At 42.2% G+C, this 144,179-nt stretch overlaps 5 protein-coding genes across 7 annotated transcripts in view; 3 read left to right on the top strand and 2 right to left on the bottom strand.

Annotated features, from left to right (window-relative positions):
• Positions 1-11,757: 11,757 nt before the first annotated feature.
• Positions 11,758-78,305, bottom strand: pax7a (paired box 7a). 3 transcript variants are annotated; one of them, XM_066670076.1, is made up of 9 exons: positions 78,169-78,305; positions 74,010-74,245; positions 73,627-73,756; positions 72,506-72,634; positions 49,604-49,803; positions 39,123-39,288; positions 38,825-39,021; positions 16,743-16,992; positions 11,758-14,480 (listed from the first exon to the last, which is right to left on the bottom strand). In XM_066670076.1, the coding sequence occupies exons 1-9, from the start codon at positions 78,251-78,253 to the stop codon at positions 14,365-14,367; spliced, it is 1,509 nt and encodes a 502-aa protein (XP_066526173.1). In that variant the 5' UTR covers positions 78,254-78,305; the 3' UTR covers positions 11,758-14,364. The 3 variants fall into 3 exon arrangements, with proteins under 3 accessions (XP_066526173.1, XP_066526172.1, XP_066526174.1); XM_066670075.1 differs by having other exon boundaries at positions 73,612-73,756; XM_066670077.1 differs by lacking the exon at positions 11,758-14,480 and having other exon boundaries at positions 16,735-16,992; positions 73,612-73,756.
• Positions 78,306-90,870: 12,565 nt separating this feature from the next.
• mrps16 (mitochondrial ribosomal protein S16) lies at positions 90,871-93,785 on the top strand. Its single transcript, XM_066672189.1, has 4 exons — positions 90,871-91,023; positions 91,666-91,691; positions 91,905-92,165; positions 92,275-93,785. The coding sequence occupies exons 2-4, from the start codon at positions 91,679-91,681 to the stop codon at positions 92,400-92,402; spliced, it is 402 nt and encodes a 133-aa protein (XP_066528286.1). The 5' UTR covers positions 90,871-91,023; positions 91,666-91,678; the 3' UTR covers positions 92,403-93,785.
• A 10,805-nt stretch (positions 93,786-104,590) lies between these two features.
• Positions 104,591-132,549, top strand: LOC136697285 (uncharacterized). Its single transcript, XM_066672320.1, has 6 exons — positions 104,591-104,959; positions 110,627-111,093; positions 112,123-112,349; positions 123,681-123,810; positions 129,991-130,232; positions 132,443-132,549. The coding sequence occupies exons 1-6, from the start codon at positions 104,591-104,593 to the stop codon at positions 132,547-132,549; spliced, it is 1,542 nt and encodes a 513-aa protein (XP_066528417.1).
• A 34-nt stretch (positions 132,550-132,583) lies between these two features.
• Positions 132,584-137,258, top strand: LOC136697857 (mucin-3A). Its single transcript, XM_066673152.1, has 9 exons — positions 132,584-132,695; positions 133,192-133,313; positions 133,413-133,477; positions 133,570-133,769; positions 133,857-134,022; positions 135,550-135,717; positions 135,809-135,882; positions 136,009-136,112; positions 136,223-137,258. Exons 2-8 carry the CDS (start codon positions 133,236-133,238, stop codon positions 136,059-136,061), a joined length of 804 nt encoding a protein of 267 aa, XP_066529249.1. The 5' UTR covers positions 132,584-132,695; positions 133,192-133,235; the 3' UTR covers positions 136,062-136,112; positions 136,223-137,258.
• A 5,145-nt stretch (positions 137,259-142,403) lies between these two features.
• errfi1a (ERBB receptor feedback inhibitor 1a) overlaps positions 142,404-144,179 on the bottom strand; it is a 6,734-nt gene continuing 4,958 nt past the window's right edge. Inside the window, exon 4 of the mRNA XM_066673257.1 lies at positions 142,404-144,179. This exon is cut by the window's right edge and continues 301 nt beyond it. Within this exon, the coding sequence (XP_066529354.1) occupies positions 143,363-144,179 (817 nt within the window). The 3' untranslated portion in view covers positions 142,404-143,362.

Consider the following 144,179-nt stretch of genomic DNA (forward strand, 5'->3'; position numbering starts at 1 on the left):
GCGCTGGAGTCGGTTTTGAAGGCCTTGATGGGGGCCAGTGATTAAATTATGGAGCTTTAAAGACTACACTATCATGTCAGACTTAGGGGTGAGGTGGTGTGGGGGAAGGAGGGTGGAAAGGCCTACATTGGCAGCTAGGTGTTTAAAAAGACCCCAACACGCACTGACAGGCTCTTAGCATGATGCTAATTGCTTTATTAATGACTGACAGAGCAAACGCTTCTAGTTGATTTTAACCATGAGGTGAATCAGACAGGAGCTTTGGGTTTGTTATTGTTACTGGTAGCAAACCTGAGATAGCAACACTGTACAGATCATGTTCCTAGTGAACAAGGGCAGTGACACTTTATGTTGTAAAGCTAGGTGTTAGGCTACATTTATATACATCCATGACAAAGCCTTTTCATTTTCTCCATTTGTTATTGGTTACAAACACTCACAAACTGATCTGATTACCTGGGGCCTATAGGTAAACACACATTAGCAACACTGTAGCCATCCAGAGTCTAATAGTTGCTTGAGAGATTAATACGTTTTCTAATTTATAACATGGCCTCATGACCAGGCTGCTGTAAAGTCAAACAGACGAGTGGAAAAGATGCATATCACTGAAATATTAGGTCTCATCCCTCTATGGCAGAAATTCATCACCTGGCTCAATTACATTAATTAATTACGCTCGTCTCACTCACGTCTGGTTTCCATTACAATTCCAAAACGTTCCCATTCGGAGTTGTTTAGAGATCTCACTGGACCATGGTCAATCTCTTAACACTGAGAGTAAATATACGGTGTACACAGCAGGCTCATATGCACTTAATGGCTCTTAAGAGCTTCAGATTAAAGCTTCTATTTTTATGGTGTGTACAACATAACATTAACATAGGATCGTAAGAATCCCATTCTTGTCCCCAACAATGGAGCAGTTGTATAGGATTAAACTGTACATCCTGGCAAAGCATGTGGACACACTTGTGTACGCAATGCCATTTTAAGACTCTCCTGCAAATCCTCATCTTATTATGAGCAAACACACATTTGCCATTCCTAATTGAACTCTGCTGAATCTAAATATTGAATAATGTAATATTTTCCCGGTCGAGGGCAGCATATTTCTTACCCTGTGGGCACAATTCTGTGGGTACATAGAGCCCAAAACACACATACGCTCTGCATAGGCGCTGTTTTCACCTTTGCGTGATGCTCCCAGCTCTCTTGAGCACTCAGTAAGCCACTTAAGCTCCGTTTCCATGGCAGCCTCACACAGGCTTTTTAGCAGCCCACAGAGGTGTTCGTTTTTTTTTTTTTGTGCGGCCGAAATCTTAGCACGCACCTCCAATATTAATGAGCTAATTACATGAGCATACATCCTGACTGCTGTTTAGAAACACAGGGTAATGATGCCTATTTACATAAGTTAATTACAAGAAGTTAATGCGGCACTTTATTTATGCATTTCTCCACTGTGCAGACACGTGGAAAAATATTCGCTGAACATTCTGAATAGCAAATGTGAGCATTTTGCACGAAGACACAGCTCATATAAATTGTGACTAAATGGGTATTTGGCTCTTTTACTTTGAGACCTTGTTCAACTTTTTAGCCTCTTCGACTAATGCTTAATCTTTCTTTGCAGTAAAGTAGGTGTATTAGGGGCTGGTTTAAGTATCCACCCAGAAATGAAGCTGCAGAAACTATATATCGTCTGAAGAATGCATCTTCAACTTTAGAAGAGAACTTTCAACGGAAGTCAACCAAAAATCCACAAAATTCAGATACGCTCAAAGATAAGCACAACACACTGCTTAGTGTGTGATGAATGAATTATCAGTATCACCCATGAAAGTCTATGCATTCCACCATTAGCCTCTGCTAACTAGCACAACTAACAAAAATACAAGCAATATTTAGCATTAGCCTACTTTCCTAAATAGTTATGTGACTTTCAAAGTTCCAAGAACTCATTTAGGAAGTTAACTAAATTAAAGTATCTATAAATTTAGAAAAACAAGCATCCAGTAAATTCTGTCATCCTCCTCCGCCATCTAGCATAACTAGCATAACGCAATAAATAAACCAGCATCAGCCAAGTGACACCACAATAAAGTGAAATTCACATTTAGGTTTGATCCACCTGAGTGTTTAGTGGGTGAAATACAATATCTGTACTTCTAGAGAAAAAAAACCCTCACACACAAGCACGCAGTTCAGTTATTGGGAAAAGGCAGGGGCCCTCCCACGGCCCTCATGCTGCGCACCCTGGCGCCGCATCACAAGGAGCCTGAGACAATTCCCTCTCACCCCCGCTAAGCTCGCAAAAGTCCAATTTCAGTCTAATGTGGAGGTCGCGGCAGCGGGCGGAGGGCCTGGTAGGACATAATGGCTGCGGAATTGTAAATATTGGTTGGAGAACGGACCCAAATGGGGGGGCAGACGTGGAGAAATTTCCATCGAGCGAGTGCGCACCAGAGGCCCCAGCGCGCCCAAATAGATTTTCCATTCTACATTAGATTTTCGGAGGTGCTGGGTGGCAGGTACATGTCATTAGTAACACTTTAGCGCCGTAATGAAGCTTTTTATTTATCCACGCGCTCCTCTCATGAATGCATAAGGAGGCTCTCAGCTGAGCCCCTGGAGAGTAAGGCAGAGTGTGGGAGAAAGGCCTTTCCACTGTCTAATGCTATGCAGAGGATAGGGACCAGGAGATGCTAATGACTATAGGCAAGGCTGTGGAGACGTGGCTATGGCACTTGTTTTCATGACTTAACAGGACATATGTTCATAAATATAGTCTAATGTGGTGCTTGGCTTTAGTTGGGACCTAATTTAAAACACTGTATCTTCAAAAAATCTAATGCTATTCAAAAATGTAATTTAAATTAAGTAAAATAAACAAAATGTACAGAAATAATATTACACTTCAGAATTGATAAGTACCTGAATAAAGGGTTTAAAAGCATGTGGGCTATAAATATGTTTATATTTGTGAAAACACTAGAATAAATGTACAAAAGTAAAGGACAATATGTTGTTACAAAAGAAGGAGAAAATTGCCCCAAAAATATACAAAAACCAACACAAGCCTCAATTCACCTCAATGCCCAGAGGTGCTGATTCGTCAGTGTATTTACACACTCACTTTCACTGCTCTCCTCCATTGGAGAACCTGACAGCCACTTAAGGAACACATCACTCAGATGAGCTACAGCCCCCAGGGCAAAGACAGAGAAGGGGGGGGGTGTTTGGGAAGAAAATGGCAGTCCAGTCAGGTTTGTGTCTTGCGCCAAAATACAACGCAGGGCCAAGCAAAGCAAATGCTTATTTAATGGAAATTCCTGTGTGTAGCTGGATGTGGATTTTATTTGTTCATGTATTTCCACATTGCTATTGCGAATTTCCACAGGCCTCTGGCTTATACTAGAAGCACTGGTCAGTTTTAATACAAACACACACACACACACACACACTGAATATTTCCTGACCATCAAGTGTGAACAATGCCTGTACCAGCCCAGATGCAAGGGGGAGCTGTGACATTGACTCTCTACAGTGTCCTGCTCCATGTCATTTTCTCGGATTCGCTGGATTCTCTAGAGATGTTGAGCTCCTGAATCCATTCAGACCTTTAAACAGACATGGTAGGGGGTCATCAGGGCCATAGTGGACAGATCTTTGGCTTTGGTGATACGTTACTTGAAAAGTGGGGCTCACTGATGCTTGTTTTGTAGTTCCTGAACATTTTTGATTATAAACTTTAAAATCACAAACTGATGGAACCTGACATTTGTTTCATGTGTGTATCATGAATTAATTGGTCATTTATCCTCCTGAGATGGACAGAGAGTTGTTAATCTGCCACAGGATCTAAAATTAAAATAAGAATATGGCTATAGCATTGAAAGAAAGTATCAAAAGTAAAGCAGATCAGCTAATTTTGAAGAAATTGTGTGCTGTGGAGTATTTGTGATATTATATATGGTTGTGAAATTGGTTAAACTCAGACGTAATCATTGGTTTGTCCTGTGAGTTTCATTCAACTGAAATCCATCAGAGCATTTGCTTAAAATGAAAAAGCTAATGTTGCTAACAGTTGAGGGGAAATACAGTGTGTCAAGGAATGCCTCAGTTAGCATATCAGTGTTCGTTCTCAGTGCTTTTGAGGTAAAATCCATCAAATACAAACTGTTTTGAGTGAGTTTGTCACTTCGTGGCACAATGAAAGGGGCACAGTGTTGAAAAAGCACAGCATTTAATTGAAAAAAAAAGGGCTAATGATGAATGAGTGAACACAGAATGAGAACTAGCAGGTCAAAGGCTACGGTTAGCAGGAGCTCATTTGCATGATGCTAACTGCCCTCGGTAGCTTTCATGCATTGTTAGTTGAGGTGTAGACCATGACCCGAAAATGATCAGATTCAATATTGTCTTTGGGAGGGGATTCTATATAAAAAATGAAATTACAAGTTACAGCAGAGTTGATTTAGAGTTACATTCCTTGACTTTATTTTTGTTTACTTCATTTACTGGTGGATTTATAAATATTTAACCAAAACTTATTTTTAAGGAGCTGTTTTCTACAGAAATAGAATATTTTTAATTGCAGATTGGGTTATTTCCATCGATACGTATGAGCTTTTTTGCAGAGTGCCAACTGGTTCCTCATAGAATACATGAATTTTTAGCATGTTATCATTTTTGGTCAAAATATTTGTTTAACTGTTACATGTTAGAGACCAGCTCAGTGTTGTTTTTGTTTTTGAAGGTAATCACACACACACACACACACACACTACTCATCGTTCCTTCCCAGAGAGCACTGAAGCAGGTCAGTGGGCCTGGCAAGGGCCCCGTGGTCACTCCAGCGTCCTGCCTGTTCATTTCCCTTTCATCTTTAGTGTGAAATTGTTGCCGGTGTGCGGCTGACCCGCAGCATTAAGAGGTCGGCTATTGAAATCTGATGTGTGCCTCTTGGTTGACAGGATCCCACAGATTGAGGTGGGAGAGGAGAGATGGGGAGAGATGGGGGGAGATGGGACTTTAATAGCCTCTCTTTAGGCTCTGTAGTGCCAGTGCTATGGCACATATTGTCCAGTTACAACGTCCAGTTACAGTTACAGTAGCAGAGAAATGGGAGTGGGGGGTGGTGGTGGGTGAGGGGCGAGGGGGGGGGTGTGCTGTTTCAGCCTTTAGGGGCCCATTTCAACACCACAGATCCTTAATTTCAGTTTGAAGCACCATCAGTGTGCTCTCTCTCTCTCTCTCTCTCTCTCTCTCTCTCTCTCTCTCTCTCTCTCTCTCTCTCTCTCTCTCTCTTTCTCTGTGTGTGTGTGTGTGTGTGTGTTGTTCTTTTATATTTTGGGGCAGAGGAAAATGCTCCACATTAATTTACACTAAAATCTCATCACGACACACAAAAGTCAAGCACATACACAATTTCTTGTCCATAGGTTTTCCTTGTAACAATGACATTACACAATAACCAAGCACCAAGCTTTATTTCAGTTTGGGAAACTCACATTTTGTCTTATACTAAGTGCCTTGAGCTTTAAAATGAACTTAAACCAAACAGAGAAGGGTCTCCACAGTCTCCTGAAAAACTCTGAAAGTTCTGCACCCAAACCGTACAGAACTTTTGCCTCTAGAAGCCTCACGTTTTATTCAAAGGAGTCAGTAATCACAAATAGAGAGAGAGAGAGAGAGAGAGGGAGGGAGGTAGAGAGGGAGGTAGAGAGGGGGGAGTCTATCTATCATAGAAGCAGATAACTGCTAGATATGATTCTCTTGATAAGGGCCCATAATTTGGCTTTTAGAGATAGCTGCAGGGGTTACTGAGCCGAACGACGCTGATTTACGGTGTGTGTGTGTGTGTGTCTGTCTGTGTGTTTTCCTCTTCTCCTTCACATTTTTTATCTCATCCATTGAAGGGCTTTTCATCTCTGATGATTTTCTCTCCTTTTTATGTGATTTTTTTTATTCCCCCAGAAGGTGAGATCACATACTCACAGAAGCCAAGAGTGGCATGTTTTAAAGTGATGGACAAAAATACAAATATTTGAAACTGTATTTCATGGCAATTATGTCAAGTTTCATGGCCCCGGCACAGTACTGAGGCACAGCCTGGATGCCTTAATTTGTATAGAAATTGTAATCATTTGTTCATTTCAAGGTGAAAATTGCATTTTTTAATTTAAATTGTATCCTGCATGATAGGCTATTATCTAGAAAAATTGTCTGTGTGTATGGCGCTCTATGCCCAGGCGTCATGGCTGTTAAGCGCTCCCTTCTATTCAGAAGGGGGCTTATGTACATCCCCCGAACAAAACCGAGCGGTTTGTTCTTCACTTAGGGCCTCCTCTGTCTGCGGCTCATTTCCATTTAAGTTATTAATATTAATTAGTCTGCGCGCTGAGCCCAGATTTTATATGTAAATCAAGACCAGGGCTTCACAGTGATTCTTATCTCAGCCTCGCATCTCTCAGATTCACAACTTCACTTGTTTTTTTTTTTTAACTGCTCTCTTATCTACTGAGGAGGAGAGATAGGTGCAAGTTTAAAGAGGATCCACAAGAATTGCAAAGCCTTGAATAATTTGTATTGGAAACTTCCTGCTTCCCAAAGTTAACAGAGCTGGGCCTTGCCCTTCCAAACAAAGCCACTCTCCTGCGCGCCTGGCATATAAAGGTATTCCTCAAGGTCAAAGTTAATTTAGGTGTGTTACAAATATTGTGTTAGAACAGAACAGAATACCAGTGGTCACATTGTGATATGTACTACCAGCTACTCCAGTTGTCCCTAAACTTTTTCTGCAGTGCCCTCTTTTGCGGATGAGAATGCTTTGTGTGGTGACTTCCATTCAAAGGAAAGGATGTTACCATTCTGGAGATACAAGGTTAGTGTCTTTGCATCTCCAGCAGCAAAGAAAAAAAAATGTAAGTTTGATCACTAGAAGGGCGGCACGGTGGTGCAGCAGGTAGTGTCGCTGTCACACAGCTCCAGGGACCTGGAGGTTGTGGGTTCGAGCGTTACTCCGGGTGACTGTCTGTGAGGAGTGTGGTGTGTTCTCCCTGTGTCTGCGTGGGTTTCCTCCGGGTGACTGTCTGTGAGGAGTGTGGTGTGTTCTCCCTGTGTCTGCGTGTGTTTCCTCCGGGTGACTGTCTGTGAGGAGTGTGGTGTGTTCTCCCTGTGTCAGCGTGGGTTTCCTCCGGGTGACTGTCTGTGAGGAGTGTGGTGTGTTCTCCCTGTGTTTGTGTGGGTTTCCTCCGGGTGACTGTCTGTGAGGAGTGTGGTGTGTTCTCCCTGTGTCCGTGTGGGTTTCCTCCGGGTGCTCGGGTTTCCTCCTAAAGTCCAAAAACACTTGTTGGTAGGTGGATTGGCGACTCAAAAGTGTCCTTAGGTGTGAGTGTGTGAGTGAATGTGTGAGTGTGTGTGTGTGTGTGTCGCCCTGTGAAGGACTGGCGCCCCCTCCAGGGTGTATTCATATGCATTCATATAAAAATCATATCTTGTGTTTTGCCCACTGGTAAACGGGAACCAGCATCAGTGGGTGATTATTAGTAAACTAGCTCTTGATTTGCAAATATTAATGAAAATATTTTGCTTGGTTTCTACATCTGTAATAGTACCACATATGTACACTATACAGTGATTCACAAGATTTAAAATTCAATGTTCCTTTTAAGCCCAGGAACAGAAATTTTCCTTCACAGAACTATTCAACAACAACCACATGAATCCAAATGAATCAACTTTAAAGATCTTAATTCACTCCTCTTCCCAGAATTCCTTTAGCATATGATTAGCTTTTTTTTTCTCTCTTTTAGAAAAATCCATATTAAGTAGCAAAAATGGAATATGTGGCTTTCAGATGAAAAATCTCCCGCTGCCAGACGCAGGAGTGAAATCCCTGCTTACAGAAGCATCCGTCTGCGCAAAGCCGGAGTCGGAGTGGGAAGTCAGACAGGCCGCCGCGCAGGTACATTATGAATCCTGGAATAATTATGGGATTTAGGGAATTACAGGCTGCCGTAAGTGCTTTCACCGTGACAGGCGTGAGAGACGAATACGGCGACACTCTTAAGGCTCATAAGCCTTGGAGAAGAAGGCCTGAAGTGTAATGGGTCTGGATCATTTGCTTTAGCACTGAGATACAGGCCATCTTTGTCTTGTAGCCCTTGTTTTTCATACTCTTTTAATAAAATAAAACACATGGACTCTTCAGCTTCATTCTCAAAGGGCTGCTCAAAAATGCTAATGTTTCTAATGGGGTTGTGTAAAGGAGAAACATGCTAACGGTTAGCCACTGACTGAAACATAAATACTGAGGAAATAATTCTGGGTAGGCTCCAGAACCACTGCAACCCTGAACTGGATAAGTGCTTACAGATAATAAATAAATGAATAAAAGAAAGGACTAGCTGCCACTGGACAGTTAGCGATTAATGTTTACTGCTAGCCATGTTAGCATTTCTAATTAAATTAAAGCACTGTTCTGGGGTTAATTGTTTTTTTTTTTTTTTATAAAAATTAGTGAAGCACAATCTTCTAAAGTTTTATATGTTTGTGTCAAAGTTTGAAATCAGGAGATCAGAAAGTGAGTGCAAACGGCTTCATTAAATTGCCTCCATCACGCATCCACTCTTTCAGGCCCAGGCCAACTCTGGCATTTCATTTTCCATGCCTGTCCAGCCCCAGCGTTTTAGAGACCCCCCGATCTTCTCAATTAGATCCAAATCGAGGTCCATCTCTCTCTCTCTCTCTCTCTCTCTCTCTCTCTCTCTCTCTCTCTCTCTCTCTCTCTCTCTCTCTCTTTCTCTGTGCCCAGCCTCAGCCTTGTGCAGACACTCCTCTGGCTCCTGGGAGATAGTGGCCCACCAGCATCCCTCTCTGCTCCTGGAGCTCAGGAGTTTCATTTCCATCCCTCTGATCTAAACAAGCCCATTACCGGCAGGACACAAGCCCCGGCCCCTGGAGAAAGTGGTGAAGTTAAGCTACCATGGCTCCGAGCCACCTTCTCCGACGGCCCTATGTCTAAGTGCAGACGGCCGGATGTGGAGCAGGACATTTTTTTTTTTTTTTTATCAGAACCATTGCAGAAGAGGCGAGCGGAATTGGCTCTTGTGGGTTCTGTTTATCCCTCCTCCTGTAGTCAATCAATTACAGCATCAAAGGAGGAGAGAGGAGGGAGGCACAAAGCGAAGGACTGAGGAAAGGAGGGAGCGAAAGACGAGGGACAGAGGTGCAGGTCTGGGGACGCATGTCAGAGCAGAAGGGACAACCATAACACACGCTCAGGTCTAATCCTGGACACGCCAGGGAAGGGGACGGCTGGAGGTGCCCACCCACAAACACACACATACACACAAATGTAGACTTGAGTGACCACAGTAGGAATAGTGTAGGGCTAAGGAACAACAAACATCTCACTGACTAACGTTATGCATCAGTAGTGACCCTTTCTCCCACTTCTCACACCTCCTCTCTGTTGTCATTCAGGGTTCAGCTGCTGATTGGTGAGATGGTATGGTCAAGTCAGTCAGTGATTAACACTGGAAGATAAGACTTACATTAACTAGGCTAGCAGCTGCGGATTAGCATCTGGTGCAGTGGCTAAAATTAATAACAATTCTAACGAAATTTAAAAAATCCCAAATAAAAATTAAATATTATATACATAGGAGTTGTTGTGTAAAAAAAAAACTCTACATGAGTGCCCCCTGGTGGATAGTCTTCATCCTGCTAAACATGATTCAGGAGACAACACATATAGTAGTTTACCCAAAGACAAACATTTATTTTTGTATTTATTTTGCAAATAAACTCTTTAGTGTATACTGTAAATCTACTGCTAGATGTTTCTGAAACCTCATAATCAATGGTTATAACATTCAAATATGTAAAAATAACGAACCCTTCTATGTTTAGTGGCTTTTTAAAATGGGGAAATGCTAAAAATGCAAATTTCGCCTCTAAAGTTTGTTCTGTGGACATAAGCAGTGTTAAGCGACTTGAAACTGGATTCTTTAAAGGCATAGTAAGGGTTTAGTAAAGGCAATGGTCATAACTGGTTAAATGTGACCTGTCGTATTTATGTCATCTTATATTTATTTTAAATATTATTTTTAGCTATTGACATGTCTCCATAGAGATGTCTCAGAGATGATACACACTCATGTGTATGAGATCAGGATACATGAGTGATTAACACATTATTAACACCCTACTGTCCATCATGATCTGATACTGTGAATATACAGCATTCCTTTTGTGGCGTTCCAGAGGAATGTGTCCACTGTTGGTGGTATCAGTGTTATATATGGAGCAGCTGAAGCTGGGGGAATGGGATATTCCTCTGTGTGTGTGTGTGTGTGTGTGTGTTCTGCATATCTCTGTGATCAGGGGAGACCGGAGCAGTCTGAGACATCAGACCCCAGCCCATGGACCCAAGCCAAGACGGTCAGACGCATTTCAGCACTGAACACTGGAGGAATGAATGGCTTCCTACAGCTGTGCACAACAGTCTAGAGTCCATTTACACACTAAGCCCCGGGAGGTCCTCCAGTCCAAAGCATGGAGATAACCATTTTCGGATATGATTACTATGATTTAAACTCATCATCACGAGGCTCTGGACATTGTGGGTTTGCTGAGCGGAATGTTGTGTTAATATGAAATGACCACAGCCGTTATTATTGCTTCACTTCTGCAGGCAGCTTGTTTTGGTTGCAGCTCAGTTCTGCTTTTCCAAAGGATAGTGAAGTACATATTCCCAGTATCTCACCTAAAGTTGGCATTGAGCATTGAGGTGAGGGTTGGTTTTAGTGTTAGAGAGACGCTGAGTGTGGAGTTTAGGGCTGTGGTTAGTGTTCGAGTGCTGCCTAGTGACATTGATGCCTAGTGTTTGTGCTAGGGTTCGACTGATGTTTTATCACCAGTGTGTTTCTTTGTTGCATTGCAATATTGTAACCCATTGGAGACCCAGGTTTATTTGGAGAAAAACACTATCACGTTGATGTTCTACACCTGAACATAAGTATGGGCCATTTACCAGTAAGTGTTTTAGTGCTTCTTTGAGTTGTCAGTATTAAATATGAACTCCAAGAAGTGTTAGAATAGATGCTTTTCACCTGATGAAGTGGTCTTTGACTATGATGGGGAATCTGTTGTTTATGGATTGTAACAAAACCATTGCTGTTCACTATACAGTGCACTATTGTGGGGTTCCGCCATTTTGTAGTAGTGCTTGAAAACATAGTGCACTCAAACAATCCCACAATGCACTGCAAAGGGTAGTGTACAACCCATGATCACTAACAGATACCAGATTACCCATAATCCACTGCGTAGTTTGGTAAAAGCCCACACGAGCTAGTGTCTGAAATCATTCACTACTGTCCTGAATTCAGTTCCCTATAATAGTGAACTATACAGTGAATAATATAGGGAATAGTGAATAGGGAGCCATTTCGGACACGGTATGACAAATGTGACCATGTCCTGTCACTTTCTACAACTCATAACATGATTCTTTTTATCTGAATATAATTTGGAAAAGGAATAAGCTATAAACTGATATGCAGTGTTTATAATCACTTTTATAACATTGTAATAATTCAAAGTGAACTGGTTATCTGAATGAATAAAAACCTGAATGTCATATTAAGTGTTAATTATATCTGAAAACGTGCATAAATTCTAAACCTAATTGTTTATACTCGCTCCAAAAGGAAATGATAACACGCAGTGTCTGTTTTAGAGCTTTAATTGGTAACATTTACGCCAGTGTTACAGGAAAGACACCAACAGGCTGAAGGAAATTACCAAATACAAGTTTCCCACTACTCTACTACGTCATACAGCAGAATAAATTATACCATGAGAACGTACACACACACATGCTGAACCCAAATGGAAGAAAGCAGAAACACAAATCCTAACCCAAATGTGTAAGGACCTGGGGTAGGGGTGTGGGGGAGGTGAAGGGGAATGGGGTCCAGGGTGAAACACCTTTTAATATCCAAATGTTGATTAACACAAGAGTTAGCCACTTTAGTCTGGTTTCTCTGACGCTTCTTGGTAAATGTACACGATCAGGGGCCAGACGTGTCCTCCTCCGGTCAGCGCGGTCATTAGTGTTTAGAAAGGGCGGGGATACGTTGAGGCCTTGTGAGGAAATCTTTGAGAAATTAGTTGGCGACCCCAGTAGCACCGAGCATGGCTGCGTTCCCCACAGTCTCAATGGTCCAAAAGAAGACTCAGACTTATCAGTCATTTCTCATCAAGAGTCTCAGTCTGATCCGAGTTAAGAGCGATTCACATCTTCATTCATTCATGAGTGTCTTTCATTATGTGTCCACACACTCCATCTGTCCGTTCAGTGGTGGTCAAGAAGTGTCAAAACAAAGCAACAAAAAAGACAGTTCACCTTTTTTTTTTTTTTTTTTTTTTAAAGATTTGGGGAATGGGATGGTATTTCATCAAGATCTTACCACAGTAACCGAAGATTATACACTTTGTCTTTCTATTTTTGTAAATGATACATATCAATCAAAAAAAGCAAAAGTATAAGAAACACAAACCAATCCCAGAAACAAAAACAAAAATAGCACGGTATAAGACTCACGCAGATCCCTTATTTCATCTACCACTGAACATTGTATTTTCTTCTGTTTTAGTATAAAACATACTCTTTATAAACAAACAATAAACAATCTGCTTGGTCTACTGTACAATTCCATTGATAAGCAACTAAAGAGACTGTGCTGAGGTGTGGACTAACAGGGTTACACAGGGGTCAAAGAGTTCACTAGTTCATTTAGAAAAAAAAACAGTTTATTCATTTATTTATTTTGTACAAATCTGAATATGTGAGGTTTTAAAATCAAAGGGGCGACTCCAGAAGCCCTGGCGGTTGTGACTTGATGGCAAGGGGAAAGAGAGAGAGAGAGAGAGAGAGAGAGAGAGAGACGATGGCACCACAGGAAATGAAAGGAAGGAGAGAGAAATGGAAATGCAAGGGAGAATTTGATGTGCCGCTACCTGTGCCCTTTAGCTGTTTGAGAGGATTATTTGATTTGCCAAAGTGCACGTGAATGCCACGGCCTGTGGGCCTCGTACGCTTCCCAGGAGCGCCTTGGGGGGAAGGGGGAGGGCTCCTGCTTTCGTGAAAAAAAGAAAAAAAAATAGTGGAATGCTCCAGAAATTCATACTTGGTCACAACTCCACATGTGCAAAGGTGTCCTTTCATCTCCGAGCTGGAATTTTTTGTACATTTTTTATAACATTTCTTATATATAGATAACAGCATAGCACACAGTGTCAGAAACCACATACACGAGTCTTATTTCAGATGACTTAACACCTCGACACGCTTCCAGGGAAGTGTGTGATGGTTTAGGCATGCGGTTTGCACCAAGCTAATTGCTTGTTATGCAAATTACATTACGTTAGCTACATTAGCCTCATACCTCCCAACTACGGACACCAAACGGCTCTGGCGACAGGCGACATTTGAAGTGTGTTTAAGTTAGATTTTTTGCCTGTTATCCCTTTAAGCTGAGGTTTACAGCATACGAAGTTTGAGGCAAGGCCTAGTTTGGCGATAGTGATTTGGTCCTTAACGAAAAAGGTAAAAATGCACATCTCCTCTCTCCTAAGACAATGCCCTTCCCCACAGGACAGCTGAGGACAGGAAGGGCAGCGGGAGATGTAGGAGGGGTTGTGGGGAAAAAAAAGAGAGGGGGTTAAGAGAACATTTGTCTAGCGAAAGATGACGCTAATTCCCAGCAGAACACACTTAGCCAGACTTCCCACAGAGTGGCCAAGTTCGTGTGGAATGTCAAGTGAAATATGAAAGTGAGGGTCAAATCACTCAGGAGCACTGGGGCCCAGGGACATGGGGAAGTGGAAAACCAGCGGCCACACGCTAGCATGCTAGCGCAGTAAACCACTAGCGTTTCACATGTGGAGTTTCGCTTCAGAAAGCGGGAGAAACAGACGCGTTAAAAAAGCAAATATCATCAGAATTACAACAACTATGAGGAGGATATTCATCAGAACAATATCAATAGCAAAAAAAAAAAAAAAACAAGATTATCAATTTGACATTGGAATTCATAGACAACTATTTACAGCATGGAAATACAGACAGAAATGCTAATCGTTGCAGTCATTAATGTGGCTATGCTCATTCGCCTTGAGGCTGGCCAGGGGAATCGGAATGGGTCAAAGCTAGAATGTACCAGTTTTTTGTTGAAAAGCAAGAAAAAAGACAGTGAATTAGCCTCCTGCCCACACATACAGCGAACAACAGCCATCGCCAGACATTGGTGAATATGGGTGTGTTGGAAGCTGTAGTTCCGGCGGTGATCAGTAGGCCTGTCCGGTCTCCACCTGCAGCAGTCCCAGCACTGCGGAGTGGTCACCCAGCTTCATCCTCCGCTGAGTGGACAAACTCACGTTCTTAGCCAGGTAATCCACTGCACCTAGAAACACACAGCTTGATGAGTACAGAGCTATATCATGTGCTATTTGGAGTCTCCAATATGCTGACTTCACAGGAAAAGGCAAAACACTTTTTGCTTTCAGGGCAAGTCCAGATGAGGCTTTTACTGGACGTCATGCACCAATGATCATACATTTCTGCACATATTGATCAACTATTGTTTTTATTTTTCAGTTTTACCACACCTCGGGTGTTAGCCTTGTAGCTCCAGTGCAAAACTAAAGAAGCAAGAGACACCAAATATATCTTGGCTAATTAGTTGTGTCTGTTAGCATGTGCGCTAAAGGCAAAACTGTGTACATATGTGTCATGGATATAAAAATAAATAAATAATATTAAAAAATAATAAAGAATGTACACAATGCTGTGTTTTTGTAACGTTCGGGGCCCAGCAGGAAAGCATGGCGTAACTCAGCAGTGCTAAAGTGTGTGTGTTTGTGTGTGTGTGAGAGAGAGAGAGAGAGAGAGAGAGAGAGAGAGAGAGCGTGCCACTCTTTATTACTCTTGGCATCTCAGATTTCATGCCTCACACACTGCTCATCCCCCCTTCATTTTCCTCATCAAGCCCCCTTTCATTCATCCTGCAGTCATTAAGGGCCCACGTCGCTCAATCTCACCCATAATTAACCAGACACTCGCTCATCAGCCAGTCTCCATCACATTGATCCAATGTTGCTCCTACACACACACACACACACACACATATACACACCTCACCTGCCCCAGTCTAGTCTGCCCTGGTGACAACATCAGCCACTGATTATGCTAATTCAATCAATCAGTCCTTTCCTGCCCCTCAGCCAGTATTTGAGTGTGAGTGTGTGAGAGCTTGTGGTTGTGTGTGTGTGTGTGTGTGAGGGAGAAAGTGAGAGAGGTGGCTAAGAGGACAGTGGCACCCTGGGGGTGTGGGGGGCTCACTTTGAAGTGGCCCCCGTGCCCGTTTTCCCAGCGGAGCACAAACGAGTGTGACTAACCCCGCCGCCTCGGGGCAGTGGAGCAGTGCTTTATCAGGAGCATGTGTCTGCTGCACTGGCCACAGGGTCACGGCACCAGATTCGGACACAGATCGCCCACACTCAGCACCCTGACCAGCCCTAAAGGAAGCAATTAGGATCACTGCAGCTCGATAAGGGAAGCCGGAGCCACTGGGCCAACACAGTGATGGGCTTCTTCAGGTGTAAGGACAAGCAATGAATGAATAAACATTTGCTGAGTTACTACATTAGAAGAGCTGAGTAACTGAATTATAGCCTCTTTAACACACCTCACTAGCGCTGAAGTGGGTCGTTTTTTTTTGGTGGTGTGTGGATACGGGGTGATAAACAATTCGATTCAGATTCTTCAGGAAATGATGAGCACAATTAGATTTAATTCAGAAATACTAACACACAGATATAACTGGGCAAATGTAATTATGTATAAAAAGCACATTGTCAGTGTGTGTGTGTACAGTAATTAAGGGACCAGGAGCCCACACACTGAAACAAGACCAACCAGTCAGTTTTTAGTGGGCTACCTAAGTCCAAAACACGGGGGGGAAAAGGCCATTCTAATTTTCCGGTGCCTCTGATGGCAAATGCAGAAATTGAAGAAATGTCCTGCCTCCTAGTCCGAGTCTCTCCAATCACAGTGCTGGACCCGTGTTTATGTGGGGGGGGTTCGCTGCCGCTGTATAATTAGCTGAACCTATGTGTGCTTTTTAGGTCCTTTACACCTTTATTTACTACACAAAACATGGGAATTTCTTTTTTAATTCATCAGAGAACTTACATTTACGTTTCGGCATAGCTGCTCGAGATGAGGGTGGATACATGAGCTTTGCCTGACGTAAACAAGGACTACTGACGTGCAGACTGACCAATTAAATGTTTACAGAGAAGGTTATCAACCAATAACGGTAGCTCTACAGTCAGACCGTCCAATCAGAAGATTTTAGGCTACTTCACCACGCCCCCTTCTCACTCAAGCGAACCAATCGGAGTAGGGGAGGGCGGGACTAGTTTGTGAACGAAACTTCTCGAAGTTCTATGTAAGCTCTAGAAAAACAAAATCCCGGACGTTTGTGAAATTCCGCCCGGACATTTTTTTATATCTAAAACAGAGGACATGTCCGGGTAAAAGAGGACATCTGGTCACCGTAATTTCTAACAAATACTAGGGGCGAGTGTGAAACTGTATAGTGCACTATTTTGGTGTGCTGCCATTTTGTAGTAGTGTCCAAAAACATAGTGTGGTCACTCACTCTGGCCATACTGGCTGTACTGGTAGCCAGCGGTGACAGGGTCCACGCTGTAGCTGGTGGCACTGTAGGTCGGAGGGCAGTAGGACTGTGAGGAGGCCAGGCTGTCCACACTCTTGATGGGGTCAGAGCGCTGGCTGCAGCTGGCCGAGATGGGGTTGGATGCCTCCAGGCTGCCGTGGAGGGGGGAGATGGAGAAGTCGTGCTGGGGCTGAGAGGGCACAGCACTGGGGTTACTCAAGATACTCATCACCTGGAGAGAGAGAGAGAGAGAGAGAGAGAGAGAGAGAGAGAGAGAGAGTTATGCCATTCAATGTTACATGTGACTTCTGCACAAGGAGCATTTTTTGTTAAACCTGAGCGAGTGCGTGAATGAGTTGCAACCCACTTCCATTAGAGAGAGTGAGAGAGTTCCACTGAGCAAGAATTCCCAGGAGGACCAGAGAGAGAGAGAGAGACAGAGAGAGAGAACAGGCCCATCGTACTCCATCAGCAGTGTCAGCCAGCCCCTGTCCTGAGGCCTCCGGCACAACAAGCGCCGAGGGAGTGCTTAATCCCACCCTCCGGGCGTCCCACAAGCCTCTCGCTCATGAATAATAATGAGAAGAGAGCACAGAGGCCCAAAGTCTGCCAAGAACGTGTCATTCCATCTCCAGTAAACGGCCAAAACACTCCATCACAGGTCCAGACCGTCCTCCATTGCCAGGTGTCGTGTTTAGTTAGTGGCCAGATCATTCAAATATGAAGTAGCAGTGCCACTCATTTGCTGAACAACGATGCAATGATACATTCTCTCTCTTACAGCCTGGAGCAGCACAACGTTTATTCATTTTCTCTGAATCATTAACTTACTGTGTCTAACTAGGTGTAGGATGACCACACATGTGCATGATGGTTGCAATGATGTGTTTATAATGGTCTGTTTTGAGGCTGCACAGGTAGTGTCGCTGTCACACAGTTCCAGGGACCTGGAGGTTGTGGGTTCGAGTCCTGCTCTGGGTGACTGTCTGTGAGGAGTGTGGTGTGTTCTCTCTGTGTCTGCGTGGGTTTCCTCCGGGTGACTGTCTGTGAGGAGTGTGGTGTGTTCTCTCTGTGTCTGCGTGGGTTTCCTCCGGGTGATTCTCTGTGAGGAGTGTGGTGTGTTCTCTCTGTGTCTGTGTGGGTTTCCTCCGGGTGACTGTCTGTGAGGAGTGTGGTGTGTTCTCTCTGTGTCTGTGTGGGTTTCCTCCGGGTGACTCTCTGTGAGGAGTGTGGTGTGTTCTCTCTGTGTCTGTGTGGGTTTCCTCCGGGTGACTCTCTGTGAGGAGTGTGGTGTGTTCTCTCTGTGTCTGTGTGGGTTTCCTCCGGGTGCTCCGGTTTCCTCCCACGATCCACAAACACACGTTGGTAGGTGGATTGGCGACTCAAAAGTGTCCATAGGTGTGAGTGTGTGAGTGAATATATGTATGTGTGTGTACCACCCTGTGAAGCACAGGCACCCCCTCCAGGGTGTGTTCCTGCGCCCAATGATACCCGATAGGCTCCAGACTCACCGCGACCCTGAACTGGATAAGTGCTAATGGACAATGAATGAATGAATGAATGTTTATACGTAGAGCATGAATGACACTGACTGGTAATAAGCGATGTGTTTAATCCACTTTTTGATGTTTGGAGAATATAGTTTCCCAGCTTCAGGGGTGTGTACTAAGCTCTGTGTCTTTTGTTTCTTGAAAAAAAGAAACTTCACGAAAGATTCACTGAAGAAAAACTAGGCAAGGGTTTTTTTGCCCTCAGGGCTCCCCCTAGTGTGATTCAATTTTACAGCACTGTACTGAAATCAATAAGGAGTAGAGTGGGTGTTTTCCTACGCTACTTCACAAGTGCTGAGCCCAGGGTAGCAGTGTAGGCTCTATTCTCCCTCTTACAGTTTAGTGAAGCATCACAGTGATTTTGAAGCTGTAAATGTAAGGTAAAAATGTTGCGGAAAATAATATAAATAAAAGAAGCCCAGGTCTGTTAGGGTTTGTTTGGAGATTGAGATCCTATGTAGGCAACGGTACATAAGCAAACGGAGAATGGATTGATAAAACCATACGGTTGCCAGCGAGCACTGTGTTATTGATGTAGAGTAATGCCAGATGTGAGACAGGCAGAGGATTGAAGCGGAGAGGAAAGTGTTTAGCAAGGCCCAAAACACTCTGGACGTGTCCCACAAACAAGATCGTAAATCTCCAACCTGCAGTACACATCACAGCACATTCTGAGGGGTTTATGGGCGTTTGGCTCTTTCAACGTCCTGGGAGATGAGGTCTGAGAACGAAAGGCAGTGGGATAGATCATGGAGGAAGTGCTATGGAGAGATGCCTCACACATGATCTCTCTCTCTCTCTCCCTCACTTTCTGTCTCTCCGTCGGTGTCTCTCGCCCCCACATCAGGTTCACATTGTCCCTCGCTACGCTGTGCTGGCCTTTGGCCTCCCTGGCTGCTAAACCAATTAGTCCATCATGGAGCTGCTTAAGCACACACACACACACACACACTCTCCTCTTCCGTCGGCTCCTCTCCGAGCGAGTTTTAAACGCAGTTTAAACTCTACAGCCTGAGGCCCTGGGACTCGCCATTCAAGCTGCCTTTGTGGAAGCAGCACACGAGCCACAGAGCGGCGGAATTAATCATATTATGATTAATATTCCACAAAACGCTTCTCCCAGGAAATATGAAGCACTTGAGGCACATCAGAGCCTTAAAGCTGGTTAGCCATTTCCTCATGTTAATTCTATCAGTATGGGCCCTCCCCCCAGTCCTTACACATATTCACACACACACACACACACACACACACACACATATCTGCACTCACACAGCACACGTGATATAGGTCCACATAAGCTGGAACTACATATACACACACACGCACACACACTCCACACACTCCAGTCTGGACACATGTGACGCATCCATCTGAACACGAGATTGGTCTGTTTCCTGATTAAAATGGATTAAGGACCCAAAAAGCACAAGTAGCCCTTGTCAGGACGTGAGGGAAGATGTGTGTGTGTGTCTGTTGGGGTGGGGTGCGGGTGTCGAGCGGGTGTCGGTGGGGATGTGGGACTGGCTGGCTCATCGGGGGTCCGGGAAAGCAGCTGGAGGGGTGGGACAGATTTAGTCATCAGTTAATTGAAGCTTGATTACACCGCTTCCTTTTTTCTATGCACATTAAATTAAAAAGCGCCAGACAATCGAGGCCCATTCCTCTATCAGTGTTTCTAATTATAAGGCGGCGACTTCACGAGGAGTTCCTCAACAGGAGAGGAGGGGAAAGAAATGACCTCTTTTGGAGAGTGACTGCCGAGCAACTTTAGCACTTTCAGCACACACTCGGCTGTGGTTCACAGTGGAAAGGCTGTTTATTCCGGATCATGTTACACGATGTTTACATTTACTGTCTAATTTATTACAGCAACCCGGTGCTTTTGGCCACATTAAGTTAATTAATATCTGCTTCTGTAAAGTCATTCAGAAAAGTCTGATCTTGAAGTCTGAAAAAAATATTTTCAAGGAATATTTAAAGTAATTCAGTTGCGTAAAGAATGTAAACACGCATGGAGTTAAAAAAATGGAACCCTTAACAACCATGCAAGAGCTGTTCTTACACGTGGCTTGTTTGTCAAGCTGAAAGATGGAATTATTTGGATTTTTGAGAACCAATATAACTTCCAGGTGGTTGCTATGGTATTAAGCAGTTTTTTTTTAGAGATTTCACAGATGAACTCGGGGAAAATGTCTGGAGATTTTTGTCTGCAAATTTAAAGAGTTATATTTTCACACATGTAGAATACAGCCGGACATTTTCCGTGTCGAAAATGTTGCCAGAGCTGTTATAGCACATTTTAGGCATGGAATGGAGCCTGTGCAGCATAGGAAGGAAGCAGGGCATAAATTCACAGTGATATTCTGGAACATTACAGGCTCTATTCTCACATGGACTCAAACAGACATTAGACAGACTTTGTACTAGGGGTCTCGCCGGATAACGTCCAGTTATCACACATACAGCTCCCCTAAATGAAGTCCAGAAAACTGTCCCTGATCAGGATGAAACAGATACAGAAGGTGAATGAATGAAAAAAAAAATACTTGTAAAAACTGAAAGCAAGTCTGTTTTCATTGCTACAATTAATAAATGTACACCAGCAAGGCAATGCTGTATGGGGTTTCTAATAAAGTGACCAGTGAGTGTAAATTACATGACACAACATGATCTGTAATTCTACATAACTTCTGTCTACTCTGTGCTATCAGTGATGGACAGTAAGGCTTCAGGGTAATACGTCTCAAGTATCACAGCAACTGTCAACTATTCTTGCACTTGATTTTTTATTTCCTTCTGCTGTGAAGTTGTTAAAGATCCTTCAAGTTCAGGTGTGTGTCGGTTTGACCTTGACACACTTCGTCCAGACGCGTAAGAGCTCAACTCTCGCTGCAGGCGGGAGATTAGACCCTTCAGCTGAGCCGAGATATCGTTACATATCTGCTCACCCTGGGACGCTAATGTAGCTAAATAAACAAAAATCAATAGCATTCCCACTCTTCATCTGATATGAGAGCTGAACCTAATCTGAAATATCTCCAGTTGGAGGAGGAAAAACAAGCACCTCAGGCCAATGGCTATCCCTGCTCTCACACCGATATAAGCTCAAGGGGAAGCAGAGTGAGATGGGCCACACTCAGGTGGCTAGAAACCGCTTCTGTTGACACATTTTAATACACTGATATTCAATCTTATTTCTGTAATTCACAGAGTTAATAATAATCTCTTCAAGTTTAACTTTAAATAGCTTTACCATTTTGTATTAGATCCCAGATGATCAGACACAGGCGACAGATCTACAAAGAAGATCTATAACCATTTTTGCAGAGCTGTTTGACCCCAAACTTTTGTACTCAAGCTGTTTTCTTCCTTGGTTAGATTTACAACACATTTAACTGAATTAACAATGCTCTAAAACCCATATCAGGTGGCATGGCGGGGCTACAGTTGGTGTCACTACCACGCGGCTCCAAGGGCTCGGACTTCATCCATATCTCAGGGGACTGTCTGTGAGGAGTTCCGTGATGTGTTATCCCAGTGTCTGCGTGCGTTTCCTCCACAAGCTCCATGCTCTTGTTGTGGAATTAAATCAGACTCATTAGTAGTATTTTCTAATCACAACACAGTCCAAGACTATCTGTGACAGTACTTTCCCAAATGGTCTGTAATTCTCTCTCTCCTTCACTCTTCAGTCTTCCCACTCTCTCTTCTCTCTCTCTCTCTCTCTCTCTCTCTCTCTCTCTCTCTCTCTCTCTCTCTATCCAGCTCTATCTTTTGTGGCTCTTTTTCTCATTTGTGGGCTGACTTTGTGTTGAGCTGTGTGCAGCACAGATAACCAGTGCAGGACTCCAGTGTTTAAAGGACAGCGCCTCGGGGCGTCCCGGCTTCTCACCCTTCACTGTCTCCTTCTCTCTCTCCCAATAGATTACTCAATAAATAATAACACTTAAAAAATGTAATTAATTCTCCCAACTTCTGAGAGCCTCCAGGCCGCAGGCGTCTGGAGCAAAGGCGCAAAATTGATCCAATGTGCATCCTTTCAGATAAACAAACAGTCCATTCGCACCACACAGAAAAGGATTCTTTCAGAGCCGCCTAATTTCCCCAACAGTCAAATTATGCTGGGTGTTTTTTTTTTTGTGTGCTTCAATGTTTGACGAGTCTTTCTCATGTGCGGTTCAGCTCCAGAAAAATAGCTCGACAACTGACAGGCTGGAATCTGTAGGCCACAGATGAGGATGCTTTCAAGAGGCAATTTGAGCAAAAGGAGGACGTTAAGCTTTTGTCAGAAGCTTAAGGGGCGACTAGATTACATTCTTCTCAGAGAAAGTGCAGGAGCATTGTAGGGTTTGGAGAATTGTAAGAAGGATTCTGGGTTAGCCGTTAACTATGAAAACTTGGCCTGGACAAGAAATATTCTGTATGGCATCAGGGTCTTTTTCCCCATTTTTTGCAGTTGTGGTCAACCAAGGTATTATCTTCCATAGTACACTATTTAAAGACTGTTTTTCCAAGGGTTTATTAATAAAGGCAGTGATTCAATTAGGTGTGTAAAACTATTTAAACGCTTTTTGTACTTTTACTGTGATTCCAATCTCAAACATCCTCCCACTCTTTTGTTATTTGAAGGAAACTATTTTGTTAAAAATGACCAAAAACCCTTGAAAAATTGAAGTAATAATACGCCACGTTCACAATCTCTGACATCGAATCCACCATCTTTAAATCATCTAAACCAAACCAAACACATACTTTTGAAACCAATATTATCCTCAAGAACAGAACCAGCTTTTGCAGCACTTTTTCCTTGAGAATGATCATTTATTAATAACTCACCGTAATGTGATAAAGAGCGGGACAATGTTAGAATTCTGAATTACGACTCTACGTTACACACAGCATCTAAAGTCCATATACAACACATTCTCAACCGATCTGAAGAAACATTTCCACATGCAATGAACCATGAGAAAAACATATGGCTCTGAACAGAACAGTCATTAATGAAGAACCCTTGGAAACCCCTCTTTTTTAAGGTGTGTATGTGATTCCTGTTGTGCAGCTGCTCCAGAGCATCCCATTGAATTTCATGCTTTTCTATGGAGATTATGCAGTACAAGCTGTGTCCACAGTCAGTCCACCAACTCACTTTTGGATAGTAGTAGAAGCTCGTGCCCTGCTCAGCAGCATTGTGCAAACAATAAAAATGTCCCCTGAACGGTGCTACAAGGCCCTAAAGGTCTAAGTGTGCACTTTAAATACATTCCATTTGCATTTTAAAGCTGCTTCTTTGGATCTTCTGGGTTAACATTTTAAAACAGAACAAAAGCCTGGAGTCGAAACAAAATGTAAACAAAACAAACAGTAAGTAAATTATTTAGCAAGCTAAAGAAACTGGAGGCATGTGTGTATGTGTGTGTACCGTTGGCAGGGTTTGCACAAAAAGAAGTACAGTTTAGGACCCTTTTTGTGAGGAGTGTATTCAAGGCTACATGAGGAAGCACCTTCACAACAAATAAACAAGAAATAAACAGTGTGTAAACAACATATAAACAACAGAAGTCTGGGTGAAAGAAGGAGGGAGGCCACAGAATGAGACGAGGAAGCGATAGCACACAGTGGATCAGCGGCTAGCGGTGTGGGGGGGGTTAAGTACAAAGGGTTCAGTGGGACTCTGTTAGCCTGGGGACTAGCCTGGCTGCAGAGAAGATAGCAAAGGCCTCAGCTCCCAATACCAGCCTGGGTGCCAAAACGTACACACACACACACACACACTCCTAATCTGGCCCGCAGTGGATTATGAAGCCCTTGTCGCCGCTATCTCCCCCTCTCCCAGTCCCCACTGCCCTCCGGTGGTACCTTCAAGTTTAGCGGAGGTCAGGGGGGCAAAGCGCGGAGAATGCGCCCTCCGAGAGCATGTGTGCCTGTGTGTGTGAGTTATCGGAGACGAGCAGAATAACATCTCGCACCTTCACTGATCTGCCGGCCTGATACCCTCCTCAGCTGGAAATTGCGAAAGATTCCCCCTCCTCCCTCCTTCGGAGTTGCTATCGCATGTGGGTTGATGTTATAAAAGAGAGACCCGAGGGGGTGATTAGAGTCGGGGCGGGTGGGGAGTAGAGGCGAGCTGGGGTATTTTAAATAAGTAAGTTCCTTTAATTCACCCATTTCAGCAGCCTCATGGATAAAAGTATACTTTAAGGATAATGTCACAGAATTGTCCAAATTTTAGCATGTTTCAACCAATAAGATGTGGACTAAGTCACTCAGAGTGATACGACACGACATTCTCAGAGACATTTTTCTATAGTGACAAACGTTTTTTTTTTAAATATTGGTGGATTTCTACTTTAATGTTAAACGGTTGTGGGTTCGATTCCCGCTCCGGGTGACTGTCTGTGAGGACTTGGTGTGTTCTCCCTGTGTCCGCGTGGGTTTCCTCCGGGTGACTGTCTGTGAGGAGTTGGTGTGTCCTCCCTGTGTCTGCGTGGGTTTCCTCCGGGTGACTGTCTGTGAGGAGTTGGTGTGTTCTCCCTGTGTCCGCGTGGGTTTCCTCCGGGTGACTGTCTGTGAGGAGTTGGTGTGTTCTCCCTGTGTCTGCGTGGGTTTCCTCCGGGTGACTGTCTGTGAGGAGTTGGTGTGTTCTCCCTGTGTCCGCGTGGGTTTCCTCCGGGTGACTGTCTGTGAGGAGTTGGTGTGTTCTCCCTGTGTCCGCGTGGGTTTCCTCCGGGTGACTGTCTGTGAGGAGTTGGTGTGTTCTCCTTGTGTCTGCGTGGGTTTCCTCCGGGTGACTGTCTGTGAGGAGTTGGTGTGTTCTCCCTGTGCTCGCGTGGGTTTCCTCCAGGTGACTGTCTGTGAGGAGTTGGTGTGTTCTCCCTGTGTCCGCGTGGGTTTCCTCCAGGTGACTGTCTGTGAGGAGTTGGTGTGTTCTCCCTGTGTCTGCGTGGGTTTCCTCCAGGTGCTCCGGTTTCCTCCCACAGTCCAAAAACACACGTTCGTAGGTGGATTGGCGACTCAAAAAAAAGTGTCCGTAGGTGTGAGTGTGTGAGTGAATGTGCGTGTGTGTGTGTTGCCCTGTGAAGGACTGGCGCCCCCTCCAGGGTGTGTTCCCGCCTTGCGCCCAATGAGTCCAGGTAGGCTGTGGACCTACCGCGACCCTGAACTGGATAAGTGCTTACAGATAATGAATGAATGAATGAATGGATTTCCACTTTAAAAAATGTTATTACAGAGTTATTTTCCAGTTAAAGCATCTTGTCTGGTCCTGGCCATTTAAGGTGTTGACCACCATCTAGGTCGCCTTCTCACAGCTAATAACGTTACACACGTGTGTCCCAATGAGCTGCATCACAAAGAGATATAACACTAAGCTCCTAATAATCAGAGAAGTGGGCTAAGGCCTCAAGTCCCACAGTCGGCAGGAAAACTGGGGGCAGAGCACTGTCCTTCTCCCTCAGATGTGGAAAACACAATTTGTTGTACATTTATATTTACGTTCAAGTGACATAATGATACGAGAATTGAAAGGGTAGCCCCCCGCAGTTACTCCCTTCCCCTCACTCATCATGACAGTACAGATTTTACAGCTGTTACTCAATAGTCTACAGTCCTCACTGAAAGACACGTCTTAACATCTCAGTAATGGCTTTGTTTAAAAAGGTTAAGTGGCTAATTTTACTTGATTATGTAACACCAGAGAGTTGCTGTTTTTAATCAAATGTAGGCCTATACCTCTCTCACACACACATAAACACACACACACCAGTCAGATCCCAGTAGCTTTGACCTGCCCTCACACATTTATCAACCACTGATCAGGCATTTTTGTAAGAAATCTGCCATCTACCACCCCCACCCCCCCACCCCCTCAACGCTGCCTGGCTGTCCTAGCACAGCCCCCATCTGAGGAGACAAAATGACTATTTAAAAATAACAGTGGTTGCATAAATTCAATTAGGGGGCTGTTGGTCACGGTGGAAAGGGAGCGGGGGGCAATTAACGGGCCTCAGAGCAGCCCGCCGAAGCGACTGGTGGCAGGGAGCAGATGACGGGGGCCGAGCCGGGTGTCACTGCCTTAATTGGCCGCAGCACATTAATCAAAAGTGAAAAGAAGCTTCCGTCTAGGAGAGAAGGGCGAGAGAGGGAAGTGGGGGTGTGAGGGAGTGAAAGAGTGGGAGAGGGAGCAAGAGAGAGAGAGAGAGAGAGAGGCGGGGGGTAAAATAGGGACTGACCTGTGAGGCGCTTTAAGGGATGAAGTGAAGGTGTGATAATTGTGTACAATTAGGACTCTGATTGGCACTGACAGAATCTGGGCACTGACAAGGCCAGGCACAGATGAGAGCCATTAGCGGCCATTGGAACAAGCTGTCACTCCTCACAGCTGCTTAACTGCATCAAACAGGCCACATATGGCTTCCCCTTATTCTCTCTCTCTCTCTCTCTCTCTCTCTCTCTCTCTCACACACACACACTCTCTCTCTCTCTCTATCTCTCTCTCTCTCCTGTCTTCTACACTAATGAAAGCTGTAAAGACAGGTAACTCAACACTCACCACACTCTTTCCTATCTTTAACACAAACAAAACCTGACCTTGGAAAAAGCTGATGATCAGTGGAAGTAGCTCTTGTGACCCCCTTGTGGCCATTCCACTGACAGTATATTAATCTGATTTATTTTTTAAATGAATAATTACGATTTATATGATCTTATTGTTTTTACTTTTCTGTATTAATCTCATATCAGAATCACTGTGCCACTGTTATCTCTCCATGTGTCTGTGTTGAGCTGCTAGGGAGCAATGAGGCTGAAATTCCTACTACTGAAGACAATTCCCAATGCTGTCCACAGGTTTCCTTGTCTCTCATAGGTCGGAAACTTGGGGTACACACCCCACAGGTGGCTTAAACCTTCCTAACTCTGGGACAGCGTGCTGCTGAGGAGCCTATTATAACTATTATGAAACTAATGACTAAATTTGTAGAGACCCCTGCAGTCTAAGGGGTTAATAGACATTCTGTTGGCGTTCAGTGGCGGGGGGCATTGGGCACGATCCTCTCTTCTGTGCTAGTGATATGCTTGACTGACTGAGGGATGGATTCAGCCAATAGGAACAAGAGAAGCCCCCCTTACCTCTAAGAAATACACACACACACACACACACACAAGGCTCCCACTTCATGGTGGCAAGAAGCAAGAATCAAGCATCCTGTTTTATGATTCTAAGAGAGTGCTGAGAGTAAGTGAGAGAGAGAGAGAGAGAGAGAGAGAGAGAGAGAGAGAGTTGGGGGGGGGGTGTTGTTTGCTGAAAACAGCAGGGGAGCGTCCCAGTGAAAAATGTCAGGTCAAATTGTTCTTGACAGTGTTAATATCTGCACCTCATAGCGATAATTACATGTAAATAAATAGTGAAATAGCTCTCAGCTGGAGGCAGGGAGCGGAGGGCTGCCTCTATGAGCCAGCCAGCTGGGGACCCCAGCTCTCTCTCTCAAACACACACACACACACACACACACACACACACACACATTTACACACCAGAGAGAGATACAGAGAGGGAGGTGTGTGTTGTGGAACATATGGAAAATGATTGAGATTAAATGGCCCAAGCTGTATAAAAATATCATAAGTCACTTTGACATTACTAAACTATTATGACCATATTGACTACTTACCTCTTACCCCTGCTCCTGTAATGTACTGACTGAGCCTACCACTCTACAGTCATGCCTGCCTCTTATGGTCGTTCCTTAAATCAGTGGTATAATAATGAAAGGACCAATAGAAATGCTCCAAAATGATCTGGAATAAAATCTTTTTATATTCACTTCCACTGAAAACTAAGAAGAATATTTTCTTCTCCCAAAAAGTTACTATTTTGTGAGATACGTGTTTTTAATTGGACAGTGACAATATACTCGAATATATAAGAACCCCCCCCCACCCCCCCCCGCCCCCACTCAGACACACAGTGCTAGCAGTGCTCAAACATGCCTATTTATTTGCCTTGCTGTATATAGCTCCATGTCCATTACACATGAATTAACGGTGCCACTGAGGCCAGATTTAGTCACTAGGGAGGTCAATGTGGGTTTACATTTATGAGGTCACTTAATGCTTCACCCCAGTGAGAAATTGTGCTGTTTATAGTCAGTGATCTGTATAATTTCATCAGTTCTTTGTTGTTTTGCTCTAACGCTAACTAGAATAGGATGGGTCCCTCTTTTGAGACCTGGCTCCTGCCAAATTTTGTTTCTCGTGTTCTGAGGGAGTTTTCATCAGCGACACTCACTTGGGGCTAGGATCTGGAATTCTGTAAAGTTGCTTTGTTACAGCTGTAGTTTTCTAAAGTGCTTCAAAAATAAAGGATAGGACTGAATTGAATCGCCACCCTGCAACACCCTGCAAAATGCAACGCTAACTCTTTTTTCTAGATCTGCCACAAAGTGATGGGCTCATAATACACTCTGTTGTATGCTTCATATTGATACATATTTGTACTAAGTTATATGTTAATTAGCAGCATATGCCTATGTGATCATTTGTGAAGTATATTCAATTTGTCCTTATTTTCATTTTAACTGTAGATCATTTTAACTCAGACTATGACAATGGGTCTGGATTTAACCTTAAATCATTGACAACAATTGACAATTTCATTCATTCATTCATTCATTAACTGTAAGCGCTTATCCAATTCAGGGTCACGGTGGGTCCAGAGCCTACCTGGAATCATTGGGCGCAAGGCAGGAATACACCCTGGAGGGGGCACCAGTCCTTCACAGGGCAACACACACACACACACATTCACTCACACATTCACTCACACACTCACACCTACGGACACTTTTGAGTCAACAATCCACCTACCAACGTGTGTTTTTGGACTGTGGGAGGAAACTGGAGCACCCAGAGGAAACCCACGCGGACACAGGGAGAACACACCAACTCCTCACAGACAGTCACCCGGAGCGGGAAACGAACTCACAACCTCCAGGTCCTTGGAGCTGTGTGACTGCGACACTACCCTGCTGCACCACCGTGCCGCCTGTGTCAATTTCAACTATGCTATATATTTATTTACATTACGTAGCTTTGTTCATTCTGCTCTATGTTGTATATACTTTACAATGTATTGTTAATTGTAACTTTAAATGCACATTAACGTTATATATTTGTTATGTTTGATGGCTTTATATTGTAGGTTCTTTTCCATTATGTTGTGCATTTATTTGCTTTATGCAGTATATTCACTTGAATTATGTTATATTCATTCCCAGTATATAAACATTGCATGGGCTTTTGCATCATTAAGAACTTTAATTTAGGACAAATTAAAACCAGTAGTTCACTGCAGAGAGAAACACGTTTCTGTACAGTGAAACTCACTCTATAACAACAAAGACCTTGAACTTGAACTACAGTCATATACCAGTGTCTTTAAGAAGAAACGCTGGGTGATATTAAGTATCACAGAAAGCTAGAGTTCAGTCAGTGGCTTTGCTGCTGCAGTCGTTCCACAGCGACAGAGCAGTGTCAAAGAGGAAAGTGGAGGCCTGGGGGCTCTTAACAGCAGGGTGCCCAGTGTTTATGTGTGTGTTACTGTGAGAGAGGGGAAAAAGGGAATGTGTGTGTATGTGTGTGTGTGTGTGTGTGTGTATGTGAGAGAGAGAGAGAGAGAGAGAGAGAGAGAGAGAGAGAGAGAGAGAGCAGTATTAATCACATCCATGCACCTGTCAGAGTGGCATGTGGAACTAACAGAAAGCACATTGGAGAGGGACGCCGGCCAAAAGGGCCCCGGCTACCGGGGCAGGTTCACCAGTTTCTGCCCCAGACCACACTGACCCCACGACCTCATGACCATCTGACCTGCTGCACTCAGGGCACGGCAAGGGCTGGAACAACCTGTGTCCAGAACATCAGCAAACTACACACAACTATAAAAGTCTGACAGAATATCCTCAAAGTTCAGTCGGCCAAGACATGTTTCACTTTGCTTCTTCGGTTTTGTGCTGAAGCCATGTGGCTAATGTGGCTAATAGAAACTATTCAAATGATTAGCACTGTGAAAAATCAGTGTTTCAAGTTGTTAAGGTGCTCAAATCAAAAATTAACAAAAATAAAATAAATCAAATAAAACTAGTAATAAAATAAATGAGTAACTAATGCAAATATTGCTAACATTTGAAAATACAGTTCATTACTCACTACAGGAAGTGTGTAAACCGGCTTTGTGATCTCACAACAACTTATTTACATGCATCCACTTATTCAACCTACATTGCAGCCAGTAAGGGTCTCGCTGATATATGCCAGGCTTAAATGTACAGTGCCAAACCCTGTTTCATTCTAAGGGATAAAAGGAGAGGCTGGATAATGGTTCTGTAAAAATTAATCAAGACTCTATTTTGACAATAAAACCTCGACAAAAACGTACAAAGAAAAATTTTGAATGTGGGTCCTATCTCATATAGACTTGATTGTGTTTCTTCTGGCATGTTCTCAAAAAATAATAGCTACATACACACACAGATTAAGGCACAAAATGGCTGCTACTACTGCTACGTATTATCATTCATGGTTTATAAATAATACTTAGTCCGAAAGTTTCAGAAAGTGAAAAGTAAGAAAGTCCCTGGGGATTTCTTAAGGTTTCAACACAGTTTAAAGCCAGTGAGGGTTTTAAATGATGCAGCTTGTACACTGCTAATTACTGTGCTCTAAAAGTCTTAGCATTAGCCTTGTAGCTCCAGTGCAAAGCTAAAGAAACCAACTACAGAACCCGAAACCAGTCTTGATTAGGATTAAAGTGGCAAAGTTGTAAATTAGATTTGTAACAATCAAACAACTCAATGCTTTAGCGATGTCACTAACTGATAAAAAAGGCCGGGTCTAAGTGCCATTCAGCTACAGCTGAGAGCGACAGTACAGCAGTGAATGAATTGGCCTTTAGGGAAAGGAATCGATGCTGGGATCTCTGGCCAAATGGAGATTGAGACAAGTTCCCTGGCGTGGCACAGTGACTGTGTCTCATAATAATTGGCGTTCAAGATACCATCGGTTTGTGTGCACCACACTCCCCCCCAATCCTCCATATTTTTGTAGGCTCTTCCACTTGCGTGGGACACACAGCAGCATGCGCATCGCTCTCAATCGTTCCCCTCCTTTAAATCCTCCGTCTTCTAGGATTTGCTGAAATTTATATTGGCTGCCTCTGCAAGATAAATGTAAATCGCATTCCCTTATATTTGCTATTTATCGTGGATGCGGCGGCTCACTTTCGGCGAGGGGAAAATATCTCTCACCCGCATACAAACAGCCTTGCATTTAAATAGCATTTTTATTGTCCGCCGTAGCCTTTCATCCGAGCGGCAGGGAAAAAAGGCGCTTCCTCCTCTCCAGGGGAGCAAGAGAGAGAGAGAGAGAGAGAGAGAGAGAGAGAGAGAGAGAGAGAGAGAGAGAGAGAGAGAGAGAGGGAGAGAGAGGAAAGCATGTTGGTGATGGTTTAATAAAAATTGGAATGGGAATGTGGGTAAAAACAAATAAATAAATAAAATGGCATGCCAAACTTGACGGCTAAAACCTAACTGGTCCACTGGCCCTCACTGGCAAACAGACAGGCCATTTAGGCAGGCCCCTGAAAAATAGACCATGTGATGCTTAACTACTGCTGTTTTAAATAGAACTACCCACCTCTTCATTAATAACAGGCTACTTATTCACATATAGACTACACTTGCTGCTGGCTCCAACTCTGAACATATGCACTCTGATGAATAATGATAAAAGAGGAGGTGCAAACTCAAAGAACTAAATCCCTAATGGCACCCTACTCCCTACATAGTGCACAACATAAGATGTGAATTACTGGCTTCTGAACCTGAGCAGTCAGTGCATTCAATATTAAAGCCTCAGTTATTTGTGGGATTTAGCCACCTGCTAATGATTAGTGCTCCATTTGGGTGCAGAACTCAGAATATCCCAATCTACCTAGTGCCCTATATTTGCAGCTGGGAACCATTTGAGATTCAGCCACAGGGAAAAAAAACTAAAAATAGCAATTGTAGCAAAAAACTAGCAAGTTAGCTATTTCAGTTAAGAGAAGAGTTAATAGCTTAAACCTACAATTGAATTCAACCAAGTTTTGGGCACTTTAGCATTGTTCACTCTGCTTTCTGAAAGGCTTGTGCTGTCTTTGTTTTCAGACCCCCCTCTAAAAGGCGGTGGGATCATACAGTAGCATCCCAACACCCCCCAAATTACAGAAACCACGGATGTCGAAAGTACAGTAACATTTTTAGCTCCTGGCTATGACTGTAGCCTAACCTAACCACATTTCTTGGCAGCTGTGGAAACTAACCTCACTCCCTTCTCCCCCTCCTCCCACCCCCACCCCAAAGCCTCTTATGTGTGCCTTTTTCTATTACAGCCAAATATAAACTGTTACTATGTTAATATGGCTTCTAATTATTAAGTATCTACCCAAAACCCACCCCCCACCCCCGTCTCCTCGCTTTGAGAATGTACAGGGGTATACAGATATGTGTACACCCCTCGTACGCGCTCATCCGCTTTGATTTTCGTCGTGGAGGGAGAGAGCGTGCCAGCTGACACTGTGCCCGGTCTGCAGCTTAATGCGTTATTTATTTATTTATTTATTTAAAAATCATAATGCTGGCAAATATGTGGCGATGATCGCAAGAGGGGTAGTGGGGATCTTAGGGGAGTCCTGGGGTGGGGGTTGGCATTAAGGTGGTATGCTGATTGATATTCAGAAGAAGAATATCTGGCTTTAAAAAAAAAATAATAATAAATAAATAAATAATCAAGCAAATAAAGTTGTCGAGGGAGAGGTTGGGTTTTTATTTCTTGTTATTTTTGGCAAACGCCGGCGCGCGCTTCTTAGACGTAATTCATCCCATTTTTTTTTCTTAAAGAAGAGGCTAATGGGAGAGAGGAGGGGATGGTGGCTGCAGCGTTTGAGTCTCTCGAGCCTTATCTCTTTCAGACAGTGGGTGAGGAGATGGCTGGCGTGAGTGTGCGCAGGCAGCAGTGCGCAGGCCCGGCGGACACGGATCAAAGGGAAGAAGCATGCTCGCTGCGGCTCCTTCACATCCCCAGCATGTGCCCACAACCACCCAACCAAGCAACCACCTAGCAGCCCCTTTACCCAGCATCCACATCCCTTCACTGCCTTCATTCTGCAGCACGCAAGCTAAGGCTAGTCATTCTATGTACATTCAAATACAGACTAAACTCCACTGCACCACACGTCCAAACCAAGCGTGTATGGTGTGGTATTAGCTCCAGACAGAGGGAAGCATGACAAGAAATGTGATGCTCTGAGTAGTCTTTAACTCTTCTAGTTCCTAATGATCACAGCTGTTTATAACTTGACCAAGTTGCTATCGGACAAATCAACTCACACCACAAAGGTAAATACACCCCAGATACACACAGTTACACACACTATTTGCCCATTTGCAGTGCCTCTGTGCTGCTTGCCTCCCTCTCTCCCAGCAGGTGTCCCTGTCATCCAGAGCAGAGGAATTGTTTCCGACACATTTGCCAAGGAACACAGCTCCCGAGTGCCGCGTTTTAAAAACCTATTTACCTGCTCCATCCACAGCTTTGTGGCAGAATGGATCTCTCTCTCTCTCTCTCTCTCTTCCCCTGAGGCTCGGGTTCCCTCCCCCCAGCCCCTCATCCCAGCTGCAGAAAGGCAGTAAACTTGTGCATATCTTTCTGAGATAACATCAAACACTGATTTTCTGCTTAGTTACACCGGCCCACGGAACTGTACTAGCTCCATCAGGACGGAGATCTGACGGAGCGACGCTTGACTTTGGGAAACAAACACAGGCTGGAGATCTTGCTGATGAAAAACTTACTTCGGTCTTTCCTTGGAACCCTCCACCGAACCCCACAACCCACCCCTGTACACTGGAAAATGGTACGTGCTTAAATATGCTTCTATAGATCCGATGAATATGTCCAAAGACTGGTGGGTTCCCCTTATAATTAGTGACTCTTGCTTCTTTAAGGAGGACACAGACATTCGGTTGTGTTGTTAAAATACTCCACATGAGGCACAAGAGCCTCAGGTGTCCACCCCTAATGCCAAGTGTGGGCTAGATGGGTATAAACCCCTCCAGGACCAAGCTGTGGAGCAGTGGAACTGTCTTCTCTGGAGTGATGGAGCTCCATCCAGTACCTCTGAGTGACAGCTGAGTACCTGTTTTTTCAACAGTGTCATCTGCTGAAAAGGAAAGAATATTTCCCTCATCTTTTTCAAACCCATGCTTTCACCAGCTTCCCACTCTGCCCCCATCTCACACCTCCCCATCCAGCACCTGCTGTGCTGCAAAATGAAAAGGGGCCAGGAGAAAGAAAAAAAGGGCAGAAAGAAAGAAATGGGTCCATACCTCTGGCCCAGCCAAGCACAGCTTTAATGGATCTCATTCTGACACAGTCCACCGCCAAACTTTCTAACAGGCGGGCGACAACAACAAGCGCTAGCTTCTCTGGACGCTGGATGGCTTTTTCTCCAGGTCTGTAATGAGAAAATGTGTGGCGTTGTCGGGATGGGTTACGGGATTGGAAGGTGGAAGGCTGTCCCAGGATCAGCGGGGATCCATTACCACCGGCCACTGGGCCACCGCAACCTATTTGCCCCGGGAATCAGTAAATTTTGGTCAATCTTTCCCAGCCACCGCCAGCCCATCAGCAGCAGAAATGGTGCGCGGAGGCCTATCTCCACCGAACAGATGTTGTCTGAAGAGGTTCAATATCACCCAGTTATTTTTCATCTCCAAGAGCGGAGATCCTCAACCTCCTTTTTGAATTGGATTTTTTTTTGGTCAGTTGACAGGAGAAAAATCACAGGAGAAGCCTTAAATGGCCTCAGTTGGAAAACACTTAAGGAATGCTGTTCAAAGTAAAAATATAATTATCACAATTTGTGCCCTTATGTGAAATGTTATCGGTCATTTGTAATCCATCTTTAGACTTGCGCTTTACAAAATGCTAATTCCTTAATTCTCAGATGTTGTATTTGTAAAAATTTGTCTTAAAGATCAAGCCCAGGTTTCATACAATGTTTATGAAACATAGCTCATGATTTATTAATCATCAAAAATCAGCGTGAACCATAACTGTGCGCCTAAGTGTTAGATCTTAAAAGTTAGAACCTGAGGACTTTCTCCTGTGGAATGTTCTCCCACAAGAGTGGGAAACCTACTTTAAACACAAAACACTTCTTTAGACATTTATTGAGCGCAGAGTTTATGTAGATTTTGCAAAATAGTGCCTCTAGTGGACAGGAGCTTGCTTTGTGTTTATAAATAGGTACAAATCAAAACAAGCAAATGTTGAAATGTTGAAAAACAAATTTTTGGAGCTCTTGTTGCAGATTAGCATTAGCTCATTAGGACATGAAAACCACATGCAATCTCTGACAAATATATTGTAAAATAAAATTGTAGAATAGAAAGGACTACATAGAGTTAGCTGTAGTACCTTTTACTCTATTAGCCTGAGTGTTTGTGTTTGTTTGTAGTTGTAGCCTTAGTACCTTAGAGGTTTTTGACATTTTCACAAGGATGAATTGGATAAAATTCAAATAAAGCTATATAGCTCTAGTGAAAATGAAAGATGCCAAACATGTCTTGGATATTTGTCTGTTTGTGCAATAAGGGGACAACTGTATACATCTCTACACCGACCTGAAGAATTCCTTTAAGTTCTTGCCCAGGCTGGGTGAGAATGTGAGGTTTGGGCAGTAAGTGACTGCAGCAGATGCTGGCTGGCCCCATGTGCGGTCAGGAGGCCGGACGTTTCGTGTGAAAGCGCTGGCAGAGACAGCTCAGAGGGTTCGAGTCGAGCCTGAACTCTGCCTCTGCTGTCAGGATGGACATATATCTCCGGCCCAATGAGAGCGTGATGGCTCTTCCACATGGGCGGCTGAGAGAGGGAGCGAGGGGAAGAGATGTCCCCCTCAGCCGTTCCTAGTTGATATATAGGAACGCACACAAGGGTGCAAAACTCATTTCGACATATACTCCACTGCATCGCCGTCTCCTTTTTGGTCATGGCCTTATAGGCTTTAAAAGATTAGGCTGCATGATGTAATTAAACAAACTCCAGTGTACCAATATTATTAAGCAATTTACGCCACAGTGATTTGAGCTTCGCTAAAGTGACTAATTGAATTTTCCTCTTTGATGTGGACCACAGAGAAACAGGGCTGTTGTTTCAAGAACGTCGAGGATGCAAACCCAAAAAAGGTGGTCTTGTGGTGAAAACAGGAGAATATCAGAAATTAATTTCCAAGTCCTTCTTTAGCCCAAAGGCTCAGCAGCTTAATCCACTGCGCTAGCTGAGGAGGTTTATTATTTATTATCGAATTGCGATGTGTTAGAGAAAAGGCCTCTGGAAGCTACTCGTGCTGCTGGTATTAAAGAGCTGATGTTAATGGTGCTGGGAGAAAGGGTTCTCTCTGTGTTCAGTGGCATTTACGCGGGTTGAGCAGGAGAGCATTAGCGCTTAAAAGCTCTGCGACGACGCTAACAATCGCACACACTGCGAGGAGCCCGTGTTATCCCTCTGACGCTGGAGCAATGAGAGGAAAAGCTCTTTTTTGTCATCAAATCCTTAATTCTTTCTTCTGTGAGGGGGGGTGTGGAGGGGAGTGGGGTGAAAAAAGAAGGGTAATACCAAGAATGTTTCCCAATCTTCTTTAAGAACAGGAAAAAAAGAGGCAGAGAGAGAGAGAGAGAGAGAGAGAGAGAGAGAGAGAGGGAAAAACTCCCAATAAAACGTGTGAACGATGGGGGTAATTGTGGACAAATGCAGCATTGAAATTCATTTTCAACTCTTTACACACCATTTCAATCTTATTTTCTGCCTGTTAGCCACATCTTGTTGGTGAGGGTCGGCAAGACTGCCCACTATTGATGGGTAATTGTGTATAATTCACTCTTCACATGCGATTTGCATCACTACGCAGTATTTTTTAGCTTTATTTCAGGGAGAACCTGCCGAGAAGCTTCCCTCAACATAAGCGGGCTAAGGAAATCCAGCAGAAAAACACACGTCATCCACAAGCGCCGTGATTGGCAAGACACGTTCACCCACACACACGCAGCATACACGTACACACACACAATCCACTTGTCTACAGTACACACACAACACACTGAGGGCCGCAAAGCGGACTCCACAGAAGGAAGTCGCAGTCAAAGGCTAATCTAATGCCTATTGACTCAAATGGCAATTAGGACACCGAAGCATCAAATCGCATTCAGTAATTCTCTGCTAAGTCCTTTCATACAGAGAAGAGGATGACAAAGAAATGGCAAAAAAGAAGCAAGCATGCCTCTACAATGCACCTTAAAACCAGAGCCAGAGACCACCCTTGCTTTTTCATTTCCAGTCAAAATTACACCACATCCTCAACCACCAAATCTAACATTTTTCCTCCACTATTGTCCACCCATTGACTCCAGTTCATCTCCAACCAAATCTACAGCAATGTATTTCAACACCTGAAGTTCAGTCTTAGAAGCTGCCTGCATTTGTGCAATTGTCGATTCCTCAGTTCATAACACCCCACTCCATTCCTGTTTTCACATGCACGGCAACTTAGGTATGTTTGGGTAGTAGCATTTTTTTCTAACACTGAAAAACGAATAGTGTATAATTGACTGGATATACAAGACAGAAAAGAGTGGTCTCTGACTTTTGCCTAGTACTGTATCCTACTGAGTTTGACACTGAATAATGTCATTACATTGATTAATTCGTTCATTGCTTGAACCCCTTATCCAGTTCAGGGTCGCAGAGGGTCGGGAGCCTTCCCAGAATCGCTGGGCCTAAGGTGGGAACACACCTGGGAGGTCGTGCCAGACACACTCACAGGGCGACACACATGTTTTATTTTATACCTTATGTTTTATATTGGATTTTACGCCCCCTCCCACCTTGCTCCAACATATTCCAGGTAGGCTCTGGACCCACCGTACCCCCGACCTGGATAAGCGGTTACAGTCAATGAATGAATGAATGATCTTAGATTGTCTGCAATGTGCTTGACTTCAAGACCACTAGAGCTTAACTGGCAGCAGCCATGAATCTGTGTGCACAATTTTTTAGTAACCTTAAATTCGGCCTTTTGTTCAGGAACATTAGCCATATCCCTGGGCACTCTGGCAGGGCACCTAAGCTACTCCTCCTATTGTCTATGTTCCACACAAGATCGCCACTCTATTGTAAACAGAAAAGGACTTAAGGAAGCATATGCCAAGCTGTGGCATTAAAACAAGTCCACAACACTGTTTAGATTTATCTGCATTCTAGCCATGTGCTGGGACAACTACAGTCAATAGAAGCTTTAAAGTGGGATATTATACAAAAATACTATACATTTATTAATATATTTAACACAGACCCTCATCGTGGTCCCATAATAATATAAAGACCAACTGTACCTCATATTATGATGTAGATGCTACTGACCTGTGGTGAAAGGCCATTGCTGACGGGGTTCATGTGGTTGCTCGAAGCCGAGGGACTCATGAAGGTGTCAGAGTAGCTGGAGAAGGTGTGGCGATTGGACGAAAGGCCGTAGGCAGAGCTACTGTCGGCCGAGAGCCCACCTTGGTGCATGGACGAAGGTGGCAGAGGCTGGGGCCGGTGCAATGTACTACTGCCATCTACAATACAAAGGCACACTGAATTAAAATGACAAACTAAACCAACCTGAGTGAAACCGTTTCCAAGACAGAATGATGTGCAGTAGCCGATTGGATCTTACCCTGTGAGAGGGTCGTGCTTGGGTAAGTGGTCTCCGGAAGCTGATAGGTCGGTAAGGTCGGCATACCAGTGGGAGGAAACCCTCCAGGTAACAGGTGGTTGAATGCTGCCAGCTGATTGGCTCCTGCCTGCTTACGCCACCTGGCTCTTCTGTTGCTAAACCACACCTGAGAGAAGAAAATGGGGTAAAGGTTAGGACAAATGATACCGAATGCAAGCAGGTCTTTGTAAGATCTCTTTATAGATGACAAATCAGAACATTGCCAATGAACAACACGCCATAGTTCTTCCCATAGATTTTCTATACAGACTGTGTACGAGTGTATGACTGAGTGTGAGTCCCTGAGGGAACTTGTGCTTCAACACACAGCCGGGCCCCTGTTGTTCTTTCTAAGTGGCTGAGGCTGTGATCTGTGTAAACAAGCCTCCCTAAGCCACCATCAGAGAGGCAGAGTGATTAGGGGGTCGGAGGCAGGCCACACATCTCCCCACTGCTCAAATATTTATCGACCTGGCGGGTAATTTTTTTAAGTAGCAACAAGAAGTGGTACTACCACAGTTTGGCACACAGCTTGTTTCACTTTTAGACTCTTAATAACAATGGTACTCCAGCCTTGTTTCTTGTTGCTTACTATTTAAAAACCAAGTACCCCCCGTGAGGTAAGATCCTTTAAAATAGTAAAAATACACAAGCCACGGAAAACTATCCACCATTATCAAGCAAATCCTCTTTTCTCCAACTCATTGTCATCTAACTACAAAATAAGCTCCCACAGAAGCCAAAGCGACTCTAGGCGCTTCTCTTATACCAGTGGTAATTTACACATTGTAAAAGGGCTTCTGCTTCAGCAAAACATGAATATAATTAGAGGCTGTGAAAAGGCTTGTCCCATACAGACGGCAACCTGCTCTGTTTCTCCGGGACAAGGCCGGGGCCCCGTATGAGCCAAAAGGTTGAACGACATTGATCTATGCCTCGCTCTGGCAATTCATCTGCACTTAATACACTGTCAGCGCAGTTCATCTACTGTTGTGTTTCAAACGGGCCGGTCCATTGTGAGGCCAGATGAAAGATGGGGGGGACAAAGGCCTCTCAATACGGCAGACCGAACACTGGCCACAAAGAGTGGGCGTCCCTTTTTAAACAGGCCTTTAAGAGTTCCACTTTCATGGTACGCACACAAGGACACACTCTATTCGGAGGCGACGACTCTGCAGACACACTTGACAAAACACACACGCACCAGATACACACACACACACACATAGACACACACACACCGCCTTCCAAAGAAGTATTTATATTGTCTGTGTGCAAAACTGTCAGGCTGCTAGCAGCAGCTAGCATCTCATTCAGAATAGCTTCAATGGATCTTTAACATTTGATGCAACTAAAGATGACTCTTACCCATCTGTCAAGTGTTGGGTTCAAACCCCCATTTCTCTTTACTTGCAGAGAGCACCGCAACCCCCCCTCCCCCCCCCCCCCCCCCCCACCAGCCTACATTTTGCCCCTAAAGCTTCAGAGAGGACTTCTCCCCCTCTTCCTCTTCCGTATTAGGCCAAGCCCCTGTGGCAGGCAAAAGGCAGCGAAAGTAAGTCTCAAGTACTTGAGTGGCTTCCTAAGGGTGCGCTGGAGCGGGCGGTACAGCTTGAACTGACCTCCTACTGGGGCTGGACAAACACTGTGCCTGGCCCCAGGGCAAGGAAACCCTGATGCACCACTTCCTTCCCCCCAGCGACTCCAAAAGACAGCCAACCCTGCAATGCCACCTGACCTATGACCTCAGGACCCTACTCTTGACCCTGCCAGCCTTTCATCTCCACAGCAACTGTCGTCCTTCTTCATCTAAGAGGGAGAAATGTCATGGTCCTGAATCCTCGCAGTGAAGTCACATAAACGTATACGCAGCTGAGATGAGTTTTGCACTTCCCCTCTTGAGTTTATATTCTTTTTCACACAATAACATTTATGAGAACATTCAGAACCTTTTCCTTTAACCACTCAGGGAATAATTTAGTTCTTGGGCTGTGACTTTCAGAACCAGACTAGGTACTAGGCAAGCCTAGACTTGCCGGACCGCCATTAGCCATATAGCCATTGTCACAGAGGTGTTTCTGGCATTTCAAAAACAGGAAAGCCCAAAATACATTCCCTTGTCATTGGACGGTCTTGAGAAGGTTGGTGTCTTTGTTTACATGTGGTTTTTATTAGATGATTGTGTTGTACAGAAAATATGGACGGCAGGACTAATAAATGCAGGAATGAAAAAAGAAGCACAAAGTTTTGTAATACGCCGGCATCAGTGTTTTTCTTGTATATTTTATTAAAAAATAAATACTAGATGATCTACCACCAAAGAACAAAAAAAATATTCCTCCTCTCTCTGTGAGATAAAATACATGTGTAAATGTTGCCAAGTTCTCCATCCTGCTGAGCTGGTGAACTGTGAAGAAACGTTAACCAAGGCTCTGGCATACGTATATGGTGTCACGTCAAACACAGCCCCAGAAACACACACATAAACTGAGCGTGTTACTGTCTTATTTCTTATTTTTCAGCCACGGTTTGTGCTGAAGAACCTAATCTTCTTTGGTTTCAGCTGGGAATTAATTTTTCTGGTTTGTGAACCAGTTTATGTTGGTGGAAACCTGCCGAACTGTTCCAAAATTTGTTCACAAACTAGAATGTGAAATATGGCTGAACAGACGGTGTAGTTCTCTCTTTGAAATATCGCTGAACTAACAGTCCCTTCTTGCACATGAATGTTTCAAAATTAGGAGTCAGTCAGTCAGTCAGTCAATCAGTAAGCGAAAATGCCTCTTCATTCAAAATCATGGCATACAAGACCAAGGTAGGCAACTTCAGCATGTTCCTAGCATTCCCACATGCTGAAATGACAAGGCTGCCTTCTGTCCCCTCTTTTATTTATGGCATAATGGTTCCTTCAATGTAGAGGAAATTTCAAACAGGAATTAATTCAGGGCACTTTTGTAACTCTTTCGTTCCTCAAAAGGTTCCAGAAACGCTGTAGGGACGAGCCTTAAGACCACACAATCTGTGCTACACAAGGCAACATTGCAATCCTTGCCCGTAATTCCATAAAGAGATTTGAAATCCTCTTCTCACTCTCACAGTGGAGACTCTTCATCCTCGCAGTGCGTTAGCTGAGACAATGGCTCTAGATTTTGTGCCCAGGCCATGTGGACATCCGTCTGCCTTAATCATAAGAGGAGCCTGTGAAGCTGATCTGTCTAAGTGAATTTGCCATGAGCCCTTTGAATTGAAAGCGGCGTCACCGAGGAACACAAGTTAACTGGAATGCCAGCAGTCTGCTGCTCTATCGAGTTAAAGCTGCCAAACATTGAGGCCTATGTGCCCACATAGAAACTGTTCTGTTCAGGGTGAATGAGGGGGACGGAGGAGGGGAGGGGAAGAGATGAGTGCATTACCAAATGCCTCTATGTATGTGTGTGTTTGTGTGTTTATATATGTGTGTGTGTGTATGTGTGTTTGCAAGGATGCTGCTTGGGTTTAGGCCACACCAGCCATTGCCTGTGAGCTGGATTTGGGGCTCCGCTCTGGAACCCGATCACAAAGTCACCTTGGACAGTCCCAAATTCCTGCACTCCACAATCCAGTCTAATTCCTCCGCCGAGACGTGCCTCATCCCTCCCCCAGCGGAGGCAGGGTGTGTGTGTGTGTAAGGGCGTCTGTGCTGCACCTAGCATCCCTAAACACTGCCTGTCTGCAGAGACCATAGCTCTGCTGCTTCTTGGGGGAGGATGAGTGACAAACACAAGGATGCAGATGTTCCTACAATATTGACATTCCACTTATGCTACTATACAGCTGAGGAAATCAGATAGCGTTAGGCTAGTGAAGGGAGAAGTTACTGGGAAGAAAACGGATTCTAGCTTGGATTGAAGCTGTCATAGCTGACTCTATAGAAGAACGTTCTTGGGAAGAATGATCTATGTATGTCGCAAGAGCAAATTCATGATGCTGCAATGAATGTTGGGACTTTCAGGTCATTCTCATTGGCAAGTCATGAACGAACGCCTCCTGGTTATTTTGGCCAGTTTTGGTTACTTCGATCGCTCTTGCCGTTTGTTTTCTTGACTATTGGAATATAACTTCAGAATTGCAAAATGATGTCAAGCAAGAGCATGAGAATGTAAGAACATGCAACAACACATACTGAGAACCAGCCTGGGACAGAACAAAGTTCTGCATGTATATTTACTTATGGTGCACTTAAACCAAGTAGCCATATTGCTCACTACACTTCCTGTAGGGCATTGCAGTCTGTCAGAATGTATTGGAAGAGCATCCCACAGCATTATAAAGTGTTTTTGTTACAATGCACTGACACGTGGACTCTTTTCTATAATTCCCGGCCTCAGGTAGTCAATTAACTCGTGCAGCCAACTGCAGCCATATACACTACAAAGCTCATTTGAATGAAGCCATTAAGATTCTGCAGCAGGCGACGGAAAATGGAGCTAACTTTCCTATAGATGCTGCTATGTGGCTTTGGATTTGAATACCTCTTTGTGTCTGCTGTGTACGTGGGAGTAAATATGTGTGTCTGTGTGTGTGCTGATGTGTCGGTGGGAATGTGAATCATTTCAAGTGCAGCAATGCTCCAATCCAAATGCAGGGATCCGAACCTGTTCCCTTCTGTCCAGTGCAGGCATCCCTGGAGATTTGTGTTTACGGCAAACACCTGTCACGGATAAATGGGATAATGTTGCACACACACACACATACACACACACGCACAGCTTTTTCTATTCCCTTCTTCCAGGCTGTTTACTTGTCTGTGTTCAGGAGAACAGTAGTCGTCTGGACTGGCGACTCTACGCTTATATAGTGCTCTCTTTCACTGCAAACAGGCCTCTGCAAACTAAGGAGGGCTTTGGTTGGATCCTGGCTGCAATGATAGCCCTCATTCTGGGGTATTTACACTGTGAATGAAGGAGGCGGGGATTAAGCAAGCAACATCCATTATAATTATTATTCGTACATGGAATTTAACCCATAATTCAAACCAGACTAAATCAAATACTATTAATACAGACTTCCGCTGTGTGTTTTCTCCCTTCTCCCCCTCCGCCCCTCTCTCTCTCTTGCTCTCTCTCTCTCCCTGCCTCTCTCTGCCTGCCAGACTGGCACTATGCTAATTAATGTAGCTGGGAGTGCGGATCGCAGAGAGGAGAGTAGGATTAGCCCGATAAGTATCAAAGAATACAGAGCGACTGAAAGAAAGTCATTTAAATTCTAATAATAAGAAACTGTTCGAACATTTACACTGATGCATTGCAACAATTTCGCTGCTCTGCAATCTACATAAATCCTATTTATTCTTTTATGGCGCATAAGCCTAGGCTCCCAGGAACGAGGCTTGCCTGTTGGGCTGGGTGGGATTTCTGTTATGCCGCTCCCCAGCTCTGTGCCACAGTATACTACACAGTTCAGTTTATTCAGCCATCAGTCAGAACACCGTTTGATTAAATTGTTAGCTCATTTTAAAGCACTGATCCAAAACAAGACAACTACCCGCAACATAAGTGGGGAAGTCTAAGAACACAATAACTGTGGATTTAATTCCTTAGCCTCTATATGCCAAGCTGTTCTTTAATAATTTCTTGGTGAACTACGTGGTGTAATATTCCACTGCGCTACATTAGGCCAGTACTCACTGTCATGTTGAATTGTGTTAAGTTTTCAGAGCAATATATGGGACAGTGACATGAGAAAAATGGCTGTTGGCTGTTGCTAACTGCTAGCATGAATATGCTAGAACAACTCCTTGATAAAGGAAGGCTAACGTCTTGCCAAATTGATTTGTACGCTTCATAAAACAGCAATGCCTATACCTTATTAGATTCCCCTAACTATAATAGCTTCGTGCGAAATGTTTATTGGTCCTGAAAGAGGATCTATGCGGAGGAAACTGAGAGCGAGCGGATCTGTGGCTCACTGATGAGCGCTAACTGAAGGGGAGTCCACAGCACTCTCTTAAACACTTCAGCTTAAATAAGAAGAGAGCGTAATTCACTTTCAATGGGGATGAAAAATAAACTGATTTATGGCGGTCGCCAAGCTGTTCATCTCCTGCTCCCTGCTGCTCCTCCTCTGCAGTCTTCCTTCCTTCAAAACACCCCAGGAGTTTATGTTTAAGCCAGCTAATGTTTCAAAGCACAGGCAACAAGTGCACTCTCGCTCTTTGTCTTTCTGTTAGTCCTGGAAGTGACTCAGCCATTACATCTTCAGCTCTGCCTCGGAAGCGATGTGGAGCTCAGAAACTGGAGAAGGAGCCCAAGTCCATAACAGTCTCCCGGTTCCCTGCCACGCCAACCTGGAGTTGAAATGGATCTGACCCCATGATATGTCAGCTGGGTGATAAAACTGGAGTAGGGCCCTCGGAGTACTGCTGGTAGGGGGCAGCAGGGACCCTGATGAAGATGGATTGAAAGGGCAGCCTCTCAAGAAGAGATCTGATATTGGAGAAGCTGCTTCACAGTAAGCCAGGGGCTCTTGGTTTCTCAGAGCAGTCTGTTTATGGGGCTCCACTGTTGTCTTCCTAATCTCTTTGGACAATTATGGAGTTCTAATACAGAAGATCAGGTCACTAACTTATATGTGTATTAATATGTGACTTAAAAATATGATGGGTTTTCTTCAGGAGATCTGTAACCCTAGGTTCTGGTTAAGGATTTGGTAACCACTGGAAGTGGCTGATAGGTTCAGCTAATATTAGTTCAGCTGACCACAGGTGGTTAGAAAATACAACAGCAGAAACTGGACAACAGCAAAGACCCAGATTTGAAAACTTGGCTGTTTTCCTTGAAGTCTACCTCCAAGCAAAAAAGAAAACATAAAAAAGCAGTATATTATAAAGGTATTTGCAAATATTCCTCACTTCCAAAGCTTCTAAAACACATCGTCAATTTCAAAACTTGTTGTGGAATAAACCCCCTTACAATTAATCCAAAGAAAAAGTGAAAGTCAGGCCGGTCACACTCTTGGAGAGTCTACCCTGCAGTTGACTGCACTTGTGGGTAAGGATGACTATTGGGGCACCGAGGGAGCCCTTCCCTGCCTGGAACAGATGATCCAGAGGTGGAGAGACCCCTGTCCTGGCCTCTCTGTCTCTGTCTCTCTCTCACACCCCACTGCCCTCTCCTCCAGTCCCTCTAAACTGACAACTGTTGGAAGGGTCTGCACAGCTGGGAAGAAGCAGAACGCCAGCTTGGCAAAGGTCTGTCCAAAGACAAATCTGGGAGACGCTTCTTTAGATGAGATCCTCTGTAAGGCTCTATTACAAACAGCTCAGCTAACTTCTTGCCTACCAAGGTATGTACAGAAATGCTGTAGTCATCGTGGAGAGGCCTGACACTGCATCTGGTAAAACAGGACTCATGATTCTCTTAAGTCCCTTCTTCTGTAATTCTTCTGTAACACTTGATTCTTTGAATGGGTGCACTTACATGGAGTGAGTCAATTTAACAGTGGAGTGTCCCCCTGATGACTCGTGCAGACATTTTGAATGACTGCCCAGTCGGGGTTGAACAGACCCAGTGACAACATGGCACGAGGAAGACGAAAAAATTAGGGAATTCCACAACTCTCTCCAAAGTCCACTGAAGCCCCCCACACCCCCCGCCGTCCCCAGGCCTTCAGCTGAACAACATTGAAGACCTATGGCTATTATTTACTTTCGTTAACCAGAGTCACTTTCTTAGAGTGACCTTTTAAGAAAATTAAGTTTGAGTTGACCTTTGGAGATTTTCAAAGTCTTCCGGAATTAGATTATGAGGAAAATTGCATTAACAAATTATATCCATGACTGGAATACCTCAGCTTTTCACATGACATCCTTTAGCTCCATTACCCAGCGGAGGGGGTGGGGGGGTGATGGGAGAAATGTCCTTTTAGTTCTTCGTCTTGTCCAATCTTTTCTTCATGTGCTGTCTTCTCTCGTTTGCATCAGTTGCAAAACAGACCCCCACCTCCTGTTTATGACATTTGTTTGAGTGTTCGATTGACTGGCAAATGTGGCTCTGTAGTTGAAATTAAAAAAAAGGGACAGAGACAGGGCAGGGCCACGTGGCTTTCCTAACTGTCTGGAACTGCAGATAAATGTTTATGCTGCTAAATACACAAAGGAACTTTTGGAGATCTTAGGAAAAGAAAATGGGCTTTACCATTGGCTTGAAAACCAGGAAAATGGTCCTTTCCGTGTTCTCCCAAAGTTCACAAAGTTCTGCACAAACAGCACTGGGTATTGCATCAACAGCCTCCTTCTTCTAACAGATGCAGCAGAAAATTTGAGAGTCTACGTACCTGTGTCCCTGAATTCAAATTTGTCTAGGAGGACAACTTAAAGTGTGAAATACTGCGAAAAACAAGCATGGAATAAATCACCTAGCATCCTCCCATGAGTGGGGAAGCAACCATTTAGACACATATGTCTTCTTCCCTGAGCATTGAGAGACGGAATGAGACACGTGTGGAATCTGTTACCCTGCCGGCGAGCCTGTTTTGATGGGGAATGAGAGCACAGGGATTGGGCTTCCAGGAGGGGCAAAGAAAGTCGTAAGGAAAGGCAGGGAATACAGGGAGGGCTGGGAGCCAGACGCCCTGGTCTACCCTCTTTTTATTTTTATTATTTTTTAACCAGCTCTTGACTGATTAATGTTGTGTTAGTGGCATAGAGTCCCCAGAGGGTAAGAGGGAGATCTCTGATACCGAGAGGGGTTTACAAGGGGCGGTGGGCTTTTAAAGTGCGAGGAAGAGATCCCGAGCCGACGAGAGAGATGAGAAACCCATCAGGAATGCACTCTGTCTCCCTTTCTCTTTCTTTCTCTCAGTTTGACCCCTCTCCCTCTCACTTTCTGAGAGCAGCTGCTGCTATAACTCTACTGTATTTGCTTTTCGGTGTTACATTAAACTACAGGGTGCCAAAGCTGTCAAAAGGCAAAAAGGCATCTTGCAGAATTGGGTGGGGGCAAGACTCCCTGGATCCTCGCAGAGGATGAGCAATGCATTTCCACAGGTAGCAGAAGTCCGAAATATATAACGGATAAAGATGAGAAACGTAAGGCAGGAGAAGAGACGAGGGAAAGCCATTGCCAAAGAAGATCTCAAGGTCAATCCTTCACAGCGCCGTTACATATCTGAGTGTGTTTATGCAAAATTGCTTGGCAGATGTCGCCTTTCCACAATTATGTTAAGAACAAAATTGACTGCTTTGATTCAAGCGCAGTTGGAAGGCGATGAAAACCCATTCAAGGGAAATAAACATATCTGTATAAACACATTATCGTCCACTGGAGGCAGACTGAATTAAGGATGCGAGGAGAAACGACTGGAGTTTGAAGTCGTTTCTTGTTTTATTCACTGATTAAAACTGATGGCTCAAGTTTGCTTTACAAGGCGGGAATTGCAAAGTGCTATTGTCACTTACAGTTACTAACTGCAGGCCGTTAAGATACGAGGGATTTTGATGATAGCACCTTTGGTTCCACGCGTGATAAGGATCATGTACAACTACACTGGTCAACGGGAGGTCACTGGCAAACTGATCAACTGAATCTGAATGTAGATCTATTTATCTGAAACATTTGCGTGTACATTTACCTCACGATGCCTTCATTAATGACTGCTTAAACTTGCACTGGACGTCTACAAGAGATTTACTGATTGATTAAGAGGCTGCTAAGAGCCATTTCCAACACCTCTGGTTTTCTCATTCCCACAACCTGCTGCATCTGTTCACGAGAAACAGTGATAGATAGCATACAGAGGCGAGAGGGACTACACAGCTGTGTGAACCCAGCTCAACGGAGTGTAGGGTTTGGAAAACATGCATCATCATGGGTGGTGAAACATGGAAATGGGTGCAGATCTGAGTAGCTCTGTTTCTGTTTGTTTGTCGGTGGTCAAGACCAAGTTATTCATTATTTAGGAAGGTATTTTGATATAAAATGTCAGATGTACCTTAACTGACCAGCACATGCAAATCTAGTTTAAAACAAAGCAAATCTAATCGAGAGTTTCCAGAAGTAGAGATAATTAATGTTAGAGAGAAAATGGGAATCCAAACATCTGCAAGAATTAGACCTTCACATGTTCATCTCAAAGAGACAGAAACACTCTAGTTCCACAATGTAGAAAAATCTAGATCCTTTTTCCTGAAAAGCACACGTGGTACACACAGGGTACTTTTCCTTTTCAGGATCACGAGGAATAATGGATCTTAAGATGAGAATGTTTTAAAATAAGGAGTAGGGTTAGTATTAGACTCAGGGTTGGGTTAAAATTCAGGGCCGGGTTAGGATTAGGGTTAGGGTTAACAGGGTTTAAGGGTTAAGCAACTGTAAGGCCAGAGTAAGCTCCAACAAAATGAATGGTCTATGAGATGCATCTAGAAGCAAATTGGGTGTATGTGTGCGTATGTGTGTGTGTCTAACCTGTACTCTGGCCTCAGTGAGTTTGGTTCTCTGGGCCAGTTCCTCTCGAGTGTAGATGTCTGGGTAGTGTGTTCTCTCGAAGGCTTTCTCCAGCTCCTCCAGCTGCTCCGCTGTGAAGGTGGTGCGACTACGTCTCTGCTTCCTCTTCAGCGGCAGGTCTGGCTCCGATTCCACGTCCGACCCTTCGTCCGTACGGTGACCTGCCGAAGATGACTGAGTGGTCAGACAATTCTTGAAACATTAAAACTTTTAAGAGACTAAAAACAACACAAAACTACTTTGTTTTTTCTACTCTTTCATGTGTGATCATTTGAAAACACCATCATAAAAGGGAAGAGAAAGAGTGGAGTATGAACTGATGCAGTGGGCATTTAAACTGCCAGCGGGCAAACCTTCATTTAAAAAATTAATAATAGCTCATCTTTCATCTTGTATTTGGATCATTTTCTATTTTCTTCCCCCTCCATAAATGTGTGTTCAGGTTACAGCTCCATTTTATTTCTTCCTCAAATCTCTATCTACATAACATACATACACAACATGTGTAGTATTTACTACTTAATACGTTGTTAATAACAGAATTATAATAGATAAAAGGCTTAAAACATATAAAAATACAACAATTAAAGAAAAAACTACCAATCACGTAATGAAAAAAACAGTCTGAATTCTAAGAAGCTGAGAATTTCAGGAAGAAGAAAAAAACACCAAAAAACTACAAGACCCTGGGAGTGCAGTCGCAGCAGTATTAATGTTGCGTTATCTTCACATAGAGCCCAGGCTACAGTTCGTACGGTGCTCTTATTCACATGAGTGGAGTCTTCAGAAGCATAATCCTGCCACTGAGCTGTGCAGGCCTGGGGACGATGGCTGGGAGGGTGAGGGTAATCTACACAGGACACCTTGCCATTCTGCATCCCCCTTATTCTCTCCTCACCGGCCCGAGGCTAGCCGCTAAGAGGCAAGTGCTTGAAATAAGTACGCATGATACAGTATTACTTCTGGGCCATTGAATTCCCTGGTCTTTGTGTTTGGAGCGAGGGTTCAAAACATATTACAACTGAAATTGTACATTACCCTTTTTTCCCTTCTCCTTCCTCCCCTAGACACACTGTCGAACACAAGTACAGATTGCAGTTGGCGGTGTTGCGTTTCAGCTTGGGATGTATTTGGGGCCGTACAAAGCCAAGCTCCATTACGGTTGAGGCCAAGAGAAGCATTTGTGAGCAGAGATACGGAGTGTGCTTAGTTATACTACTGCAACACATTACCATGATAATTGCAACTAAAATTGCATCATACTGTATTCCCGAGCCACCTCTGTGTATCTATTCACGGAGGCAGCGAGGCTTTTTGAAAGGTCCTGTCACAAGAATCACACTCGCGCATTTGCTCGCCACAAACGGCGCAGTGTTGACAAGCAGCGGAACACGGAAGCATTGCTCCAGGCCCTGCGATCTTGCATCATCCACAGGAAGGAGAGAAAAGGCGAGGGTAGGAAGAAAGGAAGAAAGAAACATGGAGAGAAGAGAGAGAGAGAGAGAGAGAGAGAGAGAGAGAGAGAGAGAGAGAGAGAGAGAGAGAGAGAGAGAGAGACGGCGACGGAGGGCCTCCAAACACCTTCCCCCGCAATGCCACAGCTGCCACGGAGAAGGCAAATCTCCTTTAGAGACGGCATGTGCCCACTGCTGCCTGGCTGGACCACTTCACTTCAGCAACCCCCCTCCAGCTTCCTCCCTTCTCTCGCCTCCTTCCAGCAGAGCACAGAACAGATCAGCTCTCAAAACTCCCCCATCTGCCAGGACCACTACTGCCACAGCCTGGCTGCCAACAAAGGAGGTGACGGAGAGGGCCTGTGCGGATTTGCGTGTATGTGCATGTGTCGATCTGCCCGTCTATGCATGTGTAAGTATGTTTGGAACATGCGCTGAAATTCACAATAGGAAAACACACAAGAAAGCAACTGTGTTAATAATAAAAAAAGAGAACAGCCAAACTGGCTCGGTCTCAAGGCCGGCTCCGGAGTTTAATTAAACAAGGAATTAGGGGATTATATGGAGACTATCATTACAGGCCACTCGAGGAGTCTTCGCCGAACGTCTTTTTTGTCTCCCCGAGCTCCGGCTCAATGATTCTCAACGGATTACATGCGGCCGCAGGACATGAGTCCGCATTCATTAAATCAATTCTTTCGTCTTCCCATCTTTTAATAAAGATTGATTTTTCCAGCAGCCGGCCCGCACTCCAGCAAAAATACCCTTGAACATACAAAGTTGAATATGTACATATCCGGGAATATCCCTTTGTTGGTTTTCATGAGGATGCGGCACAGTGATTTGCTGCTAATGCGCCATGACAACACTTGAGACCGGCGCAGTGGTCTATAGATCACTTTCCAAAGTCACCTCTGCCTCCTGAGGGGGGGGAGGGACCTTGTGCTGAGGCTTGTTTTTTTTTTTTAGTCCCCTCAGAAACCATGATTCTACATGAAGCTAGATGTTGTTTGCTCAAATACAACATTTCTCAATTTCTCCGCAATTTCTCTGGACGTGTAAATTTGCCTGGAACTTGTATTAGACTTATGGTCCATTGTTGAGAAAACTACTTTAAAACACTACACGTTTTCATGCTACAAGCTAGTTAGGATTAAAAGTAGCTGGAGCCAGGCTAATCTCTTAAAAAGAAACAACAAAAGTTTGACATCACAAAAAAAATTGTTTTTTGTTAATCATGAATAACACATGAGAATCTTTTGCCAACACTAACAGGCACTCATATGCGCCATCTTTGCATGTATTTCTATAGCTAAGATTGAGATAAACTACGGCCAAGATTCTCTACTCTATTACATGTAGTTAATCTGTGTGTAAAGTGAAAGTACCCTTCATCATCCAATGCTTATAAAATAAAATTAAATGAATTAACAAAGAATGGATTTTGGATGCTTCCAGCTGCCAGTTAAGTTAAGCAGTGTACTGTTGGTATGAAACAATGTTGGTTTGACATGAATAAATGTCAATATTTCACTAATTTGACATTTTATATAACTATACATACAGGATTTCACCCCCTGAATATAAATCTTTCCTTTGTTGGTTACATCCCATCAAGTTTTTTTTTAAAGAATGTGTTTCCGAGCTAAGAGCTAAATTAAGCCTAAACAGTTGGCACATTCCCTATTCTCAATCTTCAATGTACAAAAATGTACTTTTTGCAAATTTACACACATCATGACTCTTTCAAAGTGATGGAGAAGTGATAGGAAACATGTTAAAGATAAACAACAACCGAGTGAGTTTGTCTTAATGCGATCTAAGCCCTTAATGCAGAAGTGTATTTAGTGTACTCAGGCATTTTCTCTGTTTACTCCCATTCACTCAGCTCAGGATGTGGCCTCCCTTTGCAACCTTTTTACCAAAGATTGTTCTAGAGGAAAGGCTCTGACTGTGCCTCGCCTTGGGGAGCAGCAAGAGTAGCTGGTTCAAAGCATCACCCCATGTGAAATGGACATGCCTAGCATTTTGGAACACTGCATGCTAACTTTGGCTATATTCTTTTAAGAATAAATGTAAAAACCATTTGCATTATAACTTCGCTAATTGTTGCTAGCAGCTCCCCAACACTGGCACTTCCTTACATTCGTCAGTTTCCTCTAGGACATGGTTGGAATACCTATGTGTAACGAAGGACAGGATTCAGAGTCTTCAAACACTGTCACAAACCTTGCTTTCTGCAGCTCTGAGAAGTTTGGACAGCGTGGCCAGGACTGAAGGTCAACAGGCCCCCTCTGACAATGAGCTAAGGATTATGGTAATGAAACAGACGCTAGCGCTGATAGAGCAGAGAGAGAAGGGCATGATATAGGGCCCCATCCCTGTCCCTGCGAGATCCTCTGATTGGGATGCTGGGTTTTATCAAGGGGCCAGGATCCCCCAGATAGTCTCCAGTGGATTATGGCACACAAGTAATATGGCTAAAGCCTACGTTCTCAGCTTGGTCCTGAGGGGAGCCTGGGGTGAAATAACTGCTCCATTTGTGGATAACTGGAGCTGGAGTTTTAATCTGGAGTTATACCCGATAACCCAGAATTTGATTAGACTCTGACATCAAGACGTGGGTCAGAAGAAGGCCACGGAGAGATTAGAAATACAGTATCAGAGCATAGGTAGCGAGAAAGGCATCCATCTAGGGATCTGCACTTGCTCAGGGTCTGCTTCTTTGAAATCAAAACTGCCTGATAATGTAGTGATTTGTAGTCTTGAGCTTTTTGAGTCTCCTTGCTTGTTTACGGACAAACCATCGCAGGAGAAAGCGCAGTTGAATTATCACCTTCATTGACATCGAAATCCCTGCAGATGATAAGGTCAATTCACAAACACTCTTCGCTGTTTTAAGACAATAAGGTACATCCTGATTAATCCCCCACATAATGACGGCGCTGTAATTCCATTTGAAGGTTCTGGGGATATTGATAAAGTCCTCAAGCCGATGCCTGCTCACTTATCATGCAATTAAAGCCTAATTATGTTCCATTCAGTCGCTGCTATAGCCAGGATGTGTTTTCCTCCAGGGCCCTATGTGATCTTTAACTAAATATTGACGTGAGGCAAAATTGAATTTGGGATGAATCAGGTGCAAAACAGATGTTCCGTCATAGTTTCAGATCACGCCCCCTTCAAAGCAAACCCTTGTGGACCAATAAAATGCGGAGATGGATAAACTAGTGCCAAAGACGATGAACTGTTTTGTTGAATGGGGTAGTCTCGTTAATTAAGAGCAGGCCTCTGCTTCCCGGTGGGACCACTTACACTGCTAACCATGCATGAATCATTTAACGTGAATCTGTTTTGATTAGAGCAGTACTCTGAGGATATGTTGCTTTACAAGGCCAGGAACGTGACCTTATTATTAAAGAGAAAAATGCATTGACTTATGACAGTATGATCATTATGGCTGTACCGGGCGACAGATTTCCTGATGTCATAATCTGTATGATGGTATTTAATCATGTATAAAACCTGAATGTCTGAGTTATGGTGATATAATACACTACACACTGGGGTATAAGTCTGTGATGGTATATTTATATATGGGGCAGCCATGGTTTAAAGCTTAGAGAAGCATACTTAACACCTGAAGGTCTCTGGGTTGGTGGGAAAATTATGGGTGGAGGGAATAAAGGAAAGGCACATTCCCCTCCCTCAACATCCATGGCTGAGTGGCTAAACCCCCAAATGACCCCCTGGCCACTGAGGTGGCTGCCTAATGGAGCTTTTCCACTCCAAGGTATATTCTACTCAACTTTCGGGACATTATACTAAAGAATTTTAATCCATTAAGCAAATTTGGCCCCTGGTATCTGGAACCGGGTTCTTTTTTAGTACCTGTTTACTCATGGTTGCAATCAAGTCTAAATATTTTACAGACAACACCATGTTAAGTAAGCCTTGCAGAGCACTGATTGGACAGAGAGAGCTGTCAGTCTCTACACATCGAAATGCAGACATCCAGCACAAACTCTGCATTTGTAAAATATTTATACTACCATAGCAATCACATTTGATTTTATTCAACGCCCAAAAGCAGCTCATAAAATTACAGTGTGGTCTTTTGAAGAAGAAAAATCCAGCAATATTTGGACGCTACAACAAATGACAAATAAATTCTAAGGATCTGTGTGAACTCATGCATTGCTATGCCGTGTTCAGCCACAAAAAGACAACAACACGCAAATACAAAATGGGTAAACAGTGCTTAAAATTACAACCTCCATTGTGGTTTCCAAAGCCCACTGTTGCTTTTAGAGATGGTGTTTTGTGACATGACTTCCTGTATTTCGAGGGGGAGCTGTGGTAATAGAAAACAAGCCAGGTACCAGTGACCAAAAAGCGAGTAGAGTCGAGTACTGTTGAGCAGTGTAGCATGCAGTGGAAAAGAACCACTCTGGATGTGTTTTCACTAGAGGATGTGTGTGTATGTGTGTGTGTGTGTGTGAGTGTGTGTGTTTTCACTATCATGGATGGGTAATATGCAGTGTCCAGGTTCTGTTGCACTGTGAAGTTAAGTTTAAAAGCATGTCTCACTTGACAGGCTGTACTCAGTTCACGTTGAACCTCAGCCAGAGCTGGCACACAAGCATCACAAACACTAACTGCCTTGTTGATCTACTACTGACACACTAGCAGTTAGCCAAAACCATTTTAACCACGATAACACCACTTAGTGTTCCCCTGGGATCATCATGACTCACATAATATACTCCAGTTCTAGGAACACTAACCAAAGATTAACTTGGTCACTGAAAGCCTCTCCACACGTTAGCATGAAAAAAGTCCACTGAGCTGGTCCACTGTCCAAGCAGAGCTCATGTTTAGCTCTGACTCAGACAGATGGGATATCCATCACTCTCTCAAACTCCTCCCCCTGTTACCAAAACCCCCCACGCCTCCCCCAAATCTGTTTTGTTTTTTTTTTATCTCCCCTCCCTCCTCACTCTTGCTCCATCTCTCTGGGGCCTTTTCAGCTGAGGCCCTGAGTAAAGTGTGAGGTAATACAGCCTTGATCAACTCCACCTCGCAGCTGGACAGTCCATAAAAAGAGCAGAAGAAGAAGAAGTGTGCTCCAGTTCCACAGCTGAGTTTATCTGGGAAACCTTGCACAAAATAAACATAAGAATGTTGCCTATCCAGAGGCTAAGAGGCTTGTACACAACTCCTTAAGTTATTTCCAATGAAGTAGCAATGGAAAACTGTACCTTCACTAATGAAACGACCTGGGGATCAGATTTGGAAGAGCTCCACACATTTAAACTATCATCTGTCAGGATCAAGGCTAATTCCTATAGATTGGGGAACTGCGGAATAATACAGCTCATCACCAAAAGGAGCACTAGAGATATGTCTGTTAAAACTGTTTTTTTTTTTTTTTAAGGAAAAAGAGGACAATTGAATAGAATCTGGAGCCAGAACCAAACCCGAAGTGGAGATTTCACCATCGCCCGGAATCCAGTGAATTAGTCAGGGGATAAAAGATGATAAAAAGCTTCCATGACACGGTGTAGAGGGAGGCAGCGGCAGCTCGAGCCTCATCTGCTGTGATTGCCTTTGAATCAGTATTAGCTCGACATTACAGCGAGATTCCATGGAGCCTTTTTTTAATACCGTAACCAATGGCCTCGATATCAGCTGTACCTTGCAAAACTACCCAAGACAGAGGGACAAAAACAGACAGGGCTTTTGCAGTGCAGCATTAGCTCATAATGGCTCATTTTGAAAAGCATATTAGTTCCAGCATAATTACAATCAGGCCCTCACACTTGCTATTTTACAGGCATTCAAAAAGGACCAGCCTTGGAGCAGAGGATGACACCAGTTGAGTGTAAATGACAACAACACCCCCCACCCCCCACTCCCACTCCCTCCCTCCCTTTTCCCTCCCTCTTTCCTTCCTTTCCATTTCCCCCTACACATACCCATAGGACAAAAATAACAGCATCATCTCCATCCCATCTTCATTTGCGTTTTTGTTTACATGTTTATTTTGTGCGTGCGTCTTTTGTAGGAGTTGTTGTCACAATTACGGTTTTTGTCAGTCACCGGGAAGCCGAGGAGGGGGTGGGGGGCTTATTATACAAACAGCCCCCAAAAATTGAGGCACAGTTATTTATTTATTTATTTTTTTTACAGAGCCTTAGCGATCTGATTTGCTATCTCTGACATCCATCTGCCTCGCACAGCCATCTCTCTGGCTCGCGGCCTGAATATAAAAAAACGCAGTCTCTCTGTGGTTTCTGTAGCTTTTTCCTCAGGTTTGTTTTGGCGGGAGGGATTGAACCTCAGATACTGAGGGGAGGAGGCTGGCGGGGGGAGGGAGGGCGAGGGTGGGTGTTGTGTTGTCTTGTGTTGTGTTTTGAGGGGACGTTACAGCGCAAGATCAAATAACTGACAGTGGAGTCATTTGCATTTTCCCGAGATCCCATTTTTCTTTCGCCCTTCTTAAAAGTGTTTGTGCCAAACGCTCACTAGGCCTGAAGAGATGATGAAACACCAACACTGAAAGACATCTATAAACAGAAGAGAAAGGCTTTAAATAATCGTGTCCTGTGACTCAAATTTGCGATTTATTTATTATTTTTTTTACAATATGAAGCGTTTTGCTAAATTCATCTCTACAGTAAACCCAAAGGAAATTCTTTAGGTTCTTTAAAGCACGCGTTCTCAGCTGGTGGGTCGTGAACAAAAAGTGGGTCATTGACTCCTCTGGTTGGGTCGTGGAATAAAAAGAAAGCAAATAATTTTAGTTACTTATAGGCTGAACTGATGTCGGACTTTTATTTTGACAGACGTACATAAAAAACGAGCAGTGGGCTAGCTGTTGCCAGGGTAAAGTCTATATGACTTAAATATTAGTTTAAATCACTCTTCTACTCGATGAAAACCCTCTTACACAGGGTTTTTTTTTTCATTTTATGTACATTTTCACAGAGAATATATCTACAGACATGTTCAAAAATGTGGCGAATTTTATTGACGTTTTGAAAATACAGATTTTAAATAATTTAAACATGGTTATATTTTTATTTGGTGTTTTTAACGGATTACGAGAAAAATAAAGTTTTGGCAAAGTTTATATTTTAAATTTTTTTACCCAATATGGTATAGTTCAAAATACATAGGACATTTGCACTAAACTTAGCCCAAAAGGCCACAGTTATGTTTGCTTTTTTCACTTAAAAAAAATTAACAAAACACGTAACCAGGTGTGTCCAAACTCTGTGACATTTTTCTGTTTTATACAGAGCCCTGTTTACTCTCAGTGATCCTTTAATATCTCTCTCTCTCTCTCTCTCTCTCTCTCTCTCTCTCTCTCTCTCTGTGGTGGGCTACTTTCTGTCCAACACAGCCCCCATTGAGTTGTGTTCATTCATCCATTCAGAGACTCTCTGCTGACCAGCGTTGACCAGATGCTTTTACAGCGGCTCAATGACGAGCTCCTGTGTTCCTCTCAGACCACTAACACTTCCTATTGACTCTAGAGCACTTCACACCGCACTGATCTTGGAGAGGTTAACAACAACTCTCTTTCCTTGACTAACATTAGTTGTGTGCAGGAGCACTAAAAACATGCTGTTTTAGTTCATTGTCTCCGATTGAAACACATTTGTAAATAGTTATTAAAAAAAACCCGTAAAAGTGTTTAGGTATGGCTCCGTAAATTAGAGTTAGTCAAATTAAGGAAGAATATCACTTTAGTGGAGCTATAAAATCCACAATTTTAATATAGCAGGAAGGAGGTGGCTGTAATGTTATGGCTGATCGGTGCCTGGGCCAAGTGTGCGACGTGTTTAGAGACAGCGTCAAACGGTCAGCCCTTCTCACGAGCCCCTCTCGCTCTCACTGCCCTGTGGAAAGCGCTCTGTCTCGCGCTCATCTTCGAGGCGCATTCCCGAAGAAAATTCCTTCGCTTTTCTTCTCGCGCGACACTGGGATAAAACTCACATCCTTTTAGGAATGACAAGAGCACCAAGCGGCAGAGAAAAGGAGACGAGGCCGAAGAAGAAAGGGAAGAGAAAAAAAACAGATGAGAGAAAAGGGCTAAAAGAGGGAAAGAGGGGAGGGGCTATAATCGTTGGCTCCTACAACAAACAATTAGACCTTCTTATTTTTCTTTCTATTTTTTCTTTCTTTCAGCGCGGTAGAGGAGAGAGAGAGAGAGAGAGAGAGAGAGAGAGAGAGAGAGAGAGAGAGAGAGAGAAGCTCCTGCTCTTTTATTGCCGCTGTCATGTGTGTGAGAGCACACGCCTCAACCTCCAACAACAGCGCGAGCCCGGGGCCTCCAGCTCTTTTTAGCCGCGAATAGACGCCTCTCCTCGGGGGGCCATTAGCGCGTGAATGGGCCGCTGACAAGCCCGCGCGGCGTGGTGGGGTATCGATAAACGCTGACATATTGACTCCCCGCGCCCGCGCACCAGGGGACAGGGGACAGGGCTGAATATGAAAGCGTGAAGGGCTTGAAGGGTGGGATTATCCCTCTCCATCACCAGAGACTCCACCTTCTTGAAAAGGAGAAAGTTTCTTTTTTTCTTTCTCTCTTTTTTTGGCGGGGGAGTGGAGGGGGTGGGGGTGTCACTTTAAACATTCATAAAGTTCTTCTGTAATAAACGTAGCGCTGAGTTTGTGTGGACTAACTGATAAAGGGAAAAATGATTATTATTATTAGTAGAGAAGTAGTCAACACACAGAGTGGACATATTTAAGCTAATTACTCAGACTTTTATTTTGTCTTATTCGGGTGTTTCAGAAACGTTTCTTTTTTGAGGAACGTTAAATCTAAAAATTGGAACAATTCGTCCGTAAAAATCTAAGGATTTTGCAGTTGTTACAGAGGAAGATAGCATTGTCATTACCATGGCAACTTAAACTTCACATCCAGAAGTTGACATAAATTACTATATATATATAACAAGAAACAACATGTCACTGACTGAGGAAGAATGAAAACGATTGAACGAATCCTTTAAAATTCAATACTAATTTGTTTAGCTTAAAAAATATATTTTATGTAGAGAGTTAAGGATTATTATTAATGTTGTTGTTTTGAAATTGACTGGAGGGTTTATCTTATAAGGAGTACGAGTACTTGCTATTTTTATATGATTTGTAATTTTTCAGTTAAAAAACTAATTTAATTTAAAATGTTTTTCAAAGTTTTCAAGCCTCTGTTGTGGAAATCAGAACGCATTTCTGAGTGGAGCATGGCATTTGGCAGCGACTAATATGGACCTTTCATGACATTATTTTTACCCACGAAGTTTTTTAAAATAGTAATTTTATTTGATTTAAATTTCAAGCGCCCGTTTGTCCTGCAGACGTTTCACAGGAAGAAACTGTTGTAGGTTTTTGATTAAAGTCTCGCAAAATATATGGCACAGTGAAATGTAAAATTAAGTATAAAATAACAAGATAAACAGGGTCCGTTTAGATTTTCAGCTCGTCTTGAAGCAGTCTCCTGTCTGTCCTTTCAGTTGACGATTTGTCGCGAGTCCGCGAGGTTCGTTCCAGACGCTTTTGTTCGTATTCCTCGCGCTGCAGGACTGAAAAAGCAACAATAACAGACACCACTCCCGGCTGCGTTCAGGGGTCTTACCTCACCTGCCACTCTGAACATACACCAGCGCCCTGCTCTTTTTCAAAAAGGGAAGAAAAGTAGGACTTCATTTCCTGGGGTGGGGTCCCTGCTAATTAAGGTCACAGCTAAAGTAATGAAATTAAGAAGGACAACAAAAGAGAAAGGAGAGTCGAGGGATTGTGAGCGGGCTGAGAGGGAGGAGGGGGAGGCTCGGGCATAGCTCGCGCAGGCTGGAAAAGCCCGAGAAGCCCCCTCAGCGCAGGAAATCAAATGCTAACTCTGGGGGCTTTGGGCGAATGCCACGAGATGGGCCAATTTATTTTTCCTCAAGAATGTACAGGACAGAGCTGACGGCGGACGAGGAATGCGCTCAAAAAAAGCACGAGCTATGCGCCTCGAGGTGGTTTCCCTTCCACCGAGGCCAAGACGGGAAACTTCCTCGTAATGAAGTGCAACGGAAAAGGCCGACCAAACTTATTGAGGGTATTTACGTCCTAGAGCTGGATGCCGTGGCCTTTACAAAGCCAAAAAATTGCGATGTTTTTTTTTCCGATGGCGTTTTGTGTTATGATTCCTAATCGGATCCTTGTGTTGTGATTGATTCCTTAAAGAAGGAAGAATGCCATTGATATTTTTTTTTCATAATTCAATTTTTGAGACGAAATCTAAGCCGCTCAGTGTGGTTTAATGTGAATTTATGCATTGTAAAAATGACTGGGATATGACTCCCAATGTTTTTAATTAATATTCAGAACGACCAGTTCGTCTACAAGTGTTTGTTGTGCTTTTATATATGATATAAATTATTTGGGTGAAAAAAAATCTTTGGGTATTTTTATACAACAATTTATAGACCTGTAAATGTCCTTCAGGATTCACGTTTAACAAATGTGTTTCAGGCTAAAACCTTATCTCAGGACTTGTCTCAGTCATTGGGCAGGGTATTTATGACCAGGTCTAGGACTCTAGGAACCTAATAAATATTAATGCCATTAAAATAACGAATGATTACAACGCCTACTTCAAAATACAGAACTAAAAATACCCATATTCATTTTGTAAGTTCGTCTATGTACATTCAGTTCAGTTCGAGGTCTGATTTTGTCTTTCTGTGGGTGGGGGGGTGGGGGTACTGTAACTGTCACAGCGTGTGATGTCAGATCACTGCTCCATATTGTGTGTGTGTGTGTGTGGGGGGGGGGGGGGGGGGGGTGCTATTTGGAAATTTAGCCCGTGCGTTCCCCTGAGGAGGGAGCGACAGACGACGCATAAATAAGCCCATTAGTTTACAAAATGGGAGATGTGTGTCTTTTCCGTTTGAACATCCGAGGACTTTGGCCTCGTCTCGGAGCTGGAGCTCATCGACCACAATCTCTTTTTTATTATTTCTGGAAAGAAAATACACATTTCTGATTTGCAACACTCTAGGAACATGTTTATTGTCTTGGTGGGCCCAAGGACCCCCCAAGCCCCACTGAAACCTTCTTAAAAATGGCCACATGTTAAATGAAAAATAATGAAGATTCCATTTGCGCGGGAGATCAAAAGCATAAAATGGGCGATGTTATGGCCCTAAGTAGCATGCGCTAATGGTGATTTTAAAGCAGCCGAGCATGGTGGGAATGACTCTAATTCATCAGTGTTCAGACCGGGGCGCGCGCGCTCCAAACTTAATTAGTGTTGCACATTATGTGGGGGGCATTTTCTCCATTGTAATGAAATTAGGGAGAGATGCCTGTTGTCTTTTTCTTTTCTTTTTTTCTTCTTCTTCTTTCTTTCTAATCCACCGCACTGTCCCCGGCCGCGCGCGCTGTCAAAAACTCTGACATCTTTGGCAGGCGGCGAAAATCGGTGACGGCGGAAGTTTGATATCATTTACAGGACGAGCGCGCGCTATGAGTGGGCTCTTTTGTTAAGACCCTTTAATAGCACACACACACACACACACACACACACACACACACACACGCATACAGAGACGCTCACAGTGGAATATCTACAGTAACCACAGCCAAGACCGCGAGGATCATCTCTTAAACGCGTCTAATCTCGCACCACTTTAGTTACACGGTTATAACTCTATAATAACAAGATTCTACGGGACTCAGGCGTTTCATGCATCAGTTAAATCCATTCAGATCATTTACAAGACGAATGTGCTATTATGAGTTTATTAAGACACTTAATAACAGCTAAGGGTTTAGTTCTGTAAATAGTGACCAGTTTAGTTACACAGTAATAACGCAGTAATAACAAGATTTCATATGACACGTATTACACCACTGATAACGCATTAAACCCGTACACAGCCTGCTTTCTATAGTAATTGTAAAGAGGTATAAAGCTGTATTAAATTAAAAATGGATATAAACAACAAAACAAGCAAAGACTCTTTCACACTCATTCCCATGAACATTTGAAACATTTGGTACATTGAAAATGTATCCTACAGTACTGTGTAAAGACCTTTGTTATTGCCCCAGTGACATTTTAGTATCATTTGTTAGACTCCGAATGCAAAGCAAAAACGTTAGAAAATATTATTTTATAAATTGTGTTTTTCAGAAGAAGAAGAAAAATGGCATTATGAATATCGAGGGAGGGGGAACGTACAAAACACATCCCTCTGTCAAAACGCTCTACAACACAAAGCACATCCAACCTCTTCCATCAGGAGACTCTTCTCACAAGAGCCGCTCTCGCTTTCCATTTGTTTTCCGAGAGCCGTTTGGAGTGTGCCACGAGAAAACAGTTCTAAAAACATCCAATTAAATCAGAATTGCCTTCCACTCCAGCAGCGAACACAGGCCTGAGTCAAAGCCCCTCGGGAACTAATCTGCGGCTCTGAGGACCCTTGTCTTGTCCGGAGGCATGGTCAGGAATTACCAGAGGGAGGTGGAGAGACAGAGAAATGGCCTTCGGGAGACATCGTTTTCTCTTGTCAGGACAAACACATACTTGAAAGTGACAAAAGTGACAACAGCCAGCCACCTCTGTGTCAACTCATTGCTCTCCAGGTTCCTCCTCCTGAGGAGTAATAAAACCTCTGTCTAATAAAAACAGAGGCATATCGACCCCCGTTACCTGCAGTGCTCCACTATCGAATAAATGTCCCAAGTTTCCAAAGTCATTATCTGATAATGTCTACAGACCAGTACCTCAGGAAAGTCTCTAACAACTGATCTAGGTATAACCTGCATACCTTTATTTCTGGGGCCTGTTTAGTCTGTAAATAAGAGCTTATTTCTTTATTTGCTTTAAACTTTAAACAGTTTCAACTGGGGAATATGTTGATTATTAACATTTTATGGAAATCTGTTTGGTTTGTTGTGGGGTTAATATCAAGGTCACAATAACGTGTAAATCTTATCATCTTCAAAACACCTCCCTCTGCTTTATTTCTGTGTATTTAAAAACATCATCAAAGAAACACAAAGTAACTGATACAGGAACTTGGCTAACAATTGTAATAAATTTGATTCATTTCTTGGAGATTTCAATTCTTTGTCATTTTGCACAAAATCATTTAGACTCCAAAGGAAAATAATCAAAATAATGTGGACGACTATTTCTAACACTTTAAGATTTATTGTAATTTAAGTTTTAAAAAATGTTGCAATGTTTAAAATTGACTTTTAATTTTTTACCACGTCTGGTCTTTTCAGGAGACGTTCTGTTATTTCAAATGGATTCTGCAACGTCTAAAGTTCAGTCTCTGAATTTTGTTGCAATCTGAGGAATCCCAAATGTTCCCACTTTTCTAAGGCTGTATTTAATTCTTTTGTATCTATTTCCTTTTCTCAGAAGTCTTCTTGACTTCTCCACAACCTTTCAGAGCCACGGTGTTTAGATGTTTCTTCACAGTGGAACGACATACAGAAACACCTGGACTCAGTCGGCTCTGAAGTGAGAACAGACCTGGATTTTCTTGATGAAGAAAATGTAGTCTACGTTGGATTGGGTCTATCTCGCGTTGGTTCTTAAGAATTCCATTTCCACGTCTTTTAATGAAGTTCAGTACAGCGCTCTCACGTCCTCTGAAATATCCATAGAAAGACCACTGCTGTTTATTTTAAAGCAAAGTGATTGTTCTTGTGAATGAGATTTCTGAGGGTAAAGTTTAAAGACTCCACCACATGATCTAAAGAGTCTAGAGGGTAAAGCGTTTAAAGGTATTCCTTGGAGACATACGTCCAACCGTTTAGAAACCATTTATTTGGAACGCAACCCACCAGGGTCCTGGCTTTGAGACGCTGTGGGCCAGATTCAGGAGAAGGCGCCCCACAATATTAAAGACACAAACAACAAATAAAGAAGAAGGCTATGGACCTGGGGGGGACCACGGCGGTTGCGGCCCGGCTTCATCAACTAACACGTTATTGATCTTTCGCTCGTCTGGGGTTTTTTTCGGCAGGGTTGTTTGTTTAGAGGAGCATCATCCCTGCTAATAGCTGTCTGTGGTGTAATCTCCCCCTGCTCTGGGCCCTCCTACCGCCCCATAGACCCCTCTTCCTTGTGCCCTCCCCACCTCCTGTCTCCGAGGTTGAAGTTAACTGCGACACTATAGGGGTGAGGCCCTAGGAGCCGATTGTGTTGCTAATGTTGACACCTGCCAGATCATGGTGGGGCTTTTTCAGAGTGGTGGGGTCTGGGGTCCAACCCCTGCCAGCGAGAGTTCACCCCTCCACTGGGCAGTCTTATTAGGCAGATTAAGAATGGGTTAGTAGGGTCACAAATCATAGAACTCCCTCTGGGGGGCTGGGGCCCAGTGTTTGTTACAGAGGGAAGGGAAAGTAGCGTTAGGAGTCTTGCCCAAGGAGTGGTATTGGTATAGGGTGGTGTTCCTGTCTGAGCGAGGAGTTGAACCCTGACCTGCTGCGTGGAGGGCAGTAGATCTTTGGTACACAGAGCTATGAGGTGAATCCCTAATTGTTTATTTAAATTAATTCCATGAGTCCTTTCAGTAATTATATAAACTCCAACTCCAGTAATAATTATAGGAGATGGAAGGGTAGGTGGCTTCTCAGGGGGCAGCCAAGGGCTTCAGGTGGCCTTTAGGGTAGAGAACCAGGGTTTAATCCCCAGGACCAACAGGAAACATTGGGGAGGGTGGAGTGAATAAAAACAGTGTTTTTACCACCCCTCAACATCCACGGCTGCTCTGCTGTTGAGGAAGGCACCAAACCCACAGCTGTTAGAGTTCACCGACCCCAGGGTGAAGACTATTGAGCCAGTTTAGAACCTTCAGCTACAAACAGAGTCCTCACAATGAGATCAAAACACGGGCTAAGTTCTGGATGTTTGACTGGAGTTTATGAAGAAGCATGGCTTGGTCCTATTCAGGTCCAGCACACACACACACACACACAGAGAGAGAGAGAGAGAGAGAGAGAGAGATGACACATTCCCAATGACATGAGAGAGGAAGGTTCTGCTCAGAAAGACTCAGAAAAGACCTACTGATTTTCACAATGTACACCTCTCTCATTCTCTCTCTCTGTCTCTCTCACTTTCTCTCTCTCTCCCTCTCTCTCTCTCTCTCTCTCTCTCTCACTCTCTCATTCTTGCTCTCTCTCTCTCACATGCATTTTTCTCTCCATTACTCTCCATTACTCTCTTCCTTGCATTCTTCCCTCTCTCTCTGAGTTTTTCTTTCTATTCTTTCTCCCTCTCTGTCTCCCTAATAGTTACTCCTTTCTTCCACCTTCTTTGTTTTATTCTCTCTCTCTCTTTTGTTCTCTCTCTCTCTCTCTCTCTCACACACACACACACACACACACACACACACACACACACACCAGTACTTCTTTCATCTTCCTTTCCCTTTCTCTCCCTCTCTCCCTATTTCTTTATTTCTCTTCCTTGTGTCTCCTTCTCCTTAATTGTCTCTTCTTTCTTCCCCACCCCATTTTTTTTCTTAGCACTCCCTTCTTCTTTCATCCCTTCTTCATTCTTTCTCTCTTTCCTTTCTCAATCATGGTCTCCTTAATAGTCACTGCCTTCTTATCCCCTTCTCTCTCTCTCTCTCTCTCTCTCTCTCTCTCTCTCTCTCTCTCTCTCTTTAACATGTTGCTGTCCAGGCCGATCGTGTCAGTTTGAAGCCCCCCATTCAGGAGTATTCACGCATCTGCCTTTGAGGGGACAATGAGCGCTGGTTTATAAACTGTCTGCCCGCTCGCCCGCGGCCTTTAGTCCGCATTGTCTTCCTCGCCTTAATAAACTTTGTGAAGGAGTTCATCAGCGGGGCCTGAATGGAGTGTGCACTGAATCTCAAGACACAGAATAACAGAGGGCTCTTTTCTTCCTTTTCATCCCTCACTCCACTCCTCATCCTCCCCCCACTCCTCCTTTTCTCTTTCCCTTTCTCTTTCTCACCATCACACCCCCACCCCCCCCCCCCCCCCCATACTCCTTTTCTTTGCAGGAGAAGTTTGGTCTGACAATGGAGAGAAGAGGCTGTCAGACTTCAGAGGTCTTAGGCCCGGCACTCAGAGACTCGGAGAGAGAGAGAGAGAGAGAGAGGGAGAGAGAGAGAGAGAGAGAGAGAGAGAGAGAGAGAGAGAGAAAGGAGGCAGCATTCAATTAAAGAACAAAATGCTTCTCACAGAAAGAGGAGAAGACAATTGAATTTTCTCTCCATTCAAGCCGCACGGAGGATGATTCAGACGCTGCCTCGATATCTTATTCAAAAGCCACAGAAAACACACATTCACAGCTCCACAAAAAGCACAAGAAAGAGGAGGACAAACGATGAAAGGTGCACAATGGCATCACCAAAGCGGGCGGCGCTTTCCCTCAATATCCACAGCGCTCAATATGCCCAGGACACAACGAGAGCATCCCCCTGCATTCCCTGATGGAGAGAAGAAAGCCAGGGAGTACACACACTTATTCAAAAGAAAGATGGCCAAATATTCTGGGGGAACATTGCAGAAGTCGAAGGAGCCTTCACATAAGTTCATGTGGGTTCTTCTTAGATTTGGTTTCTAAATATATTTTGCGTCATAAACCATTAAAAAAGTGCATATGAAAGTGACTCTTTCTCAGGTTTACTTTCTTTATACAAAGGCACAGCGATGAAGAATCGAACGGCTTTGTGGTCCCTGAATCAACCAGTGTCTGCTCCACAGTGTCTGTCCCACACCTGGGGTGTGTTTCATAATGAGTGTGTGACTGAATTAGGAAGTGTGAGTTAAGGAGTGAATAAGTAAATGAATGAGTGGTTGAGTCCATGTGAATAAGAGTGTGAGTAATTAAATGAATGACTGAGCAAACGAGTGAGAAAGTGAATGAGTGAATGACTGAGTGAGTAAAGAGTAAGAGTGAGTTTCTACCTTAAAATGACAGCTTCTACATGATTGGAATGTTCCACTGGGCTGTAATAGGGAGAACAGAGCCTCTGTGGCTGCTACAGCGGGTCCACTGCTGGTTTACTGGACTATTTGGACAAATCTCATGGGTGGTTACCTAGCTTCAAGAAGAATCTAGCTTGATATTCCTGGTACGGTCATTATGGCAGAAAGAGGGAGTTGTAAAATGTTATAATCAGGATTTTTGAGAGTTATTACTCAGGTAGCCAGGGTTTTGCGGCTGCAAATTTTAGCCGGAATAGCGCACTTTTCCACTTCTGCTAATTAGTGTTTTTCTCCGGTTGCTGTGAGGATGAAATGGCTGGAGTTAAACTTTTTGTTGGTGGAAGACAAGCTTTGTTGAGAACAGTGTTTTTGAGAGTTACTGATGAACAAGGGCGAGCACCTGCTAACTCCTGCTAGCACCTGCTAACTTTAGCCAGATTAGCTTGGATTAGATTGTCTTAGATTAGCATTGGATATCAATTCTGGTTTTAAGTGCTTTTCTGTCAGTTGCTGTGGATATAACACCTAGAGAACCACCAAATTACACTTTATGTTTGTAATTACATAGTCCAGTGTATATCACGGAATCAACATAATTCTATTCAATTACACACATTCCCCCATTTGCGACCAATGTAAATGTCACTCAGTGTGTGTGTGTGTGTGAATGAGAGAGGTTTGTGTGTGTAAGAAAGACAGGGAGAATGGGTGTTATTAGGAGCCCAGAGAGCCGGTAGTGTTTATGTGAGTGAGTGAGTGAGTGAGTGAGTGAGTGAGTGAGAGAAAGAGAGAGAGATGTGGACAGTGCTATAAAAGTGAACTACACTCAGCAGCAGGTAGGGGGAGCTCAGGAGACAAAAAAGTCAGTTCTATGTATGTATGTGGGTGTTTGAGTGAGTGTGTATATTAATGAATGCGAGTGTGAGTGGGTTACTAGATTCATGAGGTGCTTCACACCTAAAAAGTTAGTCACTGAAGCCGTAAGTGGTCACTGTGTGAAGTCCTCTCACTGGTCGCTTTGTGAGGGAATTTTATTCATTGACCACTTGCGGCTTCAATGGTGAGAAATATCAGAATGGAAGAATATAGATGCATATGTTTTCATCATCGTTTCCAGACCAGCAATGACAGTTTAATACTGGCCATAAGCCATTAATCCACTGTTCTACCTTTAAAGTGTGTGAAAACTTCAAGGTCTTCAATGGATGTCTGCTCTAATTAATTTCATACTCAATTAGGACAGATCTCCAGCGCAGGGCCATGCTGGTGTTATGGCCTTTAGTCTCAGAGAGAGAGAGAGAAAGAGAGAGAGTGAGAGAGAGAAAGAGAGAGAGTGAGAGAGAGAGAGAGAGAGAGAGAGAGAGAAAGTGTGTGTGTGTGTGTGTGTGTGTGTGTGTGTGTGCTTGTTTACATGCACTAATCACATGTGACAGCTTGAGCACATGGAGTTCAGATGTGTGGCTGATATCTGTCACCTCCGCTCTTCCTCAGAGACACGAGAGCTGCCCACAGACACCAGCGCACCCTCAAACACACCTGGAGCCGCAGAAGGAGTTTTCGAATCACACCCCACCCTCCACTGATGCTCCACGCCATGTACCTCATTCAGAAAGTGATTGACTTAACTCTGTATGCACTGATCACAAATATACGGTCACTGTCCAATTAAAAACACGTGTCTCCCAAAATAGTACCTTTACAAAAGAAGAAAGACACCTTCAGAAACTTTCAGTGGATGTGAATGTAAATAGACTTTGGTTGAAGTTTGGAACATTTCTATTGGTGCGTTTATTATTCAACTGAAGGACAGCTGCAGTTTTCAATGATGTAGTAAACTAATTAAACACAAATGTAAATACATGTTTTTTAGTTGGACAGCGACGGTATGCACTCAGGATTGCGTTTACTGAGTGATAATACCACTGCAAATACATTGTTATGTATTATTTTTTCTTGATTATTCCCCATCTGTGAGCGGTTGAGGGATAGATTCCCATCAGACTCTGTGTAACTGCGCACAGCTAAAGAGTGTGTGATTATCTCACGCCATCTGAACACGCAGTGGCTGCTACTTGTTGCTAATCCTTACCCTAGCTCTAACCTTACACTACAGCCACAACAATCACATCAATAATAGCCACAAAACAGCAATTACAGCAAATAAAGCACTTACCACAGCAACTACAACAACAGTAATAGCAGATACAGAATGTACAGTGAATTATGCAACTGCAGCAAATGTAGCAACTACAATAACATCAATACAGTGACTGAAATGAACCACAACAGTAATTATAGAAATTATAACATCTACAAAAATGACATCATCTCCAGCTGCAACTGCCACAGCTAAAATACCTGCAACCACAGGAACTACAGACAGAAAGAAGCCGCTGTGTTTACTTCAGACACACACCCCATTGTGACGTAAATAATAAATAAATAAACAAATGCGACTGTTTTCTGCAAAGGTTTTGAACTGGACCATGGCCTTTTCACCAGACGCCAAAACAAGGAAAGAAACAAGTAAACAACACTAACACAACACTGAGAAAAGGCCACACTCATTATTTCAATCAGTAAATAAACAGAAACTGAGCTCTTGGCAAACTGGACATTGGTGGGGTTTATTATTCAACCCTTTGCCTTTCAGATTTAAAACAATAATGATTTTTATGTCTTAAAATCAAACAGTTCAAACTCAATAAAATACTTAACCCAATAATAATAATAAGAATAAGAATAATAATAATAATAATAACTACAGGGTTGTAGAGCTGTGTGTGTGTGTGTGTGTGTAGAAATGTCAGAGTGCAGCAGAGGAGGTTAATCCCAGTTTAATGCAGGTCCACTCAGTGCAGTGCGCGCTTATCTCCGCGCCGCATTCAGACATCCACAGCTCCGTCAATTTCAACCGACGGAAAAGTGCAGCGCGCGCAGCCCGGAGAGAAACGCTATTAATAACTTCTCCTTACTCTCACTCAACCTCTCTCTCTCTCTCTCTCTCTCGCTCTCTGTCTCTCATTCGCTCTCTCTCTCTCTGTCTGTCTCTGTCTCTCTCTCTCTCTCTCTTTCTCTCTCTCTCTCTCACACACACACACACTCACTCACCCCCCCCCCCTCACACGGTCTCTCACACACACTCTCTCTCTCTCTCTCTCTCTCTCATACACACACACACTCAACCCCCCCCCCTCTCTCATTCTCCCTCTCTCACTAAACTTCACACACACCTTCGCAAACGTACAGAGAGAGAGAGAGAGAGAGAGAGAGAGAGAGAGAGAGAGAGAGAGATAGATAGATAGATAGATAGATAGATAGATAGATAGATAGATAGATATGCAAATAAACAATTTCTGAAGTGGACAGGTAGACAACACACACACAAAAAATATTCCACATTTAGTGATCAAGTTATATAGTGCTTAAATTATTATTAAATAATGAATTAAAATGATAATGCAGTTGTAAGAAAGACATAACAAAGTTACTATTATTATTATTATTATTATGACAAATACCCCTATTAATTTTACTTTTACTATAACTATTAATAATAAATAATCATCATAACATTATATAGAAATATAATAACAATAATAATGTTGTTAAGCGGGTTAATTGTTTTACAATGTATCCGTCGCCATGGTTTCCAGCTGTGTTTAGAGCTTGTTAACAGAAACCAGGAGGAGCACGAGCTCGCGGATGAATTTACGAGGCACAATGTTTTACAACTGAGACACATAAATAACAATAACGAGCAGCACGCGCCAATCACCACAATCACAGGCATTACACCGGTTTACTGCTGACCACCAATTAACCCCTTAATGACACTCATCCTCTCCCGCACTGACACGCGCATGTCGTCGCTGTTCAAGAAAACACTGCATCTGTTTTATTTTTATCCGTTTTATTCGGCACATATTTCTCTGCGAGATTTGACCCCAGCGGCTTTCCTTCACACAGTGACGCGGAGTAAAGTCTCTCTGCATGAACTGATAAACCTTTACAGTAAGAGCCATCTTTGTGTGGAAAGTGCACCGGAAAAAACGATATTAAAAACACTAAACAAACAAAAGAAAACGAAATATTATTTGTGTTAAAATTTGGTAAAATTGTTCTCAGAGAAAAGTCAACATTCCTCCACTTTTGAGCCCCATTCGAACCGGTTTCCTTCTCTTCACCAAACAGCAAACAACACACTTTAAACACCACACACAGACAACTGGTGTCATGCATTGTGGGGACATTATCTACATGTGTGGTGTGTGTGTGTGTGTGTGTGTGTGTGTGTGTGTGTGTGTGTGTGTGTGTGTGTGTGAACAGGCGTTGGTCCCCACAACGTGACATGGCTGACACACCCTCTCTGTAAAACACGCACCCACACACCCGCGCTCGAGGAGCTGATGTGACTGACCTTTGTCCCCGAGGATGCCGTCGATGCTGTGCTTGGTTTTCTTCTCGCCATCTTCATCCTTCTTATCACACTCATCCTCATCGTCCTTCTTCCCGAAGCGCGCTCTCAAAACGCGGCTAATGGAGCTCACTACCACGAGATACACACACACACCACTCAGTTGACCATTCACCTCTAGTTTCCACAGGCTCCAGCATCAAAACACTACCCACGTCTCACACAGTAAAAAAAGCCTACTGTACATTCCTCACATCAGAGCAACATTCCTCCATGGTTCAGTTTTACAGTGTGTGCAGGGGTTTACTGTTTCCCCAGAAGCAACATGTGAAGACCAAAGGTATCTCACTACTCTCAGTATTTAATGGTCCATTTTAATGATCTCAAAAATTGACAGCAATTGAAATTATTTACAAATACCACCTTAAATTAACATTTTTTGAGCCTCCAAAATACGAAGGCCACATTAATTAATTATTATTTGTTTCTGGTCAAAATGAATACCTTCAACATTTAAGACCACCTTAAATAAGCACTGTTTTGGCCGTACTGACCTCATACTTTGAAGGCCACCTTAATTATCCCAAATTCATAAGCTCCTCTGAATGAGCTGGTGATTCTTAATCTCTAAAACATTTAAGGCCACCTTAATTAAGTCCGTAACCTTACTGATCTAATTTAAAGGCACTTTAATTATTTCAAAGTTATTCATTGTAATACTCTCAAAATATTATGAGCCACCTTAAATTTCTAAAATATTTAAGGTCACCTTAAATGTGTCATTTTTATTAAAACTTTACATTTTGAGGATATCAAATTTTAACGACCACCTTAATTCACATCCCACTTTGAAGGCCACCTTAAGGGTGTCCATTGCCTCCTAATGTAAGGCCACTCTACTGAGGGCAAAACACTGAGGCCACCTTAAAGTGGTCCACTTCTGAAGCTTAATAAGTTATTTCAGGCTATTTATTATATCCACCTTAAATCTCTCTGATCTGAAGCTCCCTCTACTTGTGGACTCTGCTGCCTCTGTTAAACAGGGTGGGTGTGAAGTGTAGGGTCAGGGGTCAGTGTGAGTTGAGGAAGTAAAAGGGAGTTGTGCTTACCAGCTGCAGTCTCACCTGAGGGAATAGAGCCTCTGTCACACACTCCGTCCTTCAGAAGCTTGTCACGGATCTCCCAGCTGAACATGCCCGGGTTCTCGCGCTTATACTCCTCTATCCTCTTCTCCACGTCCGGGGTGGCCACTTGCTGCAAAGGCCAACAGCACACAGGCCACAGAGAAGAGCACACACACACACACACACACACACACACACACACACACACATTTCAGATTCTCAGCCTTTACTGAGTCCTGTACTGTGTCCTTTACTCCTGGACGTCTATTAACCCTTACACATGTCCAAAATATTCATCTTTACAGCATTTCAAAGCCTCAGTACCGAATCTGAGAGGTTCCTCTCAGCCTGTGTGTGTGTGTATGTGTGTCATATATACTCACTCTAGGTTTGCTGCCCCCGATGGCTCCGGGTCTAATGGAGCCGGTCTCCTGGTACCTGCAGAGGATCTTGGACACGCAGCCGTGGGACACGCGCAGCTGGCGGGAGATGACGCAGGGTCTGATGCCGTGGTGTGCCATCTCCACGATCTTGTGGCGGATGTGGTTGGGCAACGGTCTGCCGTTAATGAACACTCCGCCGAGCTGGTTCACGCGCCCCTGACCCAGCGGCGTGGACACTGCACCGAGACAAACACACACACCGAGCGCGTGACTTTGGGTTGAGCATTGGAGCGGTTGAACTGGACTTTCTAAGAGAGAAATGGCAACAGATATTAAACTGCATCTGGGAATATGAAAAATGGCTGTACAGTGTAATCATAAGAAATCCACCTTAAACGAGCTGGTTGTTTAGTTAGAAACCAGAGACAGTAGACTATCTTATCTTTGCTGTTATCTTTGGACTGTCCTGATGAGTAAAGGACCACTAGCGCCATTAGAATCTGATGGCTGTACAACTGCCTGAGGGGAATTAGCGGTTACCATTAGTGACCACTAGCGAGCCATTACAAACCAGCACGTGTGAATGTGTCCCAGATCACCCGTTAAACCATTAGGATCCATTACACCGTGATATCAGTCCATTAGGAACACACCAAATACTATCCCCGACTACAGGGCACCACCAGGAACAGGTCGGTACCCGCCAGTTACTGGAAGTGTCAACCGAAATATATTATATTCATATTTTTTTTATATCAGCACCATTAAACATACATCTATTTACAGTAGAAAAATCTTAATGTTTTTATTATCAAATATTTATTATCAATAAAAAAATTCTGATTGTGTTATATCGCCATGTTAAAATGAATAAAGACGTTATAACACACATCCACTGGAAATTAAGTCCATCACACACACACTAATACACACACACACACACACAAAAAAAAATTAATTTAAAAAAATTAATTATCACCACAAATAATTAGTAATACATTTAAACGTAAACTGTGATATTAATACACCCTTATTAATGTTTTACAACGTGTTTAGCAAAGGTTAATAATTACGTAAATAATACTTTGAGGTATTCCAACACCTAACAACAATAAAACCACACAGTGACTATAAGGCCGTTTATACGTTGTTAAATGATTACACCTTGAATATAAATCTATTTATTCGTTAGCGTTTATGAGAACTACCAATAAATGCTTTATGAATATGCTTGTTAATTAAGTTGTAACATCAGTTATTACACATAGAGTGATAGTAGCGTCCGGGGTTACATTACATTTAATACTACAGTTCCAGGGTGCAGCACAATCAAACAAACCTGTGCATTATTATTCATAAGTAAGTTGTTAATGTGGTCAAAATAACTGTATTAATGAAACACAATTTACAATAAATACAAAGGGGAGCAGCGACCTGTTGCTTTCCAAATTTTGAGCCGTATATATATCTACTTACGTTTACTCCATCAGTCAGTGTTATTGTACCTGTCATTTTTGACATATTCATATTTATCAGAGAGGACCGCTCACTGAATTATTAATCTGCATTTATAAACAAAAAATTAACAATTCATTACGAAAATGGAGCTCTAGTATATTTTGTCTAATCACATATTCAATGATCATAGTTGAACTGGTGTCGTTAAAGTAAAAACAAATAATCTTTCATTTAAAATCAGCCCAAGCTTCAAATCAGAAACCGAAACCCAATTAAGAATAATGAAAAAAAATTGGAATTTAAATTTTAAAATGCAGTATTTACCGTAAAGTAAAATAACAGACGGTAAAATACTATCACGTATCTAACCTTTCAAAATGTATCATTTTTTAAAAGTCTTTTAGGACGACAATCAAAACTAAGAACCAATAAGGAATGTTTGTTTGCGAAAACAAATGTGAAGCAAATATATATTTGTGTTGTATGAGAATCAACTTGTTCCTGTGAAATAAGTCTTTTCGCGGTCATTGGACCAATTAGACAGATGTAGTGAACTGTTAAAGCACCTGACTAAAGGTCGTGAACAGCACGTGCTGTCGCGCATATTTAAACCCGTTCTCGCAATTAAATTTGATAGTAAACCTTTAGAAGACATTAAATTCCATTAAAATTAGCTTTTTAAAAATTTTGTTGAGAATTGAGGATATAAAACATAGTTTTAGAGAATGTCTGATTATTTCTCACTTAACACAGCTATTTCAAACTATCCAAAATCTAAAGCTCATTATGTCCACCGGAGGATATATTATTGCAGTGTATCACATATCGTTAGGGTACCTTCTATAGACGTGTGCACATTTTTACACCTGTGAATATAAAACGTTGATTTTCTGACAACAGAGGTGAACGCCTTCAACAGTCTGCAGGTGTTAATTCACTGTTTATCTGATACCCTCTCAGAAAGATTAATTTAACAGAGAGGAAATACAAGCCTAAATATGGCCTTAGCAAAAGTTATAGAACTTTTCATAACAACAATTTTTTAAATATTTTCCCTCACCTTGAAAAAAGATCAAAAGAACTAGTGCTTTTAGTGGAAATGTGAGGAGAAGGTGTTGAGTAATTTTAACTTCAAGAGGGTGTGCCCAAATATATTCCGATTCTAACATAGTAACTAGAACATAAACAGGTTCGTGTCAAACTCTGGTATTGTTTTGTCCGGTACAATGCTATCATTTTTTTTAACAATTCTGCCGGCTGTATCTTGCCTGCCTGTATCGCGCATTTAACTGCTCGTGCAATTGTTATTTTTTTCTCGTGTATCATGTTATAATTTGAAGCACTATATCAATTCCCTTTATCCTTCAGAAACACCCCCCCACACACACACACACACACGCGCGCGTCCTTCCACCCCAAGAGTCGCTGAAGATGATGCACTTTTGTACATTAATTATTCCTAGTCACACAGAGCAAATATTGGCGTGATCCTCTGAGCGCTGTTTGATTTCGCGCGGAACTCTTCAGTAAATCCTTCAGCTCCAGCACTTTCCTCAGTGGCTCTTGAGCACGAAATTCTCGCACGCTCTCCGCGAACATTTCCCGTGTTAGTGCGCGACTGTAAACGCCTGCTCCTTAAAAAGTATTTACGCGCATGCAGAGGTTATTTCCGCCGTTAAAATAGAAGAAAACCTTTCTACCAAATATATACGACACGCTAGATTTTTATTATTTTTTTATTTTGAGATGACCATTTTTTTAAACCAAATAATGTCTAAATAAACGCAGTGAACCTTTTGAAAAATTAAAGGCAGTAAGATTTAAATAAACACTGATCTTTTAAAATTGAAGTTTATTGCGTGCAGTGATCGTTTCATAAATTGGAAATAAACACAGTGAATGTTTTTTTTTTTTATAGATTATTACTGAATACTTGGCAATTGTCTTTTCTACAGGGAACTTGCTTCTGAACGACTTTCCTCTTTTATTTTTAAAAAAAAAATTATTATACAGTTTGTTTTTAACGTGATCAATTTACATAAAATAATAATAATTATGTGCTTAGGTTTCACATTTCGACAGACGTCAATATTTGCCACACCGGATGGTCAAGTTTAATGTCCTCAAAAATGAAGCGAGATTCAGTCCTAAACTAAAATATTTGACTCAGTTCTTTCCGCTTTATTAAATAGTTAAATTTTCCTGAAATTCCAAACGCTCGGACAGAAGAGAAATATCTCAAATATTGAAGAAAATATCTCAGAAGGTGAAAATGGTTTAATAAGTTGTCTTTGTAATAAAATGCTTGTAAAATTGTTCACGTAAACAGCGGTGTGACGCTTGGCACCACCGGGCAGTTGAGAGGTTTTGTTGGTTTTCGGAATGGAAAATGTTCACAACATATTCTACAACGTAAAATATTTACTGCAGGGATATTTACTGAAATATTTTGGAGGTGGGAAAAAAATTAAATGCGCCTTAAAAGGTTATGGCACATTCTACGTTTTATGTTTTTAAGTAAGTTTTAAAAAGTGACATTTGGCGATTTCAAAATAAATATCATCGAATACATTTTAGAGATTTAACAGTTCATGAACCTCAGTAAATAAACTGAACTTGAACGTGCGCTCATTCGCCAAATTCTTCACATTTGTCGTAGTAAAAGTCTTTGTGTAGAAATGCTAAAAGTCCTGAGAGTTACCTTCCAAGGGGAATCCGGTGCGCGGGTAGTTCTGACCCGGTGCCGGCCGCACCATGCGAGGAACTGTTCCCGGTAAAGTAGCCATTCCAGCTACTCCAAAAAAAGGGAAAACCAAAAAAAAAGTTAACGAGAGACAGAGGTCACTGATAACTCCAGCCTCGCGCGCAGAAAAAAATGCAGCAGTCCAGTCTTCCGCGGAAGAGAAGAACAAACGGAAAGTCCAACCACAGCAGTGGACACTGAGCCCAGGAAAAAGGGCAAATGAGAAGGGTCTTTTTTGGTTAAAAAAAGAGAGAGAGAGAATGAAGGAGGAGTGTAGGGCAGAGAGGAAGAGGACCACAGCTTCAGAACAGAGGGATAAACCGAGTGTGTGTATGTCTCTCTGAGTGTGTGTGTGTGTGGGGGTGTGTGTATGTGTGTATGTGTGTGAGTGAAGGGTGTGTTAGTGCTCCTTGCTTCTCTTGCTCGTGGCTGGGGGGACTTAGAGTGGTCCAACTTTGGAACAAAATATGGGCAGGGGGCAGCTATTGGCTTTAAGAGAGACGGGGCGTGGTCTAGGAAGTGGCGACCAATGGGATTAAGTGGCGGGGAAGAAATACACCCTATTAGCCTATATAAAATCAACCTCATACACACAGTCATATACAAATTACACACACACACACAAAGAGAGTGAGTGAGTGAGAGACAGAGAGAGAGAGAGAGAGTGAGTGAGAGACAGAGAGAGAGAGAGAGAGAGAGAGGAAATGTTAAACGGCATTTTAATTCTTGACTGATTGGAGGTGGACGCGAGATAATCAATCTCTCTCTCTCTCTCTCTCATACCGTGTGTGTTTGTAAATCACAGCCTTACTATATCTTTTGTTACTTTTGAACCAAATTAGTCATTTTATGGTCATGTTGGGAACCATTGTTATTTTCGATTGTTTTTTTTTTGTTTATTTAAAGACACACACACACGTGTGTGTGTGTGTGTGTCTTTAAATAAACAAAAAATAATAATTATTTTTATTATTATTAATATATAATTATTATTATTACAGGTAACTCAGGTAATGTGGACCTAATCGAAACTCGAATAATACCAGAACATTCCATTACTTTCTATTAACCACTGTTCAAACCTAAATAACGTTATTTGAATTTTAATGGACAATTTATTTCTTAAAAATAAAATCTGTTTTAAATCACACCAAACAAGTTCTATAAGGAGAAACAATAACAGGAGAATATTTGGGGCAATATTTTCTTAGAGGTGCAGCATTCAAAAACTATATATATGTATATATATATATATATATATACATATATATATATATATATATATATATATATATATATAGTATACTTCTATATAACATAAATTTGACATATCTATATTATAAAATCTAGGCATGACAAAGAATTCATAATAAAAGCAAATGATTCTAACTCAAATTTGAGCCTTTCTATAAACGGACAGAAAGATTTTTACAGAAAATGACTTTAATCGTTTGTTAAATAATAATAATTTAAATAATCCACAAAGCCACCTGCATTTGCAGTGGAGTCCTGAACTGTAAACACTGTTTGGCTGTTGCAGACACCAGTGTTCTTCCTTGTGGTAATGGTTCATGAAAAGGCATTTGAGGAGGCTAAAGCATCTAGTTGTTTAAACTGCCTTTAAGCTTGAATCACACAAATGTATCCGTCTGGTGTCTACGAAGAAAAAAACAGTGACTAGAGGCAGGAAAATATTGACCAAATTATTGTACCTTTTGACTTCAAAAATCCTATTGATAACTCTTGATTCATCTAATCAGCCCCCCCCCCCCCCTTCTCTTAATTAAGAGAAATTTCTCTTAATTAAATTGTTCCCACACATTACATATGTCCTTTCCACATTTGCCATTTTTTCATTCAGACTGTTTATTACTTTTTTAAATAGCGGTGTAATAACTAAAATTAGTACAAATCCAAAACACATTCCAAAACAATCGTACACATCGTAAGCACCACAATAGCAAGCGTTATTTGAGTGTACATATCTGTTCTCATCAAAAAAATAAGGCAAATATGTAGGTACAGAACATCTGGGATACGTTTGCCTATAGAAACGTGGGGAATTATTTAACTAAGTATTTGCATGTTTGTCATCTATTGATCTGATGAATATGCCTCGTTGATTGAGAGCAATGGTGCCAGTCTAGCGTTAACGATCACGGTATGGTCTCAGGCGGTTAAACCCTACTTGTAAACACAACCCAATAACTTCTGAAACATCTTCCACATCGTTTCCCTCTGTCACTCGTAACGCAGTGGAATCTGAAGCCATCGTTTAAAACTGCAGCGAACTTTTCGTGATTTAACGCTAGCTTCTATTAACAGCTATTATTCTCAACATCCTTCGTTAAAACAGCGCTGTTACTCGCGTTTAACAAGTCCTACATCTGACACTAACATCACAACCGCCATTTTCTGGTAAAGACAGGGTTCCAAATATTTAAGGCCGTTTCGTTTATAATAAAGAACATATTTAGTAAATTAAACATTTCTGATTCTCATTTAAATTTAAACAGCAACAACAGGTCTTCATGTCGTCACTGTGAAATACTAATAGCTACATTTTTAGCAACACGACAAATATTTAAACAACAGAAAGGAACGAACTGAACGGAGAACATGAATGAAGAGTTTTGGACGGGTTGGAAGTATAAATACACGTACTTGTACATTTCTAGGTCAAATATGTCCTTTTTAAAAACACTAAACCACATTAAAACGGGGTTTAATCACACGACCAACAAAAGCCATTGAATTGATTCTTCAATTCTTATATTCAATTATTTTTTTAAAAGTAAATTCGTTATTATTATTTAAATATACATCATAAATTATTGATCATATTATTGCATATATGGTCCTGACACTGTATAAAAACTAACGTTTGTGTGTGTGTGTGTGTGTGAAAAGGAAGCTGTGTGTGCCAGCCTTGCCGTGGAGAGCTCTCCTGGTGGAAAGCAATTTCACAAATAATTTTTTACAACAATTAGGGAGTGTGTGAGGGTGAAATGGCGATTTCACATGTAGATGCGGCGGCGGGGGAAAGACCCTGCCCCCAGAACACTGTTCTGACCCTCAGAGCCTCGGCTTTGGTCAGACATCCGCACTGTGCCGCATTAAAGTCCAGCAGCAGGCAAATGAAAGCTCAGCTCAGACGTCTTTCATGAGAAAAAAACCCTACCTCTCTGCCTTTCTCCACACGTTTTGAAGACCCCCCCCCCACCTCTCTCTCTATCGCTCTCTCTCTCTCTGTCTCTGTCTCTCTCTATCTCTCTCTCTCTCTCTCTCTCTCTTTCTCTCTCGCGCGCGCCGTTGCAACACAGTAAATTCTCAAGTGCTGAAATAACTTCCTTCATAGTTAAGCTACATATGAAGTGATCAAGTATTTTCCAAAGACGAATAAATGAAACTCTGGAGTCTATTAAACATCTGAGAGATTTAAAGTGGAAAAAAATCACAATCCCAGACATGTAAAGTTCAAAGTCAAAAGTTGACCGAACTTGCACAAAGTCATTATTATTGATCCCAGTGTTATTCTGTTATTAATATATAATAACATAATAACAACGAAATTTAAACTTAATAATAATAATAATAATAATAACATCCATGAAAAACAGTGGAATGATAAATAAGTTAACTAAACATTCATAAACTTGTTATTACTGCTATCACTGTTATTACACAGTTAATAACCACATAGTAACAGAACAATGACTAATTTAACATTTCAATACTTTTTAACACTGAAAACGATAAATGATTTTCACTTCCACTAGGTCATTATTACGGAAATCACTGTTATTATGCAGTTATTAACGTATAGTAGCGTATTAGCCACAGCCATTTAATAGCAATACTATTAATATCCTTTTCTAACACCGCAGTAAGACATGAATGGTTATGAAGTCATAAAGAAGCTAATAAAGAAGTTTTTAATAATTTAACCAATTTTATTAAACTGCTATTACCAAGTAATACCAACTGCAATTACCAAGTAATAATAAAGCAATGTCAATAACAGCTTTTAACAGCCACTGAAAATGATACATGACTCTGAAATGATCCAATAATGTTCTCTGTAGTTCTGTAGTTCATTAAACATCTAAAAGTTTTAAGGTGGAGACAGTCCTAGACGTATAAAGTTTAAATCCCATCACTAGAGAGTCTATTCTTATTATACTAATATTACCATATAATTACACAGTAACAACAGTTAATTAAAACTAACAACAAGAATAACTTATAACGCCCACTGTAAATGCAGCATGGCTCTGGTGTTGCTATTTTGGACAGTTCAAGATTAACCTAAATTTCTCCAGATACCATCAGCAAACTAAAACTGCATTATTGCAATATTAATTCATTTTAATTTAATTTCTGTCTGAGCCTGAAAACAGATGAAGTGCTATAGATAACACCATCGCTCCATCTTTCTTTAGAGAAGCAGAAACCCTTCTTTTCATAGCACAGTAATAGCAAAGGTTTTATTGCTTTAATGGATTGGACACAGGTTACAGTGCCATTAACAGTCTCCTCAGATTTAATGGGAAAACTCCCATCTTAAAATCGCCTGACTTCTGTGAAATCTGCATCTACTCTCCGCCTGCTTTCAGCTGCATGTGTCCAGAGTCTAAACACCAGGTTCTTACAGGTCTGTACATTTTATTATGACTGTTTGATATAGCCCAGCCTGTCGTATTATTACACTGTGGTCAATAAGTGCTTGTCCAACATGTGGTTAAAAGGCATCAGTAGGTGTTTTTGTCTCTTTTGCACCGTTGCAAACATGCTGAAGAGTTCCACTGTTCTACAGCCCAATAACAGGCGGCTTTACACCCATCCAGACAACACTTGGCACTGGGTGTGGGTGAATATGATCATGCTTAGCTGCTCCAGAGTTTTCCATTCAGTTTAATGCTTATGTCTTCCTCCATAGTGTGTGCACAAGAGCACATGGCCACGATAAAGACGTGTCCAAGCATGGGGTCACTTACGTAAGGTATCATGCCTCTGTGTTTGTGCCCTTGATAGAATGCTCTCTTCCTTGAGAACGAATTCAGTTCATGCTCCTGAAGCAGAGCCTGAAAAGACCCGAAAGGGACCACGGGGCTGACTCCCAATTAAAGTCTGACTCTGTTCCTCAAAGTGACAGTACGTCAGTGGTCTCCTGAGTCAGTAAAGCTGGGGACGGACCCTGTGTGAACTCTGAAAGTCCGCTGCCTGGTCTCTGAGGTCCAGCCGAGCTGGGAACAGCAGGGCCAGACTGAAGACACCCCCACCCCTGGACCCTTGTTAACTTGCTGAGGCACGCTCACATCTGCTGAGAATTATGTCAATGTGTTATTGCTTCCGCTGCCAGAATTATTTGATCCGGACGCTCAGTGTGGCAGTGTAAAGTGTCATGTACTGGCACAGGGCCTCGGCTTGTTAAGCTTCACACCTCCATTAATGACAGGGAGCAGCTCAGAGATACACATCTTTATCGTACGAGCCACTGCGGGACGACGATAATATCGGGATCTGGCTGCTCTACTCAGGGGCTGGGGCTGTGTGAATGTTAGGGGGTTAATATTCATTAATCTCCTGTAACTGCTTCTACTTGTTCCGGGCCACGGTGGGTCCAGAGCCTATTGGAATGACTGGGTACAGGGCAGGACTCCAGTCCATCACAAGGCATCACCCACTCACCCCTCACTCACATCAGTGGGCAATTTCACACAGAAAGTTCATCCACCATCAAGTGGAGCACCCAGAGGAAACCCATGCAAACACAGGGAGAACACACCAAAATCCTCACAGGATGTTACCGCAGGTGTGGATCCAACCTGGGATTTAAGAGCCTGGAGCAGTGTAAAAGTGACTCTCTCTGCAGCGCCACCTGGAGGAAAACACAATAAAATAATTAAAAAATGTGAATCCCAAAAGGATGTAAACGTTTCACGGCTTTTATTCTTAAATGCTATAAATCCATTTTTGAATTTTTGAGAACTGAGATTTTTTAAATAATTAAATAACAACTGATATCTGACACACGCCCGTTTCCTCCGAGGGTTCAAAAACACACTGGTGGATTGGCTGCTCTGTATATTATACAAGAAACACAAACACATACACAGACACAGACTAACACACTCAAGATATTCGCCCCAATGCAACACAAAATCAAACAGCCTCAAAGACAGTAAAAGACACCCCCAGTTACACCCCAGCCACTTATACAACACATAATGATTTGTTTTTTATTTACAGTAAAGAGATGTTAAAACTGATTGAAGTGCTTTGGCTCATTAAAGTATTTATGGTATTTCACTGTTTTTGATTTTACAGTCATTTACTGTCATAGTTTTACAGTTCATTCATTCATTATCTTTAAGCCTTATCCAGTTTAGGGTGGCGGGGGCTCCAGTCCTTCACAGGGCAACACACACACACACACACACACACACACACACACACACACATTCACTCACACACTCACACCTACGGACACTTTTGAGTTGCCAATCCACCTACCAATGTGTGTTTTTGGACTGTGGGAGGAAACTGGAGCACCAGGAGGAAACCCATGCAGACACAGGGAGAACACACCACACTCCTCACAGACAGTCACCCGGAGGAAACCCACGCAGACACAGGGAGAACACACCACACTCCTCACAGACAGTCACCCGGTGCGGGAATCGAACCCACAACCTCCCCAGTAAACAAGGAACGTCACTGGACGTTCAAAATAGGTCTAAAAGTAGTTTGTCCGTCAAGGACATATTTTAAATGTCAATGGATGTCCAAAATCCATCTTAATAAGTTAGTTAAGTGGTGACCAATCGATAACTTCAGTGGACGTCCAAAACGCATTTTAAACAAGTAATTTATTTCGGGACCAATTAATAACGTCAATGGACGTCCAAAATACGTCTAATAGTCGACTTTTCAATGTCTGTGTTTGGACGTCTTTTCAACTTTCATTTTCAGCCTCAAGAGAACGTTGATTAGACGGTAGTCATTACGTTATTTCAACGTTGAATCAACGGCTAATTGTTTACTGGGTCCAGGCCCCTGGAGCTGTGTGACTGCGACACTACCTGCTGCACCACCGTGCTGCCCAGTTTTACAGTTTTTCATCATAAAATTCACAGGCATCTTTTACAGTGTAGGCTCCGAACCCACCACTACCCTGAACTGGATAAATGCTTACAGACAACGAATGAATGAATGATAACTGATGCATAGAGTTCTCTATTGATTCCTCCTCTAAAACCAACACATGCTTCAAACTAAACCAAGGTGGAAAAATCCAGAACAGAGACGTGTGGAGATTTCCAGCAAGATAAACAGTCCAACTGTGGAGTAGACACCATTTCCCTGCAAAGAAGTAATTGCTCTGACCAGCACTGCATGGAAATTAAGGCGGTATCAAGATCCATTGACCCGAATTAAGACCCCGCTGGGTTCCTGATTACCCCTTTTGAAGTCCTTGCAGGGGGGTTAAATGGTAATTTTCACAAAAATGAGCCAATTCTTAAAAAATCACCCAATCAGACGAGAACTCTGTTCCTCCGTAAATGATATCCCAGCATCAGAACCCGCTGATACACTTCTATAATCACTATATAATCACTACAGCGAGGTGTGTTCTCTCCTGCACTCACGGCTGTCTGCCTCAGTCACAGAACTCTACGTTAGTCTGAAATTTCATTTGATAATAGATTTTATTTCTCCAAGCCAAGGTCACATTACAACAGATCAACAACAAACAAACAAACAAGACATGACATAAATGGTAAACATCACTGAGAGGCCAGTATACAGAGCAAATCCAGGGAGTGACTGAGACAGCAAAAGACTATGGGCCTGAAACCTTTCAATACATACTATACATTCATCCATCCATCCATCCATTATCTGTAACCGCTTATCCAATTTAGGGTCGTGGGGGGTCCAGAGCCTACCTGGAATCATCGGGCGCAAGGCAGGAATACACCCTGGAGGGGGCGCCAGTCCTTCACAGGGCAACACATACACACATACACACTCACACCTACGGTCACTTTTTTTTGAGTCACCAATCCACCTACCAACGTGTGTTTTTGGACTGTGGGAGGAAACCGGAGCACCAGGAGGAAACCCACACAGACACAGGGAGAACACACCCACTCCTCACAGACAGTCACCCGGAGCGGGAATTGAACCCACAACCTCCAGGTCCCTGGAGCTGTGTGACTGTGACACTACCTGCTGCACCACCGTGCCGCCCCATACTACACATAATAGACATATTTGCATATATTTGGCTAAAAGTCTATTCTCAGGGTGTTGGAAGATGCGTATGAAATAACGCTAAACTCTAAACATAAACATAACTCTATTCATATCCTAAACCCTAACCATAACCCACATCATAACCGTAAACCTAGTCCTAATTTCCCACACTTTCCCAGACATTCCCACACTCACCTGTGGATAATCCACCAACCAACGTGGGTCTTTGGACTATGGGAGAAAACCAGAGCGACTGGAGAAAACCCACACTGACACAGGGAGAACACACCAGTCACTGACCCTGCCACGAAAACCCACCAAAACCTTAAGCCCAGGGCTGAGAGCCCTTCTCTAATGCCGTACGACTGTATCCCACTAGCACTGCCTGGGTCCAAGAACACATCTTAATCCACAGGACTTAGACGTTAAAAAGAAACCAGACCTCTCTCTCAAATCTAACACAATGTTTATCTAATGAGGAAGTGTTTGGTGGTCTTTGGTGGTTTGTTAAGACTGTCTTATTCTTCCCATCTCTAAAAAAAAAAACTATTTTTTTACTTATTTGAATTTGACCAGGTGTCAGAGTGGAAGTTTCAGATTCAAATACAAGGACATTTCCAGTAAAAGACTCATGTGAGACACATTTAAGGCTTTACAGCATGTGATGGGCTCTGCTTCTCTGCTGTTAATCAGTTGAGACACACTTTTGCTGTGGAAAAGAAAATGAAGAGAATGAAGCCTCTGTTTTGAAGGACGAAATGGTTTCTCAAAATTAGTCTCAGCGCAGAAAAGACATCCGTAGACCTTCCACCAGGGTCTGAGAGCAGGGTCTGTGTGTACAGTACGATTCCTGTAAAGGCGAGTCTAAGGGTAGAGATACTTGTTGTTAACTGTGTGCTAGCGTACGCATTGTGGCTGCTCCTACGTATCCATTTGGTGTGTAGGTTGTGCAAATCCTCAGAAAATATATGCTACGCGTACGCAAATTGCAGTACACACGTATATGGTAGGGGGCAGTGCAGGCGATCAACAGCATCACAATGGCTGAAAGTTGTGAAGAAGGCTGTGTCAGAGCCAAGTCTGCAATTACTTGCGTCTTTCTCTGGTCTGCCCTCTAGTGGAAGCCTGCAGTTACAAGCGGAGAACATAGGCAAGTATATTAACAGTTACGTTCACAATGATTGGCCAGAGAGACTGTGACAAAAAGCAGACATCCAACATAAACTAAACAGTTGTGAATTCTCCAAGCTACAGCGGTGATCATATTTGTTTTTTCTAACTCACAACAGCAGTTTGTAAATTAAAGCGTGGTCTTTTCAAGAGGTTCAAATGCTCCTTGAATCGGTGGCCAGTAAAAGAAACCACAGAGAGCCAGATGGAGCAACAAGCAACGACAAAACTGCTGTGTTTGGTCCCAAACAACAACATTCATTCATTCATTGTCTGTAAGCGCTTATCCAGTTCAGGGTCGCGGTGGGTCCAGAGCCTTCCCAGAATCATTGGGCGCAAGGCAGTAACACGCCCTGGAGGGGGCGCCAGTCCTTCACAGGGCGAAACACACACACACATTCACTCACACACTCACACCTACGGACACTTGAGTCGCCAATTCACCTGCAACGTGTGTTTTTGGACTGTGGGAGGAAATTCGAGCACCTGGAGGAAACCCACACAGACACAGAGAGAACACACCACACTCCTCACAGACAGTCACCCGGAGGAAACCCACGCAGACACAGAGAGAACACACCACACTCCTCACAGACAGTCACCTGGAGGAAACCCACACAGACACAGGGAGAACACACCACACTCCTCACAGACAGTCACCCGGAGGAAACCCACGCAGACACAGGGAGAACACACCAACTGCTCACAGACAGTCACCAGGAGAAAACCCACGCAGACACAGGGAGAACACACCACACTCCTCACAGACAGTCACCTGGAGGAAACCCACGCAGACACAGGGAGAACACACCACACTCCTCACAGACAGTCACCTAGAGAAAACCCACGCAGACACAGGGAGAACACACCAAACTCCTCACGGACAGTCACTTCGAGCAGGACTCAAATTCCCAACCTCAGATCTCTGGAGCTGTGTGACAGCGACACTACCTGTTATCCCGAGGAAAATTTTGTCAAAAAGAAGTTTGTACAATGTGTATGAAATGTAACTCTAAGTTAAACCTGAATTGTAAACCTAAACATAACCCTATGATTTACATAAACTTAAACCTGAACCTAACCCTAGTGAAGTGTAGAGTGAGTGGAAAATGTCTCACACTCACGTTAAACATTTAGTTGCATTTTTGTAATATTTAGTTGGATGTTGAAATCCATAGAGATTAACTCTAAAGCATGTCCAGTTTCTCTAGCCTCTGATTGGTTGGTTTCTGTGTGGTGTAGTGTTTTCATGGTCTTTATTTTAATTATGCTGTCCTTTCTTAGTTATGCATGTGTTGTTTTTGGTGTTTGATGTGGTAATAAAACTTGAGTTTAGCATTTAATTCATTGGATTGAGATCTGAATCATTTGCAGCTGTTTTGTTCATTGCGTGTGTAAATAATAAATATTACATAACGTACATTGTTAGATACATAAATACATTTTAAATACATAAATACATGTTAAATACATTAAATAATAACCACAAATAATAAAGTACAGAATATTATATAACACTCACAATGACTTTCAGGTTATTGGGAATTGTCCTTTGGACAAAGGGTCAATATTTTTCACTTATGATGCTGCTGAGTCACACTTTCTCTCTCTCTCTCTCTCTCTCTCTCTCTCTCTCTCTTTCTCTCTCTCTCTCTCACACACACACACACACATACATTACCTCTCTCTCTGTGTTCTTTTATTCTGGACCCGTACACCAAGAAAAAAAAGGCCAGTGTTTCCCTCACAGACCCTCACAAATTTCCTCTTCAAAAAATATTCTTTGCCAGTTCCACCCACCAGCTCGTCTCTCCCAAATTCGCACAGTGCCTCTGGCCTCAGGTGGATCTGGCCTAGCGCATGTCTTCTCCCAGACATGTGAAACCAGCCACCATTACTTTTTGAACTGCTGCTAATGCAGCACCACTGAACAGCTTAATACACCCAAGGAGAATGTAAACTGCCCAGATCTGTCAAATCAGCTGAGAGATGCCTTGCTAGATAGCACCATGAGCAGAAAGAGTGTTACACAGCTCCATTGTTATATGGTTGTGGATTAATTTCCCACCTCAGATCTCTGTCTGTGAAGGTTTTGATGTGTTCTCCCTGTGTCTGCATGGGTTTCCTCTTGGTGCTTGTTTCCTCATGTGATTCTGCCTCTTGTCCAATGATACCAGGGAGGCCAAGGACCCTAAACAATGCTTTGCAACAAAGAAAACTCTAAAGCTGTTTTATTTGCTGTTGCATTTTTGGCAAAGTGACAAAAGTGATGACCTTGTGTTAAAGCTTCTTTTACACTAATACCTGATGGCATCCCATTTTGAAGATGCATTTGGAGCATTTCTCAATGTTTAAACCTGCGTCCACTTAAGAACATGTTGTAGGCATCCATTTCAGAACGAGGAGATATTTACGAAAACAGTGGAGCTGATATATTTCAACAGTAACTGCTAGTGTACTGTTGTACTCTTTTGGACCTGGTCCTGAACCACGGAATGTTTCTGTGCTCTCTTGTGCATCATCTGGTCCTCTCTAAATGGATGGTCACAGACGATTAGGGTTGGAAAAGGGTGTCAGGGTCTCAGGAATTGGAGGGTGTTGATCACGAGAATGTCAGCAGTGTCCCCGCAGTGAGAGTGTTCGTCGTCATCACTTCTTCATGGAACATGCATTTGATTCGCCGTGCAGCTCTGAGAAGTGTCCATTCATTCATGACTGTTATATATTTCCCTGGAAAAGTCAAAGTGAACCCACTGAGTCCTGCATGGTCTTTCTGGAAAGACACTGAGGCTCTGTGGCTTTGTGTTCTGCTGAGGGGAAAATCAAGTCACTGAGAGCTTACACTCATTATTTTTTCATATTAGTAAGTTGGACTGTAAATAGCAACAGGAATTCATTCAATAACAAAAAAAAACATTGAAAGAATCAAAATCAACACGAAAGAGAAAGAATGAAACAAAAGATTTTGAGCAAATAAAATAAAGGGAGAAAGCATGAGATATATAATTTATAATGAGAGCTTAAAGAATGAGGGAAACCGATTGAATGGATGATGAGAGCCAAGAAAGGAAAGACATTTTGAAATATAAACAGTTAAAGGAATGCAGAATGAAAAAAATACGTGTAAAAATACAGACAGCGTTGATCTGCTCTGCGGCGCTGTGTTGTGTTCATTACCCGGAGCAGTGCCGCCCCCTGGCGGTGGAGGTTGTAAACACAGTGACGCGGAGTCTCGGGGAGTGCTGGGTTTCCGGCGCAGAGGAAGATGGCGGCGCCCTTGGAGGAGTCTCGCTGAAGAAGAGTGCGAAGTGAAGTCGGTGATTTTAGAGAAATTTACTGGAGATTTTTCTCAGAAATAAAGATAGAGTGACTTCATCTGAGGTGAGGCTCTGAAAATTGCATTGTGAACACTAACGGATATTCGGACCGCTCTTTATGAAATTTGACGGTTATTAGTAATTTGTGGTTTAATTTAGTTGTTTTCTGTTCTGTGGTGATGATAGCGGGTTGTATTCACAGCTTTTCACAGTAGAAATTGGAATAGCCCTTATGTTTCTGCAGAATTTCACAGTTAAAATGTAAACAAAGGATTTGAGAGTGATTCAGTATTGAAACATTGCCATTATGGTGATAAACCCTAAACCCAAAAGTTCAATTTCTCTATGATGTCTGTATAAAAGTTCCAAGAAAACCCCTCCACTGGCCAGTCTTGGGGGAATTGGTCTTGGGCATGGTGTCTGAGCATCTGATTCCCTGCCTGCTTTTCTGTGGCAATATAGGTGCACCTTAATGTTTCTGAAATTCCTGATCCAGGTCCTTATGGGTCACTTCCTGCAGCACCACCATGCCACACACATTCATTAATGATAAGAAGACTACAAATGATACAAAAGACAGAGATATACATTCTACACTTAACCATAAAAATATGGAATTTGCAGTGAAACTGTAAAACTATCCCTGAACTACATTGTTTCTAGTTTGTTGCACTGGCTAAAACAACATTTCTTCTTGCTTTTTTAGGCACAAAACTATCATGGTCCATCTATGTAAGTATTACATCATTTCTTAGGAAAACCAAACAGAAAATAGAAAACTATTTCATAAATTTAAAGGCACAACACTAGGGTTTGATTTAATTCAAACACAAGTTTTGTGCCACTACATGTTTCTTGTTCATGTCAGGTGTTTGTTTCTAGATTGATGTTTGTTTAAATTTTCAGGGGCTGAAATCTTGTGTGTGCCTCTGTGTTTGTTTACAGCATCATTATTACTCAGAAAGTACCACGGGGGTCATGTGGTCATCCGACTGGCTCTCGGTGGCGCCACCAACCGACCCTTCTACCGCATCGTCGCGGCCTACAACAAACGATCGAGAGACGGCAAATACATCGAGCAGCTGGGGTCCTACGACCCTCTGCCAAATATCTACAATGAGAAACTCGTCAGCTTCAACTATGACCGCATCAAGTACTGGATGGCCTGCGGGGCACATCCATCCAAACCTGTGGCCAAACTTTTAGGTCAGTGTTCATGATTATGACCTAAATTCTCAGTAGATTCTTTTTTATTTCTCTAAATGCAGACGTAGTGAATGTGCTGATTTGTGTTTCTTCACTTCATAAACTGCAGGACTGGCTGGATTTTTTCCCCTCCATCCCATGACTATAACAGAAGCCGAGAGGCGGAGAAAAGCAGCTCTGAATGACGAGGCTAAAGCCCAGGACGAGGAGCAAGAAGAAAAACAGGCTGAGCAGTGACCGCCATTGCCTCAGCAGCAGCTGCTTCTGGTTATTATCTCAAATGAACTGTTCTTACACTGTGGTGATAACGCTAGCCTGTCATGTTTTGTTTCAGATTTCCTGCTCCAGTTCTGTTCTAAGTTCAGAGTCTAATATGTGTCTTGGAGCTTCAATGAGAAAAATAAATGAAAAACATTTCTATAGTAGTAGTTCTATTTAGACATCCTGTGAAATTATGAAAAACTCTCTTGTTTAACTTGTGTTAAGTTTCAAGCAGTCAAGCCATAATCAGGTGAAGGGAATATATTAAACTGAGTATAAACAGTCCCATTTTGACACCATATGATCCTATGTTTAGATTTCATCAATATTTTAAAAAAAAATATCATGTTTAGTTTTTCTTATCATTGCCCCTAACAAACAATTTGTATGTAATCCATCTATGACACTGAACACACACACACACACACACACACACACACAGCCGGAGTGGGGATCAACCCTGCTTCTCTGTCCCTGAGGCCTTGGCAGCCTATTGTCTTATTTATTGTTTCCAAAAAGACCAAGAAGCAACAATGAAAATGTTGTTTTACCAGTCTTTAGAAAACCTCATATCTCCAAAATGGCAGCGTTCTAAAAGAAGGTAAATGTGTTATAAACTTTAATTCACAGTCCTTTTAGACCATTTCTCTATTCCATTGCTCAATAAATGTTTGTACAATGTTAAGAGCACTTTTTTGGCAAAATGTGTAAACAAACATGAGTTGGAGGAGGTTTTGATGTGCCACAGATGTGAGAGCTGTTGTGGATCATTAAATACATGAATTCCTCTCATCGCACTGTGATGTCAGAGGAAAACCAAAACTAAACAGACTAGAGAAAGTGGAAACAGGCAGGTTTATGTGAAAAATCACGTTCATATATATTCCTCTGAGGGTTTAAGCATGGATAAAGATACTACACTTAAAGCGCAGTGGATACTGTGGGTGAGGCTGAGGAGAGATGCTGGTCAATAAATTTCAATTGCCTTGACCTTTGGACACTGTAGCTTGATATAGTTAATGTTAACATTTTATACCAACAGAGGAGGTGTGTTCCATCTGAATACACACTATTATATTGGCCTAGGAGACTGTTTACTTGCTGCTTTTTCAAATAATCTTGAAACTTGGAGTCGTCCTAAACAAACCCTAACCCGCCTCAGTACAGTTCATGTTATTTTAAAGACATAATGTGTGTTTTACACAGAGATGTGATGTCTGTTAGCACTGTGCACCAACAGTGAGGGATAGATAATAATAAATGATAACAGGTTTTGTTTCCTTCTCCCCAACAACCATCACAACTGATCATCTAGCTCCGAGACTCTCCCTTATGCAAAGACCTTTATACGTTTACGACTGCCCAGAATGCATTGTAAAAAAAAAAATAAATAAAGTCACTTGCCTTATTATATATCAATAATTCAACATAATGGATCTTTAAGGATGTGGATCTGTGAATAAGAAAAGATAAAAGACTGTGATTCCAGGTCCCAGCATCACTTTTACAGTCATGAGTCATGACAGGCCTTGAATCAAGCAGTTACTAGGCCATTCAGTGCATATTTCTACATTCTAATACATGGATGACATGATGGTGGCATCAAAGGAACCTGAACATTACTCAGCAGCTCATCAGAAATGAAAGCCGCCTCGTTTTCCTGTGCATTCTCTATTCTTGTGTAGTGCAAAGATTACACTGAACACTACCCAGGGTGTGTATAACTTGTTAAATACAGCAGGTAGGGTTCGAGTCCCGCTCCGGGTGACTGTCTGTGAGGAGTTTGGTGTGTTCTCTCTGTGTCTGCGTGGGTTTCTTCCGGGTGACTGTCTGTGAGGAGTGTGGTGTGTTCTCCCTGTGTCTGTGGGTTTCCTCCAGGTGACTGTCTGTGAGGAGTTTGGTGTGTTCTCTCTGTGTCTGCGTGGGTTTCCTCCGGGTGACTGTCTGTGAGGAGTGTGGTGTGTTCTCTCTGTGTCCGCGTGGGTTTAATCCGGGTGACTGTCTGTGAGGAGTGTGGTGTGTTCTCCCTGTGTCTGTGTGGGTTTCCTCCGGGTGACTGTCTGTGAGGAGTTTGGTGTGTTCTCTCTGTGTCTGCGTGGGTTTCCTCCGGGTGACTGTCTGTGAGGAGTGTGGTGTGTTCTCTCTGTGTCTGCGTGGGTTTCCTCCGGGTGACTGTCTGTGAGGAGTGTGGTGTGTTCTCTCTGTGTCCGCGTGGGTTTAATCCGGGTGACTGTCTGTGAGGAGTTTGGTGTGTTCTCTCTGTGTCTGCGTGGGTTTAATCCGGGTGACTGTCTGTGAGGAGTTTGGTGTGTTCTCTCTGTGTCTGCGTGGGTTTCCTCCGGGTGACTGTCTGTGAGGAGTGTGGTGTGTTCTCTCTGTGTCCGCGTGGGTTTAATCCGGGTGACTGTCTGTGAGGAGTGTGGTGTGTTCTCTCTGTGTCCGCGTGGGTTTCCTCCGGGTGCTCCGGTTTCCTCCCACAGTCCAAAAACACATGTTGGTAGGTGGATTGGAGACTCAAAGTGTCCGTAGGTGTGAGTGTGTGTGTGACTGTGTTGCCCTGTGAAGGACTAGCACCCCCTACAGGGTGTATTCCTGCCTTGCGCCCAATGATTCCAGGTAGGCTCTGGACCCACCGCGACCCTGAACTGGATAACGGTTACAGATAATGAATGAATGAAAGGATCATTAACATATTTCCCATTATTCAAGTATAACTGCCATTAATACAATTTTTGGACCAAGTTCCAGGAAAATACCTGATGTAGCTTGTTGTGATTAGAATATGTTTCATTCTAGTTCCTGTTCCTAAAATATCCTCAAAAGGGACCCACAGTATGGTAAATAATCCAAGTTTTCCAGTTCAGGAAACTTACAGTTTATTACATTTTAATGGACTTTTAAAACATTTCAATGTTCTTTCATTCATTCATCTTCAGCTGTTACCACTTCATCCTGATCAGGGTCATGGTGGGCCAGAGCCTACCCTGGAATTTATTGGGTACAATGCAGAAATACACACTGGACACACCCACAAAACCCTCCAGAGTGACTTTAATGGTTTACATGAATTACATAAAACATTTAGGAATGTTTTAGACTTGTTTTCTTGACAATGTTGATCTGTAACATTTCCACTAAGGGTTTGTAGAGGAGAAAAACCATACCCAACATATTTATATATTGGCAGGCCCTGTTCCTTGTGTGTTTTTGTTCATGCCTTACACACAGTAATTCCAGGTCTTTCTCTAGACGCACCACGGCCACGATCAGGATGAAGTGGTTACAGAAGATGAATAAATGATAGAATATGGGTAAATTGATTTAAATAATGAGTGGTGAGATGTTTTTTATTAAACATTTCTGAAGGTGATAACAACAAATTCCTGGTCTCAGTGAGAATTCTGCCTTTCATGTTAATCTCAGGAGCGGCACAGTGGTGCAGCAGGTAGTGTCGCAATCACACAGCTCCAGGGGCCTGGATGTTGTGGGTTTGATTCCCGCTCAGGGTGACTGTCTGTGAGGAGTGTGGTGTGTTCTCCCTGTGTCTGCGTGGGTTTCCTCCAGGTGACTGTCTGTGAGGAGTTGGTGTGTTCTCCCTGTGTCTGCGTGGGTTTCCTCCGGGTGACTGTCTGTGAGGAGTTGGTGTGTTCTCCCTGTGTCCCCGTGGGTTTCCTCCGGGTGACTGTCTGTGAGGAGTGTGGTGTGTTCTCCCTGTGTCTGCGTGGGTTTCCTCCGGGTGACTGTCTGTGAGGAGTGGGGTGTGTTCTCCCTGTGTCTGCATGGGTTTCCTCCCACAGTCCAAAAACACACGTTGGTAGGTGGATTGGTGACTCAAAAGTGTCCGTAGGTGTGAGTGTGTGATTGAATGCATGTGTGTGTCTGTGTTGCCCTGTGAAGGAATGGCGCGCCCTCCAGGGTGTATTCCTGCCTTGCACCCAATGATTCCAGGTAGGCTCTGGACACACCGCGACTCTGAACTGGATAAGGGTTACAGATAATGAATGAATGAATGAATGTTAATCTCAGTATCTTGGGTAGACTGCAAAATTAATCATAACTGTAATAAATCTGGAATTGGCCCTTTCTTTGATATAAAACAACTCCCGGAAACACTTTACATCTCTTAGGCAAGATCTATATAGAGATCAGTATCAAATCAGCAAACAGAGGTGTGGAAGGTATGCGTAACCTTTCAGATTCATTGTTTCCTTGGTATTTGTTTAATGTAATCATCACATTTATGAGCTCAAAGTCAAAGTCTATATCTCATTATACATGGACTTTCCTACACGTTTGTTTTTACATTTTTCGACATTCATGGGAAGTTTGTAGGAGCTGAAGGATGGTTTCTGTTGGGATGAAATTATGGAGCTATACATGACAATGCTTTTAAACACAAGTGAGTTCCTTAATCATAGCAGCATTGTTCTACAAACATGGCCCAAACTATATGTAGCCAACCCTTCCAAAATTTCAAAAAAAAAAACACTTTTGGGGAGAATTTGGGAAGTTAGGTATTCATTCATTCATTATCTGTAACCCTTATCCAGTTCAGGGTCGCGGTAGGTCCAGAGCGTACCTGGAATCATTGGGCGCAAGGCAGGAACACACCCTGGAGGGGGCGCCAGAACACACATTAACTCACACCTACGGACACTTTTGAGTCACCAATCCACCGTGTGTTTTTGGACTGTGGGAGGAAACCCAAACGGACACGGGGAGAACACACCAACTCCTCACAGACAGTCACCTGGAGCAGGAATCGAACCCACAACCTCCAGGCCCCTGGAGCTGTGTGACTGCGGCACTACCTGCAGCACCACCATGTTCTCATGTCTGAATGCCATCAAATCTTCACAGAAATGTTCTAACATGTAGTATAAAAGCATTCTCAGGAGAATTGAAACTGCTACTGCCGTAAAAAGTGAAAAACCACGCAGCTGAAACCCTTAATTACAGAAATGTTGGATGAGCAGATTTTCAGACATTTGGCTAAATTGAAAGTTTCAGTTACTGCCCCGTTTTGTAGTTTCTCTTTCTGCTGAAAAAAGAACCAATGACATGGTGATGTGTTGTTAGTCATATTTCACCAACATCATTTCCTGTTAAGACAGTGCTTTATTGACACTAATAAAATCAAATGCAAACGTTGTGACATTTGCATCAGGTTTCTGCTTACAGTGTGTGTGTATATATATAGATACACAGTAAAAACCTCTTACATCAGACTTAGGGTAAACAGTATTGACACAACTGTGGTTGCAAGGAGTTACCAGTTACCTACAATGACCTCAGATCAATGAGAGATAGGTTTGAGCTCCTTTGAATAGAGGTGGACGAGGCTGATTTGCAAACAAGTGTAACATTCGGCTTGTGGCCTTGTTGGTTTGCCAATTCCGTAAAGGGAAAGTGTGGGAAGTGACGGTGTCAGAAACACCGATGCATGTCTGGGGGCGAATGAGCATGGAAAATTAAACAACATAAATATGAACAAATATTGAATTGTTACATTTTTTGATGTTGCTTTTAAAAACAAACATTGTCAAGTCATATTAAGCAACATGGTCTGATAGTTTCACATGCTTAGCCCTTTTTATATATAGCAACTCTTTTCCAGAAAGGACATATAACTTTTAGAACAAGGTCTTCAGATTTTGGATGCTGGTGCTGCCTTATTTGTATGACCATTGCTCACTGGTCTCTGTAGAAGCTTGAGTCTTTAATAGGTTACTAAACATTACAAGCCCAAATATGTCAATCCAATTCAAAGCATTATTGACTTTATTTGCATGGATAAAAGACCATATTTTTAAATGGACTACAGCTTCTATTTGATAAAGCATGGAGACCAATATCTGTCTCTGTTCTTGCTGTAATTACCAGAGTTATTAGCTACATTTAGTATATGTACTTTACTCCAGCGCTAAAAAATATTTATCCTTTGAGTTTTTACAATGTGTAAACCCTGTACTTCAGCTCACCTGTTTGAGTAAGAGAATGTGCTGTTCACTCATTTTACATCCTTCCCATAATTCATTTTTGAGTTTATTTACATTTTATTTTGTTGCTGTGTTGCTTTGTGATTGGTCAAACTATGAAGTTTGGAGCTGTAGTGTGAACTGTGTAGTTTAGCCCAAAAAAGGATCAAAAGTGAAACAGTTACACACTTAAAATTATATTTAATTAAGAGGTTCTGCAGTTCTAATTAGATACAGAAGTAGTTTGTTAGTTTCTACTTTTTTATTTCAAGTTTTTTTTATGAAGGTATTTTGCCAAGTGTTTAATCCATCAATTTAACCAAGTACTCAAACATTACTTTCACTTTATGTTGGCTGCTCTGAATTACCATACTGTAGTCACTTGTGAAACGATAAGAGTCACTGGCAAAACTGTGGATTTACCATGGTTCTTCATGGAAATCATTGTCTCAACTAATTTTCCACTTTCTAAGTATTGTATTGTATTATCTCTATTTTATTATCTCTGTGAGGTTACGCCTAACCTCTGAATCTTCTTGGAAAGGACACTGGTATTATGCAAATTGGCAAACTGCTGTGCTGGTTACAGCATACACTATCGCTGTGGAGTTGCTTTCAACGCTACAGAAATCACAGAGATAGTCCAATAGAAATCATTTGTAATTTATATATTTCTACAACATTACCTACATTTGGAAAGAAAAAGGGCAAGTAGAAACTAATATTTTGATTTGCAGATATAGTAGATTTGTATTATATTTCAAATGACAAAAGCTACTGTGTGAAGTCGAGCATCACATCAGGTTTAATAAATTTATGTTCATGATAATACTTTATGGTCAGTAGAATTCCAGTATGGTTTGCATGGACAGAGTAATCTAAGTTGTCTGATTTAAATATTTTGTAACATTTATTAAAAATGCAAATAGAAACAAGAAGTGCTATGTTTAAACATGTAACCTCAAGAGTTTTAGGTTAGAATTTAAAACTCAATACTGCTTTTCATTTGTTTTTTATGTAGTGTATGGTTTAAAATTTTTGAGAGACAACAAAAATATTCTCAAAATCATGTATTTATATCTAGTTGATCCCTCTTCATCTCATTCTTTTTAGCTGCTATTCCCAACATGCCCAATTTGGAGCCTCTGCAACTATGGTTTATTTATTAACTCTTGGATTTATTAGCATATAAGAGGGGTGTGAGTATCCCTGCACTCCTTACAATTACATTGGTTTACATAAGGTGGGAACTTTATCTGTCGTCACTCTAGACAGCATTCAGTGGAAAGCCCTATACTCATCCCTTCATCATGAACAGATTAGTAGCAGAAACGTGAAGCCTCTCAGAGCCTGGTTTTACAGACAAGGGAAAACATCTTCATGCTTCAATAGCAAAAGGACTTAATTTCAGCAGTGTACATGAACTACTTCTGTCAATATGGGACATTTCACAGCACTGATTCTGGACAACAAACAGACACTTCATCCTGCAATTTTAGTCATTGTAATATTTCTGATACAAGCTGAAACATTCCAGGGTGAGTACAACACTTTTTTTAAAACATGGGATCTGATCAGTCATATGCAAAATTTACCCCTGTCAATTTCCATGTGGTGTTGATTTTGTAAGTGAAAATAATTTCTTCTTTCACTTCAGATAACCTGTGCATTTTCACTAAGAAAAAAACATGGTATTTCACCAGGGTAAAACTACTGCACATAATATTTTATTTCGCAAAATAACATACTGTATTAAATTAGTTCTTATAGGTGGTATGTAGCTTCAGCATGGTCATTCCCTGCCCATCTATCCAATTTAATTAACCATTTCATCTTTCCATTTTTATCTTATTCAGGTCCTTGTATTTTCCCCTTTGCATTAATATGCGAAAAATATTACACTATAAGATTGTGCAAGACTTAAGTAACAAATTCTAACTTTTTCAGACCTTTTAGTTATAAACTTTAATCTGCGATTGAGGTAGCCTCCACTGGAGGGGTTTAGCTGAGAAATATTGAAAAACATGACATAGGTTTTAATAATTTTTGAGGAACTCGATCTCCAGATTTCAACCAAATTAGCATGACAGATATCGAGTTAACAGCTTAAGCAAATAAGTGAAACAGGGGCTCTGAAGGCTGCTTCTGGTCATTTCCATACTCTACATATTGAGATACATACATACTTTCATGAGATATACATCACAAATTACACTGATGTTTCTGCCGTATCGGAACCTTCAAATAAACAACACTATACACAAATTGAGATAACTACACAGTTGTCCGAAACGTCTGAAGAACTGACAATAACGACTCAGCCATCATCATTTTCAACTATATTAGATAACTCCCTTACATCAATATCAATAACTGCTTTTTGGCTCTACAGTGACAGCAACATCAACAAGCCCAGACTCTATAACAGAAGAACCCATACAGACAACTCTGTTCTCCACACCAAATGAAAGCAGTTCAACCCAATCCACTCTCTCAACATTGGTGACCCCAACACTGCAGACGTCAGTTTCTTCGGAAGTTGATCTAACATCCACTCCAGTTTTGACAGAGTCCACATCAACTGAAACTACTGGAAAATCATCAGAAACTTCAGAAGGTCTGGGTGTAACAACACAACAATCTTCATTCCGTCCTACCACAGAGGAAACAGAATCAAGTCACATCACCTCTACAACCCTAGAAATCACAAAGACCAGTCCACTTTCCACAGCTCCTGAGATGCCTTCAGCTCAATCAACAACACCCTTGGCATCTACCGAGTCCAGTGTTTCTGCAGGGTCAGACACTTCAAGTACTCAAGACTACACATCCACAGCGATAACTACACAGCTGTCCCAAACCTCTGAAGAATCGACAATGAACACTCAGGCATCATCAGTTACAATTACATCAGATGAAACCCTTACTTCGGCACCATCAACTGAATTCATTTCCAGACTGACAACAACATCACAAACAGATGTTACAATCACTACAACAGACGAATCCACACACACCGCTCTGTTCTCCAGCACTCCATCCACACAGACCAATCTGTTCTCCACAACTGAAGAGTACACTTCAATCACATCCACGCCCTCATCATCAGTAACCTCAACACTGCTGACGTCAGTTTCATCAGGAGTTGATCTAACATCCACTCCAACTATGACAGAAGAATATTCAGAAACATCAAAAGGTCCAGTGCCTACAACACAACATTCACCAGCTTCTCCTTCCACAGAAGAAATTGAATCAAGTCACATCACCTCTACAACCCTACAAGTCACACAAACCAATTCTTTGTCCACAGCCTCTGAGACAACATCACTTCAATCAATGACATCAATTACATCTACTGAATCAAGTGTTTCTGCTGTATCTGAACCTTCAAGTACACAACACTACACATCAACAGAGAAAACTACACAGATGTCCGAAACTTCTGAAGATCTGACAATAACGACTCAGCCATCATCGTTTTCAACTATATTAGATAACTCCCTTACATCAATGTCAACAACTGCTTTTGGCTCTACAGTGACAGCAACATCAACAAGCCCAGACTCTATAACAGAAGAACCCATACAGACAACTCTGTTCTCCACACCAAATGAAAGCAGTTCAACCCAATCCACTCTCTCAATATTGGTGACCCCAACACTGCAGACGTCAGTTTCTTTGGAAGTTGATCCAACATCCACTCCAATTTTGACAGAGTCCACATCAACTGAAACTACTGGAATATCATCAGAAACTTCAGAAGGTCTAGGTGTAACAACACAGCAATCTTCATTCCGTCCAACCACAGAGGAAACAGAATCAAGTCACATCACCTCTACAACCCTAGAAATCACAAAAACCAATCCACTTTCCACAGCTCCTGAGATGCCTTCAGCTCAATCAACAACACCCTTGGCATCTACCGAGTCCAGTGTTTCTGCAGGGTCAGACACTTCAAGTACTCAAGACTACACATCCACAGCGATAACTACACAGCTGTCCCAAACCTCTGAAGAATCGACAATGAACACTCAGGCATCATCAGTTACAATTACATCAGATGAAACCCTTACTTCAGCACCATCAACTGAATTCATTTCCAGACTGACAACAACATCACAAACAGATGTTACAATCACTACAACAGACGAATCCACACACACCGCTCTGTTCTCCACCACTCCATCCACACAGACCAATCTGTTCTCCACAACTGAAGAGTACACTTCAATCACATCCACGCCCTCATCATCAGTAACCTCAACACTGCTGACGTCAGTTTCATCAGGAGTTGATCTAACATCCACTCCAACTATGACAGAAGAATATTCAGAAACATCAAAAGGTCCAGTGCCTACAACACAACATTCACCAGCTTCTCCTTCCACAGAAGAAACTGAATCAAGTCACATCACCTCTACAACCCTACAAGTCACACAAACCAATTCTTTGTCCACAGCTTCTGAGACAACATCACTTCAATCAATGACATCAATTACATCTACTGAGTCAAGTGTTTCTGCCGTATCTGAACCTTCAAGTACACAACACTACACATCAACAGAGAAAACTACACAGATGTCCGAAACTTCTGAAGATCTGACAATAACGACTCAGCCATCATCGTTTTCAACTATATTAGATAACTCCCTTACATCAATGTCAACAACTGCTTTTGGCTCTACAGTGACAGCAACATCAACAAGCCCAGACTCTATAACAGAAGAACCCATACAGACAACTCTGTTCTCCACACCAAATGAAAGCAGTTCAACCCAATCCACTCTCTCAACATTGGTGACCCCAACACTGCAGACGTCAGTTTCTTCGGAAGTTGATCTAACATCCACTCCAGTTTTGACAGAGTCCACATCAACTGAAACTACTGGAAAATCATCAGAAACTTCAGAAGGTCTGGGTGTAACAACACAACAATCTTCATTCCGTCCTACCACAGAGGAAACAGAATCAAGTCACATCACCTCTACAACCCTAGAAAACACAAAGACCAGTCCACTTTCCACAGCTCCTGAGATGCCTTCAGCTCAATCAACAACACCCTTGGCATCTACCGAGTCCAGTGTTTCTGCAGGGTCAGACACTTCAAGTACTCAAGACTACACATCCACAGCGATAACTACACAGCTGTCCCAAACCTCTGAAGAATCGACAATGAACACTCAGGCATCATCAGTTACAATTACATCAGATGAAACCCTTACTTCGGCACCATCAACTGAATTCATTTCCAGACTGACAACAACATCACAAACAGATGTTACAATCACTACAACAGACGAATCCACACACACCGCTCTGTTCTCCACCACTCCATCCACACAGACCAATCTGTTCTCCACAACTGAAGAGTACACTTCAATCACATCCACGCCCTCATCATCAGTAACCTCAACACTGCTGACGTCAGTTTCATCAGGAGTTGATCTAACATCCACTCCAACTATGACAGAAGAATATTCAGAAACATCAAAAGGTCCAGTGCCTACAACACAACATTCACCAGCTTCTCCTTCCACAGAAGAAATTGAATCAAGTCACATCACCTCTACAACCCTACAAGTCACACAAACCAATTCTTTGTCCACAGCCTCTGAGACAACATCACTTCAATCAATGACATCAATTACATCTACTGAGTCAAGTGTTTCTGCTGTATCTGAACCTTCAAGTACACAACACTACACATCAACAGAGAAAACTACACAGATGTCCGAAACTTCTGAAGATCTGACAATAACGACTCAGCCATCATCGTTTTCAACTATATTAGATAACTCCCTTACATCAATGTCAACAACTGCTTTTGGCTCTACAGTGACAGCAACATCAACAAGCCCAGACTCTATAACAGAAGAACCCATACAGACAACTCTGTTCTCCACACCAAATGAAAGCAGTTCAACCCAATCCACTCTCTCAACATTGGTGACCCCAACACTGCAGACGTCAGTTTCTTTGGAAGTTGATCCAACATCCACTCCAATTTTGACAGAGTCCACATCAACTGAAACTACTGGAATATCATCAGAAACTTCAGAAGGTCTAGGTGTAACAACACAGCAATCTTCATTCCGTCCAACCACAGAGGAAACAGAATCAAGTCACATCACCTCTACAACTCTAGAAATCACAAAAACCAATCCACTTTCCACAGCTCCTGAGATGCCTTCAGCTCAATCAACAACACCCTTGGCATCTACAGAGTCCAGTGTTTCTGCAGGGTCAGACACTTCAAGTACTCAAGACTACACATCCACAGCGATAACTACACAGCTGTCCCAAACCTCTGAAGAATCGACAATGAACACTCAGGCATCATCAGTTACAATTACATCAGATGAAACCCTTACTTCAGCACCATCAACTGAATTCATTTCCAGACTGACAACAACATCACAAACAGATGTTACAATCACTACAACAGACGAATCCACACACACCGCTCTGTTCTCCAGCACTCCATCCACACAGACCAATCTGTTCTCCACAACTGAAGAGTACACTTCAATCACATCCACGCCCTCATCATCAGTAACCTCAACACTGCTGACGTCAGTTTCATCAGGAGTTGATCTAACATCCACTCCAACTATGACAGAAGAATATTCAGAAACATCAAAAGGTCCAGTGCCTACAACACAACATTCACCAGCTTCTCCTTCCACAGAAGAAACTGAATCAAGTCACATCACCTCTACAACCCTACAAGTCACACAAACCAATTCTTTGTCCACAGCTTCTGAGACAACATCACTTCAATCAATGACATCAATTACATCTACTGAGTCAAGTGTTTCTGCCGTATCTGAACCTTCAAGTACACAACACTACACATCAACAGAGAAAACTACACAGATGTCCGAAACTTCTGAAGATCTGACAATAACGACTCAGCCATCATCGTTTTCAACTATATTAGATAACTCCCTTACATCAATGTCAACAACTGCTTTTGGCTCTACAGTGACAGCAACATCAACAAGCCCAGACTCTATAACAGAAGAACCCATACAGACAACTCTGTTCTCCACACCAAATGAAAGCAGTTCAACCCAATCCACTCTCTCAACATTGGTGACCCCAACACTGCAGACGTCAGTTTCTTTGGAAGTTGATCTAACATCCACTCCAATTTTGACAGAGTCCACATCAACTGAAACTACTGGAATATCATCAGAAACTTCAGAAGGTCTAGGTGTAACAACACAGCAATCTTCATTCCGTCCAACCACAGAGGAAACAGAATCAAGTCACATCACCTCTACAACCCTAGAAATCACAAAAACCAATCCACTTTCCACAGCTCCTGAGATGCCTTCAGCTCAATCAACAACACCCTTGGCATCTACCGAGTCCAGTGTTTCTGCAGGGTCAGACACTTCAAGTACTCAAGACTACACATCCACAGCGATAACTACACAGCTGTCCCAAACCTCTGAAGAATCGACAATGAACACTCAGGCATCATCAGTTACAAATACATCAGATGAAACCCTTACTTCAGCACCATCAACTGAATTCATTTCCAGACTGACAACAACATCACAAACAGATGTTACAACAGACGAATCCACACACACCGCTCTGTTCTCCACCACTCCATCCACACAGACCAATCTGTTCTCCACAACTGAAGAGTACACTTCAATCACATCCACGCCCTCATCATCAGTAACCTCAACACTGCTGACGTCAGTTTCATCAGGAGTTGATCTAACATCCACTCCAACTATGACAGAAGAATATTCAGAAACATCAAAAGGTCCAGTGCCTACAACACAACATTCACCAGCTTCTCCTTCCACAGAAGAAACTGAATCAAGTCACATCACCTCTACAACCCTACAAGTCACACAAACCAATTCTTTGTCCACAGCTTCTGAGACAACATCACTTCAAACAATGACATCAATTACATCTACTGAGTCAAGTGTTTCTGCCGTATCTGAACCTTCAAGTACACAACACTACACATCAACAGAGAAAACTACACAGATGTCCGAAACTTCTGAAGATCTGACAATAACGACTCAGCCATCATCGTTTTCAACTATATTAGATAACTCCCTTACATCAATGTCAACAACTGCTTTTGGCTCTACAGTGACAGCAACATCAACAAGCCCAGACTCTATAACAGAAGAACCCATACAGACAACTCTGTTCTCCACACCAAATGAAAGCAGTTCAACCCAATCCACTCTCTCAACATTGGTGACCCCAACACGGCAGACGTCAGTTTCTTTGGAAGTTGATCCAACATCCACTCCAATTTTGACAGAGTCCACATCAACTGAAACTACTGGAATATCATCAGAAACTTCAGAAGGTCTAGGTGTAACAACACAGCAATCTACATTCCGTCCAACCACAGAGGAAACAGAATCAAGTCACATCACCTCTACAACCCTAGAAATCACAAAAACCAATCCACTTTCCACAGCTCCTGAGATGCCTTCAGCTCAATCAACAACACCCTTGGCATCTACCGAGTCCAGTGTTTCTGCAGGGTCAGACACTTCCAGTACTCAAGACTACACATCAACAGCGATAACTACACAGCTGTCCCAAACCTCTGAAGAATCGACAATGAACACTCAGGCATCATCAGTTACAATTACATCAGATGAAACCCTTACTTCAGCACCATCAACTGAATTCATTTCCAGACTGACAACAACATCACAAACAGATGTTACAATCACTACAACAGACGAATCCACACACACCGCTCTGTTCTCCACCACTCCATCCACACAGACCAATCTGTTCTCCACAACTGAAGAGTACACTTCAATCACATCCACGCCCTCATCATCAGTAACCTCAACACTGCTGACGTCAGTTTCATCAGGAGTTGATCTAACATCCACTCCAACTATGACAGAAGAATATTCAGAAACATCAAAAGGTCCAGTGCCTACAACACAACATTCACCAGCTTCTCCTTCCACAGAAGAAACTGAATCAAGTCACATCACCTCTACAACCCTACAAGTCACACAAACCAATTCTTTGTCCACAGCTTCTGAGACAACATCACTTCAATCAATGACATCAATTACATCTACTGAGTCAAGTGTTTCTGCCGTATCTGAACCTTCAAGTACACAACACTACACATCAACAGAGAAAACTACACAGATGTCCGAAACTTCTGAAGATCTGACAATAACGACTCAGCCATCATCGTTTTCAACTATATTAGATAACTCCCTTACATCAATGTCAACAACTGCTTTTGGCTCTACAGTGACAGCAACATCAACAAGCCCAGACTCTATAACAGAAGAACCCATACAGACAACTCTGTTCTCCACACCAAATGAAAGCAGTTCAACCCAATCCACTCTCTCAACATTGGTGACCCCAACACTGCAGACGTCAGTTTCTTCGGAAGTTGATCTAACATCCACTCCAGTTTTGACAGAGTCCACATCAACTGAAACTACTGGAAAATCATCAGAAACTTCAGAAGGTCTGGGTGTAACAACACAACAATCTTCATTCCGTCCTACCACAGAGGAAACAGAATCAAGTCACATCACCTCTACAACCCTAGAAAACACAAAGACCAGTCCACTTTCCACAGCTCCTGAGATGCCTTCAGCTCAATCAACAACACCCTTGGCATCTACCGAGTCCAGTGTTTCTGCAGGGTCAGACACTTCAAGTACTCAAGACTACACATCCACAGCGATAACTACACAGCTGTCCCAAACCTCTGAAGAATCGACAATGAACACTCAGGCATCATCAGTTACAATTACATCAGATGAAACCCTTACTTCGGCACCATCAACTGAATTCATTTCCAGACTGACAACAACATCACAAACAGATGTTACAATCACTACAACAGACGAATCCACACACACCGCTCTGTTCTCCACCACTCCATCCACACAGACCAATCTGTTCTCCACAACTGAAGAGTACACTTCAATCACATCCACGCCCTCATCATCAGTAACCTCAACACTGCTGACGTCAGTTTCATCAGGAGTTGATCTAACATCCACTCCAACTATGACAGAAGAATATTCAGAAACATCAAAAGGTCCAGTGCCTACAACACAACATTCACCAGCTTCTCCTTCCACAGAAGAAATTGAATCAAGTCACATCACCTCTACAACCCTACAAGTCACACAAACCAATTCTTTGTCCACAGCCTCTGAGACAACATCACTTCAATCAATGACATCAATTACATCTACTGAGTCAAGTGTTTCTGCTGTATCTGAACCTTCAAGTACACAACACTACACATCAACAGAGAAAACTACACAGATGTCCGAAACTTCTGAAGATCTGACAATAACGACTCAGCCATCATCGTTTTCAACTATATTAGATAACTCCCTTACATCAATGTCAACAACTGCTTTTGGCTCTACAGTGACAGCAACATCAACAAGCCCAGACTCTATAACAGAAGAACCCATACAGACAACTCTGTTCTCCACACCAAATGAAAGCAGTTCAACCCAATCCACTCTCTCAACATTGGTGACCCCAACACTGCAGACGTCAGTTTCTTTGGAAGTTGATCCAACATCCACTCCAATTTTGACAGAGTCCACATCAACTGAAACTACTGGAATATCATCAGAAACTTCAGAAGGTCTAGGTGTAACAACACAGCAATCTTCATTCCGTCCAACCACAGAGGAAACAGAATCAAGTCACATCACCTCTACAACTCTAGAAATCACAAAAACCAATCCACTTTCCACAGCTCCTGAGATGCCTTCAGCTCAATCAACAACACCCTTGGCATCTACAGAGTCCAGTGTTTCTGCAGGGTCAGACACTTCAAGTACTCAAGACTACACATCCACAGCGATAACTACACAGCTGTCCCAAACCTCTGAAGAATCGACAATGAACACTCAGGCATCATCAGTTACAATTACATCAGATGAAACCCTTACTTCAGCACCATCAACTGAATTCATTTCCAGACTGACAACAACATCACAAACAGATGTTACAATCACTACAACAGACGAATCCACACACACCGCTCTGTTCTCCAGCACTCCATCCACACAGACCAATCTGTTCTCCACAACTGAAGAGTACACTTCAATCACATCCACGCCCTCATCATCAGTAACCTCAACACTGCTGACGTCAGTTTCATCAGGAGTTGATCTAACATCCACTCCAACTATGACAGAAGAATATTCAGAAACATCAAAAGGTCCAGTGCCTACAACACAACATTCACCAGCTTCTCCTTCCACAGAAGAAACTGAATCAAGTCACATCACCTCTACAACCCTACAAGTCACACAAACCAATTCTTTGTCCACAGCTTCTGAGACAACATCACTTCAATCAATGACATCAATTACATCTACTGAGTCAAGTGTTTCTGCCGTATCTGAACCTTCAAGTACACAACACTACACATCAACAGAGAAAACTACACAGATGTCCGAAACTTCTGAAGATCTGACAATAACGACTCAGCCATCATCGTTTTCAACTATATTAGATAACTCCCTTACATCAATGTCAACAACTGCTTTTGGCTCTACAGTGACAGCAACATCAACAAGCCCAGACTCTATAACAGAAGAACCCATACAGACAACTCTGTTCTCCACACCAAATGAAAGCAGTTCAACCCAATCCACTCTCTCAACATTGGTGACCCCAACACTGCAGACGTCAGTTTCTTTGGAAGTTGATCTAACATCCACTCCAATTTTGACAGAGTCCACATCAACTGAAACTACTGGAATATCATCAGAAACTTCAGAAGGTCTAGGTGTAACAACACAGCAATCTTCATTCCGTCCAACCACAGAGGAAACAGAATCAAGTCACATCACCTCTACAACCCTAGAAATCACAAAAACCAATCCACTTTCCACAGCTCCTGAGATGCCTTCAGCTCAATCAACAACACCCTTGGCATCTACCGAGTCCAGTGTTTCTGCAGGGTCAGACACTTCAAGTACTCAAGACTACACATCCACAGCGATAACTACACAGCTGTCCCAAACCTCTGAAGAATCGACAATGAACACTCAGGCATCATCAGTTACAAATACATCAGATGAAACCCTTACTTCAGCACCATCAACTGAATTCATTTCCAGACTGACAACAACATCACAAACAGATGTTACAACAGACGAATCCACACACACCGCTCTGTTCTCCACCACTCCATCCACACAGACCAATCTGTTCTCCACAACTGAAGAGTACACTTCAATCACATCCACGCCCTCATCATCAGTAACCTCAACACTGCTGACGTCAGTTTCATCAGGAGTTGATCTAACATCCACTCCAACTATGACAGAAGAATATTCAGAAACATCAAAAGGTCCAGTGCCTACAACACAACATTCACCAGCTTCTCCTTCCACAGAAGAAACTGAATCAAGTCACATCACCTCTACAACCCTACAAGTCACACAAACCAATTCTTTGTCCACAGCTTCTGAGACAACATCACTTCAAACAATGACATCAATTACATCTACTGAGTCAAGTGTTTCTGCCGTATCTGAACCTTCAAGTACACAACACTACACATCAACAGAGAAAACTACACAGATGTCCGAAACTTCTGAAGATCTGACAATAACGACTCAGCCATCATCGTTTTCAACTATATTAGATAACTCCCTTACATCAATGTCAACAACTGCTTTTGGCTCTACAGTGACAGCAACATCAACAAGCCCAGACTCTATAACAGAAGAACCCATACAGACAACTCTGTTCTCCACACCAAATGAAAGCAGTTCAACCCAATCCACTCTCTCAACATTGGTGACCCCAACACGGCAGACGTCAGTTTCTTTGGAAGTTGATCCAACATCCACTCCAATTTTGACAGAGTCCACATCAACTGAAACTACTGGAATATCATCAGAAACTTCAGAAGGTCTAGGTGTAACAACACAGCAATCTACATTCCGTCCAACCACAGAGGAAACAGAATCAAGTCACATCACCTCTACAACCCTAGAAATCACAAAAACCAATCCACTTTCCACAGCTCCTGAGATGCCTTCAGCTCAATCAACAACACCCTTGGCATCTACCGAGTCCAGTGTTTCTGCAGGGTCAGACACTTCCAGTACTCAAGACTACACATCAACAGCGATAACTACACAGCTGTCCCAAACCTCTGAAGAATCGACAATGAACACTCAGGCATCATCAGTTACAATTACATCAGATGAAACCCTTACTTCAGCACCATCAACTGAATTCATTTCCAGACTGACAACAACATCACAAACAGATGTTACAATCACTACAACAGACGAATCCACACACACCGCTCTGTTCTCCACCACTCCATCCACACAGACCAATCTGTTCTCCACAACTGAAGAGTACACTTCAATCACATCCACGCCCTCATCATCAGTAACCTCAACACTGCTGACATCACTTTCATCAGGAGTTGATCTAACATCCACTCCAACTATGACAGAAGAATATTCAGAAACATCAAAAGGTCCAGTGCCTACAACACAACATTCACCAGCTTCTCCTTCCACAGAAGAAACTGAATCAAGTCACATCACCTCTACAACCCTACAAGTCACACAAACCAATTCTTTGTCCACAGCTTCTGAGACAACATCACTTCAATCAATGACATCAATTACATCTACTGAGTCGAGTGTTTCTGCCGTATCTGAACCTTCAAGTACACAACACTACACATCAACAGAGAAAACTACACAGATGTCCGAAACTTCTGAAGATCTGACAATAACGACTCAGCCATCATCGTTTTCAACTATATTAGATAACTCCCTTACATCAATGTCAACAACTGCTTTTGGCTCTACAGTGACAGCAACATCAACAAGCCCAGACTCTATAACAGAAGAACCCATACAGACAACTCTGTTCTCCACACCAAATGAAAGCAGTTCAACCCAATCCACTCTCTCAACATTGGTGACCCCAACACTGCAGACGTCAGTTTCTTTGGAAGTTGATCTAACATCCACTCCAATTTTGACAGAGTCCACATCAACTGAAACTACTGGAATATCATCAGAAACTTCAGAAGGTCTAGGTGTAACAACACAGCAATCTACATTCCGTCCAACCACAGAGGAAACAGAATCAAGTCACATCACCTCTACAACCCTAGAAATCACAAAAACCAATCCACTTTCCACAGCTCCTGAGATGCCTTCAGCTCAATCAACAACACCCTTGGCATCTACCGAGTCCAGTGTTTCTGCAGGGTCAGACACTTCAAGTACTCAAGACTACACATCCACAGCGATAACTACACAGCTGTCCCAAACCTCTGAAAAACCGACAATGAATACTCAGGCATCATCAGTTACAATTACATCAGATGAAACCCTTACTACAGCACCATCAACTGAATTCATTTCCAGACTGACAACAACATCACAAACAGATGTTACAATCACTACAACAGACGAATCCACACACACCGCTCTGTTCTCCACCACTCCATCCACACAGACCAATCTGTTCTCCACAACTGAAGAGTACACTTCAATCACATCCACGCCCTCATCATCAGTAACCTCAACACTGCTGACGTCAGTTTCATCAGGAGTTGATCTAACATCCACTCCAACTATGACAGAAGAATATTCAGAAACATCAAAAGGTCCAGTGCCTACAACACAACATTCACCAGCTTCTCCTTCCACAGAAGAAACTGAATCAAGTCACATCACCTCTACAACCCTACAAGTCACACAAACCAATTCTTTGTCCACAGCTTCTGAGACAACATCACTTCAATCAATGACATCAATTACATCTACTGAGTCAAGTGTTTCTGCCGTATCTGAACCTTCAAGTACACAACACTACACATCAACAGAGAAAACTACACAGATGTCCGAAACTTCTGAAGATCTGACAATAACGACTCAGCCATCATCGTTTTCAACTATATTAGATAACTCCCTTACATCAATGTCAACAACTGCTTTTGGCTCTACAGTGACAGCAACATCAACAAGCCCAGACTCTATAACAGAAGAACCCATACAGACAACTCTGTTCTCCACACCAAATGAAAGCAGTTCAACCCAATCCACTCTCTCAACATTGGTGACCCCAACACTGCAGACGTCAGTTTCTTTGGAAGTTGATCTAACATCCACTCCAATTTTGACAGAGTCCACATCAACTGAAACTACTGGAATATCATCAGAAACTTCAGAAGGTCTAGGTGTAACAACACAGCAATCTTCATTCCGTCCAACCACAGAGGAAACAGAATCAAGTCACATCACCTCTACAACCCTAGAAATCACAAAAACCAATCCACTTTCCACAGCTCCTGAGATGCCTTCAGCTCAATCAACAACACCCTTGGCATCTACCGAGTCCAGTGTTTCTGCAGGGTCAGACACTTCCAGTACTCAAGACTACACATCAACAGCGATAACTACACAGCTGTCCCAAACCTCTGAAGAATCGACAATGAACACTCAGGCATCATCAGTTACAATTACATCAGATGAAACCCTTACTTCAGCACCATCAACTGAATTCATTTCCAGACTGACAACAACATCACAAACAGATGTTACAATCACTACAACAGACGAATCCACACACACCGCTCTGTTCTCCACCACTCCATCCACACAGACCAATCTGTTCTCCACAACTGAAGAGTACACTTCAATCACATCCACGCCCTCATCATCAGTAACCTCAACACTGCTGACATCACTTTCATCAGGAGTTGATCTAACATCCACTCCAACTATGACAGAAGAATATTCAGAAACATCAAAAGGTCCAGTGCCTACAACACAACATTCACCAGCTTCTCCTTCCACAGAAGAAACTGAATCAAGTCACATCACCTCTACAACCCTACAAGTCACACAAACCAATTCTTTGTCCACAGCTTCTGAGACAACATCACTTCAATCAATGACATCAATTACATCTACTGAGTCGAGTGTTTCTGCCGTATCTGAACCTTCAAGTACACAACACTACACATCAACAGAGAAAACTACACAGATGTCCGAAACTTCTGAAGATCTGACAATAACGACTCAGCCATCATCGTTTTCAACTATATTAGATAACTCCCTTACATCAATGTCAACAACTGCTTTTGGCTCTACAGTGACAGCAACATCAACAAGCCCAGACTCTATAACAGAAGAACCCATACAGACAACTCTGTTCTCCACACCAAATGAAAGCAGTTCAACCCAATCCACTCTCTCAACATTGGTGACCCCAACACTGCAGACGTCAGTTTCTTTGGAAGTTGATCTAACATCCACTCCAATTTTGACAGAGTCCACATCAACTGAAACTACTGGAATATCATCAGAAACTTCAGAAGGTCTAGGTGTAACAACACAGCAATCTACATTCCGTCCAACCACAGAGGAAACAGAATCAAGTCACATCACCTCTACAACCCTAGAAATCACAAAAACCAATCCACTTTCCACAGCTCCTGAGATGCCTTCAGCTCAATCAACAACACCCTTGGCATCTACCGAGTCCAGTGTTTCTGCAGGGTCAGACACTTCAAGTACTCAAGACTACACATCCACAGCGATAACTACACAGCTGTCCCAAACCTCTGAAAAACCGACAATGAATACTCAGGCATCATCAGTTACAATTACATCAGATGAAACCCTTACTACAGCACCATCAACTGAATTCATTTCCAGACTGACAACAACATCACAAACAGATGTTACAATCACTACAACAGACGAATCCACACACACCGCTCTGTTCTCCACCACTCCATCCACACAGACCAATCTGTTCTCCACAACTGAAGAGTACACTTCAATCACATCCACGCCCTCATCATCAGTAACCTCAACACTGCTGACGTCAGTTTCATCAGGAGTTGATCTAACATCCACTCCAACTATGACAGAAGAATATTCAGAAACATCAAAAGGTCCAGTGCCTACAACACAACATTCACCAGCTTCTCCTTCCACAGAAGAAACTGAATCAAGTCACATCACCTCTACAACCCTACAAGTCACACAAACCAATTCTTTGTCCACAGCTTCTGAGACAACATCACTTCAATCAATGACATCAATTACATCTACTGAGTCAAGTGTTTCTGCCGTATCTGAACCTTCAAGTACACAACACTACACATCAACAGAGAAAACTACACAGATGTCCGAAACTTCTGAAGATCTGACAATAACGACTCAGCCATCATCGTTTTCAACTATATTAGATAACTCCCTTACATCAATGTCAACAACTGCTTTTGGCTCTACAGTGACAGCAACATCAACAAGCCCAGACTCTATAACAGAAGAACCCATACAGACAACTCTGTTCTCCACACCAAATGAAAGCAGTTCAACCCAATCCACTCTCTCAACATTGGTGACCCCAACACTGCAGACGTCAGTTTCTTTGGAAGTTGATCTAACATCCACTCCAATTTTGACAGAGTCCACATCAACTGAAACTACTGGAATATCATCAGAAACTTCAGAAGGTCTAGGTGTAACAACACAGCAATCTTCATTCCGTCCAACCACAGAGGAAACAGAATCAAGTCACATCACCTCTACAACCCTAGAAATCACAAAAACCAATCCACTTTCCACAGCTCCTGAGATGCCTTCAGCTCAATCAACAACACCCTTGGCATCTACCGAGTCCAGTGTTTCTGCAGGGTCAGACACTTCAAGTACTCAAGACTACACATCCACAGCGATAACTACACAGCTGTCCCAAACCTCTGAAGAATCGACAATGAACACTCAGGCATCATCAGTTACAAATACATCAGATGAAACCCTTACTTCAGCACCATCAACTGAATTCATTTCCAGACTGACAACAACATCACAAACAGATGTTACAACAGACGAATCCACACACACCGCTCTGTTCTCCACCACTCCATCCACACAGACCAATCTGTTCTCCACAACTGAAGAGTACACTTCAATCACATCCACGCCCTCATCATCAGTAACCTCAACACTGCTGACGTCAGTTTCATCAGGAGTTGATCTAACATCCACTCCAACTATGACAGAAGAATATTCAGAAACATCAAAAGGTCCAGTGCCTACAACACAACATTCACCAGCTTCTCCTTCCACAGAAGAAACTGAATCAAGTCACATCACCTCTACAACCCTACAAGTCACACAAACCAATTCTTTGTCCACAGCTTCTGAGACAACATCACTTCAATCAATGACATCAATTACATCTACTGAGTCAAGTGTTTCTGCCGTATCTGAACCTTCAAGTACACAACACTACACATCAACAGAGAAAACTACACAGATGTCCGAAACTTCTGAAGATCTGACAATAACGACTCAGCCATCATCGTTTTCAACTATATTAGATAACTCCCTTACATCAATGTCAACAACTGCTTTTGGCTCTACAGTGACAGCAACATCAACAAGCCCAGACTCTATAACAGAAGAACCCATACAGACAACTCTGTTCTCCACACCAAATGAAAGCAGTTCAACCCAATCCACTCTCTCAACATTGGTGACCCCAACACGGCAGACGTCAGTTTCTTTGGAAGTTGATCTAACATCCACTCCAATTTTGACAGAGTCCACATCAACTGAAACTACTGGAATATCATCAGAAACTTCAGAAGGTCTAGGTGTAACAACACAGCAATCTACATTCCGTCCAACCACAGAGGAAACAGAATCAAGTCACATCACCTCTACAACCCTAGAAATCACAAAAACCAATCCACTTTCCACAGCTCCTGAGATGCCTTCAGCTCAATCAACAACACCCTTGGCATCTACCGAGTCCAGTGTTTCTGCAGGGTCAGACACTTCCAGTACTCAAGACTACACATCAACAGCGATAACTACACAGCTGTCCCAAACCTCTGAAGAATCGACAATGAACACTCAGGCATCATCAGTTACAATTACATCAGATGAAACCCTTACTTCAGCACCATCAACTGAATTCATTTCCAGACTGACAACAACATCACAAACAGATGTTACAATCACTACAACAGACGAATCCACACACACCGCTCTGTTCTCCACCACTCCATCCACACAGACCAATCTGTTCTCCACAACTGAAGAGTACACTTCAATCACATCCACGCCCTCATCATCAGTAACCTCAACACTGCTGACGTCAGTTTCATCAGGAGTTGATCTAACATCCACTCCAACTATGACAGAAGAATATTCAGAAACATCAAAAGGTCCAGTGCCTACAACACAACATTCACCAGCTTCTCCTTCCACAGAAGAAACTGAATCAAGTCACATCACCTCTACAACCCTACAAGTCACACAAACCAATTCTTTGTCCACAGCTTCTGAGACAACATCACTTCAATCAATGACATCAATTACATCTACTGAGTCGAGTGTTTCTGCCGTATCTGAACCTTCAAGTACACAACACTACACATCAACAGAGAAAACTACACAGATGTCCGAAACTTCTGAAGATCTGACAATAACGACTCAGCCATCATCGTTTTCAACTATATTAGATAACTCCCTTACATCAATGTCAACAACTGCTTTTGGCTCTACAGTGACAGCAACATCAACAAGCCCAGACTCTATAACAGAAGAACCCATACAGACAACTCTGTTCTCCACACCAAATGAAAGCAGTTCAACCCAATCCACTCTCTCAACATTGGTGACCCCAACACTGCAGACGTCAGTTTCTTTGGAAGTTGATCTAACATCCACTCCAATTTTGACAGAGTCCACATCAACTGAAACTACTGGAATATCATCAGAAACTTCAGAAGGTCTAGGTGTAACAACACAGCAATCTACATTCCGTCCAACCACAGAGGAAACAGAATCAAGTCACATCACCTCTACAACCCTAGAAATCACAAAAACCAATCCACTTTCCACAGCTCCTGAGATGCCTTCAGCTCAATCAACAACACCCTTGGCATCTACCGAGTCCAGTGTTTCTGCAGGGTCAGACACTTCAAGTACTCAAGACTACACATCCACAGCGATAACTACACAGCTGTCCCAAACCTCTGAAAAACCGACAATGAATACTCAGGCATCATCAGTTACAATTACATCAGATGAAACCCTTACTACAGCACCATCAACTGAATTCATTTCCAGACTGACAACAACATCACAAACAGATGTTACAATCACTACAACAGACGAATCCACACACACCGCTCTGTTCTCCACCACTCCATCCACACAGACCAATCTGTTCTCCACAACTGAAGAGTACACTTCAATCACATCCACGCCCTCATCATCAGTAACCTCAACACTGCTGACGTCAGTTTCATCAGGAGTTGATCTAACATCCACTCCAACTATGACAGAAGAAACTGAATCAAGTCACATCACCTCTACAACCCTACAAGTCACACAAACCAATTCTTTGTCCACAGCTTCTGAGACAACATCACTTCAATCAATGACATCAATTACATCTACTGAGTCGAGTGTTTCTGCCGTATCTGAACCTTCAAGTACACAACACTACACATCAACAGAGAAAACTACACAGATGTCCGAAACTTCTGAAGATCTGACAATAACGACTCAGCCATCATTGTTTTCAACTATATTAGATAACTCCCTTACATCAATGTCAACAACTGCTTTTGGCTCTACAGTGACAGCAACATCAACAAGCCCAGACTCTATAACAGAAGAACCCATACAGACAACTCTGTTCTCCACACCAAATGAAAGCAGTTCAACCCAATCCACTCTCTCAACATTGGTGACCCCAACACTGCAGACGTCAGTTTCTTTGGAAGTTGATCCAACATCCACTCCAATTTTGACAGAGTCCACATCAACTGAAACTACTGGAATATCATCAGAAACTTCAAAAGGTCTAGGTGTAACAACACAGCAATCTACATTCCGTCCAACCACAGAGGAAACAGAATCAAGTCACATCACCTCTACAACCCTAGAAATCACAAAAACCAATCCACTTTCCACAGCTCCTGAGATGCCTTCAGCTCAATCAACAACACCCTTGGCATCTACCGAGTCCAGTGTTTCTGCAGGGTCAGACACTTCCAGTACTCAAGACTACACATCAACAGCGATAACTACACAGCTGTCCCAAACCTCTGAAGAATCGACAATGAACACTCAGGCATCATCAGTTACAATTACATCAGATGAAACCCTTACTTCAGCACCATCAACTGAATTCATTTCCAGACTGACAACAACATCACAAACAGATGTTACAATCACTACAACAGACGAATCCACACACACCGCTCTGTTCTCCACCACTCCATCCACACAGACCAATCTGTTCTCCACAACTGAAGAGTACACTTCAATCACATCCACGCCCTCATCATCAGTAACCTCAACACTGCTGATGTCAGTTTCATCAGGAGTTGATCTAACATCCACTCCAACTATGACAGAAGAATATTCAGAAACATCAAAAGGTCCAGTGCCTACAACACAACATTCACCAGCTTCTCCTTCCACAGAAGAAACTGAATCAAGTCACATCACCTCTACAACCCTACAAGTCACACAAACCAATTCTTTGTCCACAGCTTCTGAGACAACATCACTTCAATCAATGACATCAATTACATCTACTGAGTCGAGTGTTTCTGCCGTATCTGAACCTTCAAGTACACAACACTACACATCAACAGAGAAAACTACACAGATGTCCGAAACTTCTGAAGATCTGACAATAACGACTCAGCCATCATCGTTTTCAACTATATTAGATAACTCCCTTACATCAATGTCAACAACTGCTTTTGGCTCTACAGTGACAGCAACATCAACAAGCCCAGACTCTATAACAGAAGAACCCATACAGACAACTCTGTTCTCCACACCAAATGAAAGCAGTTCAACCCAATCCACTCTCTCAACATTGGTGACCCCAACACTGCAGACGTCAGTTTCTTTGGAAGTTGATCTAACATCCACTCCAATTTTGACAGAGTCCACATCAACTGAAACTACTGGAATATCATCAGAAACTTCAGAAGGTCTAGGTGTAACAACACAGCAATCTACATTCCGTCCAACCACAGAGGAAACAGAATCAAGTCACATCACCTCTACAACCCTAGAAATCACAAAAACCAATCCACTTTCCACAGCTCCTGAGATGCCTTCAGCTCAATCAACAACACCCTTGGCATCTACCGAGTCCAGTGTTTCTGCAGGGTCAGACACTTCAAGTACTCAAGACTACACATCCACAGCGATAACTACACAGCTGTCCCAAACCTCTGAAAAACCGACAATGAATACTCAGGCATCATCAGTTACAATTACATCAGATGAAACCCTTACTACAGCACCATCAACTGAATTCATTTCCAGACTGACAACAACATCACAAACAGATGTTACAATCACTACAACAGACGAATCCACACACACCGCTCTGTTCTCCACCACTCCATCCACACAGACCAATCTGTTCTCCACAACTGAAGAGTACACTTCAATCACATCCACGCCCTCATCATCAGTAACCTCAACAGTGCTGACGTCAGTTTCATCAGGAGTTGATCTAACATCCACTCCAACTATGACAGAAGAATATTCAGAAACATCAAAAGGTCCAGTGCCTACAACACAACATTCACCAGCTTCTCCTTCCACAGAAGAAACTGAATCAAGTCACATCACCTCTACAACCCTACAAGTCACACAAACCAATTCTTTGTCCACAGCTTCTGAGACAACATCACTTCAATCAATGACATCAATTACATCTACTGAGTCGAGTGTTTCTGCCGTATCTGAACCTTCAAGTACACAACACTACACATCAACAGAGAAAACTACACAGATGTCCGAAACTTCTGAAGATCTGACAATAACGACTCAGCCATCATCGTTTTCAACTATATTAGATAACTCCCTTACATCAATGTCAACAACTGCTTTTGGCTCTACAGTGACAGCAACATCAACAAGCCCAGACTCTATAACAGAAGAACCCATACAGACAACTCTGTTCTCCACACCAAATGAAAGCAGTTCAACCCAATCCACTCTCTCAACATTGGTGACCCCAACACTGCAGACGTCAGTTTCTTTGGAAGTTGATCCAACATCCACTCCAATTTTGACAGAGTCCACATCAACTGAAACTACTGGAATATCATCAGAAACTTCAGAAGGTCTAGGTGTAACAACACAGCAATCTACATTCCGTCCAACCACAGAGGAAACAGAATCAAGTCACATCACCTCTACAACCCTAGAAATCACAAAAACCAATCCACTTTCCACAGCTCCTGAGATGCCTTCAGCTCAATCAACAACACCCTTGGCATCTACCGAGTCCAGTGTTTCTGCAGGGTCAGACACTTCCAGTACTCAAGACTACACATCAACAGCGATAACTACACAGCTGTCCCAAACCTCTGAAGAATCGACAATGAACACTCAGGCATCATCAGTTACAATTACATCAGATGAAACCCTTACTTCAGCACCATCAACTGAATTCATTTCCAGACTGACAACAACATCACAAACAGATGTTACAATCACTACAACAGACGAATCCACACACACCGCTCTGTTCTCCACCACTCCATCCACACAGACCAATCTGTTCTCCACAACTGAAGAGTACACTTCAATCACATCCACGCCCTCATCATCAGTAACCTCAACACTGCTGACGTCAGTTTCATCAGGAGTTGATCTAACATCCACTCCAACTATGACAGAAGAATATTCAGAAACATCAAAAGGTCCAGTGCCTACAACACAACATTCACCAGCTTCTCCTTCCACAGAAGAAACTGAATCAAGTCACATCACCTCTACAACCCTACAAGTCACACAAACCAATTCTTTGTCCACAGCTTCTGAGACAACATCACTTCAATCAATGACATCAATTACATCTACTGAGTCGAGTGTTTCTGCCGTATCTGAACCTTCAAGTACACAACACTACACATCAACAGAGAAAACTACACAGATGTCCGAAACTTCTGAAGATCTGACAATAACGACTCAGCCATCATTGTTTTCAACTATATTAGATAACTCCCTTACATCAATGTCAACAACTGCTTTTGGCTCTACAGTGACAGCAACATCAACAAGCCCAGACTCTATAACAGAAGAACCCATACAGACAACTCTGTTCTCCACACCAAATGAAAGCAGTTCAACCCAATCCACTCTCTCAACATTGGTGACCCCAACACTGCAGACGTCAGTTTCTTTGGAAGTTGATCTAACATCCACTCCAATTTTGACAGAGTCCACATCAACTGAAACTACTGGAATATCATCAGAAACTTCAGAAGGTCTAGGTGTAACAACACAGCAATCTACATTCCGTCCAACCACAGAGGAAACAGAATCAAGTCACATCACCTCTACAACCCTAGAAATCACAAAAACCAATCCACTTTCCACAGCTCCTGAGATGCCTTCAGCTCAATCAACAACACCCTTGGCATCTACCGAGTCCAGTGTTTCTGCAGGGTCAGACACTTCAAGTACTCAAGACTACACATCCACAGCGATAACTACACAGCTGTCCCAAACCTCTGAAAAACCGACAATGAATACTCAGGCATCATCAGTTACAATTACATCAGATGAAACCCTTACTACAGCACCATCAACTGAATTCATTTCCAGACTGACAACAACATCACAAACAGATGTTACAATCACTACAACAGACGAATCCACACACACCGCTCTGTTCTCCACCACTCCATCCACACAGACCAATCTGTTCTCCACAACTGAAGAGTACACTTCAATCACATCCACGCCCTCATCATCAGTAACCTCAACAGTGCTGACGTCAGTTTCATCAGGAGTTGATCTAACATCCACTCCAACTATGACAGAAGAATATTCAGAAACATCAAAAGGTCCAGTGCCTACAACACAACATTCACCAGCTTCTCCTTCCACAGAAGAAACTGAATCAAGTCACATCACCTCTACAACCCTACAAGTCACACAAACCAATTCTTTGTCCACAGCTTCTGAGACAACATCACTTCAATCAATGACATCAATTACATCTACTGAGTCGAGTGTTTCTGCCGTATCTGAACCTTCAAGTACACAACACTACACATCAACAGAGAAAACTACACAGATGTCCGAAACTTCTGAAGATCTGACAATAACGACTCAGCCATCATCGTTTTCAACTATATTAGATAACTCCCTTACATCAATGTCAACAACTGCTTTTGGCTCTACAGTGACAGCAACATCAACAAGCCCAGACTCTATAACAGAAGAACCCATACAGACAACTCTGTTCTCCACACCAAATGAAAGCAGTTCAACCCAATCCACTCTCTCAACATTGGTGACCCCAACACTGCAGACGTCAGTTTCTTTGGAAGTTGATCTAACATCCACTCCAATTTTGACAGAGTCCACATCAACTGAAACTACTGGAATATCATCAGAAACTTCAGAAGGTCTAGGTGTAACAACACAGCAATCTACATTCCGTCCAACCAAAGAGGAAACAGAATCAAGTCACATCACCTCTACAACCCTAGAAATCACAAAAACCAATCCACTTTCCACAGCTCCTGAGATGCCTTCAGCTCAATCAACAACACCCTTGGCATCTACCGAGTCCAGTGTTTCTGCAGGGTCAGACACTTCCAGTACTCAAGACTACACATCAACAGCGATAACTACACAGCTGTCCCAAACCTCTGAAGAATCGACAATGAACACTCAGGCATCATCAGTTACAATTACATCAGATGAAACCCTTACTTCAGCACCATCAACTGAATTCATTTCCAGACTGACAACAACATCACAAACAGATGTTACAATCACTACAACAGACGAATCCACACACACCGCTCTGTTCTCCACCACTCCATCCACACAGACCAATCTGTTCTCCACAACTGAAGAGTACACTTCAATCACATCCACGCCCTCATCATCAGTAACCTCAACACTGCTGACGTCAGTTTCATCAGGAGTTGATCTAACATCCACTCCAACTATGACAGAAGAATATTCAGAAACATCAAAAGGTCCAGTGCCTACAACACAACATTCACCAGCTTCTCCTTCCACAGAAGAAACTGAATCAAGTCACATCACCTCTACAACCCTACAAGTCACACAAACCAATTCTTTGTCCACAGCTTCTGAGACAACATCACTTCAATCAATGACATCAATTACATCTACTGAGTCGAGTGTTTCTGCCGTATCTGAACCTTCAAGTACACAACACTACACATCAACAGAGAAAACTACACAGATGTCCGAAACTTCTGAAGATCTGACAATAACGACTCAGCCATCATCGTTTTCAACTATATTAGATAACTCCCTTACATCAATGTCAACAACTGCTTTTGGCTCTACAGTGACAGCAACATCAACAAGCCCAGACTCTATAACAGAAGAACCCATACAGACAACTCTGTTCTCCACACCAAATGAAAGCAGTTCAACCCAATCCACTCTCTCAACATTGGTGACCCCAACACTGCAGACGTCAGTTTCTTTGGAAGTTGATCTAACATCCACTCCAATTTTGACAGAGTCCACATCAACTGAAACTACTGGAATATCATCAGAAACTTCAGAAGGTCTAGGTGTAACAACACAGCAATCTACATTCCGTCCAACCACAGAGGAAACAGAATCAAGTCACATCACCTCTACAACCCTAGAAATCACAAAAACCAATCCACTTTCCACAGCTCCTGAGATGCCTTCAGCTCAATCAACAACAGCCTTGGCATCTACCGAGTCCAGTGTTTCTGCAGGGTCAGACACTTCCAGTACTCAAGACTACACATCAACAGCGATAACTACACAGCTGTCCCAAACCTCTGAAGAATCGACAATGAACACTCAGGCATCATCAGTTACAATTACATCAGATGAAACCCTTACTTCAGCACCATCAACTGAATTCATTTCCAGACTGACAACAACATCACAAACAGATGTTACAATCACTACAACAGACGAATCCACACACACCGCTCTGTTCTCCACCACTCCATCCACACAGACCAATCTGTTCTCCACAACTGAAGAGTACACTTCAATCACATCCACGCCCTCATCATCAGTAACCTCAACACTGCTGACGTCAGTTTCATCAGGAGTTGATCTAACATCCACTCCAACTATGACAGAAGAATATTCAGAAACATCAAAAGGTCCAGTGCCTACAACACAACATTCACCAGCTTCTCCTTCCACAGAAGAAACTGAATCAAGTCACATCACCTCTACAACCCTACAAGTCACACAAACCAATTCTTTGTCCACAGCTTCTGAGACAACATCACTTCAATCAATGACATCAATTACATCTACTGAGTCGAGTGTTTCTGCCGTATCTGAACCTTCAAGTACACAACACTACACATCAACAGAGAAAACTACACAGATGTCCGAAACTTCTGAAGATCTGACAATAACGACTCAGCCATCATCGTTTTCAACTATATTAGATAACTCCCTTACATCAATGTCAACAACTGCTTTTGGCTCTACAGTGACAGCAACATCAACAAGCCCAGACTCTATAACAGAAGAACCCATACAGACAACTCTGTTCTCCACACCAAATGAAAGCAGTTCAACCCAATCCACTCTCTCAACATTGGTGACCCCAACACTGCAGACGTCAGTTTCTTTGGAAGTTGATCTAACATCCACTCCAATTTTGACAGAGTCCACATCAACTGAAACTACTGGAATATCATCAGAAACTTCAGAAGGTCTAGGTGTAACAACACAGCAATCTTCATTCCGTCCAACCACAGAGGAAACAGAATCAAGTCACATCACCTCTACAACCCTAGAAATCACAAAAACCAATCCACTTTCCACAGCTCCTGAGATGCCTTCAGCTCAATCAACAACACCCTTGGCATCTACCGAGTCCAGTGTTTCTGCAGGGTCAGACACTTCCAGTACTCAAGACTACACATCAACAGCGATAACTACACAGCTGTCCCAAACCTCTGAAGAATCGACAATGAACACTCAGGCATCATCAGTTACAATTACATCAGATGAAACCCTTACTTCAGCACCATCAACTGAATTCATTTCCAGACTGACAACAACATCACAAACAGATGTTACAATCACTACAACAGACGAATCCACACACACCGCTCTGTTCTCCACCACTCCATCCACACAGACCAATCTGTTCTCCACAACTGAAGAGTACACTTCAATCACATCCACGCCCTCATCATCAGTAACCTCAACACTGCTGACGTCAGTTTCATCAGGAGTTGATCTAACATCCACTCCAACTATGACAGAAGAATATTCAGAAACATCAAAAGGTCCAGTGCCTACAACACAACATTCACCAGCTTCTCCTTCCACAGAAGAAACTGAATCAAGTCACATCACCTCTACAACCCTACAAGTCACACAAACCAATTCTTTGTCCACAGCTTCTGAGACAACATCACTTCAATCAATGACATCAATTACATCTACTGAGTCGAGTGTTTCTGCCGTATCTGAACCTTCAAGTACACAACACTACACATCAACAGAGAAAACTACACAGATGTCCGAAACTTCTGAAGATCTGACAATAACGACTCAGCCATCATCGTTTTCAACTATATTAGATAACTCCCTTACATCAATGTCAACAACTGCTTTTGGCTCTACAGTGACAGCAACATCAACAAGCCCAGACTCTATAACAGAAGAACCCATACAGACAACTCTGTTCTCCACACCAAATGAAAGCAGTTCAACCCAATCCACTCTCTCAACATTGGTGACCCCAACACTGCAGACGTCAGTTTCTTTGGAAGTTGATCTAACATCCACTCCAATTTTGACAGAGTCCACATCAACTGAAACTACTGGAATATCATCAGAAACTTCAGAAGGTCTAGGTGTAACAACACAGCAATCTTCATTCCGTCCAACCACAGAGGAAACAGAATCAAGTCACATCACCTCTACAACCCTAGAAATCACAAAAACCAATCCACTTTCCACAGCTCCTGAGATGCCTTCAGCTCAATCAACAACACCCTTGGCATCTACCGAGTCCAGTGTTTCTGCAGGGTCAGACACTTCAAGTACTCAAGACTACACATCCACAGCGATAACTACACAGCTGTCCAAAACCTCTGAAAAACCGACAATGAATACTCAGGCATCATCAGTTACAATTACATCAGATGAAACCCTTACTACAGCACCATCAACTGAATTCATTTCCAGACTGACAACAACATCACAAACAGATGTTACAATCACTACAACAGACGAATCCACACACACCGCTCTGTTCTCCACCACTCCATCCACACAGACCAATCTGTTCTCCACAACTGAAGAGTACACTTCAATCACATCCACGCCCTCATCATCAGTAACCTCAACAGTGCTGACGTCAGTTTCATCAGGAGTTGATCTAACATCCACTCCAACTATGACAGAAGAATATTCAGAAACATCAAAAGGTCCAGTGCCTACAACACAACATTCACCAGCTTCTCCTTCCACAGAAGAAACTGAATCAAGTCACATCACCTCTACAACCCTACAAGTCACACAAACCAATTCTTTGTCCACAGCTTCTGAGACAACATCACTTCAATCAATGACATCAATTACATCTACTGAGTCAAGTGTTTCTGCCGTATCTGAACCTTCAAGTACACAACACTACACATCAACAGAGAAAACTACACAGATGTCCGAACCTTCTGAAGATCTGACAATAACGACTCAGCCATCATCGTTTTCAACTATATTAGATAACTCCCTTACATCAATGTCAACAACTGCTTTTGGCTCTACAGTGACAGCAACATCAACAAGCCCAGACTCTATAACAGAAGAACCCATACAGACAACTCTGTTCTCCACACCAAATGAAAGCAGTTCAACCCAATCCACTCTCTCAACATTGGTGACCCCAACACTGCAGACGTCAGTTTCTTTGGAAGTTGATCTAACATCCACTCCAATTTTGACAGAGTCCACATCAACTGAAACTACTGGAATATCATCAGAAACTTCAGAAGGTCTAGGTGTAACAACACAGCAATCTTCATTCCGTCCAACCACAGAGGAAACAGAATCAAGTCACATCACCTCTACAACCCTAGAAATCACAAAAACCAATCCACTTTCCACAGCTCCTGAGATGCCTTCAGCTCAATCAACAACACCCTTGACATCTACCGAGTCCAGTGTTTCTGCAGGGTCAGACACTTCCAGTACTCAAGACTACACATCAACAGCGATAACTACACAGCTGTCCCAAACCTCTGAAAAACCGACAATGAATACTCAGGCATCATCAGTTACAATTACATCAGATGAAACCCTTACTATAGCACCATCAACTGAATTCATTTCCAGACTGACAACAACATCACAAACAGATGTTACAATCACTACAACAGACGAATCCACACACACCGCTCTGTTCTCCACCACTCCATCCACACAGACCAATCTGTTCTCCACAACTGAAGAGTACACTTCAATCACATCCACGCCCTCATCATCAGTAACCTCAACACTGCTGACATCAGTTTCATCAGGAGTTGATCTAACATCCACTCCAACTATGACAGAAGAATATTCAGAAACATCAAAAGGTCCAGTGCCTACAACACAACATTCACCAGCTTCTCCTTCCACAGAAGAAACTGAATCAAGTCACATCACCTCTACAACCCTACAAGTCACACAAACCAATTCTTTGTCCACAGCTTCTGAGACAACATCACTTCAATCAGTGACATCAATTACATCTACTGAGTCAAGTGTTTCTGCCGTATCTGAACCTTCAAGTACACAACACTATATATCAACAGAGATAACTACACAGATGTCCGAAACTTCTGAAGATCTGACAATAACGACTCAGCCATCATCGTTTTCAACTATATTAGATAACTCCCTTACATCAATGTCAACAACTGCTTTTGGCTCTACAGTGACAGCAACATCAACAAGCCCAGACTCTATAACAGAAGAACCCATACAGACAACTCTGTTCTCCACACCAAATGAAAGCAGTTCAACCCAATCCACTCTCTCAACATTGGTGACCCCAACACTGCAGACGTCAGTTTCTTTGGAAGTTGATCTAACATCCACTCCAATTTTGACAGAGTCCACATCAACTGAAACTACTGGAATATCATCAGAAACTTCAGAAGGTCTAGGTGTAACAACACAGCAATCTTCATTCCGTCCAACCACAGAGGAAACAGAATCAAGTCACATCACCTCTACAACCCTAGAAATCACAAAAACCAATCCACTTTCCACAGCTCCTGAGATGCCTTCAGCTCAATCAACAACACCCTTGGCATCTACCGAGTCCAGTGTTTCTGCAGGGTCAGACACTTCCAGTACTCAAGACTACACATCAACAGCGATAACTACACAGCTGTCCCAAACCTCTGAAAAACCGACAATGAATACTCAGGCATCATCAGTTACAATTACATCAGATGAAACCCTTACTTCAGCACCATCAACTGAATTCATTTCCAGACTGACAACAACATCACAAACAGATGTTACAATCACTACAACAGACGAATCCACACACACCGCTCTGTTCTCCACCACTCCATCCACACAGACCAATCTGTTCTCCACAACTGAAGAGTACACTTCAATCACATCCACGCCCTCATCATCAGTAACCTCAACACTGCTGACATCAGTTTCATCAGGAGTTGATCTAACATCCACTCCAACTATGACAGAAGAATATTCAAAAACATCAAAAGGTCCAGTGCCTACAACACAACATTCACCAGCTTCTCCTTCCACAGAAGAAACTGAATCAAGTCACATCACCTCTACAACCCTACAAGTCACACAAACCAATTCTTTGTCCACAGCTTCTGAGACAACATCACTTCAATCAATGACATCAATTACATCTACTGAGTCAAGTGTTTCTGCCGTATCTGAACCTTCAAGTACACAACACTACACATCAACAGAGAAAACTACACAGATGTCCGAAACTTCTGAAGATCTGACAATAACGACTCAGCCATCATCGTTTTCAACTATATTAGATAACTCCCTTACATCAATGTCAGCAACTGCTTTTGGCTCTACAGCGACAGCAACATCAACAAGCCCAGACTCTATAACAGAAGAACCCATACAGACAACTCTGTTCTCCACACCAAATGAAAGCAGTTCAACCCAATCCACTCTCTCAACATTGGCGACCCCAACACTGCAGACGTCAGTTTCTTTGGAAGTTGATCTAACATCCACTCAAATTTTGACAGAGTCCACATCAACTGAAACTACTGGAATATCATCAGAAACTTCAGAAGGTCTGGGTGTAACAACACAACAATCTTCATTCCGTCCAACCACAGAGGAAACTGAATCCAGTCACATCACCTCTACAACCCTAGAAATCACAAAAACCAATACCCTTTCCACAGCTCCTGAGACACCATCAGCTCAATTAACAGCATCCATGGCATCTACTGAGTCCAGTGTTTCTACTTCTGCAGTTTCTGAACCTTCAGGCACACAAGGCTACACATCAGAGATAAGTACACTATCCTCACAAACATCTGAGGAATCAACTGTGAAGAATTTGTCATCATCATTTACAACTACATCAGGTGAAACCCACATTTCAACATCATCAACTGAACTTATCTCCAGATTGACGTCAAGACAAACAGATGTTACAGTCTCTACAACAGAAGCATCCACGCTCAACATTGTCATCTCTACAACCCCCTCCCAATCAGCAACATCACCAATATTAACATCCCTCACTTCTGAGTCTGACTTAACTTCTACTCCAACTACAACAGAATTCAGTTTAACTGACACCACTGGGCAGACTACAGAAACTTCAGGAAGTCCAGGAATAACAACAACACAACTATCTTCAAGTGTTGGTTCATATTCAACTACAAATTTAATCTCAACAGACATGCTCACAAAATCAAGTGAAATTCAAACTGAATCAAGTCACATGACTTCTACAAGCCAAGACATTACTGCAGTAACAATCTTCACAGAACAAACAAGTACAACCAACACTACAACCAAAGAATCCACACAAACTCCTGCAGCATCTTCAACAAAAGGTTTACACACCTCTTCTAACACACTTCGTACTTCAGTTTATTCTGAACCTTCTATGTCTAGCAGTTTGATAACAAGACACTCATCCACAGAAACTATTGGACAATCTACAGAAACTTCCAGAATCCCCGTTTTGACAAGTCAGTCATCATTTTCTACGATCTCATTTGAAAGTCCTTCTTCTTCATCCACCTTGTCAACTGTGACATCAGTCATTTCTGAAGCTGTTGTATCAGTTACACAGAGCAGTACAGGACACACATCAGTAGATGTCACTGGAAGATCATCTGAAACGTCACAAATGCCACATTCAATGCCAAGTCATTCAAGTCAGTCTCCTTCAAGTACATTTAGCACAAGTACAGCACAACATTTTTCTTCTACAAAAGAGACACTTTCAACAGTTTCACATAGTAAGAACTCCTCAACTTCTTTTAAAACTCCTGAATACAGCTCTACAACACTAACAAATTCTTTAACAGAAAATGCAACAGTGGCACATTCCTCCATCTCTTCATCAAAAGCACCTACACAAGCCACTTTGTTCTCTACAAGTGAGCAACTGCATTCTACGCAGCCCACATATTTAATACCAACAACCATGTCACCATCCATTTCATCAGCCTCTGAATCTGCAAAAACTGCAACTCCAACAAGTCCCAATGACATAACCACAGAGACAGCTTCAACAACATTCGAATACTCAGCATTGGTAACAAAATCAACAGGAAACCAACCACAGACGAGTACAGCAGAAAAATTATTTTCTACAAATCTGACCTCCCAATCTCCTACCATAAATACATCATCATTTTCCAGGCCTAGCACTGAAATGTTGACATCCTCTCAGACCAATACCACTCAACAGGCACCATCCACTATCAAGACATCTACTATATCTCATTCTACCAGTTCCCAAGCCTCCATACAACCAAGTGCATCCTCTTTGTCAACAAAAATCACTACTGTCACTAATACACAGCACTGTGAGGACACAGACTGCAAATGCAATGGAAATCCATGTGTTTATAATGATGCTACTAGGCATTGTGAGTGTAAATGTGTTTCCACATTTGGTGATTCCTGTCAGTTTGCAAATAACACCGTATCTGTTATACTAGGTAAGTACAACTCTAACTCTAAATTAACAGACTAGTTGTTGTCTAGTTGTTTAGCTGTTGTGCTTTGCAATTTTTTCCATTATGCATTTTTGGTCTCTTTCATCTTTGTATAATTAAGAAAGGCATATATGATCGATTTTTTTTCTAATTAAAATATAAATGAATTTAATGTGCTATTAACACTGTACCATTCTCTCACCAGTCCATGTAGTGGATATACAAAAATTAGCCTGTTTGTTATGGTAGAAAACCCAAAACATTTACATTCTTCTGCATATTCAGACTAAAACATTTTAGCCTTGGCTAATCATGCTAAAATAATAAACAATTAGTTATTAACAATGCAGTGTTTAATTCTAAATGATACAGAGAGATCGGGAATGGTTGCATTAAAGTACATTTCAGCTGTTTTACATAATCCCACACAAAAAATATAAGACATTTGAGCCTAATAATGTTAATAGTTTATGACAGAAAATGTACATATCTTTTGAAGCTGAGAAGATACCTACTAGGAATGCAAGCATTTCTCTGAGGATTATGAAAAATTATATTCCTGACTATGAAAATTTGAACTCTCAAGCATCCAAAAACCTGACTGCTATCTTAACATCTCAGGTATGTAAAACTGCTTGTGCTGCATTAATACTAATCTAAATTAAGTGCAAAATGTATTTGCTCTCTAATTCCATCTACATATTTTTTATTGCTCTGCAGCTTTCAGCACTTTGCAAAAGAGCTGACGCACAAAACTTCAAAGCTGTACAAATTCTTAAATTAACGTATGTTTTCTTACAGTTCTTGTTATTTTTTATAATAATTTATACTGCAATATTGTACAATGCATTGTTTAATATAAATTAATCTTTCTCAGGCAAGGAAGTGTTATTGTCAACAGCACTGTACAATACAACTATCCCAACAATCAGTCACAAATTCATTTTCTCAATAATAATTTGGAAAGTGAACTGCAGACCATCTTCAACAATTCTAATTTGCTTATGAATCTAAGCGAGGCACTTGAAGCAAATGTCTCCTTTACTGAGATCAGAATGGAAGCAGTTGCAGTAGCAAGTAAACAATCTTTTATTTGATAAAATATTGATACTGACATAATATCTAAATATTTACCCCTAAAGCAAGGTCTGATTTTTTTAATAGATATTTCAGATCTCAGACAATACTTGAACTGCAGTTTGGATTTTGCCAACTTTACACTGATAAATGAAGAAGGCTCCTGGGTATGTGCGGGTCCATGCAAAAGTAACCCCATCTACTGCAGTGATCATGGGCTTTGCCTAAATGAGAAAAGTGGACCAATGTGCCAGTAAGTTGGCAGATTTTACAATTCTGACACCAAATACAGTTTTAAGAATATAATATTTAACGTCTGACAACAAACACAAATTTAATAAGAGTAAAAAAATGTTATTCTTAAATGATTAATGCAATCTAAACAATTTTAAAGACATTGAATATAAGGACTGCTTTGTTTCAAGTTCATTGTGGTGCTGTGTATGAAATAAATTACAAAAAGTGTGTCACTGTACAAATACTTCTGTACTTCAATTGTAGTCTAAGGCTAAATTAAGTTAATTGGTCTATTCTACTGTGAGGAGTGTGGTGTGTTCTCCTTGTGTCTGTGTGGGTTTCCTCCGGGTGCTCTGGTTTCCTCCCACGGTCCAAAAACACACATTGGAAGGTGGATTGGCGACTCAAAAGTATCTATAGGTGTGAGTGTGTGAATATATGTGTCACCGTGTGAAGGACTTCAGTGTGGGTTCCTACCTTGCACCCAATGATTCCAGGGAGGCTCCAGACCCTCCGCGACCCTGAAATGCATAAGTCTATTCTAATTATTTATTCATTCATTCATTATCTGTAACAGCTTATCCAGTTCAGGGTAGGTCCAAAGCTTACCTGGTATAATTGGGCGCAAGGCGGGAATACACCCTGGAGAGGGCGCCAGTCCTTCACAGGGCAACACACACACACACCTATGGATACTTTTGAGTATCCATAGTCACCAATCCACCTAGCACCGTGTGTTTTTGGACTGTGGGAGGAAACCGGAGCACCCGGAGGAAACCCACGCAGACACTGGGAGAACACACCAAACTCCTCACAGACAGTCATCTGGAGGAAACCCATGCAGACACAGGGAGAACACACCACACTCCTCACAGACAGTCACCCAGAGGAAACCCACACGGACACAGGGAGAACACACCACACTCCTCACAGACAGTCACCCGGAGGAAACCCACGCAGACACAGGGAGAACACACCACACTCCTCACAGACAGTCACCCAGAGGAAACCCACACGGACACTGGGAGAACACACCACACTCCTCACAGACAGTCACCCGGAGGAAACCCACACGGACACTGGGAGAACACACCACACTCCTCACAGACAGTCACCCGGAGCGGGAATCGAACCCACAACCTCCAGTGTAACAGATAACTTCACTTGCTCAGATTTGTGTTTTTAGGTGATTGGAGCTGGAGTGACAGAAAGGCATAATCTGATATCTTTTGTGGTGTTTGGAACTGTTAGTCTACTAAATATATTAATGCTTGCGCATTCAGCTCCAGTGTTTTTAGTTGTCTCTGTTAAATGGTGTTTCATTGTGTTATAGCGAAATGTATGTAGAAAATTCTCAGAGATGGCTATAGTTTATTTTCACTTTTGTGTTGAAGAAGAGACATCCTTAATTTAGTTAGAAACAAACAGTAGATATTTAAAAGGAAGCAGCTAAAAGCATACTGAGATTATTTCTTTAGGTTTCAGTATGAAGGGTTAGTTTCCATTATGAGTAGAATTCATGTATTATTTCCTTCTACCTCAGATGCTATAAGGATTCTTTTGAAGAATTCCACGGGCCGCAGTGTGACCTTTACCGCAGGACATCAGGGTTTTATGCAGTGCTCTTTGGGAGTTTGGCAGGTGCAATAATCCTTCTCATCATTGTGATAATAGTTATTCTTGTTCTGCGAAGAAGTAAAACTGGAAACTGGTAAGATAAAAGATGAATATATTGTTTAAAGTGTTCCCGTGTATTTGTTCAAATTCAAAGGATATAAAAACCAATGTCAAAACATTTGCAGGTCCTTTAAAAGCAAGTCTGATTTGAAGAGGTTGTCATTTTGTGAGGAGGAATTCTTTGATTTCAGCAGCCAAGGTCCAGCTCATTAAACTAATTTAAATTGAAATTTTTTGGTTGCACTGAAATTATTTGTTTTAATTAACCATCAAATTCTCTTGTACCTGAACAAAACTTTGCATTTTATTCTACTTATTTTTAAAGGTTATTTTGGAGTGTATAACCCATATGACAACAGCCAAAGGAGAGAGGAGTAATATGCTCATGTTTTCAAATCACATCTTGAGAATGTGGACACACATTTAGATGTAAGTTAATTTTATGAGAAGTACTCAGTCCTTCAAACATACTAAAGATTGAAAGTTTCTATCATTCTTTCTCTTTCTCTTTTACATTTTTTTGCTATGCTCTCTTTTAGGTGACAACAAGATGACCTTAATCTATGCTGGAGATACAATGGAGCTTCACATGCAAACATTTTTGTGTAAATGTGGAGAAAAACCTGTCCTATGAAAGGATTAAATCCAAAGCCTATATCTTATACAATCATGGTGCCAAGTTGCACTGTGTAGAACAAAAACTTTCTTTTTTTTTGTTGTTTTTGTGCCAATGATTCTACTATGTAACTGACAACTGCGATAATGCCTATGAATCAAAATCTTGATGTCCCAGTCCGGTTTCAAAATTGCAATATGATTTTCAACCTTTTATAGCTGTATGGACTTTGAAGCACTTGCTACATGCACAAGTATCCAGACACCTCTTATAATTAGCTAATTTGATTAAATTAAGGTGCTAACATTACTAACAGTTATTGAAACAGGTTGTACAATATGCACAGAAAACCATCACTGATTAAATGTAATGTCCTAGTGCATTTTTTTCACTAATTAATTGATTCAGTTACTCACACCAATGTTTCAACATCTTGTATAAAACCTTCCCAGAATGGTTATTAGCTTAGCACACAAGATGGCTTCCAAAACATTTACCTCATTGACAAAACATTGATGACCATTAATAAACCATGCAAAACCATGATGCCTATTTCTCAATATGTGAGAAATGTGGTAATATGCTTATAAATGGAACAACAGTAATATCCAAACGTAGTTATTAAGTTAGTTATTTCGCTACAATTAGTCAAGATTTTTTTCTTTTTTTAATGCAATCCAGAATGCAAGGATTTTCACTCACACCACTCAGTTTACACATATCACAGTTTTTAAACATTTAAATTTAGCACATTATTTCAAAGCAAATATAATTGTCAAATTAATGTGGTATATGAATCTTTTGGGTATTTTGTGTATTAGGTTTTCTAGATTCCATGATTAAGATGTCATTTTACATTCAAAACGTGTTATATGTAAAACTATAAAACATTTCCAACACAGGTAGTGTGACTTTCACAGCATAAAGCCTAACATGACCTCTGTATTTTGCCTGTCACCTCCCACTACACTTCACTTTAAAGAAAAACTTTAAAATATTTTAAATCATATTGTTCCTGAATTAAAATGAATCTGTTAAAAAAAATAAAAACATTTTCCTTGTCCTCCATGACTGGCTGTGAAAATGTAATTAAGTGACCCTCAATATATCCAAACCTGAACACAGCCACAACATATAACCACTCATTTGCATCTTTTTTTCTTTTAATTTGTTATAATCAACCTTTATACCTTTATCATTTTAAAATTCAACCTTGTAACAGCAACGTTGCTTAAAATTATATTATAAAATTCGAAATTAACCGTGTACAGTATCATTAGCATGTACGCTAACAGTTCACACTGCGTTTTTTCTTTCTTTCTAATGCTAAAAATAAACGGCCAATGTTAATTTGTTTGTCATTTACATTCACGTAAGCCATTCCCAACAAGGAAACCTACAAAGTCTATGTTAAACCATGTTTGAGTTGTGAAATGCACGATTTCTGAAACCACAACAACATGATGAATTTACGCAAATTTACGAAGGCTAATCATCAATGGTGGGATCATCAACAACACAAACCGCGTTTTGATATAATTACTTCAACCTACCTTCTGAAAAACAGACTTATTTTTAAAACGGAAAATTTACAGGCTAAAGTAGGAGATTTTCCGTCCTTTTGTCAGTAGAGGGCACTACAGGTTTGAAAATTGATTCTTATAGCCCAATAATGAACCTGTGTATTACGCCCTGGACACATGCGCCATTAATGTATAACTTTACTTATAAGGGTTTTTATTTTTCTCAAAATACACCTACACTCTGTATATGTGAAAAGTCACCGACTGTAGCACATTTAAATTTACAGTTCAGATTTGAAGCTTTCATTGTTTTCATAGAAGTTCACTTAGAATCTACATTAAATGTCCACAACGTTTAATATGCGTATTCAATTTGTGTATTCGTTATATACCTAACCTTTCATCTGCACACAACTAGTATAAGATGCTATGGAATTCTACAGGCCCAGTGTCAAACAAAGAAGACAGGCCCCAACAATGGAATATGATAAATGCAGTAGAACTGTGTGCTCTGGAGTCATCGAACACCATCAAATCTTCTCAGTAAGCTTCTCATTGCTGAATGTCATCAAATCAAAGTTACCACGTGGACTAGAACCTGTTTAAAAAAAGAAAACAAAACAAAAAAAAAACTAATGGGCATACGTCTCTATTTATCAGTGCATGTGCTTACCTTCTAATGAAAATACTGTAAATCCATAGACAGCTTTAAATAATCATCCACAGCTACACTGACAATGTTCCTATTGTAGTGTTAATGAATAAGCATTATTAAACTGCAATTATCAGTAATGACACATGTTTATGTATAAAGTTTTCAAAGATATAACGGTCACATACAGATACACTTACTGGTTCCTACCATTTTTTCAGAACTGACCTTTGACCTGTTATTATTAAACATCCTTAAGCAATATATTTTTCACAGACTGGACTGAACACCAGCTAGAACTTTCTGAGAAGTATCTAATCCAAAGTAGAATGGTGTATTACAGTCAAACACAGTTCAAAAACACACAGCTCACAGGCCGTGAGACCTGCCTTTGGGCCTTTGCTTGGAATAAGAAGTTACACAGCAACACCTACACAGCAGAATCCACTTGTCAAATGGTTAATTGCTTAAACAATAACCATAAATCCATTAATTGCATTGCTAGCAGCACAGCTCTCATTTGTCAAAATGGCCCACAACAAGACTCTGACTTTGGGTCACGAATTTGAATGAAAAGAATGAATTTGGGTCACTGGGCCTGTGGAGTTGACAGGGATTGCTGAACTGTAGCATAAGGAAAGAACTATGGGTGTGACATGTCACCTTGACAACCGCACTACAGACCACACACCATGACTCCTCCACACTGGGTTTCATAACGCCAAATGAAAGAGAAAAGGCCATAGCTGTGTACATTTGACAAGTGAGGCCACAACAGAGTCTCGTTTAAGATGGATTTAATTTTCTCTCAGTGTAAGTCTTATAACTGCACACATTCCTAAATGGGGCATTTATTATATAATCACAAACTTTTCAAAATGTTACCCACTGAACGCTGGTCGGTTTTCAACCAGATAACTGTGGCATGTATTTTCTTTCATCTTTCACTCAGATGATGTGATATATTCTCTTTTGATCTTACCTTGATTACGCCAGACACGTCATTTTTGATGCATTTAATCAACAGCACATCCAAAAGGTGTGTTTTGTGCCTAATGGCGCACACCTTGTACTGAAATGGTTTGTACAGCTTGTGATAGAGGCAAGCAGTCATAATACTGTACAACTACAATTCACCCAACTGACCTACACATTAGTACAATTCAAATTATCTTTTTTTAATTATAGAGAACATAATATTTCAACTACGTTTGATGTCTCATTCACCTGAAATTAAGCCAGAAATAATAATGAGCCTAAGACACGTGCCAATGTTTGTTTCACCAGAATTGTCCTCACTAAATCACTCAGCTAACGTTACACAAATAAGTGTTCCATGCTGTGTCACCTAGTCTTCACTGCTAACCACCGATGGGCTCATAAACACAACTGAGCTAGCACTGTAATTTTCAAAAGGCCCTGTGTATGATTTTTATAGCTGTGGCCACTTAATAACATTTACTGCTTTATTTCTGCATTCACCGGGTTATGAAAAAGAAAAATCAAGCCTGCCCCAATGAATCTACCCCAAAGTAGGTGTAGACCCCCCACCCCCCCACCCCACCTTCAAGATAGACCATCAGAAGGCATGGGTGGGGGGATTCCTTATCTTTAAACTGGAAAATCTTGCTTTAGTGCCTACTGTGGCACTCCTTCAGGACACAAGCAGACATACAGTATATAAGATACGTAGTAAAAGATACATTTTTTCATTTTGGCTCAAGCAGTCCATTGATATCGTGAGAGGTTAAAATCATTTAAATATTTAAAAAAAATAAAAGCATATTTACTTTTTAATAATGATCTACATCAACATTATTGTTATTATTGATGTTTGCACCATTGCTGTGGTAACAGCCAGTGTTGCCACTCAGCTTCCGTTCTACTTGAGTTAATGTTTTGGAAGGTGAAGCACCTCGTTTCCTCTAGTGAGAACACACCAGAGCAAAATTACAGCCATTATACTGTAAACGTGTAATGCCTTTATCACACAGCTTAAAGCAATTACACTTCCAGGTATCTAAGGAAAAAAAAAGTTACCAAGTACCTGTGAACTGAACAATAGACAGGTCAGTCCGAGTAGCGTGATTGGCTCATACTTAGGATTATGCCCAATTATGATTACTCTGAAAAGACCAGATCAGACCAGATTCTCTTTTCACTCCCCAGGTAATCAGGAGAGCAAAATGTCTCGGTGACGAACAGGAAGCAGAGCAGGTTGTTGAAGTTTGTGTGAGTGATTCATTCTCTTGGCACAAAATCATCCTGTAACACTCTGGGCCTAACGCCCCTATCTGAAATCAAACCTTAACCATTATGTTGTAAAGAAAACTGATTTCAGATCAGCAGCAGAGTGACACCATAATTCACCTTCCTCCTGCCTGGAACGAAGCCAGCAGTAATGAGGCAGAGGCGTGGGCGGGATAAAACAGGCAAAACAGCAATATCTTTGTGTTCCGGAGAGACAGATAGGCCATCTTTCAGAGAATGAAATACAGCAGGACATCAGATTAAGAACCAAACTCAATTCATAAATAAGTCTGTTTATTTTCTGTTTTCCTTTACAGGTCATATACTACACATAGCACTACGCAGGACTATGTTAAATACTTTTACACATCACAATATACTGCTCTCTCAGTGCATTTTGCTTTTTTTTGTCGTCTATACCACAGCAGAGGATGTCCATTTTAGTTTTTCTTGAACTTGCCTTCATTTCATTCAGGTAAGACACAGGAAAGAGGTCATAAGATTAAATAATACAATTTACAATGTAAACATTTTTTTAATAAATGAATTTAGAAAAGGAAATAAAAAAATAAAAAGAAATGGCATCAGTTCCGTTTGTGTCCCCCTCTAATGTGGTGTGGGAAAAAATAAAATGTGAACTCTACCTTGACGTATTGACCTCTGAGCTAAGCACAAACGTGGGTTTGGTTCCTTTTTTATTTTTTTTTATATCATTATTTTCAGGGTTGCTTTGATGCACTTGCTACATTCACTGAGTAATCACAATAGTGTTGGAACAATATACAACAATAAACCATCTCATTTACCCGCTGCCAGCAGCCAAAGTCTCCGAGGTCCACACCCACAGCAATCACGTCTGACAGGTATGCATGTACAGGAACAGGAAAGACTGTTTCTGTCAGGTCAGCCAAATGTACTAGACATGGACATAGCTACAAATACAGGTTTAAGTAAACGTTTGCGAGATCCTTAACCAGACAGGTGGTTTGTTTCTGGTCAAGTAGAGAGTAAAACAATGTAATCGACAAAGTTGCGATTACAGTTAATGGTTTTCTCAGCCTTAAGTAAATTGAAAGGGAAAATGGCTTCAGTTAGGAAAGGCTTTGTCCACTTAAGCCATGCGTGATTTGTTATCATTCTCAGATAATGGGATATTAATAAAGAGAAGTATTTTTCATTCCTGTAAAAGGGAGGTAGTACTGGGGACAGTCCTTTTCGCAACTCTGACTCACAGCTTGTTTAAGCTATTCAAAGACAACAGCTAGAGAACAAGACCAACACATTTTCACAGGTTTCAAAACAGTGGCCTTTTGCGCAAGAACAAAACTATGTAGGCTACAATTCGGAAAGCAACTTAAAAAAAAATTTTTTTCAGGGAACGTTTAGCCTATCCCTTTCATCATTCATGAGAAATACTCCAGACCTGAAATTTAAAAAGCTGCAAGTTAGAATTTCGGTGAAAAATAAGATCTGATCATAAAAAAAAAAAGTTAGCATTCACTCAGCTATAGAAACATATTTATACTGCTACAAAATGTCTCAAAAACCATGCTGGAGTTAGCCAAACGTAATTTGAAACAGGAACACAAAGGAGTCCCTGTTAATCCACGCCAGGTCATTGTTATCACTGTCACGTTGTGTTCATAAACGTATCAAAATATTCTTGAATTGCTTTGTTAAAAACATTGACGTTAACCGAAGCAAATTCTCGTACGATTCAAAGCTAGCAACCTCCAGCTAAAACTGGTACTACACCTGTTTATGACTAAATGTGGTAATTTTCTCACCCTGCATGTAAAGCTGTGCAGAGTCACAAATATTGTCCATGCACCACAATGAACACAAATACTATATTGATCCCATTCCTATGTAACATGCACATTGTCAGCAGAACATCCTATTGCAGTTTTCACAACCAGAATCGGAGAAACACAAACACAAACATAGACACAAACACACACAGTCTCTGGACAAAAGCTTAGAGCATTAGTGATACAGGAGGCTAAACAGCAGATATTTCCAGCTCGGTGCCTATTTATTCACAAATGTAAAAGTCCGATTTCAGTGGAATATCCTTCACTAACGCGGCCATGAAACAGCTCGGCCTTTTTTGTACTTCATATTTGGTGTGCAACACAAAACGAACAGATGCCCTACTGACTCGCTGTCCCTCCTTTCACACAAGAAGCCCTGGAGCACACTTTCAGCCACAGAAGCAGCAATTCTTCAAAGAAATAAAGAAAAAAAGCTGACTATCAAAAAACACACACAAGCAAACACTGAGTAAAATGAGGTACCAGACCAGCTCATACCTAATAACTGCACCACAGCATCGTTTCAAACACTTATGTTTCACACAATAAACCATATAAAACAATCTTTCTGCAATATTATCCATAGTGAACCATGTCTTCTGAGCCATACCTTCACATCAGAGTGGAGAAAGAACAAAAGACAAAAACAGCAACCGGAATCTCAGTAACTGCAATGGGTATGTAACTTAGCCTACTTTTTCAAAAAGCAGGGTAAAACTAATAACTGCGTACAAGCTGCAGAAGAGTCCTTTAGGTGCTCAGGCAGCAGAACAATGGTCCTCTCATAAAAGAAGCACAGTCCAGGTCCTATATATAATTTTACTTTACACAAAGTCAGGGTGCGTTTTCCTTTTGCTTTGACAGGCCCAGTCTACACTGGAACCTGAAGCTTCGGTACCTCGACTCGATGCACTGTCCACAAAATACTTCTCATGTTTGTCGAGGTACGAAGGTCGTTGCGGTAGCAGGAAATAGTGTGTGGTGCTAGCCTTCCTGCCGTTCTCCATGATGGGCAAAATGCACGGGGAGCCTTCACTGTTCTGCCTCTGTAAACCCCGGCTTACGTATTTGGGATCTGGGGCAAAGCTCTGAGTGGGCGGCATGACCCCATTGAGGTAAGTAGGGAGGCACTTAGGGCTTGGGGTACGAGGTGCCCCATTGGGGAGAGGTTCTCTAGGGGGAATTTTTGGAGGTCTGTCCTCATCACTGTAAGCCCCGGAGGATACCTCTGCTGACCAGCGGCGGTAGTCAGCAGTAGACTTAGCCGGCCTCGGAGGAATGGGTATTCGAGGAGGGACTTCGGGTTTGTCCGGGCAGTGGGCGTTCCGTTGAAGGCAGGACAGACGGGCAGAAGGTTTGTTGAAGGAGCCAGCAGGGCCAGAAAGTGAGCGCCGAAGCTTACGCTGAGTACGTTGCTTCTGCTGCTGCTGTTCATGAAGCTCCTGTTCCCTCTGGTGCTGTAGAAGATGCTCCTGAGCGTCCAGTTCCTGCTTCTTCTTCGGATGTTGAGATTGCTTGCTAAGGGGAGTCAACACTGGCCCTTCAAAATAGGCATAATTGATCTGTCCACCGTCCCGAAAACTCCTACGACTAGGCATAGTGCATTTTAGTGGAGATTTAGGAGCCTGATCAGGGACCAGA

The sequence above is a fragment of the Hoplias malabaricus genome, chromosome 5, assembly GCF_029633855.1.
Source record: "Hoplias malabaricus isolate fHopMal1 chromosome 5, fHopMal1.hap1, whole genome shotgun sequence".
Taxonomy (NCBI): Eukaryota; Metazoa; Chordata; class Actinopteri; order Characiformes; family Erythrinidae; genus Hoplias; species Hoplias malabaricus.

Excerpts from the sequence above, each read along its gene's own strand:
- pax7a (XM_066670075.1), bottom strand. The coding sequence starts at position 78,253 with ATGGCTACTTTACCGGGAACAGTTCCTCGCATGGTGCGGCCGGCACCG. Across the intron at positions 74,246-78,168 it reads CACCGGATTCCCCTTGGAAG|TGTCCACGCCGCTGGGTCAG; the intron begins GTAACTCTCAGG and ends GTCTCGGTGCAG. Across the intron at positions 73,757-74,009 it reads TCGGGGGCAGCAAACCTAGA|CAAGTGGCCACCCCGGACGT; the intron begins GTGAGTATATAT and ends TGGCCTTTGCAG.
- mrps16 (XM_066672189.1), top strand. Across the intron at positions 92,166-92,274 it reads ACCTGTGGCCAAACTTTTAG|GACTGGCTGGATTTTTTCCC; the intron begins GTCAGTGTTCAT and ends CATAAACTGCAG.
- LOC136697285 (XM_066672320.1), top strand. The coding sequence starts at position 104,591 with ATGCCTTCAGCTCAATCAACAACACCCTTGGCATCTACAGAGTCCAGT. Across the intron at positions 123,811-129,990 it reads GTGACCCCAACACTGCAGAC|ACTGACAACAACATCACAAA; the intron begins GTCAGTTTCTTT and ends ATTCATTTCCAG. Across the intron at positions 130,233-132,442 it reads ATATTCAAAAACATCAAAAG|GCACCATCCACTATCAAGAC; the intron begins GTCCAGTGCCTA and ends ACCACTCAACAG.
- LOC136697857 (XM_066673152.1), top strand. The coding sequence starts at position 133,236 with ATGAAAAATTATATTCCTGACTATGAAAATTTGAACTCTCAAGCATCC. Across the intron at positions 133,314-133,412 it reads CTGCTATCTTAACATCTCAG|CTTTCAGCACTTTGCAAAAG; the intron begins GTATGTAAAACT and ends ATTGCTCTGCAG. Across the intron at positions 134,023-135,549 it reads AAAAGTGGACCAATGTGCCA|ATGCTATAAGGATTCTTTTG; the intron begins GTAAGTTGGCAG and ends CTTCTACCTCAG.